The sequence below is a fragment of the Oryx dammah genome, unplaced genomic scaffold (assembly GCF_014754425.2).
Source record: "Oryx dammah isolate SB20612 unplaced genomic scaffold, SCBI_Odam_1.1 HiC_scaffold_11, whole genome shotgun sequence".
Taxonomy (NCBI): domain Eukaryota; kingdom Metazoa; phylum Chordata; class Mammalia; order Artiodactyla; family Bovidae; genus Oryx; species Oryx dammah.
In genome coordinates this window covers 30,572,800-30,710,116 of record NW_024070195.1, presented here as the reverse complement: position 1 = coordinate 30,710,116, position 137,317 = coordinate 30,572,800, and the positions used below count along the sequence as shown (strand labels likewise).

Here is a 137,317-nt window from a genome sequence, read left to right as displayed (position 1 = left end):
AAGGTGTATTATTCTGAAGATCTAGTGTTGTGCAGTTAACTGTAATTTAGTATATGTAGAGACCTATAAGAGGCTTCCCAGGTGGCTCAGCGGTAAAGAACCCATCTGCCAATGCAGGAGACACGTGAGTCACGGGTTTTATCCCTGGGTTGGGAAGATCCCCTGGAGGAGGAAATGGCAACCCATTCTAGTATTCTTGCCTGAAAAATCCCATGGACAGAGGAGTCCGGCATGCTACAGTCCAGGGGTCACAAAATACTCAGATGTGACTTAGCAACTAAACAAAAGCAACAGAGATCTATAATAAAGCAAAGATATTCCTTAAACCAACAGTTTGAATTTTCTTCATGGATTCTCAATTTTGTTTCTAATTAATGGGTGTTACTTTCACTGAAAGTGGAATAGTCGAGAAACATAGTGAAAGATGTGAAAAGGTGAAAAGATGACTGAGTGTCCTGTCAACAGAACACGAAGTATTGTTGCAGACCCTATGTGAGGTCTTGAATCTATAGGGGGTCTATACCTTCGATTATTTTGGCTGTTTTATAATTCTGAAAGGTGCAGAAACTGATAGTAACACAGATAATTCTTGTCCACTGAAATACAAATGTTCTATAGGATAATTTTGCTTCTATGAGCCAATTCAGTTTAGTGTTCCTGATTTGCCTGCACTAATAGGCCTACTCTTAAGATTTGTTTTTGAAAGAGCTTTAAGGTCTTACCATCCCTTCATTAATAGATGACCTAAATAAAACCTTTGTCACATGCTTTATATTTGTATGAGACTGATGATTTCACTTTTTGAAAATGATCTTTTAACAGAAGTCAGGTGATAATCAGTGAAGTAAGTCATGTTTGAAATTTACAGGGGCAGAACTCTGTTTTCTTCGATATTTTGCTTAATTTTGTATGTTCCCTGAGTATGTAAAATAAAATCAGAGAAAGAATGAAGCATGAAGTTGACTATGAATGAAGCATGAATGAAGTTGATTATGATAGTAAATGACAGAACTGCTTCAGTTGAACCATTAGGAGGATACAGAGTTCCAGGAAGGGCAGAATTTGGGGAAGCTCAAAGTGAGATGTTACAAAACATAACTGGATGCAGGTTTTCTGGGCAAGGGAAAAGCAGTGATGCCTGGACCTAATGAAACTAGTTACTTGGAGGCAAGATGACCTTGAAAAGCAAAGGGCATATATTTCAGGTATTTGACAAATTTTAACACACTGTTTTCAGAGACTGCAATCACATATACAACCATTCAGAAATATCTTGCTATCAGTATACTTGTGTGGTTTGTTTTTTCTTTAATTTTGATACCTGTTGTGTTTTTAGTTTAAGTTTTTTAATATTAAAGACATAACATGATTTATCTTTAAGGAATGTTCTAGGCAATTAATCTAGTCTTCTCCCTAAAGCTCTTGGTGCCAGATAAGCAGGTCTACAAAAAGGCTTTTATGTTTTGTTTTGTTTTTCACTTTTGAGTTAATTTGTCATTGATTCCATTTTTTGAAGGAAAAGAATAACACACCTAAGAGCTCAATGTGGAAGTTTGGGTGTTTTCCTGGGAAGAATGGTTCCTGAGTTGGGAGACAGAAACAATCATGGCAAGTAACAGAACAGGAGTGATCTGCTGGATGGATACTCAGAGATCACTTCCTGGAAACATAGGGCTCCTTCTGCATGAGCTCAAAAAGTCTCCTGAATAGCAAGTCAGTCCAACCAGCTTTGGCTCCACCTACCCTGGAGGTGAGATTAGTCACGTTCCATTAGCCTTTTCTAAGTTATTGTCAACTACCAATATCACATTTGTCATTGAAGATGGAACGCTGAGAGGGGACTACTGAGGAGTTCTGTGACTTTCATTGTGTCACTGAGGGGTAAAGAGGAAGTGTGTGTTCCATAATATCAACACTGTCAAGGAGAGAACACGTACAAGAAAGATCAGTAGCGTTGTTCTTGGAAAGTGAATGTTTGCTTTAAATAAGACCACGGTCATATGCTCCCATGGAAAATAAAGGTGTTAGAAAAAATTAAGACAGAAAGAGAAAGAGATAGGGAGGGACAGAAGAAGGAAGGAGGGAGGGAAGAGAAAGAGAGGGGAGTTAAAGAAAGAAAGAGATGGAGGGAGGGAGGAAGGGAGAGAGAGAGAGAAAGGAAGAAAGAAAAAGAGAAAAGGGGAGGAAAGAAGAGAGAAAGAAAAAATAAAAGAAAGAGGTCAGGGAGAGGGGGAGGAAGGAAAGAAGGAAAACATAAATCCAGGTGTTTTGGAAAACTAGGAATTCTCATATACTTCTGAGCATTTTGAGGGAAATTAGAAATTCACACTGCTGCTGCTGCTAAGTCGCTTCAGTCGTGTCAGACTGTGCGACCCCATAGACGGCAGCCCATGAGGTTCCCCAGTCCCTGGGATTCTCCAGGCAAGAACACTGGAGTGGGTTGCCATTTCCTTCTCCAATGCATGAAAGTGAAAGTGAAAGTGAAGTCGCTCTGTCTGAGAGAAATGCTTGCCCGTATATATAAGGAGAAAATACGGGTGTTCAGTATCATTACTATTATTAATAGTTAAAATCTGCAGAAACATATATGTCTATCAATAGGGAGATGAATAAAAATATTTTAATATTATTACAGGAATAGTAAACCAGATCTCTAAGTGTCAACATGGTTGGATAATTTTTTTAACTGAAAAAAAAAAAAAAAAACACGGCGAGGTGAAAAAAGCCAGTTTCAAAAATTATACATAATGATATATAATGAAAAAATGCACAATACAATCCAGGCAAAGGAAAATATGGAACAGGACTAAGCAGACAATATAAAATTTTACATTTTATTCTATGTCTTTGGTATAAAAAAGAAAAATGGCAAAATACTAATACTTTAAATTTGTCTGGCATGTCATAGAGATGCTGGTTTTTCTCTATAGTTTATCTTTTTAAAAAGAAAAGATCAAAGCCACTAAAATATTATTTTAAAAAATAGAGATATGTTGAGTCATAGATTAGACACATTCTTTTCATATCCTTCACCTGCAACTGTGGCAGAAAAAATAATCAGGAAAAGAACTCTGGGAAAATTATCATTATCTTCAGTCCTTGATGGAATGGCATTACTATCTGTGGCTGGATCTCAGATTCACTCACTCCTGCCATGTGGAATGAAACCTTGCGTCCTCAGGGGCCCTTTAGGTACACAGAGACCCGCATGTTTACTGACAGCTCAGCATCATCTACTCCACCTACTCTTTGATACAGTTCACCAGAGAACCAGCAAAACCTCCGTGAATACATCTAAAAACTTTCCAAAGACTAAAAATATATGTACCTTAGGAAGTTTAAGAAGATGAATGATGTAAGGAGAAACTTGTTTTTAAAAACTAAACTTAGGTATTCTGCCTCTGAGCATAAATCCTGTTTTGTTCGGTTGGTTTGATTGATGGAATTTTAGCAGCAAACTAGTGTGGGTTGAAGAATTTTTCTTGTTGTAGTGATAGAGGAGGAAACTGTGGCTTTGTAAGCTGTGTCCTAAATTTCTCTAAACTCTGACTTCCTAGTGGATAACGGATGAGAGGTAGGTGAGTCTCAGACTCACATCCAGCCTTGTGAGTCAACATCTCAGATGTAAAGTAAATAAACAAAGACCATATCTCTTTAAAGATGTGAGAGGGGAGCCACTCATAGTCCAGGGGAAGGTACTGTGATGATGTTACAACCCCTGGTGATGCAGGGCTTCTTGGGCCTCTGCTTCTAGATTGTTACCCTGAGGCATCTCTGTACTCCACCGACGTACACAATGTGGCTCTGGGTTTAAAGCCTTCTCCCTTCTCAGGAGAAGATGGGTGTCCCATTCTGGTCACCACACCTGCCCGACCCTGTACCTTCAGGCACAAGTCCTTCCCCTACCCTCCCCACTCTGTCCTCCTCGTACTTAGCCATCACCCTTTGTTCTTCCACTGTTCCTTGATCACTGGCATCAGGCTCATGCTTCGACTCTTTCCTCTGCAATGTTCTCTAGGATTTCTGCATCCCTACACTCAAGACCCTGATCTCTCACCTCCTTGAGATTTTCCCTGCCAGCAGAGCATCACGTGGGATCATCCTTCAGTCTCACGTAAGTCCAGTCATGCAGCAAGAAATCTAGCTCTTCCAGAAGCCTTTCTCTGATAAATGATGCCAGAGGTAAGCTCTCCCATGACTAAAATTCTAGAATACATATTGTTTGTACTCTTATGGCTTGTAACTCTTTTTGGTCTTGTATATTATCTATTTATGATTTCATAGCGCAGATATTCAAATAATAATAATAATAATGACATCCAAAACCCACTGAGCGTTTACTATATGCCAAGTCCTTGACATATTAGCCTATTTGGTTCTTCCAACACACAATCTTCTGGGATGATTTCAGCCTTTCCTATATGATAACCAAAGGAATGGCAGGAGTTTCCGTCCAATGTATTGTGGGAAATCCTCCTCCAGGCTTCCCACCCTCTGTTCCTCTGGGATCCTCAAAGAAGGAGGCGGGGGAAGGAGTTGAGTTCCTGTGAGCTGTCCTCACTGGAAGCAGCACCAAATGGCTTGTTGCCAGGATATAGCGCTTGGTTCCTGCCTTTGAACCCTAAAGACTTCATTTCCCCAGAGCCTCATTAGCTTTGAGGCTACTGGGGAACAGATTTCTTTGCTGACAGTCTGCAAAAAGGAAGAGGGTAATTACGTCAAAATCTAGAAAACAACTTGCACTGATCATTGGAATTACTGTCCTAAACTCCCTCTGTAACACCCTACAGGGAATTTTCCTGGATGGTGTTCTCCTAAAGTCTTTATCTCATATGCCTGGGCTCTTCTTCCTTTCCAGAGCCTCTGACGTCTGCCTCCTCCCATGCTCTCACTGCTGTGTCAGTTTCTAATTCTTCTCACCCGCATGATGCAAAGCAACTCATCTCTCTTCTTGTTTTGCACTCTCACATCCAAATGCCCAGCAAGTTTCAGCTTCCACCTCCAAAATGATCCAAATGAAGTACCTTCTGAAATAAGCTTCCCTGTTTATGCTACTCCCTTAGAAGGTTGCTGTACTTATCTCAATTTAAACAGTAACATTTTCTTTTTTTCCTCACCAGTGTATATGGTAGCTTTCTGGCATATTCCTGGCTTATCTTTTATTCTATATTGTAAGCATCTTGGCTGCATCTTTTTTTTTTTCCTATTAATAAATTTATTAATGATTGACCATTTAAGAAGTCAGAATATTTTGACAGTCTTTTTTTTTTTTTTTGGAGGCTGATTACTTTACTATATTGTATTGGTTTTGCCGTACATTGACATGTATCCATTGGCTGCATCTTTTAAACAGCTTTGTATCCTCCTATATGTCACATACTTGTTTGAATAAATAAACGAATAAGAGAAAAAAAAAAAAAGCATGAGGACAGATGGCTTTTAGGATGGATAAAGAGAAGGGACAATGGTTTCTATTAAAGACTAGGAAAACTTAGAAAGCCTCATTTACATGGCTGTAGATAATCCAAAGCTGTGAGATAGAAAGTACACCAAAAAATTCACTAGGTCTTGAGTTCTGTATGATTTTCACAATACACAATACAAGTACAGCAATACCCTTGGCCTCTTACTAGGGCCAAGATTACAGGGAAAAAATGTATTCTGTAAAGAGAATACTGCACGTCTCAGTACCCTCAAGTCCTTTGTGTTCTGGAATGAGAAATGGAGGAAAACTCAGTTGCCATCAAGGCTTCCCTGCACTGAACCCTCACACCAGGGCATGGGCAGCCCTGAATTGAAACCACTTCCTCTGGTTTATCATTGTTGAAATGGCCCCAAAGCTAGTGATTCAGTGCATTCCCAGGGGATAACTTTCATCTCTCTGCCTCAATAAGCTGTCATTTCTCCTCACAGAAATAGCAATGTTCTCAGCTCTTAATTCTTCACATCAGCTGGAATTTATAGAAACATATTCCTGATTCCTCACTGAGAATCACAAAGAATCTTCTTCATTTAACGTGTTTTGTCCCTAATCATCCCCAGCTACCTTAGGGAGAAAAATCTGCCAACACCAACCAAGATGTGACAATTCCAGCCCAGGGTCCTTCCAAGTCAGGTTTTGTTCCTAAGAATAAAGAACCAAGAAGTTCACAGTCTGAGCAATTAAGTAATTTCATAACTATTTAAGTTTAGAAACACTTTAACTTCAGAATGTTAACCTCACTGAGAGTTTGAATAAAACTTTAATGTCATTTGGAAAAAAATTATTCAGTTCAGTTCAGTCATTCAGTCGTGTCCGACTCTTTGCGACCCCATGAACTGCAGCATGCCAGGCCTCCCTGTCTACCACCAACTCCTGGAGTCCACCCAAACCCATGTCCATTGAGTCGGTGATGCCATCCAACCATTTCATCCTCTGTTGTCCCCTTCTCTTCCTGCCCTCAATCTTTCCCAGAATCAGGGTCTTTTCAAATGAGTCAGCTCTTTGCATCAGGTGGCCAAAGTATTGGAGTTTCAGCTTCAAAATCAGTCATTCCAATGAACACCCAGGACTGATCTCCTTTAGGATAGACTGGTTGGATCTCCTTGCAGTCTAAGGGATTCTTAAGAGTCTTCTCCAACACCACAGTTCAAAAACATCAATTCTTCGGCACTCAGCTTTCTTTATAGTCCAACCTTCACATCCATTAAAAAAAAATTATTTCAGTTGTTCCTCTCATATTTCCATATCTGATGGAAATAGGGTAGAAATGAGGATAAGGTAATTTAGAAGTCACCACAAATGTACTACTCCAAAACACAAGCATTTATTTGGGAAGGCAGAATATAAATTTAACAAAGACAAAATTTCTAAAATTAACAACAGTAAAAATTTTTACCGTTTACTTAATACTTGGGCTTCCCAGGTGGTTCTAGTGGTAAAGGATCTGCCTACCAAGGCAGGAGACACTAGAGACATTGGTTCGATCCCTGGATTGGGAAGATCCCCCAGAAGAGGACATGGAAACCTACTCCAGTGTTCTTGCCTGGAGAAGCCCATGGACAGAGGGGCGGGTGAGCTACAGTCCATAGGGTCACAAAGAGTAAGACATGGCTTTTTAAGCAACTTAGCACATACACACTGAGTACTTATAATGTACCAGATACTTTACTAGTTTGAAAGACATTTCATTCAATTCTAATAATAATTCTGAAATAAATCTTTCATCTTTGCTAGAAAATTAAAACTCAGAGAAATTGTGTAACTGACTCATGGACACTTAGCTGTACTTTATAAACAGAGAGTTACTTTTTGATTCTCCTAGTAAATACTGCATAAATAAATTTAAAAAGAAATAAATGAACCGGTGGCTTCCTGAAACCAACCATGCAAGCTATGTAATTGTCCATATGCAAAGAAAAATAAGCATAAAAAATAAGTACAATCTTAGTAATAAAATTATGCAGCAACTTAAATATTTTGGATAAAAAAGATTTAAATATTGAACTCTGAAGTTTGAAAGAAACTGGTCTAAATAAAGGAGGGAGATGAACATTTTTGGGAGATAACTCTAGTCATCATGATAATATTAAAAACTTATAAAAGCAGAGACATTACTTTGCCAACTAAGGTCCGTCTAGTCAAGGCTATGGTTTTTCCAGTAGTCATGTATGGATGTGAGAGTTGGACTGTGAAGAAGGCTGAGCACCGAAGAATTGATGCTTTTGAACTGTGGTGTTGGAGAAGACTCTTGAGAGACAAAGACCATTGTTGTATATTTGAACCTCTTTTGTTGTTTGACTTAAATCTGCTATACATTGACATCTTGTCTAAATTAAATTTTACTGCTTTACTAGTGTTCAGTTAGCATTGCCATGACATGTTTAATGATGGTTGCAAGCTTGAATTTTACATTGGTTTATTCAAGGTTTCAGACAGAGACAATAACATATATAATCCTTACATTTGTCCATAGAATGCCAGTACTATCCTCAAGTTGAAATCTTGTCTCTTGGTAACAAATTTAAACTATGTTGAGTTCATTTCTGGTTTATGTGTTTTTTCTTCATCTGAGCAAAATTCTTAGCAAACTTTAAATCAATGCCTAAATAAGTTTTGTTTTTGCCAGCTTTTTATATAAGCCAAAACTCTTAGTTTTACAAATAATGTAAAAGCCTACAAAACATTTGTAAATGTTCACCTCTTTATTTTTTCATCTAGTAGTTTTTAATAATTTGTATAATAAATGTAGGTATATAAGTAGACTTTTATTACTAATATAATTCAGTTGATGAGATATGTATACTTAAAACTTTTAAGTATTAAGTATTTTTATCTTAGGACTCTTGATTTAAAATCCCTTTAAAATCACTTGTTTCATTATTTTTTAATCTGTGATTTTATCTGTGTTTGGCCACTTTAGCATCAAATTTCGAAATCATTCCTGCTTAACCTAGAAATTTTCCATTGTTTTCTGTAAATACTATTCTGTTATTGCCACAAAAACATCATTATGCTTGGATAAACATTGAACATAATATTATTCCTTTAATAATATATCCTAATGCCCAATGGGCTATTTTAGTGATTAAATACTGTGAATTGTTTTCCATTTATTCAAGCTTTATTTTCCACTTCTAATAAATGCTATTTTTTCTGTGTATATCATTTTCCTTTATTGAGAGTCTAGGAGTTTACAGTCACAAATAATTTCATTGGCCAAAGCTGATCTTGAAGGTGGATTATGAAACTTGGACCAATAGTGTCAAAATACTCTGAATTTAAAATAAAAATTGGTTGCCTAGTTAGAAGGCTTAGGTTCTGTTTTTATTAAAATGCCCAGAGCTTTCATACAAAGATGCCCATGAATTTAAAAAGGAAAATAAATTAAAGGACATCTCTAATCGGGTGCTTTTAGGACCCAGTCTACTATTTATATCTGTAAATAAATATGTTTGGAAGACAAGGCCATTTTATTATACCATTCAAATTATTAAGAAGGACTAAGGCAAAAGTTATAAGCTTTTCAGGGGTAGTTTTATTCATTCACAAAGACAAAATGCTCTCCTTTAAAACTATTCTGCCTGCCATATTGGAATTTCAGCCTATTTCAAATGTGTTAATGAAGCCATTTTCTCCACTTTTAGCCTTCTGATAATAGCTTCAGTCCTCTCCTTTATCCCACGGTTAATGTCATCTGTCAGTCCCACGGTCTTATCTCAGCAATGTCTCTTCTATCGGTCCTCCATTTTTGGGCTCTACTAACACTTTCTTAATTTGGGCCATCATTATAGCATGTCCAGACTTTTAAATAGGCTTCTAAGTTGGATGCCCTTCTCCCAGGCTCTCTCATGCTCAAGTCAAGCCGCTAGCTGTATACATTCGTTTTCCCAGATTTCCCTTTGCAGATATCTTATGCATCCTTCAAAATCAATATCAGTTTTTTTCCTCTTTCATGATGCTTTAGCTGGTCCTCCCAACCAAAGGATACCTCCCTCTCAGAATATCCTGGTTGCCTCTGGGAAGGACGTTCTTGTTTTGCTGTTGGTTGATTCCTTGTCTCTTTCCCCTTATAAACTGGGAGCTTTTTATAGTCAAAGTCTTGATCTCTCTATTCTTATCTCTTCCATATTCCTAATATGATCCGCTATATACAGACAACATCACTAAAAATTTGCTGAATACACTTAAACAGGGATTGATGGAAGGCTGCTCTTCTAAATGAGCCAATTTTAACATCTCTTCAGGCTGAATTTTTCATTAAATATTTTGTCTTTAACATTGAAAAATGTATGGCTCTAATAGAACGTCCTTTGAGGAGTTGAGTATAATTTTTCTTAACAGCTTCCCACTGTGTGAGTAATGATTCAGATTTCAGATGTGTAGACAAACTCTTTTTAGTCTATTGTATTAGGGTCACTGAAAGGGTTAGAAAGCATCAGAAAGCAGAAATAAATGACATGGAGTTGCCTTTCCTTTGGCATTAAAAAAAGAGGGGGAAAGAAACAAACATATTACCGATTTACTCTAACAGGATTCCTTGGTTCTTCAGATCTGTATAGATATTGGGAGAGCATGCATCTTTTCAAATTAGAGTTTTCTCTGGATATATGCCCAAGAGTGTAATTGCGGGATCGTATGGCAACTCTATTTTTACTTTTTTAAGGAGCTTTCATACTATTCCATAGTGGTAGACCAATTTACATTCCCACCAACAGTGTACAAGGGTTCCATTTTCTCCACACCTTCTCCAACATTTGTTATTTGTAGACATTTTTTTTATTTTTCTTGTAGACTTTTTAAAAATTAATTTTTTGGAGTTGATTTACAATGAGGTGTTAGTTTCTGCTGTACAACAAAGTGAATCAGTTATACATATATCCACTCTTTTAGATTCTATTCTATTAGATTCTATTCTCATATAGGTCATTATAGAAATTAAATTGAGTTCAATACAGTAGGTTCTTGTTTGTTATCTATTTTATGTATAGTACTGAGTATATGTCAGTTTCAATCTCCCAATTCATCCTGCCCCTCCCCTTTCCCCCTGATAACCATAAACTTGTTTTCTACATCTGTTATTTGTAGACTTTTAAATAATGGCCACTTTGACCCATGTGAGTTGGTTCCTCATTGTAGTTTCGATACAAGGATAACCAGTGTATTTGCTGATTCAGAAAAAGATCTCAGTTTTTATGGGAATAAAAACACCTGTACAAAAAGGAATAAATAACTGCTTCTCAGAGGTGGGAGACTGTGGAACACATTTGTTTTCAAAACTTCTGGTTTGAAAAATCTCGGAACCATATCATCAAACAAGAGAAACTCTCCAAGCGTGTTTGTTCCTGTTTGTTTCAACCAGAATCTGCTAAGATATTTTGGCTACCTGGTCTGCTTGCTTCCATGCTGAAGGACATTCTGTCCTCTGGAAGGAGAAAGGAAAGAACAAAACTTGAGCCTGGGAAAAGTGGAAGTAATCGCTTTCCCTGAAGCTAATCGTTTTGCAAAGCCATAAATATGACATGTTATTAATGGAGGGTAATTAATTCATTCTTCATAAATATTATTCTTGTTTCACCAATGTAACTATTTTCTCCAGTGCTCTTATTTGACCCAAAAGTACAGACAACTCCTGATAAGATGTGGATTGCCTGACGAAACTGACAAGTCCCTCCCTCAAGAAAGCAAACATTTTGAGATTTACTAGGGCAATTCACATTGAAGACAAATGATACCTTTATTTCAACACTTTGCTCCTATCTTTCTGAAACTTTAAGGCAAATATTTACCTAAGCCATCAGGAAATATGGCTTCAATCAACACAAAATTAATTTTTCACATACATGTCAGTCTCAGAAAGGTAAATTATAAAAGAATAGATTCACAGGTCTACTGGGGATTTTGTAAAAATTTAGACAGAAAAGCTATTTTTTTCTTTTCTTTACACAAACATTCCTAGTTTGAGGGGAGAGAGATTTCAAACAGCATGGTATGTAATTTTAAATATAAAGTGAAAAATCTTAAATGCCTACAGTCAATTATTAGCTTGTGTGATTTATACATGACTTCATCACACAGTCCTGATATAATACAAAATATTTGCAGAAACAACAATATAACATGCCTGAAAAGGGCAATGAAGCAAAGTGAGAACATTACAACCTTGAACACTTCTTCAGTCCTTGACCACTTTGGGGACTTCCAGTGATCCCCAGACGTGGCCTTGAAAGCCTGGGGCTTAACCTATGCCAGGCTTTGTACTTTTGTTTCCAAGGTTCTTCTCTGAATTAGTGGGTGCAGCGAGGAGAAAGATAAGGCAGAAATATTTAAGAGGTAGAAATGATTTTCTAGTAGACTGGTTGATAGAAGGCACGGTGAGAATTTGAAGGAGCCAAGACAATGCCCAGGGTGGCGAAAGACCGAGGAGATCGGTGATGGTGACATTTTCTGAGACAGGGAATATAAAAGGAGGATCCTGTTTGGTGTTGAAGATCAGAAGAAGTCATGACTTGCTTGCACTCACTACCAAAGTCTTCCACCCTAGGTGGAGGCATTAGCATAGTTTCTGGAAATAAGAAGAATCTGGAAATCTCCCAGTTAGATTAGAAAAGGCTCCCTATGCCTCACATTCCAACTGCATCTCTTCTTGTGCCCTTAGCCTACCCAGATAGGTGTTCATAGAACATTTAACAATTAAACTGATTCAGCTATGCGCCATTGGCATAGTTGGTGTGAATAGGTACATTTTAATTGAGGCTTGAAAAAGTTAAGTATTTGGCCAAAGTCAGCCACAGAGTAAGTGATGGAGCCAGTATTTGAATCAAGCTGTCACTCCTCTGCAAATGGGGAACTACAGGGCTATGTCACTCTCTTACACAATGCCCTTTCAGTCTGTACACAGCTGTCATACAGCTATCACTTCTCAATCCCTTTGAAATATAGCAAAAAAGCAAGTGAGAGCTGAGCATGAAAACTGGAGAGGAGACAGCCTTCTGATGGGACTTGGTTAAGCAACTCAAATGCTTAAGAAGAGAATGAATTTCTCCCTGGATACTCAGGAGCACAAAGTAGGCACTCTTTAAACCTGACCTTGGTTCCAAATGTAATTCCAACTGTCTCTTTTTGGAACTCAGAGTTGCAACTTCCACGAAGAATACAGTCTGCTGATGACATTTTTATTCTTTTCCCATTAAGTAGGGAAATATAAGTCTTTCCAATGGAAAATTCATTTGAATAAGCTTTTTCTCCTTCATAATGTTAGTGCAAAAAAAATTAAAAAAAAAAGGTCTAATTATCCAAATGGAAGAGTGTGATGAAATACATTTTCTCTTGGCCTCCTTGCCTCCATTCATTGGCCTCTTCTCATTGACCCACCTTTTCCCCTCCTTTCTCATCTTGTGCTACACTTTCAAAGCTCCACATTTTTCAAGCTTGATGTCCAGGTCTTTCAACACATTACTTCTACTTTTACAAACCTAATATGAGGAAATGATCAAAGATCCATATCCACTGGCATTCTATATATTACTATTTTATTATATATTCCAAAAAATCGAAGCATCTTGTTTTATTTTCTTAATTCTGAGAGCCATACCTTAACACATTTATCCTTTCTAATGCATATTACAAATGATGTATACTTAAGGTAATCTTTTTTAGTCTACAAAATGTTAAACTCACCTTTCAGTTAAAAATCTTTGACAACTTAGTACAAAGGGAAATAGTAAAGCGCCGGTGAAGTTAGGGAGTTGTGGTTGTTGTTCAGTCACTAAGACAAGTTCAACTCTTTGTGACCCCAAGAATTGCAGCACATTAGGCTTCCCTGTCCTCCACTGTCTGCTGGAGGGAATACAATTAGGAAGTATAGTCCACAAAACCACCCTCATGTCTGATGCCAACTGCAGAGTTGAGGTTAGTTGTCAAGGTCACCTTCTGACTTGATTATCCAGCAAAAGAGTTCACAGAACTCACTGTAAGCTGTTACACTCATAGTTATGGTCTATTATAAAGAATGACTACAGGTTAAAATCAGCCAAGGACAGATGTGATAGGGTAGAGTCCCAAGAAAATTCTAGAGGCAGAGCTTCCATTTGGCCTCTCTCTGTAGAGTCATGGACAGTGTGAAGTCCCCTCAAAATAGTGTGTGACATTATACCTAGAGTATTGCCACCCAAAGAAGGCTGCCTGGTCCTTGGCTGTCCCAGGTGTCTACTGGGTTCGATCTTGTAGACTTGAGTGACTCCCTGTATCACCATGTTGTGTATCCTACTTAGTCTCCAGCTCCTCTGCAGATGAAACAGATGCCGTGTAGCCAAAGGACCCCATCATAAATTACACTGTTAGACTGTCCGGTTTGGTGCAAGACCCCAAGGTAAACAAAGACTCTTATCAGGCAAGACATTTCAATTGCCAAAGGAATACTTCCCCACAGCCAAAGTCAGAGACCAGACCTCTCTTTGGGTGAGATTAATTCTTTACTACAGAGCCCCCCAAGTTGGGGGGTGGGAAGCTGGTTAAATTAAATCTAGTACAACATGATGGAGGAGTGTGCAGCTCACTAAAAATGTTTTGCAACTTACATAGGACATGCAGAAATTTGTAGAGCATTGTCCTTGTATAGAAGAAAGGGTAGTGCTAGAGATAAAGAACAAGACATAAGAAAGGCAGGTTCAAACCTTGGGTTGGGAAGATCCCTGGAGGAGGACATGGCAACCCACTTCAGTATTCTTGCCCATGGACAGAGTCCCCATGGACAGAGGAGCCTTTGTGGATAAGGTTGCAAAGAGTCAGACATAACTGAAGTGACTTAGCACACACGTGTACACACACAGTCCTTGTGCATCTTTTAAACTCTGTGGGCATGTGAGTGTGTGTGAGAGAGAGAAAGCTCTTTCAGCTAACCAGTCATGTATTTACATTTTTATGCTTTAATGATTTTTTCCAATTGTCTACAAGTTTAGTTTCCACGAAATGTGTTTTTTATTCCCCAATTTAAGTTTTGCATTTTCTTATAGAATAATAGAAGTTTCTCCATTTTTCTGATCACCTTTAGCCCCAAACCAGGTCTTGGGGCCATGTTTACAAAGTCGAAGAATAGAAAGTCACTTCACAAAATCAGTTGTAGAGAGAAGGGAATTTCTCAGTAAGAAGTTTCTCTGCCTGTTAAATCTATTCTTCATTCTTTCTTTCACTGAACAAAGCTCATAGAATATGTGCAAAGCTGGGGCTATAGAGATGCATGAGCCATATGTTCATACACTCAAAGCACTAGGAATCTGGTCACAGAAGGAGACACATAAAGACTAAACTACCATGTGTGACAAGGTGGCCTCTGACCTCTTGAAAACTCGAAGTGCCTCAGCATGTTCCAGTCTAGAAACTTACAAAATAAATGGGAGTTTACTCTAGCTGGAGCCAGAGAAGTAGGGCAACCACAAGGAATTCATCTCTTTCCATAGACCCTGTACCTTTCAGGCCATAAACAGATCTCAGAATGCAGTGTTAAGACGGAGACACAAGCATCTGCCACCTTATGGACCCAGAATCACAATTATCTTTCTTTTCTTCTATTTACTTTGTAGCTTGACCACTTGCTTCCCATCCTACTCTCATATTCAAAAGGCCCATTGCATTGCTATTCAAGTCATTAGAATAGCAGGATCGATACCTAAAAGAAGGCACCTCCAGTGACATCAAGGTTCCCATGCCTAATTTTCATTGATCTTGTTAGGTAGTTAGAATAGGAAAAAGGAGTCCAGAATGGCAGTGGCTAAAAGATTAGGAAGAGAAAAACCCATGAAAATAGAACAAAGGAAGGTCTGAGGACCAGAGTGAGGACCTCAGGTAAAACAAACAGCACTATTGGCTAGCCCAGTTTACATAGGGCAGGCCCAGGGGGAGGAGAAAAAAACATATAAAAAGAGAAGCCAAAATTGGGCCACCCACATGGAAGGGCCCCTATCCTGTAATACTGTCTATCCCCACAGGAGTCAAGGTACGAGGACATGACTCCAGGATTCATTACTCACCAGTCAAGCTGTGGAAGAGAACAGAAGAGGGCACTCAATACACCTGTGAGCCCCTGGGAGATCTCAGATACCTATTCAGAACTATTCAATGAGTGCCATTCTAATGAACACCCCCAGATTAAATTTCTGGGGATAAGAATTCTCAGGACAGCTCTAAAGAGCCAGCACAGCTTGGCAGGGGTTGTACTCCAAAACAGACAGGAGATAGAGCTCTTGATCCCTGAACAAGGAGGGACTTGAGCCATCTTGAATGAGATGTGGTGTTTCTGTGTAAATACCTCCAACCAAGTTAAAGAAAGTCTCACAATCCTCAAGAAAAACATTCAGACCCTACAGGATCTCAAAGAATGAGCTGGAGAGTTCTTGGAGTGGCTACAATCTCTCTTTGGGGGATTCTCCTGGTGATGGGGAATTTGGCGATGGCACCCCACTCTAGTACTCTTGCCTGGAAAATCCCATGGATAGAGGAGCCTGGTAGGCTGCAGTCCATGGGGTCGCTAAGAGTCAGATACGACTGAGCGACTTCACTTTCACTTTTCACTTTCATGCATTGGAGAAGGAAATGGCAGCCCACTCCAGTATTCTTGCCTGGAGAATCCCAGGGATGAGGGAGCCTGGTGGGCTGCCGTCTATGGGGTCACACAGAGTTCGTCACGACTGAAGTGACTCAGCAGCAGCAGCAGCAATGCCCCTGCTAGTACTTATTATCACCATATTGATGCTGCTTATGATTGCCCTGTATTATCAATTGTCTAACCCATTTTGTCTCTGCCCAGGTCAACAAGCTACAACATGCGGTGCCAATTCAACAAGGATATACAAAACTAAGGCTGACCATGGAAAATATCACTCACCCTTAGGTGGACACTGCTATAGGGACTCTGAGGCTTGAGACTAGCAAGAGGGGGAGGCCCAATGCCCCTTGCCATCCCATTTCAGCAGGAAGTAGCCAGAAAGACTTCAATGCCCCTATTCCCAAAGAATTGGGCCTTTTATCTCTTGAGAGGAGAATGTTAGGTAGTTAGAATAGGAAAAAGAAGTCCAGAATGGCGGTGGCTAAAAGATAAGGAAGGGAAAAGCCCTCGAAAATAGAACAAAGAAAGGCCTGAGGACCTGAGTGAGGACCTCGGGTAAAACAAACAGCTCTCCTAGCTAGCCCAATTTACACAGGGCAGGCCCAGGGGGAGGAGAAAAAACATATTAAAAGAGGAGCCAAATTTGGGCCAGGGGCCTCTCTTCTCTTTGCATCTTTTGGGTTGTCATGCCCTCATGCCTCAAGGATGTATTTTACTTTCTAAATAAAACTGAGCTGTAACATGGAGCTATAACACTGGTCCATCCAAGGGCTGTAATGCTGCTCCATCCATCGCTCCAAATTTTTCTTGCGACGAGACAAAACTGAGGAAATTACACACTTCCCTGACAGTTTCACAGTCATTCACCTGGGACTATTTCTGGTTTTGCCATTTGTTGCAGTGGAAAACAAATAGATAAAATGAAACAAAATAAAATATAAAACACAAGTTTATTTTCCTTCAAAGTAAATGATTGATTGAAAGGATAAGTTACAGCTTTTTAAAATAAATACAGGTATACATACATGTGCACCAAGAGGAAAATATCATAGCATCTGGAAAAAAGACTGTAAAAATACAGAAATAGACCTGCGATATCCTACTTGGGGAAATAAGATATCACTTCGCACTTTCCCTCATACACAAAATCTGCCTTAATGATTTTTGGTCTGAGGACCTAAAAGAATTGTCTTTGGCCTTGTCTTTAATGACAGTCACAGCTGCTATGTGTCACATCTAAGTTAGTTGTTTTTGATGCTGCCTTAGGTATTGTCTCAATTATTTTCATAACATCATTGTTATTGCTAAGTTAAAAAACAATCTCCACCTTTCTGCTCCATTCAAAGCCCGAGGGTGTGGGGGAAATCTGTCTACCTACCAGCCAGGCAGTGTGCGCGCGCACACACACACACACACAGGTCTACAGACCAAACAATCACCAAGAAGGAAATACATTTCATTTTGCCTAGTCCAGAAGGGCTTGGCAAACAATGGAGAGAACTGAGATGGGAAAATATCAAAATGCAGCTTGAAGTGTTGATTTGTGTGCTTAGAGGAAAAAAAAAAACAAACAGGGAGATGTGAGTGGCTCTGGATTCTGGTGGGTTGAGGTGAATAGACAGTCACGTGCAATGGATGAACTTTACTTTCCTCATCTCCTCCAGCCATATTTTCTTTCCCACATTCAGAGCTACTTTCTTCTTACTCCAAATTTACACATGAATAATACAGAAGACAAAATTCTTTTGGCCAGTGACTTCTTTGGTGATCCAGTGATTGAGAATCCACCTGCCACGGCAGGGGGCACAGGTTCAATCCCTGGTCCAGGAAGATTCCACATGCTGTGGGTCAATGAAGCCTATGAGCCACAGCTACCGAAGTCCGTATGCCTAGAGCCTGGGCTCAGCAGCAAGAGAAGCCTCGGCAACAAGCAGTTTGCTGGCTGGAACTAAGGAAAGCCCGTGCACAGAAACAAACACCCAGCACAGCCATAAATAAATAAATAAAATTTGAAAACAAACAGACAAACAACTGTTTGGGCCAGAGAGAGACCCATTATTCAAATTGCATGAAGAATGAGATGTCTGTGTATAAACAATGACTTAAGGCTAGCTTGTGAATTAGTAGGTTAGTACCAAGAAAATGCTCAGATGGTAAAGAATCTGCGTGCAATGCAGGAGACTCGGCTTCCATTCCTGGGTTGGAAAGATCCCCTGCATAAGGAAATGGCAAACCACACCAGTATTCTCGCCTGGAGAATTCCATGGACAGAGGAGTCTGGCGGTCTACAGTCCATGAGGTCCCAAAGAGTCAGGCACAACTGAGCAATTAACACACACACACTGAGAAAATTCAGGTCGTCTTCTGGTGGTTTCTTCTCTGTGTTTTTGACATCTGTGTAATCAATTAAATCTTTTTTTAGCTTTTATCTGATCACCTGGTTTTCCTATACGAAATTTTAACATAGCATAAAAGTTCTCTATAAAAATAAAGGCAAAGCTGACCTTTCCTCTTATCAGCCAAATGTAATACACACCACACACACTCATGAATGCACACACACACACACACACACACACATATACACAACCAATTTCTGGTAATCGATACCAGGAATTACAGCCTGGGTTTATTTTTAATTTTACAACTGTTTAATCTTTCCTTAGCATTTCTTAGCTCATTTAGGAAAATGTAAACCCTTACGGGTATATGTTGTGTGTTCGACTTCCTTTCCATCCTCCTCAGCACAACATTGCTAGGGCATAATAGGAATTCAGAATATGTTAAATAAATTTATAAATGCATGAGTAACTCAGAATATAACTCAATTATTAAATGCTTAAAAACAATGTATTTTATTCAGCAGAGTTGATTTACAATGTTGTGAAAGCTTTTAAATTAGCAAATAAAAAGATAAATTTGTTGGCGGGAAGATGAGAAAGAAAAGGTGTGTGTGTACATAGAATTATCATTCCAGCCCCCTTCAGGGCCTCCAGCACAATCTTCTGAATATTTGCTGTGATGACAATATCAGCAGCTTTGAGAAAGGTATGAATTTTTTGAGAAAATAAAATTCATCCAGACCCTTTTTTGTGGATATAAGCAGCCATGTAGAACAAGGGAATTTTTAATCTATTCACTCTGTATTTCATGTCTGGTTCAGTCTCATAGAGATTTTCCAAATTTCTTCTGTGAATTCTTGAAATAAATGTAGGCTGACAAGGGAGAATACATACATATATCAAGTGGATCTCTTTGGGGTGGAAGGCTAAAGCTTGAACGATGTATTCCAAAAGCAATGGTAATGTACTATAGGTGAGGGGCCAGAGGGGTGCAAGGACCCAGGGTACTGGGGAGTCAAAAATAAAATATGGAAAGGAATTTTTATATTCTATCTTACGAATGTTTATATTTGTATTAAATAAAAGTTAAAAGCAATTGCCGTTATTGATGTTTAGTTGCTAAGAGTTGTGTTTGACTCTTTTGTGCCCCCATTGACTGTAGCCCTCCAGTTTCCTCTGTCTATGCAATTTCCCAGGCAAGAATACTGGAGTGGTTTGCCATTTCCTTCTCCAGGAGATTTTCCTGACGTAAGGATCAAACTCATGTCTCCTGCTTGGCAGGCAGATTCTTTACCACTGAACCACCTGCCACATGGGAGGCTGGAGTTAGATTCCAGGCCCATGCAGCCATAGCATCCCCTTTGGGCTTTCTGGGTAGCTCAGCTGGTAAAGAATCCACCTGTTATTCAGGAGACCCTGGTTCAATTCCTGGATTGGGAAGTTCCCCTGGAGAAGGGATAGGCTACCCATTCCAGTGTTCCTGGGCTTCCTTGGTGGTTCAATCTGGGTTCGATCCCTGGGTTGGGAAGATCCCTTGGAGGAGGGTATGGGAACCCGCTCCAATATTCTTGCCTGGGGAATCCCCATGGACAGCAGAGCCTGGCAGGTTACAGTCCATGAGGTCACAAAGAGTCGGACACGACTGAGAAACTAAGCATAACTGGGAAGCCCTAAAAGTAATTATAGCTAATATTTATGAAGTACATACTATGTTCCAGGAATTTTGCTTCATGTGTTATTTCATTTAATTCCCATAACAACTCTGTAGGCAGATACTATCACTGCTTCAATTTTACCATTGAGCACACCGAGGCCTTAAAGGAAGGAAATATCACTTGCCGGAGGACACAGGGATAAATGCAAGACCTTCAGTACTGGGACTTCCCTGGTGGTCCAGTGGTTAAGATTCTGTGCTTCCAATGCAGGGGGCCCAGGTTCAGTCCCTGGTCAGGGAACTAGATTCCACATGCCTCAACTAAGACCTCGTGTGACCAAATAAGTTTTTTTTTAAAAAAAGAAGCATAGTGTAAACTCAGAGACCAGATTCCATACTTCTAGTCATCATACTCAACTTCCTCAAATAAATAAAAGTTAAGATTTCATTTTTGGAATCGAAGACTCAATCTTACTATGTTATAGTCACACCTCCTTTATTTCTTATGCTTGGTACTGGAAACGTACACTTTGGTTCAGTTAGACACTCAACCAAATGTCTATGACTGTATTACATAACCGCTCCCAGCACCTGCAACAACAGGATGAGGAAAATGTATACACACTGGAGGGGAGTGGAAGCAGAAAGGAAGAGAGGCCAGAAAAAGACATCTGAGCCCAGTGGCCAGTCTTCTTAAAGTGAAGAACAAAAGGCCAAGAGAGAAGCACTGGCAAGGGATTGTAATTTAGGAACCTGAGTATCCTGTTCATTTGGAGATGCCCTAAGCAGAAGTTGTGGTAATGCTTTGTATATGTTTAAAGTCTATTTTTTTTTTATTAACAAGGGAAACATAATTCACATTTCTTTCGGTTAGTGAGTCTTCAGGAGTCTTCCTTGTAAAAGCCTTCTTTGGCCTGGGCTATTTTTCTTCCTAATTGTCAGGATCCTTAAACTTTTCTATAGGATAATGAAGAAGAAAGAGAAATATACATCCAGGGTCCCTTTCTCCTTCATAACTGGCCATAGCCGTTCTTCTCAGCTTTAAACAGGTATTTTCAAAGCGACCTCGATTGAATACTCCAATATGAATGTTCTACTTGACTAAATCTCTGGCGCACTGACCTTCATACCCTTGAAAATTGGGTTTATTTTTCCAAAGAAAAGGAAGAAGACAAAAGAAAATGTACTGACCTCCTTCCTATAGCATTCAGGAATTAAATAAGCTGCTTTAATTTACTTACAATAGGTGATTGTCATCTTTCCCATTTTAAACAAATAATCAGAGAAAAGATATTGATACTGACCACCTATCCAATGTGGTGAGTACCCAGGACTGAGATATGAACCCTTGTCTCTGGCCCCTAAAGACTGTAGCTATCCCCTACGTGCACTGCTTTGGGGTCAGTGACAGTATCATATAGAATTCATGCTGCTTTCTTATTAGCATCAGCATTATAAATGTTAGTAATAACCAATATTTGCTGAAGGTTTACCAAACACCGGACAGTATGCTGAGAGTTTTCAAATTTCTCTCATGAACTCCTAACAACAACTTTGCAAAGAGTTGTTATACTTTGCTTGCAGATGAAGTAAGTGGTGTTTGGTAATGGAACCAAGTTAACACAGTAAGTGTTGGAGCCAGGCCTCAACCCCCTTTTTCTTCCTTAACAGTTATGGATTGTTGTGCAGAATATGGCCATCCAGCACTAACACCTGTTCACACCAGTACCAATATTGCCTTGATTCCTGAGGCTTGTGAAAGTGTCGACAAGAAAAGGAAACAAACAAACAGAAAACTCCCACACTAACCTCCTGAACAGGGCAAGGTTTATTCAGATCCTAATCTCCTGCCCTCAGCCTGGAACATTCCCTCTCGGAGTTCTCTAAGTCAGTGGGTCCCAAATTTGAGTGTGCATCAGAGTCCCTGAATTTGTTGTTCAGTCACTAAGTCGTGTCCAACTCTTCGTGACCTCATGGACAGTAGCACACCAGACTTCCTTGTCCTTCACTATCTTCCAGCTGCTGCTGCTGCTGCTAAGTCGCTTCAGTCGTGTCCGACTCTGTGTGACCCCATAGACGGCAGCCCACCAGGCTCCCTCGTCCCTGGGATTCTCCAGGCAAGAACACTGGAGTGGGTTGCCATTTCCTTCTCCAATGCATGCAAGTGAAAAGTGAAAGTGAAGTCGCTCAGTCGTGTCCAACTCTCAGCGACCCCATGGACTGCAGCCCACCAGGCTCCTCCGTCCATGGGGTTTTCCAGGCAAGAGCACTGGAGTGGGGTGCCACTGTTTGCTCAACCATCTCATCCTCTGCCAAACCCTTCTCCTTCTGCCAATCTTTCCCAGCATCAGGTTCTTTTCCCCAGGAGGCCTTCTTACAACAGAGGTCCGTGGGATCCACTCCAGAGTTTCTGATTTAGGAGGTCTGGAGTGGGGCCTACAAATTGTCATTTCTGACAATCTCCAGACATGCTGATGTTGCTGGTTGGGACTATAGTTTGGGCATCATTGCTCTAGTCTAAATGAAAGTGGGCAGGTGCACAGCATGTTTGCAGAATTTAATACGTAAACTGTTGTTAACATAAATTCTGGAAGTGATTTCATGAATACAGCTTATTTTTAAATAAAGCTTGATGCGGAAGGGCTGTATAACATTCCCATCATCAGGTGATGTAGAGGACAGGCAGGGCTGTCTGCCCCAACCCAGTCTACTTCAGGAAAACAAAGTCATGTTATCACCAGCAGCAGGCAAAGCTTTCATGCCACAAAGAGTTGTCCTTGGCAGTGCCCGGCCGTGTGTTGTCATGGAATCCACAGCCACCTCACTGTGCCCCGTTGGGGGACATGGCTGAGATCTAAGAACCAGGAAACCTTATCCACAAAACCAATGTGTCCCTTGGCAGCACATCACACTGGGGCGCTCCTCTGCTCTGGTTTCAAGTATCAGGTCAGAATTCCAGAGGGGTGTTGCCTCCCATCTGGTTGGCATAAATGTAGCTGTTGGCAATGCTTTATCTGTGATTCCTAGCCAGCAAGATAAAGTCATGCCAAACCCACATGGTATTCTTTGGTGATAAATTTCTTTTCTCCCAAGGTGTTACCTATGCAGAGGCACAGAATCAGAGAAAGTCAGGACTGGATGGGATCTCTGAGCTTATCTCATGAATGCAGAACTGTGGTTTTACTGATGGGAAATTGACCTGCAGAGAAATGATGGAGGTAAACTAGTGTGCAAGCGTGCATGCTCAATTGTGTCTGACTCTTCACAACCCCACAGACTGTAGCCCGCCAGGCTCCTCTGTCAAAGGAATTCTCCAGGCAATAATACTGGAGTGCCTTGCTATTTCCTACTCCAGGAGCTCTTCCCCACCCAGGGACTGAACTCGAGTCTCCTGTATCCCCTGCATTGGTAGGTGAGTTCTTTACCACTACACCACCTGAGGGTGAGCCAAAGGACTCCATCCGAAAGCAAATTCTCTACATTATCCCCACGGAGCCCATTAAGGATATGTACCTGGGCACATTTTTTTAGGATCAAGCCAGGTGAAATGGGGACCAATTACAAAAGAATTTGTGGTCATCAGTGGGGCTCTTCCCCCATCATTTGTCCTCTTCTCAAGTTCTAACCCTTCCCTGACCTTGCCTGGGTTATCTGGAGAATCTGGAGTCAAGTCTGGAAAAATTACTTCATGGTACAGACTCAGAGTCCTGGTATTTATCCCAAAGCAATAAATCTTTATTCTCAGAATATTAGGAATGGTTGCTGCTTGCATGGAGTAAAGCTGGGAGGCTTTCTGAATATGGAAATGACAACCCACTCTAGTATTCTTGCCTGGATAATCCCATGGACAGAGGAGCCTGGTGGGCCCCATGGGGTCACAAAGAGTGGAGTGCTCTGGACCCCTTCTTAGGCATGCAAATTACCTAAACTCTGAGTCCCAGCTTCATCTGTAGAAGGGGGAAAATAATATGCAACTTACTGTGTCATTTTTAGGATCAAAGGGTGTGATCTATGCTGAGTCTGGCACAGAAACTGGAATCCCAAGGGCCTTGGTCCCTTCTATTCCCTCTCCTATCTTTTCTTTCAAAACCCATTGTGTGCTAGTGTAATTGGGAAGAATAAACGTGACTCCACATTGGATCTGCTTCTTTTACTTTAAATTTTGTATTCTATTGCTTTTCCTTCTTTCCCCAGGGGAGGTGCAACATTCCTGGAGGTACTGCAATACCAGATTGATACATGGAGTGGACAGAGAAAGCTATTGCTTTTGCTACAAGCTAAGAATGATGCTAAAGCTGAAACTCCAGTACTTTGGCCACCTCATGCGAAGAGTTGACTCCTTGGAGAAGACTCTGATGCTGGGAGGGATTGGGGGCAGGAGGAAAAGGGGACGACAGAGGATGAGATGGCTGGATGGCATCGCCGACTCAATGGACGTGAGTTTGAGTGAACTCCGGGAGTTGGTGATGGACAGGGAGGCCTGGCGTGCTGCGATTCTTGGGGTCGCAAAGAGTCGGACACGACTGAGCGACTGAACTGAACTGAATCACTAATGGGCTGTTGCCTAAGACTTAAAGTATACATAATGGCCCATCGGGGGGAGCCCTGCCTCCCCTGCCTGAGCAGTAAGCTAAAATGCCTTTGTTTAGCTAATAAGAAACGTCCTGACCAGTGAAAGAAAGTGTTAGCGTTAGTTGCTCAGTCCTGTTCAGCTCTTTGAGACCCCATGGACTGTAGCCTGCCAGCTCCTCTGTCATGGGATTTCCTAGGCAAGAATACTGGAGTGGATTGCGATTTCCTTCTCCAGGGGATCTTCCAACCCAGGGACTGAATGCAGGTCTCCTGCACTGCAGGCAGATTCTTTACTATCTGAGCCACCAGGGAAGCCCTTAGCCCACTTACAAATAGTTGCAGAAAAAGAGAAATGAACGCATCTCTTGAAGTCTGATTGGAACCAGGAAATATTTACAATGTACCACTTTTTTTAGGGTTTCCCTAGTAGCTCAGACAGTAAAGCATCTGACTGCAATGCAGGAGACCTGGGTTCAATCCCTGGATTGGAAGACCCCCTGGAGAAGGAAATGGCAACCCACTCCAGTATTCTTGCCTGGAGAATCCCATGGACAGAGGAACCTGATGGGCTACAATCCACGGCGTCACAAAGAGTCAGACACGACTGATCGACTAGCACACATACACACCACCTTTTTCACTTGACATCTTCATGTTCTTGTCTTGGCTCCTTAAAAGAAACTAGCATCCAAATCTGGGCAAGATGGTGTTTTGGAACACTAGTCCACCATCTTCATCTGCTAGCTTTCCAAATAAAGTCTCCGTTGCTTACCCCAACACTTCATCTCTGGATTTACTGGCCTGTCATGGGGCCAGCAGCAGGAGCTTGGAGTGGGTGACACAAAGGCAAGCCCTGGCAGCCAGTGCAGGGCTGAAGAGCAAACTGTAAGCAGCCTTGATCTTTCCTGATAAATCTTTGAGGACTTAGCAAATCTTTGCTCTGAATGAAGTCACTATTTTATGTTTTTGTTTTGTTTCCTCCGCTCCTATGACCTTGGGTACAAAATGGAATCTGTGGAGTTGGGGTAACTTGTCCATGGAAGTTCACGTGTGACAAGACTGCAGACAATCTGCCAAACTGTTTTCTCCCAAAGTAAACAATGAATGTGAAAGTCTAGGAATATTCGCAATCCATTTGGCACCACGCATTTGAATTAACTCTGCATTTTCCTAAATTAGGGCTTCCCCGGTGGCTCAGTGGCAAAGAATCCGCCTGCTGATACAGGAGATACAGGATATGCGGGTTCAATCCCTGGGTCGGGACGATCCCCTGGAGTAGGAAATGGCAGCCCACTCCAGGACTCTTGCCTGGAAAATCAAATCGTACGGACAGAGGAGCCTGGTGGGCTACAGTCCGTGGTGTTGCGAAGAGTCGGCTGACTGAGCATAAGGACCTCTCCTTTTCCTAAGATACCCAATGTACATCCTTTGAGACAACTCACCTTTAAATAAAACACTGGTTTTCTAGCAAGTGAAAATCACCTGCCAACCATGGCTAATTTCTCCTTTTGCTTAAAAGCAACTTCTAACTCTTTGCCAGCACCCTTGGGCATAAATCCAGGAAACAGGTTTTGTTTCCTAGTCCCAAACAGAGCTATTATGCTCTTAGTTCCCTAATCTCTTTTACTAGACAAAACACAGCAGCAACACTGTAAATTGTTCCTAATTAGAGTAGTTGGATTAAAATGCCTTTCATCTCCCTAGATTCCAGGCTGGCTCTCAGGTATATTTAAGCATTGAGCAATTTGTCCAGAGCTTATTTTTTGGTCAGAGCCCGCCCCCTGAAGTTTAATAAAAGTAAGTACAGCACAGCTCTGCTGCCTTCTTAACAAAAGGCAAACTGTCTTTCCCCATAAAAACCATTTAGAAAGAAATAGATTTGGGGCTTTTGAAAATCTATATCTGGCTAGGATCTAGAAAGATTCGACAAAATGACCATCCTTCAGCCCCTTCATTTGTTTGGAAGCATCAGAAAAACAGGGGGGAAAATTCATCTTTCTGAAATAACTAGTTGCAGATCTGTAAAGAGCTTATCCAACATGAGGCATGACAACATCTAAACGCAATTCCATTCTCTGTATTCAATGTGAAACTTTCCACTAGTGAAATTTCTTACTTGAAATGCTCATTATATTCATGTATTAATAATCTTCATATTCAAACTGGAATAGGCAAGTCAGGCTCTTTATCTTTCTTGACTCTGAACAGTAATTAACCCAGTTGCTTCCTCAAAATCCTCTTGAAATGCTTTTCTTTGCTTCTGGATCTCATTCTCTTGGTTTCCCTCCTACTTCACAGGCTACCCTTCTCCTTCCTCTTTACTGAATCCTCTTCCTCTCCCTACTTCTAAATGATGGGACACCTTCAGAGCTCAATGCCTGGACCTCATCACTTCTTTCCCCATACCTGCTAGTTGATCTCCTCTGGTCCCATCATCTCTAAGCTGAGGACTCTAAGAGTGCATTTCCAGCCCAGACCCTCCCTTGAACCATACGCTGGTATACCAAGTGACCTACTGGACAAATTGAAGCTCTCATAGGCGTCTCCAAGACCTGAAGCAGCTGACCAAGGCTACATAAGCTTGTGGCCAAGCAAGTCAATCAAGGTGACTTCTAACTTCAGAAGTCACCACACTATCTCTAATCACACACACACACACACACACACACACACACACTTGCATTTAACCAAAGTCACATGATATGGTTTCAAGAGTCAAATAACTCTATAATTTCCTAATTCTTGGAGATCAACTCTTTTTAAATTAATTATTTATCTTTGGCTGTGCTGGGTCTTCATTGCTGTGCTCGGGCTTCCTCCAGCTGTGGCAAGCGGGGGATGCTCTCTAGTTGCGGCGCACAGGCTCAAGAGTGTGTGGGCCTCAGTAGTTCAGTAGTTGTGGCACATGGGTCTAGTTGCCTCACAGCATGTGGAATCTTCCCGGACCAAAGATTGAACTCATGTCTCCTGAATTGGCAGGCGGATTCCTAACCACTGAATTACCAGGGAAGTCCCTGAGATCAACTCTTTTAACTCATTTACTTGAGTCTTTTGATATTTATTTCTGTGTTTCTAAATAACGTGCTTGCATTGTTACTCCTTGGTTTCTCAATTTTATTGATTTCCAGAAACAAAAATTAAAATTTAGATCTCTTTACCCATCCCCCCAAATATACCTCCTATTCTCTACCTTCCCAGGATATTGTTATCATTTGAGTTATAGCAAAATCATTTCACTTTATTGGCACTCTGCGTGCTCTATTTATAGCTGAGGCAGGTAGTATGTTTAATTGTTTTTCCTTTTAGGCACAATATTTTATCTCTCTTAGATGTGACTTTTTTCAGTTGCTTGGATTTCTGTGTTCTTATGAAAAATCCATCCCCAACCCATCTCACGATATGTAAGTCTCTTCTAAATAACCACTCAAGTATATCAGGTATCCTACCATTTTCACCTTGTTGAGCAATTTCCCCTGAAGATCCAGCCTGGACCCGTCCCCCCAGCTGTTGTCTGGCTAGCAGCTCTCTTTACTGCAACCCTAGAAGTTCCTTCTCTCTCTTCTACTGAATCTTGTATTCTAAGTCTTCCTCTTTCTGGGTTTATTGCCTCTTTCTGAATTTATTTGGTCTCTTTTCATTTATCATGCTGGGCATTCATTCAGCCATTCCAGTAGAGAAACTCATGTCTCTAAGTGAAAAAAGCTGTTTTCTATTTGCTTCCCTAATGATACCCTTCCTTTTGTTCCTCTACACTTTCTTTCTGAAAATCCAGTTATCCAAATGGTGAAACTCTGGGTCTAGTCCTCTAATTTTTTTCTCTTTCATTTTGCATCTTTTTCTTTTATTTCTATTTCCCAAGTCATTGCCTCAACTTTATCTTCCATCACCTCAATTGAAATATATCAGTAGTTATATTATTCTATCTTTAGTTCCAAAGCTTCTTTCTGTGGCCCCAATATTCCTTCTTATGGCATCCTACTCATAAAGGCAATGTTCTGTTGGAGGGTATTGATCCCTGCCCTTCCTCTCTTCCTAGTTGTGTTTTTTCTCCCAAGTTGCCTTTTTTAGTTTTCTCCTTCATCTTCTAGTCAAGTCCATAAACTGGATTCTAAGTGACACCATACTGACTCTTCCTATAGTCTTTTTGTTTGTTTGTTTCTGCATTTAATATTGGGGGCTTTCCTAGACAGCCTAGTGAGCTGTCATCTAGTGGGCACACATCTCTTAGCCAGGATAGATTCTACCACAAAGGCGTATGGGTAGAGCATCCCTTGACATTACTTCCCCTTTGACCTCCTTTGACCTCCAAGGAGCCTTTCTGTGCCCATGTGGTCAGGGAGGTCTCCTGCCTTTGGGAATGAGAAATACGTGGTCTGTCTAGGGCCCAGCCTCCCCCCTTAATTGTCCTACTATTTTCGCCTTGGAGTTTCAGTCCATAGGAGATGAATGTCCAGTTGTTTTATGGGGGGGAGGGGCATCTACCTCCTATCTCAATATCCCCATATAGTCTATTGCTAGGATGGAGAAAGAGGTGATTACTTGACTTCTTGGGGTGACGGAGGCATCTGAGAGTCTGTTTCCTAAGTTGGCTTTGAACCACATGTATGGTTTAGGCCCAGACTCACTTCACTTCTTAAGGAAATTGATGCTGCCAAGTCTTGAGTCTCTTGAGAAATTTTGCAGGATAAATCAGGTTGCCCCTTGGTTTTCTCCAAGACCAAGTGAAGTCGCTCAGTCGTGTCTGACTCTTTGCGACCCCATGGACTGTAGCCTACCATGCTCCTCCATCCATGGGATTTTCTAGGCAAGAGTACTGGAGTGGGTTGCCATTTCCTTCTCCAGAGGATCTTCCCAACCCAGGGATAGAACCAGGGTCTCCTGAATTGTAGGTAGATGCTTTACCATCTGAGCCACAAGGGAAGTGCTGCTGCTGCTGGCTTAATATTTAGCTTTCTTAGGCTAGCTAAGTCAGTTTGCACTCATCCCACCTGCTTTCCAAAGTTCTATTGTTAGTCTTTCCTCTCTTACTCTTTATTCTTGGGAGTTCATGTCTATGACCACAGATAATCCCTTTCTCCTGCTCTTCACACCTTCAGAAATTCCCTTCCCTTGAGTGTAGACAGAACCTGTAATTCACTTCTAGCTGATAGAATATGACAACAGTTATAGGATGTCACTCCCCTGATAACTTATATTGTACAAGACTCTGTCTTAAAAGCATACTGAAATAAGAGACTCTCCTTTCAGGCTCAATGATGTAAGGTGGCCTTGTAGGAAAATCCCCATGGGAGGGATGTCTAGGTGACCTCTGGGGTACAAGATACCCTCTGGCCAATAGTTAGCAAAAAGTCAATGTTCTCATTCACACAGTTGCAGGGAAATAAATTCTGCCAATAAACTGAATGAGTTGGAAATGAATTCTTCCCCAGTTGAGCATCCAGATGAAAATGAAAACCAGGTAGCTCCTTCACAACAATCTGTAAGACCCTGAGCAGAAGACCCAGTTAAACTGTGCCTGGTTTCCCAAGTCAGGAGACTATGAGATCATAAATTCATGTTGCTTTAAACCCCTAAGTTTGTGGCAGTTTTTTATACATAAAAACTGTTCTAATGTCTTTCTCTTTTTTAAATTCTAATTTTTTTTTTTTTAGTTTCTTTATTTTTTGGCTGTACCACACAGCATGTGGGATCTTAGTTCCCTAACCACGAATTGAACTTGTGCCCTCTGCATTGGAAGGTAGATTCTTAACCATTGGGCCACTAGGGAAGTTCCTTAAGTTCTTTTATCGTTGTTTCAGTTGCATACTGGAAGGAAGCTGAGGTGAATGTGTGTGTAATCAGTGAGTTAGATAACAATGGCACATGGTATGTGACCTGACACACTTTTAAAAGACCCTAATTTCAGTTAAAATAGGCAAGTAAACATTTCTAGCTACTTGCTATGGGCTGAATAGTATTCCTTCAAAATTCCTATGTTGAAGCCCTAACCTCCAATGTGGTTATTTGGAGAAAAGGTTAGTAGGGAAGTAATTAATTCCAAAGAAAGGCAATGCCAAAGAATCCTCAAACTACCGCACAATTGTACTCATCTCATATGTTAGTAAAGTAATGCTCAAAATTCTCCAAGCCAGGCTTCAGCAATATGTGAACCATGAACTTCCTGATGTTCAAGCTGGTTTTAGAAAAGGCAGAGGAACAAGAGATCAAATTAGCAACATCCCCGGATCACGGAAAAAGCAAAAGAGTTCCAGAAAAACATCTATTTCTGCTTTATTGACTATGCCAAAGCCTTTGACTGTGTGGATCACAATAAACTGTGGAAAATTCTGAGAGAGATAGGAATACCAGACCACCTAACCTGCCTCTTGAGAAATCTGTATGCAGGTCAGGAAGCAACAGTTAGAACTGGACATGGAAAAACAGACTGGTTCCAAATAGAAAAGGAGTATGTCAAGGCTATATATTGTCACCCTGCTTCTTTAACTTATATGCAGAGTACATCATGAGAAACGCTGGACTAGAAGAAACACAAGCTGGAATCAAGATTGCCGGGAGAAATATCAATAACTTCAGATATGCAGATGACACCACCCTTATGGCAGACAGTGAAGAGGAGCTAAAAAGCCTCTTGATGAAAGTGAAAGAGGAAAGTGAAAAAGTTGGCTTAAAGCTCAACATTCAGAAAATGAAGACCATGGCATCCGGTCCCATCACTTCATGGGAAATAGATGGGGAAACAGTGGAAACAGTGTCAGACTTTATTTTGGGGGGCTCCAAAATCACTGCAGATGGTGATTGCAGCCATGAAATTAAAAGATGCTTACTCTTTGGAAGAAAAGCAATGACCAACCTAGATAGCATATTCAAAAGCAGAGACATTACTTTGCCGACTAAGGTCCGTCTAGTCAAGGCTATGGTTTTCCCAGTGGTCATGTATGGATGTGAGAGTTGGACTGTGAAGAAGGCTGAGAGCTGAAGAATTGATGCTTTTGAACTGTGGTGTTGGAGAAGACTCTTGAGAGTCCCCTGGACTGCAAGGAGATCCAACCAGTCCATTCTGAAGGAGATCAGCCCTGGGATTTCTTTGGAAGGAATGATGCTAAAGCGGAAACTCCAGTACTTTGGCCACCTCATGCGAAGAGTTGACTGACTGGAAAAGACTCTGATGCTGGGAGGGATTGGGGGCAGGAGAAGGGGACGACAGAGGATGAGATGGCTGGATGGCATCACGGACTCGATGGACGTGAGTCTGAGTGAACTCTGGGAGTTGGTGATGGACAGGGAGACCTGGTGTGCTGCTACTCATGGGGTCTCAAAGAGTCAGACATGACTGAGCAACTGAACTGAACTGAACTGAACTGAATTAAGGTGGAACAAGCTGATAAGGGTGGGGCCCTAATCTGATAAGATCTGTGTCCTTATAAGAAGAGGAGGAGGCACCAGAGAGCTCTATTTGCATGTGATAAAGAAGAGGCCATGTGAGGACACAGACAAGACAGAAGAGCAGTCTGACCAGAAGACAAGTCTGACGGCACGTTCAACTTGGACTTCACAGCCCCAGGACCGTGAGAAAATACATTTCAGTTGTCTAAACCACAAGTCTGGGATGTTCTATTACAGCAGTCTGAGCTGACTAATATATTCCTACAGATAGCTGTAAATATGGACATGATTTGCTTTCATAATCACAAACTGCTGGGTCTTAGGACATCAGCTGCTGCGGCTAAGTCACTTCAGTCATGTCTGACTCTGTGTGACCCCACAGACGGCAGCCCACCAGGCTTCCCCGTCCCTGGGATTCTCCAGGCAAGAACACTGGAGCGGGTTGCCATATCAGGGCTATGTGTAAAGCAGTGGCTAGAAGAGGCCTGAGCTCCCTTGCAGACCAAGCAGTCTAGGATTCTAAGTACAATTAAATAAACAATGTCAATCTGGCTAGACTGACTTACATAACCCCTCTCTTAATATAATTCAACTTCTATAACTTCTATCCAGACACAGCCATTTGCCCTGCTCACATGATCTCACCTCTCTGTGCCTTAGTTTCAGCTGCTATAAAACAGGGATAATAATATTCCCCCCTCTCAGGCTTATTGTGAAGATTACATGAGATAATAAACTCAAAGCAGATACATGTATGTATGGCTGAGTCCCTTTGCTGTTCACTTGAAACTGTCACGACATTATTTTTTAATTGGCTCCATCCCAACACAAAATTAAAAAGGTATTTAAAATAAATAAATAAAAAATAAATAGAATAGAGCCTGACACATCGTGAGTGCATATACATCTTGCTTCTTCTTTTTTGATTTCTTACCATCGCCATCAGCATCATTATCATGGCTACTGCTACTGAAAGGAGTGGATACTTGCTTTAAGAAATACCGCTGCAGATTTTTTAGGAAACTCTGGAAGCAAGGATGACTCAAAGGGCTTAGTTCTTCCGGGCTCTGTGGTCAGGGCTGAAATTCAGGTGAGCCCAAAGTGATAGCAGTATGGAAGGGAAATGTCACTTCCTAGAGTGTCTTTACCTGCTGCCTTATTATCTCATCCAAAAGTAGCGCCAACTATACATGTAAGTAACTTCCAGTAAATGCCTACTGTATTATGAAAGAAAACCTGGGTGCTTTAAGGTTTTCCTGAAAACCGACAATCAAATTCTCCCTCACTTTGCCTCTGACATAGAGAGAATTCTGGGAGGAAGAAATAAAGAAGTTAACCTCACAAGGCTTGACCAGGATTGCAGGTAATTTTCAAGGCTGTTACAGGGCTGTAGAAATCAACTAGGAACCAAAGCCCTAAAGTGCCCAATACCCTTTTAGGGTCATCGCAATGTTTGGGAAGTCACTTGACCTGTCCAAGCCTAAGTTTCCTCATCCCTTCATTCTGTCTGCCCAGACTCCTCAGGTCACTGGAATGGGACCAGATGAAAGTTCTTTGTAAACTGACAAATACTGCATTATATATATATATATCATATGATATATATATTTGAAATCACATTGTTATTGTTTCTAAGTCATGGCTACAAAGCTGTCTGAAATGGACACTTTCCATTTTGCTTCTGAGTAACCTTCAAACTTCAGTAACTGAATCTAAAAAACAAGAACAAACATAAAATTTGACTGGAAATTGGGGAAGAAAATGCCTTTTCTAGGAAATTTCACCAGTGATTTTTTTATAAGAAAGTAAACATAGTCCATCAATGTATTTAAAGTGATTTCATGACATTTCCTTATTCCAATTCAGATAATTGGAAATGTCACATGCATAATGCTAATTTATGAAAAAGGAAACCACAGTTTGTGGCAGTGAGAAGCAAGTACAACTGACAAAATTTCTGACACAAAATTAATCTTCTGCATTTATGAAGCAATTCCTTTAAATCAAACCGTACGGAAGTAAATCTCTCCATTTAATTGAAGATAAAAGATGGTGGTCATGAAGCTGCTGAAAACTCTTTATTTTATTTCCAGATTTTTAAATCAGAAAATTCCATTGAATATCATTTCTTCACTGACATTGAGCTCTGAATGTCGATTTACTTAAAAAAAAAAAAATTATCCTTGATTTTAGGATTCCCCGCTTTGTTCAGCTGATGAAAACTGAGTTAGCATGATGTCATGTGAGGATTCTCCAGTATAAGAAAATACATAGAGGCCTAAAAGAGGAAAAAGAGGATAAGAATTATTGCTGTTATGTTGGAACAAGCTAAGATCAAAATTAGAGTAAGCCTATGCAATTCTTTACAATTCTGGACAGACTCATGAAGAACTTAGGGTACACAGCATTTTATTAATGCCATCAAAGCTTATATCTCTCATATTTCTCTCATTTGAGAAGAGAAACCCCACATTTTCAGATCCTGGGGAATGAGATAAAGGTTTGAGACCACTGAATATTACTGCTGGAAGGAACCTTAGTGGTCTCTTAGTTTTTCATTTTACTGATGAGGAATCAATGTCCAAAAAGGTAAAGAGATTTATTAAAAGCCCTCAGGCCGATTTTGGTGCAACTTTTGTCATGTATAGCTACGCATTCCTTTATTTTAACCCTAAGACCTTTAATTACACAAATAACATATTATACCCCACCACTGCCCACAAAAGCCCTCACACTGGTTGGTGGCAGTAATAACAGGACCCAATGCTTTTGGATGAGCACGTTGAGCATTTGGGGTGGGAAATGCTTTTTCAAGTTAAGACACTTGAACTTTATCTGAAATTCAAAGAATTTTGATCAGAATCTAAAGTGAATAACCCATGATAGATGCATATTTTTTCTTCCTACCCTTTGGAAACTTCGGTCTGTTTTTACTAACCTTTCTGTTGGAATGGGTGGAAAGTCTTTTCGAATCTGTGTTTGACAGATGAATCTGATAACTTCTGCTACACCAAAGAAAACCAAGTTACTTAGGCATTCAAAGTATTCTTTCACATGCTTCCTTTTTCATTCACATTCCCTCAAAAGATTACAAATGCTAATCTTTTCTTCAGCCAAATGTTCTTTGAAGATGAAAATCTCATTTTTGTCACCTAATCTGAAAGTGAAACTGCTCCTGCTGCTAAGTCTCTTCAGCCATGTCTGACTCTGTGCGACCCCATAGATGGCAGCCTACCAGGCTCCTCCGTCCATGGGATTTTCCAGGCAAGAGATACGGGAGTAGGTTGCCATTGCCTTCTCCAGAAAGTGAAACTGGAGGAATACAAATGGAGAAGATGTGAAGCCCTCACTGACCACAGCTGCCTTCTGAAAAATGAACATTTTATATTAGAAACAGGGAGAAAAAAACCACTGTTGGGAATCTTTACTTTTGGGTTTATTTTATTTTACTTTTGAATGTTATCCAGTGAGGAAAATTCTGACTCCTTGTTTATAGGGTCGGGGGTGTCCTATCTTACTTTACTAAAGGTTTGTCTTTAATGCAGTCACACAGGCTGTTAACTCCTTCCTTTTAAAAAAAAAAATTACTTTTAATTGGAGGATAATTGGAGGATATATTATAAAATACTGTGTTGGTTTTTGCCATACATCAACCTGAAATCAGCCACGGGTATACATAACATACACATGTCTCCTCCCTCTTGAGCCTCCCTCCCACCCCTCTAGCTTGTCACAGAGCACTGGATTTGGGCTCCCTGTATCATACAGCAAATTTCCTCTGGCTTTCTGTTTTACATACGGCAGTGTGTAAGTTTCAAGGCTACTGTCTCAGTTTACCCCACCCTCTCCTTCCCCCACTGTGTCCACAGGTCTGTTGTCTACATCTGTGTCTCCATCGCTGCCCTGCAAATAGGTTCATCAGTACCATCTTTCTAGATTCCATATATATGTGTTAATATATGATATTTGTTTTTCTCTTTCTGACTTACTTCACTCTGTATCATAGGCTCTGGGTTCATCCACCTCATTAGAACTGACTCAAACATATTCCTTTCCTGGCTGAATAATATTCCATTGTGACATTGTGATGGTGACTGCAGCCACGAAATTAAAAGACGCTAACTCGTTGGAAGGAAAGTTATGACCAACCTAGACAGCATATTAAAAAGCAGAGACATTACTTTGCCAACAAAGGTCCATCTATCTAGTCAAGGTTATGGTTTTTCCAGTGGTCATGTATGGATGTGAGAGTTGGATTATAAAGAAAGCTGAGCACCGAAGAATTGATGCTTTTGAACTGTGGTGTTGGAGAAGACTCTTGAGAGTTCCTAGAACTGCAAGGAGATCCAACCAGTCCATCCCAAAGGAAATCAGTCCTGAATATTTATTGGAAGGACTGATGTTGAAGCTGAAACTCCAATGCAGGTGGCTGCATTAGGCCACCTGATGCAAAGAACTGACTCATTCGAAAAGACCCTGATGCTGGGAAAGATCGAGAGCAGGAAGAGAAGGGGATGACAGAAGATGAGATGGTTGGATGGCATCACCGACTCAATGGAAATGAGTTTGAGTAAATTCTGGAAGTTGGTGATGGACATGGAGGCCTGGCGTGCTGCAGTCCATGGGGTCACAAAGAGTCGGACACAACTGAGTGATTGAACTGACTGAATAATCCATTGTACATATGTACCACAGGTTCTTTATCCCATTCATCTGTTGATTGACATCTAGATTGCTTCCATGTCCTAAGTATTGTAAATAGTGCTGCAATGAACTTTGGGGTACATTTGTCTTTTTCAATTATGGTTTTCTCAGCTCACTAGTGGGATTGTTCAGTCATATGGTACTTTAGAAAAGTGACAGTGTTAGTCACTCAGTCGTATCTGACTCTTTGTGACCCCATGGAGTAGAGCATGCCAGATTCCTCTGTCCATAGCATTCTCCAGGCAAGAATACTGGAGTGGGTTGCCATTCCCTTCTCCGGGGATCTTTCTGACCCAAGGATGTCTGACCTGGGTGTCCCATATTGGCAGGCAAATTTTTTAGTCTGAGCTACCGTGGAAACCATGGTAGTTTTATTCTTAGTTTTTAAAGGAATCTCCATACTGTTCTGCACAGTATTAATTTACATTCTCACTGACAATGCAAGAGAATTCCCTTTTATCTACACCTTCTCCAGCATTTATTGTTTGTAGATGTTCTGATGATGGCCATTCTGTCTGGTGTGAGATGGTACCTCATTGTAGTTTTGATTTGTATTTCTCTAATAATGAACCTTCTTTTCTTAATAGCAGAGAATGATTAATTTCACATTTTCTAGCTCAAGGCATTTTAGTTCTTCAAGACATACAATTAAAATCACAGAGCATTAGAACTTCTGCTTTGAGTAATTAGTCCAACACTGAATTTTTACAGTTTGAGAACATGAGGCCAAAAGGTACTAAGTGACTTTCCTATGATCACACAATCAGTTGGTTACAGAGTCAGAAATACAGGGCAGGTCTCTTAATTCCTGAGTCATGGATCCTAATTCACAGCGCTCTCCAATGAAATGCAGACCTAGGAAAGTTACTTTAATGCCAGAAGCTAATTGCCTCACTGTTTCTTTATTTCAAAAGTTTATATTAGCCCATATTAAAAAAAAAAACCCTCTAAATATCTATGTATGTTTTTCATGCAGTTAGGTCAGTTGATTTTTATCAAACAGAAATTTCTGCTTTAGAATCCTTTCTGAAAGACCCTCCATGTCTTACTGAAAGATAAAAGTATGAGGTAATGTCAAAAATACAAAATAGGGAGGCAAATAGTTTTGTTTCTAACTGTATGGTTCCTTCGGAGAAGGCAACAGCAACCCACTCCAGTACTCTTGCCTGGAAAATCCCATGGATGGAGGAGCCTGGTAGGCTGCAGTTCATGGGGTCTCGAAGTCGGACACGACTGAGCGATTTCACTTTCACTTTTCACTTTCATGCATTGGAGAAGGAAATGGCAACCCACTCCAATGTTCTTGCCTGGAGAATCCCAGGGACAAGGGGAGCCTGGTGGGCTGCCGTCTATGGGGTCGCACAGAGTCGGACACGACTGAAGCAACTTAGCAGCAGCAGCAGTACGGTTCCTTACATGGATTGCACTTTTGTGGCAAAGAAAGAAAACAGAAATCCTGTCTACATACAAACTTGGCAGTTTGTGGACTAAAGAGCTAAAATTTCAAGGGACAAAGTTTGTTATACCAGCATAAGAGAGAAAATTCAAAGAGAGAATTTTTTATATTAGAAGTTAATGAAGACTTTCCACTCTGCTTTTCTGGAGAAGAAAAAGGGGTCTACAGGAGATCCAGAAAGTTAGGCAGAGAAAAGGACCCTAGATGTTGGAGAACAAGTCCGACTACAGCAAGTGATACGCTCCAAATGAATCTGCTCACACAAACACTTCAGACTCCCATGCCTGAGCATCTTTGAAACTTTCCACACATTTACATTCATTCATTCACTCACTCATTCACTCACTCACTGAAAAATTTTCTGGTGAATATTGACTGTGTGCTGGACATAGTGCCAGATACCAGGAATATAATGGCAACAGAAACTAAATGGGCTTACACAAAACTGGGCCTGTTGCAGGACTGTGTAAAAGGTACGGAACTTCACAAATTGCCTCCATGATAGCAGGAGATAATTACCTTTGAAGCCTGGTTCCAACAGCTTAAAGGAGACAACTTGTTGAGTAGCATCTGTCGCAGCTATAGGGCAAAAAAGATATATTGAGGAGCTACCCATATGCAGTCATACATAGACATATCAAATACAAAACTAGTAAAATTGTTATTTAGTAATAGTATTTCCCAGCAGTGTTTAATAGACTATAAGCATAAGCATAGAGATCTGATGAAAGGATTTTTCTTTTATGTCTTTTCTTATAAAAAAATCAAGAATGACAGTACCAAAAGCTATAATGATTCAGATTCTAGATAATAGTAATTGGCAGTAATTGCTAACTTGAAGTTTATCTTTGAAGTGAAGACTCTCCTCACTGACTGAATGGTGAAAACCACAGAATTATTTATTTTTATTTAATTATTTCCTTACAATCCTTCCAATCCAGAAGAAAGCAAATTACTTCTTTGTAAACACGGGTTTGGGGGCATGTACAACAACAATTATAATAATTATAAAATATCCTTATCTTCTTATTAAAACAAAGGCTACGTTTATTAACTTACTATCTTTACTTCTCTCGGCAGAATTGCTAAAAGCTTGGGAAAATAATGAAAGTAGTATAAGTTTTTTTCTATTATCTTTTACTTGGATTAGTCATCCTTCATTAAGAATTCTATTTCATGTTAGAGGCTACAAAATATTTACTATATAAAATTCTAGAGACATAGAAATAAATAGGCTTTTCCAGCATAAGGAAAGTCTTTTTTGCTGGCTAAGTATGCCAAGTCAAAATCGGAAAGTAAAATCAAGTTTCCCCCTTTTTTCTACAGTGGTCACATTATATGCTGTGGTTGATTCACTACAGCTCCATTATCGGCAAAGAGTGTTCAGTTTCTTTGTATCCTGACTGAACCTGACTTTTGTAAAATTATAGAACTTTTTTATGAAAGTACCCATGGTCTAACCTCTTATATATGAATAAGGACCTTAGAAGTGAAGGGGAGGGATTAGATTCCTGGGTTAAAGGAGGAAGAGAGAAATGAATACACATACCTTACTATCCAAGAGAATTCCAAAACATAAGATGAAAAGACCCTTTAAATGAAGAAATAAAGCACATGTATTATCTCTTCCATTTCCAGAAAAGAAAGTTGTTATATTATTACTATTCTATTATATTCTCCAACATTGAAATTATTTCCTTGTCTGTCCCCCTACTGGCTGTGGGTTCCCTGAAGACAAGGATACTACGAAACCTCCACAGTGCCTGGATTAACACAAAGTACTCAACAACTTTGTTGTTGTTGCTAATTAAATTATTGAGTAAATAAAGTTTGAAACACACGTGGAGCTTCATTTTCCCCTTTGTATCATCCTAAACTCCAAATAAAGAACTTCCATTTGCTTCTGTGTCTTACACTTTCTTTAGACATTAAACGAATGCCAACTCAGCATCTTATGATGTCAGCTGGCTCTGAAGTCCAAGGCTAAGTGGAGGAAATTGACTATATCAGCATGCTTTCCATCAGGTCCAGCCCCTGGGGAATCCTCAGCAGCGTCTTTCTTGGACCCTGAACTCCTCCTCCTGGTTGGAGCATCCTCAGTTGGTGCCTGTTCAGACAGTGTATCACCAAGGACCCTAGACGGAAGCTCCCTAAACCTGTCACCATGAGGTGTGTGCTCTCCATGACAATCCTTGTGCCAACACCTAAACGTACCCTGGTTTGCTGAAATAAGTGGAGAACCAAATGCTTTCTGGAGACATTTACTGACCACTTACTCTGTGCCAGGCACAGTGCTAAGTGCTGAATGATCTCACTGAACCCTCATATTTACTCTAAGATACAGGTAATAATTCGGTTTCCCAGATGGCAGAGTGGTAAACAATCCACCTGCCCATTCAGGAGACGTAGGAGACTTGGGTTCCATCCCTAGGTGGGGAAGACCCCTTGGAGTAGGAAATGGCAACCCCCTCCAGTATTCTCGCCTGGCAAATCCCATGGACAGAGGAGCCTGGCAGGCTACAGTCCACAGGGTCTCAAGGGCTGGACACAACAAAGCACCAGCACCAGAGCACACAGATGATAATGTTATCCCTGTTTACCAGATAGAAGAATTGAGGATAGAAAAATTAAATAACTTGTTAGCAGTCAAAGAGTTGGATAACATGACATATCTGAGCCCAGAGCTGTTTAACTCCAGAGCACAAATATTCAACCACCACTACCCTGAGACACCATGGACGTGAGTCTGAGTGAACTCCAGGAGATGGTGATGAACAGGGAGGCCTGGCGTGCTGCGATTCGTGGGGTCGCAAAGAGTCGGACACGACAGAGCGACTGAACTGCACTGAACTGAACTGAACCCTGAGACACTGTCCAGTGTAAGAGACCCAGCCAATATTCTTTGAACCAGGATTGAGGGCTCTCTTCCAGATTCTCCAAATCTAAGGAATACTTTGTCTGCCTACTTGCGGAACACTCCTTGATCATGGCGTGTAAAACCCGTGCTTGGCAGCAGAGGTCCGCAAACCTTTTCTCTAAAGAGTCAGAGAGTAAATATTTCTGGTTTTGCAGGTCATCCAGATTCTTACAACTGCTCAGTTCTGTCCAGGTAAGGGAAACAGCCACAGACCCTATGCAAATGAACTGGCGTGGCTGTGGTCCAATAAAACTTTATTTAAAAAAACAGTGCTGCCTGCAGTTGGCCAGGTACTGCGCTGTGGCACACCAGGGACTTCCTTTACACCATTCAGACTCAAAAAGTATTCTTGATTTATTTCCCTTTCCTTGTGTGCCTTCACAGAGATCAGCACAAGACAAAGAGGACTGGGTCAACAGCAAGGGAGATGAGTGTTAGCTACGTGAATTCGAACATTTAAAACCCTGGAATGGATTATTGAAGAAGCCTAGTATTTACTATCAGGGAAAAAATGGATCTTTTTCTTCTGTTCACTGTTGTAGGCGGTTTTGTTTGTAATAGTCCTGCTGGAGGCAGGGAGATGAGATCATCTCCAGAGTGGTCTTCCCATCCTCCATTCTCTACACCCCAGTTATCTGATTATACAATAGGTTATTCTCATTGTTCTTACCTGGAATGCATTGAGAAATGCGAAAATAATGTGCCAAGACAGATTCCAGCCGTCCACCATTGTTGCTATGCCGAAACCCCAGGTGAGCCCCAGAAGAGGGGTCAGGACGAGGAGGCTCCTCCCTACGCGCATGACAGTGTCCTTGTTGTCCTGGGCCAGCCTTTCTCCAACAGCGGGCCTCCCGAGCTTTGTGAGAACTAATAGCACCACAACCAAATTTACAGCCACAATAGTCAGGGCAGGAAGCACAAAGGCCAAGAGAGGCTTGCTCCCATCGGACCAGTTAAGCCAACATGCATCCTTCCTTTTGTAGCCATCGCTGGGCTGCGTGACCACAATGGTGACGATGGATATAATGAGAGGGCACCCGTAGCCCAGGCAGAACCCGGCAGCCACCATCGACTGTGTGGCCATGTGATGGAACACGAAGATCACCCGATATGCCAGCAGGAACCCGAGCAGAAGCATCCAGAAGAACAAGGAGAGGTAGAAAAAGTGTGCAAAGAACACGGCAGCTGTGCAGACGCCAGAGTTTGTGTCTACTGTGGCAGCAACAATAAACCAAACGTCTGCAATCAGGAGGCACAGAGCTATGTTCACTATGCAGATGTGACGGCTGTGTGAGGTTTGGTTTTTGTTGACCTGCTTCCAAAACAGACCTTCGATGGTCAGGCATAAGATGAGACTTCCGATGGAGACCCCCAGCCCCACAAAGGTGATCCATTTCACAATGGGGACGATGGCAGGGGAGACAGTGGGGGACATCAGCACGGAGAAGGAGGTCAGGTGGGTACAGAGGCATGTCACCGACTTTGCAGTTTCATTCTCTAAGTGGCAGCCGGTATCTGTCCACTGCAAATGACTGAAATCCCAAAACACACAATGAGGTTGACTCAGGTTCAATTTCATCTTAGAAAAAGTCAGGGAAACTTCATCGACGGAAGAGTTTGAGATAATAATAATGGATATCAAGGGCCCATTAACCTGAGCATTTATGTTTTCAGCCATGGGTAGAATGTTCCCCAGGGTCAAAGAGGTCATGCTGATGATAGTATGTAGAAGGTGCCTCTTGAATTGTTCTGGCCCTATAGACACATGGCCTGTGATGGGACTGGGGGTATTTTGGGGGGAAAATTCAGTCTCATAATTGTAACCTTGATTGCTGAGATTTGCAGATACTGGAATCCCTTTCCAGTTAATGAAGTCTCGAGAAAAAGTTAGAGGCAGAGCTGTCGAAGGTACCAGAGCGCTGATGTTTTCCAGTGATGCTAGTAGCTGGGAGCTGGCATCCTTTTCTTTCTTCAGTAACACTGTCCAGTTGGTTAGCGAAGCTGAATTAAGGATGTGATCAGCTATACTGATGACATTCTAAAATACAAGGATGAAAGTCAATTTGGATTTTGAGTAAACTGGTCAGAGGACTGTGGATGGATAGTCATTAATCTTAAGGTCAAGAAAATTGCCCAGAGAATTGGCTCAGTCTAGGATCACACATTAAAACTTAGCAGTGAAATATAGCATGGTGCTCCACACAGGGAAAGCTTTCGGCTAAAGAAAAAAGACCCACAGAATCACGTCAGTTCCAGGGTGAACACCTGCCAGGATTTCATAAACCAAACAGGGTTTAGGCATGAAGGAGGAGAACGCTGCAATGCAGGCTGCAAAATGCGCATTTTCTTCCTTCCGAGATAGCAAACAGGACTGCACAACTCCTCAGGCTGAGGGTCCAAGAGTGAGATGTTCTTTGTAACTACGTTCCCATATTATGTTTATTTTGCTAACATCAGAAGGTCTAAATTCATGTCACGAATGTTCAAGCGTTAATTCATGTATATTTATGACATTAACAGAGGAAACTGAAAAGCAGAAATTCTTAAACCCTGGACATGCAATAAGGAAACATTGAACTGAGTTGTGGGTTTTAAGGGTCATTCTTAGTTTAAGACATTCCTTTTCCAAACATCCCTGAAAGGCAATGTTTTCTCCCCTAGGACCCTCACTCACTCTTAACGGCTCTGGTCCCCAGGCATCTGCTCTGGGCATCTGCCCCTCTAGCTGAGTCTCACCCTGAGCCCCCTGTGACTCCTGGCTCAAATCCCATAGTGGGTTTCTTTTACTGCTTTCGGCCACCTCTGCCTTCTTTTGGTTTGTGTTTGCAGCTCTATTTTCCCCTTCATTTCATTTTTAGCTTTTTTGTGTGTGTCATTTTATTTGGTCTCATTAACAATACATAGTCAGACTTTTTAAAAAAAACAAATCTGAGCATCTTTGTTTCAAGGAGTTTCACTTACTCACATCTAATGTCACTTCTGACATATAACGTTCACCTTATATAGTTAAGGACCATTGTGTGATTATGTAACAGTGTAAATAATATAAAACCCAATTTTGTAAAATAGTATATATTTTAACATATAAAATGTACACATCCAAAATTTTTGGAAAGATATTTATTTAACATATAGTTATTGAGTATCTGCTATGCGTCCCTTGTCAATCTTCTAGGTACTGAGATAACACCTAAAATGTAAGCAGTGGCCATTCTAGAGTGACAAGATTACATATCACTTATTTTTCTTTTTGTTTATTTGCATATCTTATAGTGAGCATGTCTTATTTGGGAAATTTTTAAAAGTTAATTTTAAAATAACCAAACTAAATCATGAATTCCCCACTCAAAATATGGAGTTCTTAAAATATACTAAATATAATATATATGTATATATGTATATATATATATATATATATACACTAAATATAATATACTAGAGTCAGAGCTTATAGCCACGGGAAGGAAAAACTGCAGACTCAATATTAAGTATCAAAAAGTTGGCACCTGTGTCATTCAGTGTCACGTGGGCAGAGACTTACACCTTTCCCTTGGCCAGGTGCCACCCAGGTGGCCTGCCTGGAGGCAGCTCCCTCTTACTTTGTACACACATAATTGAATCCAGGGGTTTCTTATACATTGCAGAGGAAGCAGCGAAGCTCACACAGACTGTTACATGGCTCTTTGGTCCTTTTCAACAGCATCTCATCAACTGGAGCTTCTGCCATTTCTCCTACCAGATCGAGCATTTAAAGTGAGCCGTGCGAGCTCACGCAGACTTTACCTCCATTGTCGAATTGGACACCATGAAGCTTTTCTTCAGAGATGAGATACTGCCCAGAATTGACACCACAGAAGCCAGATTCCCAGCTGTGGTTGGTGGGCTTTGCTGAATGACCATCGAAAGCTTCTGCACCAGTGATGACACAGCTGCCTCAGTGTCAGTATTGTTGCTGGTGAGCTCACTTAAATTCTAGGAACAGAAACAGTTACATTCTAGGAAACAACGTAATGCTTGTGCTTCATCAGACTTAAATCAGTTTCATGGCCACATACAACTAACATATGGTGCATGATAACCTAGGATAATCATATAACAATGACAACACCACAGTGGCTGTCATTCAGTGCTATTTCCCATACACTGTTCTAAATGCTTTACTGGGGATTCACTGGTTTGATTTAATCCTTCAGTTCAGTTCAGTTCGGTCACTCAGTCATGTCTGATTCTTTGCGACCCCATGAACTGCAACACGCCAGGCCTCCCTGTCCATCATCAACTCCCGGAGTTTACCCAAACTCATGTCCATCGACTCGGTGATGCCATCCAGCCATCTCATCCTCTGTTGTCCCCTTCTCCTCCTGCCCCCAATCCCTCCGAGCATCAGAGTCTTTTCCAATGAGTCAAATCTTTGCATGAGGTGGCCAAAGTATTGGAGTTTCAGCTTTCCTTACACTACCCTTTAAAGGAGGTTCCATGATTATTTTCATTTTGATTAAGGAAATTAAAATTTGAAGAGTTTCATTAAAAAGAATTTTTATATAAATTATTACCCTAATTATACAGAACCTGAAGTTCAGTGAGATTCAGTGACTTTCCAAACAGTACCCCGCTAGGAAGCAGAAAGGCATGGTCTGCTTGGCGCTAAATGTTATATCCGTTTACTATGCTGAGAAATCCCTGTAGAGCAGGGGTCCCCAACCTCCAGAATCTAATGCCTGATTATCTGAGGTGGAACTGATGTAATAATAATAGGAATAAAGTGCACAATAAATGTAGTGTGCTTAAATCATCCAGAAACCATTCCTCTACCTCCCAGTCCATGAAAAAATTGCCTTCCAAATCGGTCCCTAGTGCCAAAAAGGTTAGGGACCACTGCTATGGAGGATTTAAATGGCTGTACGTGGAGATTACACTTGGTCACTGGATTTGGGGTTTTACTTTTTCCTTGAGGCTCCCACCTGCTTCCACAACACTGAGCTAATCTGGAAGGCAGCTGGAAGGGATATTCTCCTTACTCAAAGCCTGTCAACCCTGGGATCCAGATCCCTCTGTTTTCCTTTTTACTCTTCTCAGTTGACAGAGCTGTACTCTGCCTCAGGCACCTGGGATCTGCTTGTCCTTATATCCTGGGGCGGCCTAGTCCCAGCTATGGTTTATGTCCAGAGCTGAAGCAAAGAAGACAAGAATAAGGATAAGCCCCAGAAGTCATCTGCTCCAGTCTCCCTCCCAAGTTTACAGATGAGAAACTGAGGTCCAGAAAGGGAAAGTAAAGCTTCCACAGTCCCTTGATGAATACCACAGTGGGTTCTCTGCTTCTGAAGTGGGGTATCTAGCCGGGACTGAAACCCTGTTCACTATGAAGTTCTATTTGCAGGACCATATCTGTGAACTGGTCTTGAAGTCCCTTTTCCACACCTGAGTTTTAACTCCTCACCATTTGCTTCCATTTTTCTATTTATCAAGTTTTAAGTACTTGAACATCATACGAAGGTCATAGCCCTAATCCAGTGACCACATTTCTAGCTCAACACTGTTGCTACCTGAGGGACCATTAGCCCCCTAGTCTCTCCTTTTCCAGTCTATAGAAGGAAACCGGTAAGGTGCATGGCCCTGGGGAGCCATTGCAGTTCTCTCATTCTCTATGGTTCACCTATGGCAGACCCAATCCCTACCCCCATTTCTAACACATGTACATCTTCACTTGTACTACGGTTATGGCTTCTGACTTAATACCTTCACTTAGATCTTTAATTCCCAGGCTTTCTGGATTTAGTTGCTGTTCTGCCATCTATAGTAGCTCTCCACCGCATTGATTCACACCTCTGCAGCACCCTCCCCTGAAAACCATCCAATCTGACATTTCTGACATTCTCAGCTGCCACTTAGGCTCACTACTCATGTTTACACTCCCTGGGTTTCCCAGGGTCTGACGTCACTGACATCTGACCAATGAGACAAACTGATACATATTACCTACCCCCAGGAGGGTTCACTGGAGACACCCACTGTGAAACTCAAAACCAGGGCAAGTCTGCAAAGTGGAAATGCCTTTTTTTGTTTTACCTTCTTCAGTTCGTCCAGCTCAGAGAGCACACACATCTCCTCGAGGATATGCCACCCAGAGGGTTGGCACCTGACCGTGATGCTTCCAATATAGCCAAGGCTACAGGGAAGAGTGTACTCGTCATTCTCAGACCCAAATCCAAAGGCAATGCTGTTACACTGGGCTGGAAAACAATAGAAACAGAGAAATAGAGAAAAGAATATAAACATAGTAGAAGAATGTCTTGACACCCTCGATAAACTATGTATTAATAGCAGTGCTTTAGAAGTCATATTTTCAGAGCCAAACCTAGGCAAAATTCAGGAGTAGAAGAAGTTTATTTTTGATGTCCAGCTTTACCCCCATTAGTCCCTTTTCCTCTTTCCTGATGTTCTGCCCTCCCCAAGACTGGCCCCCTTTCCCTCCAGGTATGTAATCTAGGCTAACAATCTGACTTTTAGTGAGCTATCAAATAGTAAGTATTCACTGAAAACAAGCCAAGGTGTGATCCCTCCCAGAAAATATTTACCCTCTTTAAGGGAATGCTAGAATACCAGATAAGCTTCAAGATACTATGGGACAAAGCAGGCATGATAAGGTTAAAAGATAGGCAGTTGCCATTTGGGGGTGACATGTCCTACTCTATTCCCCTAAAAGCTTCTCACATTGTGACCAACCACTTAGGTCCCCTTGCACCAGGCCTTTCATAATATGTTCTTACCATGATCGTGACTGGGAGGAGGAAGAACCACAAGGGCTGTGATTTTTGTTTCTTTTCTCCACCGCTCTGTCGTAAGTGTCTAAGCTCTTTGTACACTTACTAAATATTTGTGGAATAGATGTTGAAAGTGGCAAAAATCTTGGTAAGAGAGATTGAAATTGAATGTAAAGAATTTTTCAAGCATTTGAAGAAATGAAGTGGAGTGTGTGTGCCTGTGTATTTTCTGTGTGTGTTTGTGAAAGACCTGAAAAAAAAAAATTGCATTCTTTCCTGGGTCCCTTGGATTATAATTTAGGAATGTCATCAGCCCCAGGGCTCCTTCAATATGGTCACCAGTAAACTATTGCTGAGTCATTTCCAACAGAGCCTGCAGTGAATCAGTCTTGCATGACATTTGCATTAAGAATAAGAGGTCAGGTCACCCATGAGCAAGAGTCTGAAAGAGTCTGAAATAGTCAGCTGAAATTGAGTTTCATCCTGGCTGGAGTTGAGGGGGGAGGGAACAGCTGCTTGATAAAGTCAGTCTTAGAACAACTCTGTTTGGGGAACATCTCCAATACACAATCTACTAATTAGGCTCCCCCAACCTACTTCCCTGGAGCTTCCCAGGTGGCTCAGTGATAAAGAATCCACCTGCTGATGCAGGAGACAAAGGAGATGCAGGTTCAATCCTTGGTCTGGGAAGATCCCCTGGAGGAGGAAATGGCAGCCCATTCCATTATTCTTGCCTGGAAAATCCCATGGACAGAAGGACCTGGCGGGCTACAGTCCATAGGGTCACAGAGTCCCACATGACTGAGCGTCTGAGCCCATATACAGGTAACCTAATTCTACAGAATCCAGAATTACCTTCTCTGAACACTCTGAAAGAATCTTCTTCAAGTGCATACAGCTGGCGCAGATATGTCTTAGCTTTCTCAACCATCTGCTCAATGCCCGACAGGAGCTCAGATGTGCTGCTGGAACCAACAACTTCATACCCAACGACGATGCTTCCATTTCTACAGTGATGATGTGGAAAGAAAAATGAGATTTATTTGTTCAGTCACTCAGAGCTTACTCTGTGGGGGTGACATTAGGTCTGTAGGAATAGATCAAACATTTGATTTTTGCCTACGTGGAACTTACATGCTGATAGAGAAGGCAAGGAAAATAGAAACAAATAACCACTATATATAAATATATAAATTCTAAATTTTGTTAAGCGTTATGATAGACAAGTTCAGGAATAGTTACAGATATAGAAAACAAACATGGTTACCAGGGTTTAACATGGAGGCAGGGATAAATTGGAAGCCTGGAATTGACATATACACACTATATATAAAATCTTTCCCAGATTTTAGGAAAAGATTGAAGGCTGGAGGAGAAGGGGACAACAGAGGATGAGATGGTGGGATGGCATCACCAACTTGATGGACATGAGTTTGAGCAAGCTTGGGGAGTTGGTGATGAACAGGGAGGCTCTGGCCCATGGGGTTGCAAAAAGTTAGACAGGACTGGGTGACTGAACTGAACTGATATATAAAATAGGTAACTAATAAGCACCTTCTGTATAGCACAGGGAAATCTACTCCATACACTGTAATCACCTATATGGGAAAATAATCTAAAAAAGGGTGGATAAGTGTATATGTGTAACTAATTCACTTGGTTGTATACTTGAACTAAGACAACATTGTAAATCAACTATATCTTATAAAATTTTCAAAATAAAGTTTCATCATATAGGTCTTTGTAAAAGCATATTGGCACTTCCCTGGTGGTCCAGGGGTTAAGAGCCTCCACCCCCGCCCGGCCCCACAAGGCAGGGAATGCAGTTTCCATCCCTGATCAGAGAACTGAGATCCCACATGCTGTGGAGCAACTGAGCCCGCGCGCCATAGCTTGAGAATCTGTGTGCTGCAGCGAAAGGTCCGTGTCCCATGCACTATAACTAAGACACGACACAGCCAGAAAAAGTCCCTAGAATAAGCACGGAGAGCTCTAAGATCTGGGTCTGTACAATTAGGAGAACAGCATCTCTGGAACTGAGATGGGGAAGATGGTGGGAGAAGAATGTGAAAGGTTATGATGGGAGGAGATGGAGGACCCCCATTTTGGACATGTTACATTTGACATATCTACTAGAAAATCAACTGGAGATATTAATAGGTATTGGATATTTGAGCTTGGGATTTAGGGAAGAGGCTGAAGTCACGTAACATGTTTAGAACCCACCTGCATACAGACGGTATTTGAAGTTATGAAAGCCAGTAAGATAATATATATTAATTTAATCCTGCAATTCAATGAGGGTTAGGCTTTAGGGTTATTCTCATTTTGTAGATAAGGGAACAAAGTCCTAAAGAGAAGTTGGGTCAGGTCATTAATTATTAATTGATGGGGGACTTCCTTGATGGTCCAATGGCTAAGACTCCGGCCTCCCAATGTAGGGGCCTGATGTTTGATCCCTGGTTGGGGAACTAGATCCCACATACTGTGACAAAGAGTTTGCATGCCACAGCTAAAAAGATCTTGTGGGCCACAACTAGACCTGGTGTAGCCAAATAAATTAATATTTCTTAAAAGTTATTAATTGATGGGTAAGAACCTCTGGCTCTCTGAAGCTCAATTTTTTTTTCTTTTTTTTAGATTTAAACAAAGATTATTCCAAAGGTCAAATTCTTAATCACTTCATTGAACTAACATTGAGCTACACTGAACTCACAATAAATAAACCCAAATACCTTTTTAGGTTGTAATGGTCACAATGTCATTTCACTGATATGGATCTTCTATAGTGTTTGAAAAGTATTTTTCTGCCTATTATTTCATTTTATGTAATTGAGCTTCAGTCAGATGCCATAGCTATTAAAAGTTCTGTTTGACAGATAAATAGAGACCGTGAGAGATTAAGATTTACTTTAGATCATATATGTAAAGAGCAAGACCAAAATAGTTGCATTTTATAGACACGTCCACTTTTACTGTGATTTTGTCTATGGATTATTGAGGACAATTTGTAAGATAGATAAATAATTTCGTGGAACATAAATTAGAAATATAAATAGAAAACCAGGACCAAGGAAAAGAAAAATGTGAATATTGAATACAAAACTGTTGACTGACTTTCAATTTTGTCTATGAATTTAATAACGACATAGTCAGAAGCACAAGTTACATGAATTATATAGACATTGATATAAGAAAAAGAAGCAGAGTTTTTCCTAGCACTAAATTTTAAAGAATATTATACATGTGATCCTTTTTGTGAGTACATGAGAAGACTTAAAGAATAATGTTCAAAACAGTATACTTGTAACAAATGTAATTGAAAATTTCCTATAACTATTCTTTAACTGTGAAAAAAAATAAGCTAAATTCTCTGACCTCTAAGTCACTTCCTCTAACAGACTATAAATAGCTGGTAATCAATACACACATGGGTAACTAACCAAATAGCTTTTGAATTAAAGTATAAACAAAAGGATAATTTACTAAATACCTCTCTATTTGCTGTAGACAATGACTACTGGGCTTTGAAGTGTGAAAAAGCTGGCCTAAAGCTCAACATTCAGAAAATGAAGATCATGGCATCCGGTCCCACCACTTCATGGGAAATAGATGGGGAAACAGTGGAAACAGTGTCAGACTTTATTTTGGGGGGCTCCAAAATCACTGCAGATAGTGACTGCAGCCATGAAATTAAAAGACACTTACTCCTTGGAAAAAAAAGTTATGACCAACCTAGATAGCATATTCAAAAGCAGAGACATTACTTTGCCGACTAAGGTCCATCTAGTCAAGGCTATGGTTTTTCCAGTGGTCATGTATGGATGTGAGAGTTGGACTGTGAAGAAAGCTGAGCACCAAAGAATTGATGCTTTTGAACTGTGGTGTTGGAGAAGACTCTTGAGAGTCCCTTGGACTGCAAGGAGATCCAACCAGTCCATTCTGAAGGAGATCAGCCCTGGGATTTCTTTGGAGTGAATGATGCTAAAGCTGAAACTCCGATACTTTGGCCACCTCATGTGAAGAGGTGACTCACTGGAAAAGACTCTGATGCTGGGAGGGATTGGGTGCAGGAGGAGAAGGGGACGACTGAGGATGAGATGGCTGGATGGCATCACGGACTCGATGGACGTGAGTCTGAGTGAACTCCGGAAGTTGGTGATGGACAGGGAGGCCTGGTGTGCTGTGATTCATGGGGTGGCAAAGAGTGGGACATGACTGAGCGACTGAACTGAACTGACATACATGATATCTACACAAAAAAATTAATAGTTTACCCAAGGAGCCCCTTCTGGCTCCCAGTTATACACCATTACACCCTCTCTGCTGAGGAGCAAACCCATTCCTTCACAACCCGCAACCCTCATCCCCACTCCTCGCCTCTTCCTTTTCATGCCTTCCTGCTTCTTTCCAAGCTCTGCCCTGCCATCTGGCTTTCTGATTCTAGTTTCTGATCCATAGTTTTGAGAATGACATTTAATATTTATGCTTGCAAAAACATTTAAGTGAGAATATAGGCCTTCTTATTCAGACTTTTGCAAGCATCACAGATTTTTATCCAGCCTTAGTAAGAATCCTACATCAAAGACCAGTTCTGACCTATTTTCTGTTGTGGTCACTTGGAAACAGCATGAGATATCCTACTTGGCTCTGGGGAGGCCCTTCTAAGACCACTGTGGTACTTACCGAAACTGGGTGACTCGAACGGATTCAAAACCTTGGATTCCGTTGTATGCTTCCTTTAGCTTTACAAAGAGAGCAAAGGGCAATGTGTTGATCTTTGTCCCCACACAAGAAAGACATTTGAGCAAAAAAAAAAAAAATGGATGCAGACAATAAATAAACCAACTGAAGCACTGAGCAAAGGAAAGAGACGTGGCAGGAGGTAATTGCGTGTTACAGAAATACTATTAAAATGACAGCAGAGAATGGACACCCACACGCCTGTGCACACACATACAGTTTAATCTTGAGGTGGCTAATAAAGAACATAGAAGCAACTGTTTAGATTAGAGGATGAATTTGGTGCCAGATAGTATAATAAGTTCACTCCAAACCTATTTTTCCCCTCCCTTAAATAAGCCATTTATTTTGACAGATGCTGAAACTGAATCTACTTGTGAGGTATTTGTGCATGTCTTCAGTTAGGACCACACTTGAACCACCAGCCTAGACAGAGGTTGTTTTATGTGACTTCAGTATGAAGTCCAGAATTTTGGAGAGTAACTCTCTTTAGCCTCTAACAAGAGAGGCTTCTTTAAGGAAAAAAAAAAATCCCAAATGTTAACAATTGCACTCAGATCATGAAAACATTCTTTTGACAAATAAAAATCAGAAAATAATCAATAAGGCTTGGTTTAATATTACCCTAATGAATGAGCAAAACCAAGCACTAAAGGAATGAGAGGAGGTCAGCTGCTTAATACTCCTTGGAAGAATATGTTTAAAATATATTCCTTGTGGTCAGAGTGATTAACTGCTGTGTAAGAACTAATTGAAAAATGAATAAAGAATATGTGTTAAATAAACTTGTTGGATTAGAAACATCTGAACTTATGTTTAACCAACAAATTCTTATGTAATAAGAGGAAAATGCTTACCTGCATTTCAATTCCAGTGGTATATTTGGCGTACATAGCAGAAGATGAATCCAAAAGGTCTTCTGTAAATTTTTCATTAATTTTGAAAGTACCCCAAACCTCTATGGAAAATAAGAAATTTACAGAGATAAAAATTACTCACTTGATATAGCGTAAAATTACAAAAGTCTAATTCAGCCCATCTATTTGACAGTGGTACTTCAATTCTTTTATTTTTATTTTTTTGGTCAATTTCTTTTTATGATGAATGTTCCCCTAAAGTAAGTAATACAGGAAGAAAAAGAATTCTCTTTTGTGGTTTTGGAACATAATGGGAAATTGCAGTAATCAAGACTACCTTTTGTTGTTCAGAGGCTAAGTCATGGCTGACTCTTTGATATTCCAAGGACTGCAGCACTTCAGACTACCTTGGCCTTCACTATCTCCCAGCACTTGCTCAGATTTGTTTCAGTGAGTCAGTGATGCTATCTATCCATCTCATCCTCTGCTGCTCCTTCTCCTTTTGCCTTCAATCTTTCTCAGCATCAGGGACTTTTCCAATGAGACAGCTCTTTGCATCAGGTGGCCAGAGTATTACAGCTTCAGCTTCAGCATCAGTCCTTCCAATGAAAGTTCAAGGCTGATTCCTTAGGATTGATTAGTTTGAACTCCTTGCAGTCCAAAGGACTCTTAAGAGTTTCCTCCAGCAACACAATTTGAAAGCTTCAATTCTTTGGTGCTCAGACTTCTTTATGGTCCAAATCACACATCTGTACATGACAACTAGGAAAAAAACCTAGCTTTGACTCTGTAGGCCTTTGTCAGCAAAGAGATGTCTCTAGTTTTTAACACAGTCTAGGTTTGTCATAGTTTTCCTTCCAAGGAGCAAGCATCTTTTAATATCATGGCTGTAGTCACCATCCACAGTGATTTTGGAGCCCAAGAAGATAAAGTCTCTCATTGTTTCCACTTTTTCCCTTTCTATTTGCCATACAGTGATGGGACCAGATGCCATGATCTTAGTTTTTTGAATGCTGAGTTTCAAGCTAGCTTTTCCACTCTCCTCTTTCACCTTTATCAAAAGACTCTTTAGTTCCTCTTCACTTTCTGCCTTAAGAGGGGCATCATCTACATATCTGAGGTTGTTGATATTTCTCCTGGAAATCTTGATTCCAGCTGGTGATTCATCCAGCCCTGCATTTCATGTGATAAACTCTGAATAAAAGTTAAATAAGCATGGTGACAATATACAGCCTTGACATACCCTTTCCCAATTTTGAACCAGCTCACTGTTCCATGTCCTGTTCTAACTGTTGATTCTTGACCTGCATACAGGTTTCTCAGGAGACAGGTAAGGTGGTCTAGTATTCCCATCCCTTTAAAAGTTTTCCACAGTGTACTGTGATCCACACAGTCAAAGGGTTTAGTGTAGTCAATGAAGTAGATGCTTTTCTGAAATTCCCTTGCTTTTTCTATGATCTAACAGATGTTGGCAATTTGATCTCTGGTTCCTTTGCCTTTTTAAAATCCAGCTTGTACAGCTGTAAGTTCTCCATTCACATACTGCTGAAACTTAGATTGAAGGATTTTGAGCATTACTTTGCTAGCAAGTGAACTGAGCGCAATTGTATAGTAGAGTAGTTTGAGCACTCTTTGGCATTGCCTTTCTTTGGGATTGGAATGAAAACTGACCTTTTCCAGTCCTCCAACCACTGCTAAATTTTCCAAATTTGCTGGCATATAGAGTGTAGCACTTTAACAGTATCATCTTTTAAGATTTGAAATAGCTCAGCTGGAATTCTATTATCTCCACTAGCTTTGTTCATAGTGACGGTACTTACGTCCCACTTGACTTCACACTCCAGGATGTCTGGCTCTAGGTGAGTGACCACACCATTGTGGTTATCTGGGTCATTAAGACCTTTTTGGTATAGTTCTTCTCTGTATTCTTGCCACCTCTGCTTCTGTTAGGTCCATAGTGTTTCTGTCCTTTATTGTATCCGTCTTTGCATGAAATGTTCCTTTGGTATCTCTGATTTTCTTGAAGAGATCCCAAGTCTCTCCCATTCTGTTGTTTGCCTCTGTTTCTTTGTATTGTTCACTTAAGAAGGCTTTCTTATCTCTCCTTGCCCTTCCTTGGAACTCTGCTTCAGATGGGTATATTTTTCCCTTCCTCCTTTACTGGAGTGGTATGGCTCATGACTTTATTGAGTTACATAAGCCCCTTTGCAATGGTAAAGCTGATGAAGGGGATGACCTTATAAGCAGGTAAGCAAGTAAGCACTCATGTGTGGTTACAAACAGCAGTCACTAGCAATGAAATATATCTCAATTTAGACACTGAGCTTAAACACTGTCCCTATTTTAAAAAAATCATTATTTGCTAATTCCAAGTTAACCCTTGCTTACCTATCACTGGTACCTTTCTGCTCTGGGACAGGCTATTCCCTACCTCTGGATGGACAAATCCTGTGTCTTTCATTCAGGACTTGGTTAAATGCACCTCTTTTGCAAGGCCTTCCCTAAGTCCCATATGAAAAGAGTCTTTCCCTCCTTTAAATTCCTACAGTACTTTATCCATACCTCCTTTCCAGCCTTTTCACCTACACATCTATCTGTGAACACACCTCATGTATATACATTCCTACTCTATTTGGGAAAGACCCTTGTGAATGTAATCCTTTTCTGATTCATACTTGTATTCCTCCAAAGATGGATCCTAAATGGACCACTTTTCAAAGAGTAGGATTCATCAAAATCTATCAAAAAGATGACATTTTCTTTTTACCTGTGTTAACAATCTGGCCTCCCCAAGCAGCTTGCTAATTCATCAACAGCAAGAGAAATGCCAGAATTTGCTCCAGATCTGGGTATAAAGATGGTGCTTAATAATTACATGTTATTTGGGGAGGAAAGGATTGGTCACTTGGGATTAGCAGATGCAAAGTATTATATATGGGATAGATAATTAATAAGTCCTACTGTATAGCACAGGGAACTATATCTAATATCCTTTGATAAATCATAATGGAAAAGAATATCGAAAGAATGCATGTATGTATACATACATATACATATGTATATGGACTTCCCAGGTGGTGCTAGTGGTGAAGAACACTCCTGCCAACGCAGGAGACATAGGAAACATGGGTTCACTCTTTGGGTCGGGAAGATCCCCTGGAGGAGGGCATAGCAACCCACTCCAGCATTCTTGCCTGGAGAATCCCATGGACAGAGGAGCCTGGCGGGCTACAGTCCATTGGGCTGCAAAGAGTCAAACACAACTGAAGCAACTTGGCATGCAGAGATGCATACGTGTGTGTGTGTGTGTGTGTCTGAATCTGTTTGCTGTGTAGCAGAAATTAAACACAACATTATAAATCAACTGTATTTCAATACAATTTTAAAAATAAAAAAGTAAATAAATAAGCATCACCTTAACCTCAATTGCTGTGGTCTTGAGAAAGGGACCAAGGGATACCCACAGAAGCTGGGCTATTCAGGTCCTCCTTTACTCTTTGCTCCACTTTACCAAACTCTGGAGCTTCAAGATAACTGAACTAGTCACTGGGGACATTTCCTAAAGTCATTCGGTCTGTTGGGGGCCCACATCATCCAGCTCACCTGACCATACACTGAACATCAACCTAAGCTGGCAGGAGCTCCCTCAGCATCCACTGGTCTCCTAAGCCAGACTTTCAACTTCCGTTTAGTTTTGGCAATTCATTCAGTACACATATTTGTTGGCAATTTAGAGTATTTCTTTCACTATAATTACTAGATAACCCTCCCTGTTTCACCCCTCTGAATTTTTATTTTCTGGAAATTGATGTTGGCCCAAGAAGTGGAAAGAAAACATTATTTACTCAGGCTGTTGCCTGGTTTGGAATTCCAAGGAATCTCCCTAAATTTCAGAAGAATCATAGAATTGTTGAGGTGAACTAGATGTACCTCCAGGATAAACTGGCACCTAAACACCAACTTGCATATCTGAATTTTCTGCACTTCCAAATTTCTCAGTGTGTCCAGCCAAGCCTAACACGGTATGTCATCTCTGCCTTTCCATCTCCCTGTAAATACTAGCTCTCCTCTGGAAGGCAAAGAGAAACATCGGGGTGCAGAGCTAAGGATCCTTTTTCTCTCTGTCACGTGTGGAGGTGGGAGGTGCCCTGGCTCCCCTCTGGGTATCCGTAGGTGCTTACTTGTTCTCTCACAGAAATAGACACTCTGGGTGAGATTGCTGGAATGACAGTCACAGCTCTGGAGCGATCCTGTCTTGAGAAGGGAGCAATTCTGTGGATCGAGGCACTGGGGAGGAAACCAGGAGTAGCTGTCTTCACAGGCACAGCGCAGGACCCCGTTCTGGTAGCCACAGTCTGCAGGAAAAACAAAGCTTGGTCTTACCGGGCCTTTTTCATAAACTGGCTATAGCTGAGTTCTCATCCTTGGCTTTGACACAGAATCTGAATCAAAAGCTAGAGGTATCTCTCTCCAAAAGCTAGAAGAATGAAACCAAAATGGAAACAAGCATGTTTAAAGTTAAGGAAACATGCTGCTCAATAGATACTGAGGCAAACAACAATCAAATATCTTGGAAAGTGAAAGTGTTAGGCTCTCAGTCGTGTCTGACTCTTCTCGACCCCATAGACTGTAGCCCGCAGGTTCCTCTGTCCATGGAATTCTCCAGGCAAGAGTAATGGAGTGAGTAGCTGTTCCCTTCCCCAGGGGATCTTCTCAACCAAGGGATCAAACCTAGGTCTCCCACATTTGAGATAGATTCTTTACCATTTGAGCCACTAGCATCCGAAAGAAGGATGTATGTTCCATTGATACCCTTTATTTGAAGGATTCTAGAAGGTATTTGTCCACTGTCTTATTGGAGGCTTTCATCAGCCTAGCATCACTCCCCCAAAGTCCCTGTTAGTCATATGGCAAAGACAGAGAGGCCTTTCTGTTGAGAGTCATAAGGAAAAATACTATTAACCAATCCTGTATGTTTTTATTTGACCTAAACTCCCACCAAAAATCTTTCCTTTTTAACAGACCAAAAAAAACAAAAAACAAAAAAACCCTGGGGCAAAGTCACCAGACACTGTTGTGAAATTACACACAACTGTGCCCAGTAAGTGGTTCTCTAACTTGATCATGCATCAGAATCTTCTGGGAGGGGTCTCATTCCAAAGTTTATGAAGCAATGTCTGGGATTTGCATTTTTTTACATTCCCTGTTGCTGCTGCTGCTACCGCCAGTCTGGATACCATACCCTGAGAACTCTTGTTTTAGATAAATTTCTTAATTTCTTCTAACCCCCTGTGGTGGTTGTTAGTGGGGCTTCCCAGGTGGCTCAGTGGTAAAGAATCCTCCTGAGAAGCAGGAGATGCGAGTTCCATCCCTGGGTCGGGAAGATCCCCTGGAGAATGAAATGGCAACCCACTCCAGTATTCTTGCCTGGAGAATTCCATGGACAGAGGAGCCTGGCAGGCTACATCCACGGGATCACAAAGAGTTGGACACAACTTAGCAATTAAACAACAGCAACAACCTTCTTCTCAGCCGTAGCTATTGTGGGGGTGGCGGATCCCACAGGACAGCCTAAGCTCTACCCGACTCAGGCATCATATTCCCCATTTCTACTCTCAGTCAACAGAGATGGACTCACACGTGGTGGCCTTTGCTCTGATTATATTCACTGGCTCAGGTAAGGAAAATAAGGAAGGCGCCCAAGACTTCAGAAAATCCTTCAGCTCTCTTTTCTTCTTGGAATTTCCATAGTGCACCTGAAGCAGGAGCTCGTATTCCTGGATTGGGCCTAGAAAGAAGAGAGACAGTCAGGGGCATCCTTTCTCGGGCTGGGACGGAGATACTGCAGAGCAAGTGAGGGCAGAAGAGAGGTCAGGTTCAGCATGGGGCTCATGGACGCTGCTTGGTATTCACTTCCGCTCATCCAGTCATGGACTGAAAATAAACCTCCAGAGTAAAGCATGCAGACCGCCCACACAGGCCCAAGACACATCTCTTCTCTGACTTCTGCCAGACTGGCTGCTCCATGCTCTCCAATCCAGCTCAGCTCCGATGTCCTGATTCTCCCTACTTCTCAGGTCACATCCAGAGTCAAGCTTCAGGGTCAAGACTGAAGGGAAAAGAGGTGAGGAAGTCTTAGTCACTGTCCCCTCCTGCTCCCTCAGTTCTGGTCTTCTGAAAGCATCTCTGATACTAAACCCCCAGTTCGGACCTCTCTGGTGGTCCAGTGGTTAAGACTTCGCTTTCCAATGCAGGAGGCGTGGTTTCAATCCCTGGTCAGGAAGCTGAGATCCCACATGCCTTCAGGCCAGAAAACCAAAAAAAAAAAAGAAGCAATAATATGTATACCTATGGCTGATTCATGTTGATGTTTCACAGAAACCAACACAATTCTGTAAAGTAGTTATCCTTCAATTAATAAAAATGAATTTGAAATTAAATAAAAGAAATAATATGGCAAATTCAATAAAGACTTTAAAAATGATCCACACCAGAAAAATCTTTTAAAAATAAATAAATAAATAAAAAGCCCCAGTCCACTCTTTCCTCTCCAAAGAGCCTTTCCCTCTCATGCACAAATGTTCCACTAGTTAGCTGAGTTTGATACTGAGATGAAATGCAAAAGTAAAAACCGAAGCAAACCTTACTTGAACCTTAACACACTCTCACCTCCACCTTATCGTTTCTGAGCAGCACTTCTCGTTTCCTTAAGGAGAGGCCATTAGGTGCTTTGTGCTGGGAGAGAATAGGAACCCCACCCAGAATTTACTTAGACACATTCACATGAAATTTGGTATCATATTCCATGGGGGTCTTAATATCCTCCCAAGGTCCTCTGTGGACCCCAGACTGAGAATGTCAAGGACTTCAGAGACAAAGAGGCAAAAGATGAGTATCTTTGTCTCTCGAGTTTCATTTCATTGCCATTGACGAAGAAACCTCTAAGAATCCGGTAGATTTCTCAGGACACCACCCAGCTTTCTACGGGCACAGATGAGACAGGGAGGGCTCCTATGAAACTGTCTCATTTCTTAGGGGTCCTGGGGAATTGGAAGATTTATAGGGAAGAAAAGCAGCTGAATCAGTCCCTAGGTGAGGAGGGCATGACAACTCACTCCAGTATTCTTGCCTGGAGAATCCCATGGACAGAGGAGCCTGGTGGGCTATTGTCCACAGGATGGCAAAGAGTGGGACATGACTGAAGTAACTGAACACACACAGGACAATCCCTAGGCTTCTTGGAAGGAAATCCAGAGGTTGCAGCCTGTCCTGGGACATTAACAGGAGACTCCTGTCTGTCATGGTTGCCACCTACTCACCTCTCCTCTGCCTCCTTCAGGCCGGAAACTCTATCCCAGCCTTGGGAATTACCTGCGGTGATGAGGGCTAAGGAGATATCCACTCCCATGGCTCAGACAGTTAAGAGGTGGGGAACGGGGGAAAGGCTGACCCTTGTTACACTGTCAGGGGTTAACGTTTCTTGTTCTGGAACCAGACTGACTGGGGTTGAAGCAAGCCTCCACCCGGCCCCTGCCTCTCCCTGGGCTCTGTCAGTTTCACACTTTGTAAAATAAAGATGGTGACTGAACTTAACTGACAGGCTCCATGTGGGAATTTAATTCATCTAACACATCTAAAATAGTGCCTGGCATTTGTAGCAGTTCAATGAGTCCTTGTGCATTTACCATTTTATGGCATTCCAAGTTGAAATTCTGATTTCATTTTCCCAAAGATTTGTGGCCTTGCTACAATGTGGGAAGGTCTATGGCCCTGTGGGAGAAGGAAATGGCAACCCACTCCAGTATTCTTGCCTGGAGAATCCCACGGACGGAGGAGAATGATAGGCTACAGTCCATGGGGTCGCAAAGAGTTGGACACGACTCAGCGACTTCACTGTATGGCCCTGTGAGTATATTGTCGGATGGCAAATTTACTGTCATCGTTCAGTCCCTAAATTGTGTCCAACTCTTGCAACCCCATGGACTGTAGCCTGCCAGGCTCTTCTGTCCTTGGGATTCTCCAGGCAAGAATACTGGAGTGGGTTGCCATTTCCTTCTCCAAGGGATCTTCCCAACCCAGGAATCAAACCCGGGTCTCCTGCACTGCAGGCAGATTCTTTACTGACTGAGCTACAAGGGAGACCCAGATGGATTGGGGTGGAAATTCACTGCACTGTAACAAAGCTTTAGTGGTCTGACACAGGAATCTAACAACCATCTGTGTGTATTGTTTCCATGGGGAAATATACTCAGTGCTTGAGACATCACACTTACAAATCAAATTTCAGACCACAACTCATTTCTAGATTGAAGTCTGTGCCTTTAATTACATTGTTGGGATCAAGATGAGGAAGGAAAGGAAGAATATGGGCAGCTACTGGCTGGGCACAGGGTACGATACTATGCCTCTATTATCTTATTTCATCCTCACAAGGAATTACTATTATTATCATTCTACAGATTTGAGGTATATAACGACATGCCCAAGATCATACAGCCCATCAGAAGCACTCCTAGGACTTAAACCCTGCTCTCCAGGCTCCAGTAACTCAGAGGGTAAAGAATCTGACTGCAGTGCAGGAAGACTGGGTTTGATCCCTGGGTCAGGAAGAACTCCTGGAGAAGGGAATGGCTACCCACTCCAGTATTCTTGCCTGCAGAATTCCATGGACAGAGGAGCCTGGCGGGCTACAGTCCTTGGGTCCAAAAGAGTCAGACATGACTGAGTGACTAACACCTTTACTTTCACTCCTGGCTCCAGTGTATGCTTCCAGTGTATGTAAGAGTCTTACCTAGAGGCTTTTGCTTATTCACACTGAGTTCTCGTTTTGTTTTGATGCCTTCATCCCTCTGTTAAAAAGAAAAAGAAAAAGAATTACAACAGGGGTTTGTCATGTTGTATTTCATAAAGCCTTGTTGGATTTCCCAGATAAATTAAAATTATGTATCTAAAACCTAGCGAGATGGTGAGTGAGACATCTTTTGAGCACAGATCTGAAGGAGGTGGGAAAGTGAGGATCTCCGAGAAAGAACTTTCCAAGAGGAGGGAACAGCACATGCAAAGGCCACGGGATAAGAACATGCCTGGCACGTGAAGGCCAGAGTAACTATGTGGTGTGGGGGAGGGGCAGGAAGTGAGGTTAGAGAGTATCTCTGGGGAGGCAGGTCCTGTAGATCTTTCTGGGCTGTGGCAAGGGCTGTGCAGGACAGGGAACTATACTCGATGTCTTATAATCACCTATAATGGAAAAGAGTCTGAAAAAGAATACATATGTGTATATATTGGGCTTTCCTGGTGCCTCAGCGGTAAAGAATCTGCCTGCAATGCAAGAGACATGGGTTCAATCCCTGGATTGGGAAGAACTCTTGCAGAAGGAAATGGCAACCCACTCCAGTATTCTTGCCTGGGAAATCCCATAGACAGAGGAGCCTGGTGGGCTACAGTCTGTTGGGTCAAAAAGAGTTGGAGATGACTTAGCAACTAAACAACTCAATCACTTTGCTGTATACATGAATCTAACACAATGTTATTGATATTTCTCCCGGCAATCTTGATTCCAGCTTGTGTTTCTTCCAGTCCAGTGTTTCTCATGATGTACTCTGCATATAAGTTTAATAAGCAGGGTGACAATATACAGCTTTGACATACTCCTTTTCCTATTTGAAACCAGTCTGTTGTTCCATGTCCAGTTCTAACTGTTGCTTCCTGACCTTCATACAGATTTTCTCAAGAGGCAGGTCAGGTGGTCTAGTATTCCCATCTCTTTCAGAATTTTCCACAGTTTATTGTGATCCACACAGTCAAGGGCTTTGGCATAGTCAATAAAGATGACACCACCGTTATGGCAGAAAGTGAAGAGGAACTAAAAAGCCTCTTGATGAAAGTGAAAGAGAAGAGTGAAAAAACTGGGTTAAAGCTCAACATTCAGAAAACGAAGATCATGGCATCCGGTCCCATCACTTCATGGGAAATAGATGGGGAAACAGTGGAAACAGTGTCAGACTTTATTTTTGGGGGCTCCAGAATCACTGCAGATGGTGACTGCAACCATGAAATTAAAAGACGCTTACTCCTTGGAAGAAAAGTTATGACCAATCTAGATAGCATATTCAAAAGCAGAGACATTACTTTGCCGACTAAGGTCCATCTAGTCAAGGCTATGGTTTTTTTCTGTGGTCATGTATGGATGTGAGAGTTGGACTGTGAAGAAGGCTGAGTGCCGAAGAATTGATGCTTTTGAACTGTGGTGTTGGAGAAGACTTTTGAGAGTCCCTTGGACTGCAAGGAGATCCAATCAGTCCATTCTGAAGGAGATCAGCCCTGGGATTTCTTTGGAAAGAATGATGCTAAAGCTGAAACTCCAATACTTTGGCCACCTCATGTGAAGATTTGACTGACTGGAAAAGACTCTGATGCTGGGAGGGATTGGGGGCAGGAGGAGAAGGAGACGACCAAGGATGAGATGGCTGGATGGCATCATTGACTCGATGGATGTGAGTCTGAGTGAACTCCGGGAGTTGGTGATGGAGAGGGAGGCCTGGCGTGCTGTGATTCATGGGGTCTCAAAGAGTTGGACATGACTGAGCGACTGAACTGAACTGAACACAACGTTGTAAATTAACTATGTTAGCTAAACTAAAATACGTAAATTATTACTTCAAATTAAAAAAATGGGAACTTCCTGATAGTCCAGTAGTTACAAAGCCATGTTCTAATGTGGGGAACACAGGTTCCATCTCTGCTTGAAGAGTTAAGATCCCGCCTGCAGCATGGCAGCTAAGCTTGTGAGCTGGCAATTAAAACCTGACATAGCCAAATAAGTAAATTTTTAAAACAGACAACTTTTTATTTTAAGAATGACTATTGGAAAAAAAAAGAAAGTGAGAATAGGTAGGGAAGAGTCCAAGGATTGCTAATGTCGATGAAGGTGGATTTATATGCTTTTTCTCCAACAAAGAGGTCATAGGAGAGGATATGCTGAGTTAGATGTAATATCCAGGATGGCTTTGTCCAAGATGCTGGTTTTGCTGTCAAATCATCTAAGCTCCAGGAGATAAAATGACTCGTCTAAGGCCACACAGCTAAGGCAGGTAATGTTGAGACAAGAACCCAGCACTTCTGATTCCAAGTCTACAAAATTATGTCATTTCAGTTGCCTAGAGAGTGATGGGAGCTCAAAGTGGCAGAAAGACAGAGAGGAAAACAGGACATACACCAACTCACCTCTAGGAAGCCACCTCGGCCCTCGGTGATCGTGAGGAAGGAGAGGAGCCAGAGAGAAGGAAATCTCATCTTCCGCTGGCCCCTCCTGGTCCTGGACAGGACACAAACAGCTGGAGTCACAGTCTGTGGCTAGACATGTGTGCCATGCAAGGATGAGACATGAAGATAAGTCACTCAAACCAAAATTTTAAAATGTATTGTTGGGGGTGGGAGTGGGGAGGGGAGAGTACTTCCCTGGTTGTCCAGTAGCTAAGATTCCAAGCTCCCAACGCAGGGGGCCCAGGTTGGGTCCCTGGTCAAGGAACTAGATCCTGCATGCCACAGCTAAGACCTGGTGCAGCCAAGTAAAAGAAAATGCCCAGGGGGGAAAACCGAAGTGGGTTCATTAGACCCTCTGAGGGTTTGGTTACTTTTTTCACCAGAGACACCATCTCTTCTACTCTCACTATAGAACTAGTGAATTTTTCTCTTTACAAACTTACTAGAAAATTTCTCTGGAGTTCCTTCTAAGTGATCAAATATGACTCAACACAGGGCTTCCCTGTTGGCTCAGATGGTGAAGAATCTGACTACAATTCAGGAGACTGGGTTTGATCCCTGGGTAGAGAAGCTCCCCTGGAGAAGAGAATGGCTACCCACTCCAGTATTCTTGCATCAAGAATTCCATGGACAGAGGAGCCTGGCAGGCTATATATAGTCCATGGGTTCGGACACCCATGTGTGACTAACACTTTTACATGACTCAACACAGGCTATTTTAAAATCTTGACTTGCTTCACTTTGCAACTGAGTGCATTTAACATCCAGCCTTTTATATTTCACAGAGGTTTTCTTTTCATCTCAGTAAAGACAAACACTCAAATAACCAAGGACCCTAGAAACACTAATATTAAGATAGAATCAGAGTATTTTAGAATTAAAATAGTCATGAACCAATCAAATTTCCTTCTTCATAGTTCATGCGGTTAGCAACAAATTGTCCTCCAGTTCATGGTTCTCTCAGAATAATTTAGACACAACTCAGCCCACAGTCATGGCCATAAAATGCCCTTTACAGCTCCACGGGAAAAGATGAAGAGCTATGAGTCCCCAGCATTGGAATCAGTGCCTAGAGTCAGCAGCACAGAAGATCAGCCCAGCACTTAACTTTCCTCTCTGGGTGCCCTTTAAACTTCATGCAAGCTTTGCCATCCCAACAGCACTGCCCTGTGCTTTGCTCTCTGATCTACATGAAAATAGAATAGTTGGGAGGGATGGAAGAGGAGGTTGGAGTTAGCAGATGTAAGCTTTTATATAGATAATGGATAAACTACAAAGTGGAGAAGGCAATGGCACCCCACTCCAGTACTCTTGCCTGGAGAATCCCATGGGCGGAGGAGCCTGGTGGGCTGCACTCCATGGGGCTGCTAAGAGTCCGATATGACTGAGCGACTTCACTTTCACTTTTCACTTCATGCACTGGAGAAGGAAATGGCACCCCACTCCAGTGTTCTTGCCTGGAGAATCCCAGGGAGGGGGAGCCTGGTGGGCTGCCGTCCATGGGGTCACACAGAGTCGGACACGACTGAAGTGACTTAGCAAACTACAAAGTCCTACCGTATAGCACAGGGCTGTGCTGTGTGTGCTTGGTCACTTAGTCGTGTCCAACTCTGCGACCCCGTGGACTGTAGCCCCCCAGACTCCTCTGTCCCCGGGGATTCTCCAGGCAAGAACAGTGGAGTGGTTGCCATGCCCTCCTCCAGGGGAATCTTCCCAACGCAGGGATCAAGCCCAGGTCTCTTGCATTGCAGGCAGGTTCTTTAACCATCTGAGCTACCAGGGAAGTCCAAGAGCACTGGAGTGGGTAGCCTATCTCTTCTCTGGGGGATCATTCCCACCCATGAATTAAACCAGAGTCTCCTGCGTTGCATAGCACAGAGAGCTATATTCAATGTCCTGTGACAAAGCATAATGGAAAAGAGTATAAGAGATAATGTATATATGAGTATAATCCCCAAATCACTTTCTTTTCAGCAGAAATTAATACAACATTATAAATCAGCTATACTTCAGTTAAAAAAATTAAATTAAGGGAATTCCTTGGCTTCCCAGTGACCAAGACTTCACACTCCCAACAGAGGGGGCCCAGGGCTCGATCCCTGGTCAAGGAACTAAGATCCCGCATGTTACTACTAAAGATCCTGCACGCCACATTGAAAATCAAAGATTTGAATTCTGCAACTAAGACCCAATGCAGCCAAATAAATAAATAAATATTTCTTAAAATATTGATTAAATAAAGAAAAAACACATTAAAGACAGTGCAACTACTGCCACTGATATGGCCTGTATGTTAGTAGAGAGTCTTTCTAGGGCTTTCTAGGGCAGCATGAAAAATAAGCCATGGGACACATGCCCCTTTTGTATTTACCTGCTCCCCTTAGTGAATGGTGCTCACATGCCCCCATCCCCTGCCTGCCAAGACTCCCCCTAAATAGACTGCTTTAACTTTCTTTGGGCAGCAGCCCAGACTCCGGATCATTCTTCTCCATCTTGCTTCCCAAAACCTGCCTGCTCTGAGTCCTGGTCCCTCTGACTCGTGCTTTTTGCTTTCTGAAAGTGATAGGTTTTTGTCTCTGGGGTGGTTATTTTTTCAGATGTACACTATGCATATACACCATCATGCATAAAATAGATAGCTAGTAGAAGCTGTTGTATAGCACAGGGAGCTCAACCTGGTGCTCTGTGATGACCTGGAGGAGTGGGATGGAGGGGATGAGAGAGAGGCTCAAGAGGAAGGATATACGTGTGTGTGTGTGTGTATATATATATAACTGATTCATGTTGTTGTATAGCAGAAACTAATACAACACTGTAAAGCAATTATACTCCAATAATAAATTTTTCATTTAATTTGTAATAAATAAATAAAATTAAATTTTAATTAAAAATCAAATTTAAAAAAATTTAAAGATTGACTCCATAAAAATAGACATATTTTATAACATGAGTATATGTATATGGGGGCTTCCCAGGGGGCACTAGTGGTAAAGAACCCATCTGCCAATGCAGGAGATGTAAGAGACGTGGGTTTGATCCCTGGGTCAGGAATATCCCCTGGAGGACGGCATGGCAACCCACACCAGTATTCTTGCCTGGAGAATCTCATGGACTGAGGAGCCAGGCAGGCTATGATCCGTAGGCTTGCACAGAGTCGGACACGACTGAAGTGACTTAGCACACAGGTATGCACACATATTTATATTGGGGCTTCACTAGTGGCTTAGATGGTAAAGAATCTACTTGCAATTCAGGAGACCCAGGTTTGATCCCTAGGTCAGGAAGATCCCCTGGAGAAAGGAATGGCTGCCCACTTCAGTATTCTTGCCTGGGGAATTCCATGGGCAGAGGAGCCTGATGGGCTAGAATCTATGGGGATTGCAAACAGTTGGACCTACTAAGCAACTAAATTAAAAAAAAATAAAGAAAAATATAGATGCAAACACAGATAGATACATACATACATAATAAAACGTGTCTATCTATATCTGTATTATGTGTATATACACACTCATACATAATGAAATTTCATGTAGATGTAAAATAGCTGAACCGTTTTATGAAATAGAACTTCTTTTCCTATGTCCTTTGGATATTTTCTATTTGTTTTTACTTATACATATGTTGTTATTGCTTATTTGTTGGTGAACTGCCACATCCCCTTAAACTGAAACCCTGATCCTAAGTTCCAATTTACCATATCCTGCTAAGCCAATTTTCCAGTACCTTCCTGAAGTGAAGTCACATTGTGGAGGGAACTGGTGCTCTTTCTAGCTCCTTTCCCACTTTTTATCCACTTCCAGGGATGATTTTTAACATGATCTCTTGTTCTCTTGTGCCAGGGGCTGATTCCATGTGGGAGGCTTGGCACTCACATGGCTCTTTCTCTCCATTTCTCTCTCTCTCTCTCTCTGAAAAATCTCTTTCTCGCATATGGCACCCAGGCCTGAGGCTGCAAACCCAGTGTGAGGAGGCCTGGGCTATAGTTCCAAGTGTTGTGAGGAAACTCTTATCCTCTTGGCCTGGTTTATTCTTTCTTCTTCCCCCACTGGAAGGTGGAGCATGGGCTTTCTGTCTCCTTGGACTTGCTAGAAATGGTAAACTGGAACTTTAATCAGGGTTTCAGACCAGGGATTCCCAGCCACTGGTCCAGAGGCCAATCATGAATAGCCAGACTATGAAAAGGAGAGGGAGGCACTGAGAAGGAGAAAAGGAAACACTTCAGGGCCAATTTGAAAATACAGGCACCCCCATTCCACCATAAACCTACTAAATCTTACGCTGACCAGGCTCTGCCGTGTGTGTTATTAAAGCTTCCCAAGTGAGGCTGACCCCCAGACAGCTCTGAGAGCTGTTATTCTAAACTGCTTCTAGGAGAAGAAAACAAGGTTCTGCTCCAAGGCTAATTGGAAAGACTGAAGCTGAAGCTGATGCAAAGAGCGGACTCATTGGAAAAGATCTTGATGCTGGGAAAGATTGAGGGCAGGAGGAGAAGAGGGTGACAGAGGATGAAATGGTTGGATGGCATTACCGACTCAATGGACAAGAGTTTGAGCAAACTCTGGAAGATATTAAAGGATGGGTAAGCCCGGCCTGCTGCAGTCCATGGGGTCTCAAACAGTCAGATACAACTGAGCGACTGAACAACCACAATTGAAGCTAATACTGTGATCTGAATTCTCCTTTTGGAGTTTGAGACCAAAGTTTCAACTTACCAAAATGTTTTCTTTGCTTCCTTGGTACACTCAGCTTCCTCTGGGGTAGGGTCGGAAGACTTACAGATAAATAGGGAATAATTTTTTAGTGTTAGGTATGGGCCACACACGGAGAAGGCAATGGCACCCCACTCCAGTACTCTTGCCTGGAAAATCCCATGGACAGAGGAGCCTGGTAGGTTGTGGTCCATGGGGTCGCTAAGAGTCGGACACGACTGAGCGACTTTCCTTTCACTTTTCACTTTCATGCATTGGAGAAGGAAATGGCAACCCACTCCAGTGTTCTTGCCTGGAGAATCCCAGGGACAGAGGAGCCTGGTGGGCTTCCGTCTAGGGGGTCGCACAGAGCGACTTAGCAGCAGCAGCAGCATGGACCACACAATATTTAGGACACTATTTATTGTCCAGGGTGACTGTTGTTTTTCTGAAATTCAAATTTAACTAAGGGACTTCCCTGGTGGTCCTGTGGTTAAGACTCCACACTCCCAATGCAAGGGCCCAGGTGAGATCCCTGGTCAGGGAACTAGATCCCACATCCTGCAACTCAAGATTTTGTGTGTGCTGCAACTAAGACTTGGAACAGCCAAAAATAAATAAAAATTAAAAAAAATTAAACTGGGCATTCTATACTTGACAACTAATCATAGACATGAGTATCTCAAAGTGCATGGGTCAAAACAGGCCCTGTGGTTAGCCTGCCTAGAATTCAGGTCCTGGCTTTGACATTTATTAACTGGATGCCCTTTGACACTTTCTTAATCTTTCTATGCCTCAGTTTGCTCATCTATAAGATGGGAAAAATTGTATCAAATTCAGAGATTCTTTAGAGAATTGAATGAGTAATTGCATATAGAAAACCTAGAGCGATGCCCAGCAGATGGTGAGCCTCAATGATTGATAGCTGCTAATATTAGCACAACTAGCATTTCAATCTCACTACCAGTTTCCATAGTAACCTGTTGGATTGTTTCAGAATTTGACTTCAATCTGAGTCAAATTAACTAATCAAATAAAAGTTACTCCTGGGTTGATGGCCAGCACGGTATGAATGGAGGGATCCAAGCTTCAAGGAAGTAAAAATACATGTTTACAATAACTGAGTTAACTGATTCTAAAGATGTTTAATTGCCTGTGTGTGTGTGTTGAGGAGCTGTTCTTTAGTCGCTAAGTCATGTGTAACTCTTTTGCGATCCCATGGACTATAGCCCACCAAGCTCCTCTGTCTGTGGGATTTTCCCAGGCAAGAATACTGGAATGGGTTGCCATTTCCTTCTCCATGTGTTGAGGAGGCGTAATCTTAAGTCTTACTTAAATTTGCCTTCACTAGAGGCAAGCCCCATGGTATTTTCAGCACTTCCTTCTCAATTGGAAGTGTCTTGATTATTTTAAAAAAAAAGAAAAGTTCTCAGAATCCATGTGTCCTTGCCAGAGATGGGGAGCTGTTGTTGTCATCAGAGTGTGTGTGTTTGTTTATATCACACATCGCTGGGGGTCAGTGATACCTGACCTACAGCTGTGTTGGCCCTGGCATCCATGGGAAGGCTTGGCCATAGTGGGACTCCCTTCACTTCCTTGAATTCATTCAACTGAATTCATTCCTGATAATCCTTGTCCTTCAGTTTTTGGAGAACAATCATTAGCATTTGCTATTATGCTTCTGGAGTCAGCTGCCCATTGTCTTCTCAGTCTTCCAGTTATGTATTTATGGAGCAGATATCATTTATTTATGTCAACAGCTGTCTCCTCATCAACAGTGGTGCTGAACTGGGACTGCTCTCACCTACAGTTTCCAGAATTTTTAGCAGTAATCTATTCTTAGGCAGAGCTGAACTCGGGCGGCTTTCCTAGCATCAGTATTTATGGGATTGTGTTTCTTCCTCTATAAATAAAAGAATTCCCAGTAGAATCGTCATCCTCCTCTCTGCCTTGGACTCATGTGCATGCACACATATGTGCCCGAGCACAAACACACACACACAACACACACACACAGGCGCGCGTGCACACACACACACACACACACACACACACAGAGGACGAGCAGATCTCCAACTGGGATATGAAAAAAATTATGATTCAAATAGAACTGGTTAACAGGTGAGAACCTGCCAAACCTTGCTTTTATTTTATTCTTTTTTTTATGAGTTTTTGGTCATGTTTTCATTGGGATCTGCCTTTGTACAGGAATCCTTCAGCCATTTGCCTTTGAGAATTTCTTCATGTTTTTCAATAGGCAGATACAGTAGAGAAGACAGGTGGAAATATAGGTAGGAAAAAAAAAAGATAACCAGTGTCACACTTGGAAAAATATTTGGTGGTTTGGTCATTTTTTTGAGCTAGACTAACTTCTTCTGGAAGGACTATAAAGATATCTAAAATTTCAGTGAGTGTCTGTGTTGTGTCCCCAGTACAATTTAAGCACATATTTTATATATTAGCATGTTATATATTTTTTATATATAATATATGTATAATATATTTTATATATTAGTATGTTAATATTTAATAAACTTGGTGGGGAAAGACCTAGATGAATTAGACCCTAACCTCAACTTTGTCCGTTTTCTGCTAGAATTTGTGCAAGCTAAAAAGAACTCTTGCTGGACTGTTTCCTCTTCCCTAAAGTAAGCAAGAAAATAAGATGCACTCAGAACTGTTCTCATTCAGATTCCATTACATGCTCATTTCACAGTTTCTATGTATATACCATTTATGTAATTGTTCTTTACATTAGTGCCTGTCAGTAACTGAATCTGAGCTTGGGGAAATTAATTTTTTTTACTGGACTCTAGTCCTATTTTCTCTAGTTATTATCATGCCTGAACACCTTTTCAACTCTTCACATGAGGTGGCCAAAGTACTGGAGTTTCAGCTGTAGCATCATTCCTTCCAAAAAGAAATCCCAGGGCTGATCTCCTTCAGAATGGACTGGTTGGATCTCCTTGCAGTCCAAGGGACTCTCAAAAGTCTTCTCCAACACCACAGTTCAAAAGCATCAATTCTTCGGCACTCAGCCTTCTTCACAGTCCAACTCTCACATCCATACATGACTACTGGAAAAACCATAGCCTTGACTAGACGGACCTTAGTTGGCAAAGTAATGTCTCTGCTTTTGAATATGCTATCTAGGTTGGTCATAACTTTTCTTCCAAGGATTAAGCGTCTTTTGACTCATTGGAAAAGACTTTGATGCTGCGAGGGATTGGGGGCAGGAGGAGAAGGGGACGACAGAGGATGAGATGGCTGGATGGCATCACGGACTCGATGGACGTGAATCTGAGTGAACTCCAGGAGCTGATGATGGACAGGGAGGCCTGGTGTGCTGTGATTCATGGGGTCACAAAGAGTGGGACACGACTGAGTGACTGAACTGAACTGAACTGAACATCTTTTAAGGTGAGCTGAGAATCTACTTAGCATTAAGTCCTTAGGATGAGGATAGCAGTGGGGTGTTTTAAGAACTCCCGAGGCTGGAAGGGACAAAAGAACCTACTTAGCTAAGCTGGCCTTTCCCTTGGGACACTTCAACAATCTGCAAAGCTTTAATTCGTCCAGTCGCTCCTTCCAATTTTCTAGGCAGGGAGTTTGCTCATCGTAGCTCCACCCCCTTGGGGAAACTCCAAGAACTGTGATCAGACCTACTTTTGAAAACAGCTGCTGCATTGCTTGAGTTTCTCTCCTCCAACTTCCCTATTTAAATTTCCGATGGTTCACTGAATGGATCTCCTTTCAGAGTCCAGCTTAAGACCCTATTTCTTCCCTGCTCCTTTTCCTTCAAAAATTAAGATACATTTTTTTTTTTACAAGTCCTTGTGTCCTTTGCCATGAATTGGAACTTCAGCTAGAGAGCATTTCTCCTGGTGCTGTCAGTATAGCTCAGCTGTCTGCCCCCTCCTCACATGGATTCTAGTGTGGTTTTTTTTTTTTTTTTAATTCATTTATCTCCGCTTTATATCTTAAAAGAGTTGTGAGAGTGCTCAGTCTTGTCAGACTCTTTGCGACCCTATGGACTGTAGCCCACCAGGCTCCTCTGTCCATGGAATTTTCCAGGCAAGACTACTGCAGTGGGCTGCCATTTCCTCCTCCAGGGCATGTTCCAAACACTGGGACCGAACCCGAGTCTCCTATATCGCATGCATTGGCAAAGAGATACAGAATGACTTGTCATTCTTAACTCATCACCCAATACTTCTTTGGGTGTTCTAGTTTATTTCTCATAGACAAGTCTAGCTCTGTTCTGCTGTAAAAAGCCTGACTGCCAGCCTCAAGGGTTGGGTCTATTCCAACCCCCTGTAACTGGAGATTTTCTCCTGTCACTCACGGTTCAGTAGAGCACAAGTTACCACCAAGCCCTCAAACATGATTAATGGCACTCCAGAGGAGGTGCCAAGCTCTTTCTTGCAGCCAAGACTTAAGCTTAGCGATGGGGACCCAGCCTTCCTGGAATCCCCCGGTGATTATTTGCCATCTTCCCCGCTTGATTTTGCCTACTGACAATCAGTAAAACCCAGAAAACTTGAGCTTCCTCTTGGACTGTAAACTTGAAAAAAAGTACCTGAATAACACTCAAGGGAGGGGATAGTTACATAAGAAGAAGTAAGGATAATTCTTTCTAATTTACAAAAAGCTTTCATACATATTGCTTTGATTATTTTGGCAATTAAGTGGGAATTATGTTGGCTTCACACTTGTATAAAATGAGAAGAGTAAACCTAAATTCTAAATAAAAAGACTGTATCTTTGATTTCCTTAAATTTCTCTCCCTAAAGAACCTCATATTTCTCTTAGACTCTGGGCCCGGTTCATTTTATTGCTTGGGCCATGGTTTTTCTAAAATTTGAGTGTAATTGCTTTACAATGTTGTGTTAGTTTCTGCTGTACAATGAAGTGACTCAGCCATATGTACACATATATCCCCTCCCTCTCGAAACCCATTCCCATTCCTCCCCCACACTCATCTAGGTCAAAACAGAACACCGAACTGAGCTCCCTGTGAAACGGAGCAGGACCCTATGGTCCTCGCCCTGCATGCCCTCTGCCTGCCTGTTGTCTGTGGAAAACTTTAGTCAAAGAATAATCATAAAAGAGAGAAATGCTGAAACAAAGAAAAAGAGTCAAAGGAGACTAAATAATAATACTACAGTCATTAAGCAGAGTCAACGACCTTTAGTTCTTTCTCAAGGTCTATAGATAATATTCAGAGCCATATCCTGTGAGCTGTCTCACAGATATTAAAACACTGGGTGGGAGAAGTGAACTACATGATGATCAGACTGTACCCAGGACATGAGCTGCCACAGTTTCAGTAACTGGCTGCAAAGAAATGGAAACAAATGGACCTAAAACTAAAGATTAACCATACCCCAAACAACTGAGATGATGTTGGTCAGACCACTGATGACCAATTTGTTGAAGATGGCTGTTAGAGATGACTGTGCTGTTTCCACGTGTAGCTCAGTTAAGGTCTCTGTGCAAGAAAAAGAAGAATGTATGTTTCAAAGCTATTTTCCTAACAAATGTGAATGTCATTTTGTATCCAAGGAAACCTAACTCTTCAAGAGTGAAAACAGAATTCATCAGGCCTACTGGGAAGAACCTACAGAACAGAGTTTGTGGGGTCTTCAAGGGTGAAAGGTCAGATTAAAGATCTTACAAACTGTTCTTTTGTGATCTGTTTTTAAATGAGTAAAACAATATCTGACTTCTCATTCAGTGCTCACATTGATAAACCTTGTTTCAAATCTACCAATAAAACACTCATTTTATAAGTTTCCCTAACCGTATTAACAGTATTTTCATCATAATTTCCTAGTAAGTAAAAACCTATTTTACAATCATATTCCTCAAATGATTTTCTAGAAATAAAACCAGTTGCCTGGCATTCCACTTATCTTGCTAATACCATGCCAATTCAAAACTAAAACACCTTCATATTATGTACAGATGAAAAGCAAACACATTATCATGGTAAATTTATTATTTAGACTCCTATAATCTGTCTTAAACATCCCTTCTATTAACCTTTTTCTTGTTCATCCTTCATTCCAGCTTATTTTGAGTTTTGATAGACATGGCCAAATAAGCCTTCTAATTTGTATCCAGTTATAGTCCCTGGTAAGGTATAGAAATGCTTGTTTCATCACACTGGCCCCACCATGGTTATAATGCTTGCCAAACTAATTCACAAATTTTAATCTAATTGTTTTAATTTCTAAGCTTTTGATTATTAATAAAATAAAACATTTTTTCAGATGTTTATTGGCCATTTATATGTCTTTTTCTGGTTTGACTATTTAAGTCTTTATATCAAGTGTTTCTATTGATATGTTCACTTTTATCTTAACAGCTGCTTTTAGGAGCTCATCAGAGCATAGATATCAGCTCTTTGTCACTCATGTTATAAATATTTGCCCATGATTTGTCTGTGGTCTTTTAATTTTTTATGTTGTCCTGTTTAGCACAAAAGTTTAAAACATTCATGGAATCACATCTGTCAATCTCTTCCATTATGGATTTTAAATCTGGGGTCATATTAAAAATTTTTTCTATGCAAATATGGTAAAAAAATATATATATATCCTCTTATATTTACTTCTCAGACTTCTTTAGGCAAGTTCGTTTGTTTGTTTGTTATACACATTTACATCTTCAATCTTCCTGAAGTTATTTTAGGTTTTGGTATAAAATAGGGCTTTAGGGCTTCCCAGGGGGCTCTGTGGTAAAGAATCTGCCTGCCAAGTGGAAGACAAGGGTACAATTCCTGGGTCAGGAAGATCCCCTGGAGGAGGAAATGGCGACCCACTCTAGGATTCTTGCCTGGGAAATCCCATGGACAGAGGAGCCTGGTGGGCTACAGTCCATGGGGTCACAAAAGAGTCGGACATGACTTAGCGGCTAAACAAGGGCTTTACTTTCCTTTTCCTCCAAATGAATAGTTAGCTCTCCCAACTACATTTCTTGACTGAACTTTTCTTTATCAAGACCACCTAGAAAAATCTTTATCGATTTTAAAGGTGCATACTGTCATCATAAAACTCTAACCTGAATATTTTTAAAATTCTATGCTGTCTTTGTCTTTTCTTTTGCTAGTTACTTGCTTAATTGGCATCTGGATCAACAACATAGAAGAGTGTTATGTTATATGCCTAAGAACTATATCGTTAAGTGTCTTATTAGAAAGAATTAACCTGATATTCTTAAGCTATTAAGCACAGGAATGTCATCAAGCAAAACTGGGCTAAAGTACAAACAAAAAGTCTGAAAGGTTTTCATGGAAAATATAATCTGCTTAATCCAAAGTCTCTTTACCCAAAACGTTGCAGGTGTGAACCAGTCCTAACACCACATTTTTAGAGTAAATGTCTGCTTATCCCTAAATAATAGAGAAACCCTTATGCCCAGATTTTTAAAAAATTTTATCTTATGAGGAAGAGGCAAATGATAAAGAAATCATCTTCAAGACTTTATTTAAAGTCTTTATTTCAAAAGACCTTATTTAAAGCAAAACAACAATTTTCACTGTCTGTGGGCCTCTGAAGATTAAAAACTGACATTTGTACTGAGAACCCAGAGACTATGAGGACCAGATCATCCTCATCAACAAAATTTAACTATATTTTGCACTTTTTTCATGTCTGTTCACCTTTTTGGATTTTATTCATTTAACTGACCATGCATAGGAGATTTACAATAACTCTAGAAAATGCTAGGGCACTTTCACACTTATTAATTCTTACAGATATTTGTCCTCCATATGCCAGAGCCCAGGTTCTCATCTGTCATTGAACTGGAGCTTCTATGAGATTCTCTGTGGCTTGCTGGGGAGTGGGGTGCTATAAGAGGCCCCCTCCCCACATTTCCTCTGGTTCTGTGTACTGCAGTGGTGGAATTCAGCAAGACCAGAACTAGCTGGGCATGGGAGAGACGGTGACGCTTCACATCTTTTGCACCATCCTTCTAGGTTCCTAGATTATTTTCACAGCTATTAACCATGTATCCAGTCCAGAACTTTGAAGGCCTTGACATCCTGTGAGCACATCTCTGCTCAAACACAGTCTATGTAACGATGGGTATTCCCTGCCAAAAATTTTTAGAAAGAGAACATTATAGAATATTTTGAAAATTGCAAAGACATATGTTTAGATTGGGTGGAATGTGGTTTCATAAGGTGTTTTTGTTTGTTTAGTCACTAAGTCATATTCGATTCTTTTGTGATCTCATGGACTTTTGTGACTCCGTGGACTATAGGCTCCTTTGTCCATGGGATATGCCAAGCAAAAATAATGGAATGGGTTGTCATTTTCTTCTCCAGGGGATCTTCCCAACTCACAGATCAAACCTGCATCTCCTGCACTGGCCGGTGGATTCTTTACCACTGAGTCACCGGGGAAGCCCACATGAGTGTCGTTAAGCAAAACTGAATTCAGTGACATTGTTGTGGGGAAGCCACTCCTCTACTTTCTGAGTTGTTCACCCTGGGGACACACCCCAGCCACTGCTCACATCCTTCCATACCAAGTACCCTGTTGCTTCTTCCAGTTCATGCTTGCACCAAACCAAAGTGCTCAGAAAGCCTTCCTCAGTGATCATTGCAAAGAAATAGAGGAAAACAATAGAATGGGAAAGACTCGAGATCTCTTCAAGAAAATTAGAGATACCAAGGGAATATTTCATGCAAAGATGTGCTCAATGAAGAACAGAAATAGTGTGGACCTAACAAAAGCAGAAGATATTAAGAAGAGGTGGCAAGAATACACAGAAATACTATACAAAAAAGATCTTCACAACCCAGATAATCAGGATGGTATGATCACTCACCTAGAGCCAGATATCCTGGAATGCAAAGTTAAGTGGGCCTTAGGAAGCACCACTACAAGTGGAGGTGATGGAATTCCAGTTGAGCTATCTCAAATCCTGAAGGATGATGCTATGAAAGTGCTGCATCCAATATGCCAGCAAATTCGGAAAACTCAGCAGTGGCCACAAGACTGGAAAAGGTCAGTTTTCATTTCAATCCCTAAGAAAGGCAATGCCAAAGAATGCTCAAACTACCGCACAATTGCACTCATCTCACATGCTAGTAAAGTAACGCTCAAAATTCTCCAAGCCAGGCTTCAGCAATACATGAACCGTGAACTTCGAGATATTCAAGCTGGTTTTAGAAAAGGCAGAGGAACCAGAGATCAAATTGCCAACATCTGCTGGATCATCAAAAAAACAGAGAGTTCCAGAAAAAAAAATCTATTTCTGCTTTATTGACTATGCCAAAAACTTTGACTGTGTGGATCACAATAAACTGTGGAAAATCCTGAAAGGGATGGGAATACCAGACCACCTGACCTGCCTCTTGAGAAATCTGTATGTGGGTAAGGAAGCAACAGTTAGAACTGGACATGGAACAACAGACTGCTTCCAAATAGGGAAAGGAGTACATTAAGGCTGTATATTGTCACCCTGCTTATTTAACTTATATGCAGAGTACATCATGAGAAATGCTGGACTGGATGAAGCAAAAGCTGGAATCCAGATTGCCAGGAGAAATATCAATAACCTCAGATATGCAGATGATACCACACTTAGGGCAGAAAGGGAAAAAAAAACTAAAGATCCTCTTGATGAAAGGGAAAGAGGAGAGTGAAAAAGTTGGCTTAAAGCTCAACATTCAGAAAACTAAGATCATGGCATCTGGTCCCATCACTTCATGGCAAATAGATGGGGAAACAGTGGAAACAGTAGCTGACTTTATTTTGCGGCGGGGGCGGGGGTGGGGAGATGGGGGGGTGGGGCTCCAAAATCACTGCAGATGGTGACTGCAACCATGAAATTAAAAGATGCTTACTCACTCCTTGGAAGAAAAGTTATGACCAAACTAGACAGCATATTAAAAACCAGAGACATTACTTTGCCAAGGAAGGTCCATCTAGTCAAAGCTATGGTTTTTCCAGTAGTCATGTATGGATGTGAGAGCTGGACTGTGAAGAAAGCTGAGCACCGAAGAATTGATGCTTTTGAACTGTGCTGTTGGAGAAGACTCTGGAGAGTCCCTTGGACTGCAAGGAGATCCAACCAGTCCATCCTAAAGGAAATCAGTCCTAAATATTCATCGGAAGGACTGATGTTGAAGCTGAAACTCCAATACTTTGGCCACCTGATGCGAAGAGCTGACTCTTTGGAAAAGACCCTGAAGATGGGAAAGATTGAAGGTGGGAGGAGAAGGGGACGACAGAGGATGAGACGGTTGGATGACCGACTCAACGAACATGAGTTTCAGTAAACTCTGGGAGTTGGTGATGGACAGGGAGGCCTGGTGTGCTGCGATTCTTGGGGTCGCAAAGAGTAGGACACAACTGAGCGACTGAACTGAACTGAAAGTACTCAAAAATGTCACTGACACCCTAGTTTGAATGAATGTGTTCATTTACTTTTCCTAAGAGGATATTTCTGTCTCTTTAACTGCAGAACGAATGACATCAGAGGGCACATAGACACCAAAGTATGGAGCCCCCTCGCCCTCAGTGCAACAAGACATAAAGCCTTCATGAGAACCCTGTCCCTCTTTTTAAAAAAGAGTAAAGGAACACACTGTCTTTTTAAAGAAGCAAGATATATGTACCTATGAGGCATGTCAGCAACAATTTACATCAACTTGTGGTCATGCATTAAATAGGAGTGTGTGCAAGTCAAGCCTGTTAGACTCCACATGTTCATGCTCCAATTTTAACACTTTATGCTCGTGGCTACTACTTTGCACATTAAGTAACTAGAACAAGAAAAGCTGAATAATGTGCTCAAGATTATGCCACTTGGTAATGGCCACCCACTGCAGTTTTCTTGCCTGGAGGATCCCATGGGAAAAAGAGCCTGGCAGGCTATAGTCCATGGGGTCGCAAGAGTCAGACATGACTTAGTGATTAAACCACCAATAGGTGAATAAAGTACTCTATGTGGTCATATAATGTACAATCCTTTTAAATTTGGGTTATGGTTGAATAATTAGTAGTTTTATTAAAACCATAACAAAAGTTTTGTGTTAATAGTCTGATAAATTACAAAATGTATTTTAATCTGATTTTGTTACTTCCCTTGACTCTGTAACCTCCAGCCTATCATGTGTTATTACCAGGTTTGATTTAATGGATTTGTCCATGGAAATGCCTAAGTCATCATTTCCCTGCACCTCTGCAGCCTGACCTTCCTTCCATACCTCCTTTGGTAACTTCCCATGATTTAGTCTCTGGCATGGATGAATTACATCGACTATCAGGCTTTTATACATGGATTCTTCGTGAAAAAGAAGAAAAAGGAAAAGGAAAACGACTACGTTTCAAGGCCTGTCAGAAAATATAACGTGTCACTTTGTACTTATTTAGGGGAGAGAGACGAGGAAGTGACACAAAACGTCAGTTTGTGGATTTTTCAGAGCTCAGAGAAGAAGTTAAATTGGGAAAACTTCTGGAAATATAGCAATTAGGTCAAATCTTAAACTAACTCATCCTAAAGGGAAAATAGACTTGATCTTCTTAGATGGCTCAGTGGTAAAAAATCCACTGCCAATGCAGGAAATTTGGGTTCAGTTCCTGGGTCAGGAGGGTCCAAGGGAGAAGGAACTGGCAACCCACTTCAGTTTTCTTGCCTGGGAAATCCCACGGACAGAGGAGACTGGCTGGCTACAGTCCACGGGGTGGCAGAGTCAGACACGACTTAGCAACTAAACAACAACAAGACTAATATATTGCCAATTTATGGAAGCCATGAGATTGAAGTTTATAAAATTATCCTTGGTGGAGCTTTCTTTATTTCAGTCAATCCACCTCCCAGACACACAACCCCCCCCCCCAAGAAGAAGGGGTACTGTATTGAAATCGATAGAGAGAAGGTTATGCTTTGAATCAACAACTTTGAGCCTGAGACTCACATAACATCTCAATTTATATAGTTACCAAGAAACTGAACTCAGTTGTATCTGTTCATTGTTTTCTCCACTCTCCATTCCTTTAGTTACCCTTCAGGAAACAGGATATTGAAATATGAGTTTCAATTATTGAAGACTAATCTCAGATTAACAAGTGGTAAGGATGATGCTAAGACACGTTCTAAGGAATCAAATCACAGCGTTGGGGCTTACCTGTGATTCCACTCTTCACATCACAGCCCCAGGGAGCCCTTCCTCCAGGGTAATCGTGGCTCAATCACTTCTTGTTCTGTTTGGAAAGACAATCGTAATATCTAAGCCACAGCAGCTCGCTGGCAGGTTCAGGCCACTGATTTACCAGTAACTTCTGTAGCACATTGCTACCCTGTAGGCAGACAAGCCCAGAACACACCCCCTTCAAGAAGGAAGAGAAAAATACCTTTCTGTTGACTCTCCCTCCCACTTAGAGTCCCTATCAGGCCTGGTAAGAGGGAGGAACGTAGAGCCCATGACCTAACAATTCTCCCAGCAGACAGAAATGACGGAGGGAAATGGGAGGAAAACGCTCCAGGGGAATGCAGGACACTTCTGTCCTCGATATGTGCGTTTCACAATGTCACTCTGTCCAGCTTCCACAACCAGCCTCTGGACACTCAGGGTCATACCTCATAAAGCGGAAGGAATGCAGCCCTCCGTGTGTAAATTTCAGGTGGGGAGAGGTGGGTCATACCCATGGGGTATGGAGAGAGACAGATATTATTTCTCCTTTTCTGATTTTCTTGCACAACACTGAATAATTGGCTTGCTACTTTCCCAGATGAAGCCACCTCAGACTTCTCTTTGGAATACTACAGAATGAAGGTGGGCAAAGGAGAGCCCTGGCATGTACGCACAGGACAAATCCTTTCAGTATGTTGTTTGTCCTTAGAAAACCTCATGCTAAACCTTGTTAACTTCTTTCATAAGTTTCTTTCTCCCATCCAAGTTGAAAACTAACACTCCACAATGACCAATAATTAGAGGTAGCTGACTTTAAGTCACTCTGTAACTTACAAATTATTTGAGGCAGCTTACAATACTAGCACTTAAAATAAAATTACATTAGAATAGACATAAAGAAATTTAAACTGTAATAGTTCTATACACAAACTATATATATATATGCATATGGAATATTAAAAAGAGAAACTATAAAAGTAGAGCATCAATTAAGAGAAAGAATGTAAATAAAAATCTATTAGGTAGTTGCTGTGTTTTGTAAACTGAAAGCTTAACTCTATGAACAGAGCTTCCTAGCAAGGAAAAGAGGAAGCTAGTCTGGTAGACTGCTCTTATGATCAGAAGAGAGGAAATATACACTTTCTCAGGAAGAACAAAAAGGTCTTTGGAGCACTAAAATCTAATAGCAATCTCTTTTTTTTAGAGAGAACAATATTCCCCAAATTATCAAGGTCCATAATTTCAAGTTGAAGACTGACCTTCAGCGCCAAGCAGGCCTAACCTCAGTGTGATCTTCTTATTTCCAACACCAGCTTGGCCACTTGATCCACATCCTCACTCTTCATGACCGGGCCTGGATCTGGTCCAGTGGAAGAGTTGACAAGAGAACGAAGCCATTCTGCCAACCCTCAGTTTTTCAAGGGCATCAACCATCCCTCCTGTGTCACCCACTAGCCTAGGTGGAATAGAGCTGATGTCATAATTCAGTCAAGTTAATCCCCTTCTCTTCACGTGCCTTTTCAGCAGGATTTTGCCTGTTTTGGAGACGCACCAATGGTAAGTGGAGATCAAATATTCATTGAATACGAAGAGTCAAGGTCTTCTCGACCTGTATGCACTCCTTTGGTTGATCCAATGCCTAACGTTCTAGGATCAGATGCCATCTTTTCAGTTCAGTGCTGCCTTTTCCTTTTGTCTGTATTAAAATGCAAGAGCTTGTAGGCGCACTTATGTCACTGATATCTCACTGTTTATAAAATGAGGCTAATATTTACTAATTACTTAGGGAGAAAGTAGCAATAGAATTGGCTGGAAAGGGAGGGGGAGAGGTAAGGAAACAGTGGAACAGTGAACAGATAAAAAGCGATCAGTCAGCATGGAACTCGGCCTGGTGAGGGCTGGCGGCTCTGATGACAGCTGTTATTCACCTCTAGCTCTTTGTGCCATGAAGCCCAGCAACTTCCTAGGCACTGGTGCATAGCCCCCACAACCAAAGGGACCCCTACTGTTTCTTAGACCAAAGAAATGGTTTCATTCAGCAGATACAGTAAGTCTCCTACATATGAATGAGTTCCGTTCCAAGTGTGCATTTGTAAGTCCAACAAAGTTAGCTTCGGTCCCCAACTAACACAGCTGACTATACAGTAGTGTGCTGTAATAGGTTTATAATACTTATCACACAAATAATGCATTAAAAAAAAACAAAAAGTTAAGAAAACATTTTTAGTCTTACAGTATTGTATCTTGGAAAAATACAGTAGTACAGTACAACAGCTGGCATACAGGGGCTGGCATCAAGTGAACAGGCAAGAAGAATTACTGACTGACTGGAGGAGGAAGGGGAGGTGGGAGATAGTAGAGCTGAAGGATCATCGGCAATAGGAAACAGAGGGCAAGCTGCAATTTCACTCACATCTGATGTTGCTGGAACCTACATTTCAATGCATCTTTGAAAATCTGCAAGTTGAAGCTTCAACATACAGGGGGCTTACTGTTACAAGAAAATTAAGCATCCAGTAAACATCAGTGGTTTCACGAGTACACTGATTCTGGTGAAACTCTGAATCCAAATAAATGAATGTGTTTAATAGGTAATTCTATATTTGATAGAAGGTGATCATAGTAGGCCCAATATTTAGGTTGTGTCACAAAGAATCCGCCAGCCAATGCAGGAGCTCCAGAAGATTCAAGTTTGATCCCTGGGTCAGGAGGATTCTCTGGAGGAGGAAAGGGCAACCCATTCCAGTATTCTTGCCTGGAAAATCCCATGGACAGAGGAGTCTGGTGGGCTACAGTCCATGGGGTCGCAAAGAGTTAGACATGACTAAGAACTGAGCACTCGGGCATGTCACAAAGAGGGTGTGCCTCTAACTCCAGTGACTCACCACCAAACCATTTAATCACCCCTTGTAGCTTCCTCCTGATAATTTGTTAACACACGCAATGCTGAATTTTTCAATATTTCCTGGTTAGGAGATGGGGTGCCTCTGTCACTGCAGAGAACAAAAAGAAAATGGAAGAAGCATAGTGTGAGCCTTGGGGTGACATGTATGACGCGTCTTTGTTATGAACCCAAGAAGAGCCACCTTCTGTGAAGGCAGAGTCATGGAAACACTGCTGCTCTGGTGTGACTGCAGTGCTCCTTCTGCCCCCAAATCTCACACACTAACCTATGAAGCAGAAACAAGGTTGTTCACCTGATGCTATAAAGGCAGCTAAACAAATGTGGTCCATCTGGTCAACTCTACATTTTCCTTTTCTCTGGTGGTCTTGACCACAGAGCTTCCTTGGCAAGGCTGGCTCCAGCATCTTACAAATGCTGAAGAAGAGCAAGAAGGAAGAGAGGGGGCTGAGGAAGAGCATCAGACCTTCTACCTCCATCTATTCGTGTTGGTTTCCTGAACAGTCTGATGGCTTCATTTCCAGCAAAAGAGCAGAGTCACAGGAATAAACAGCAATAAACCTGAGGTCTGGGAGAAACGAAATGGCAAACAGAATCATGTTATCAGAACTAGTTATCTAATTCTTCTGACCTCAACAAACCTTCCTGGAGAGGCAGTTGTGAGTCTGAGACAGTACCTTAACTGAATCCGCAGGTGGACCTATGAAGGACATGAACCCATGCCAAGGAGTGTCCATCCATCTGATGTGCTGGATATCCTCTGAGCTTGGTTTCTGAGAAGCTCTGATCCAGGAGCAGCAAACACAAGGGGCCACCTTAAATGATATGGTGATTCAAGGGAGGGAGAGGTCCTGAACTCTTTCCAGTGGCTTTATTCCATAATTGTGAAAGGGTTAAATGCAATTTAAAAAAAGATTCAGGTATAATTATACAAAAAAAAAAAAACCATGAAAAGAGAAGAAGGGAAGAGTTGATTATAAAATGTAAATTACAGTGAGTAATATGGTAATTTTTACAAATATGGCAAAACAATCAAAACGGATGTAGTCTCTTACCACTCAGAACTAGGACTTAAAGAGAGGCAGATGGGGACTTATTAGACTGTCTGAGGACAAAACTTGGTCAATGTGACTTATGAGAAACTGTTGTGGGGGATGATGTTATTGCAAAATAATAGTATTGCTATTTAGCATTAATATAAAGGACATTTGGACTTCCCTGATGGTCCAGTAGTTAAGAATCTGCCTTGAAGTGCAAGGGACCAGGGTTCCATCCCTGATTGGGAAGATCCCACTTGCCTTGAAGCAACTAAGCCTGTGAGTCACATCTACTGAGCCCGCACGCGACAACTAGAGAGCCGGCACTCAGCATGGAAAGATCTTCAGTGACTCAGCGAAGATCCCATGTTCTGCAACTGAGACTGGACACAGCCAAATAAATAAATTTTTTTAAAAAGGCATTGAAGTAAACAAGGAGAGAGTTTGAAAAACAAGAGGAACTTCTCCCAATCACATAAGAAACAAATGTAACAATCAAAACCCTGGAAGTTGATCTAGACAGCAAAGGAGAGAATGCGATGAACTGTCAAGCGTTGAGAATCAACTGTTTTTACTGAGCACTAACCATGTTCCAAGGACTGTTCTCAGTCATTTCCATGTGCTTTTATATCCTCAGCACTCTGTGAGGCAGTAACCACTAACATCCCCATTTTACAGATGAGAAAACAGAGGCACAGAGCAGTCAAGGAAATGGTGGGCTACGAGAGGAACACAAGCTGACTTCAGAGTCTATATTCTGAACCTCTATTGCTTCTTAAAGACATACAAGAAATACATAGAGAGGTGCCCAACGCTTGTAAAGGAACCAAAGGAAATGTAAAGGCAAGGTTGTCTCAGGTACTAACGAGACACAACGTTCTTACCATCTGAACTTTCCATAATCAGCTGGAGAGCCACCAAGACCCCACAGAATCCACAGTTTCATTTTATTCAAGCAGCTTCAAGAGTCATTAAATTTAAGGCCCTGGGTAAATTCAACAGTCAGGAAATCTAACCACTGCCCTTAATCAGTTCAGAATGTACTATGTTTGAATGTCAGAGGTAACACTGAGAAGAGAGAACCATCGACTATAAAAGTTTTGAGCTTTTTACCCCCTACTCTGCCTGTCTTTAAAGTAAGAATTATGCAGCAGCACCCCCTCCCCCCCCAAAAAAGGAATTCCCTGAGAGACCAGCGGCTAGGACTTGGGGCTTTCATTCCCAGGGCCCGGGTTCGATCTCTAGTCAGGGAACTAAGATCCGGCAAGCCGTGCGGCCAGCAGAAAGAATAATAAAATAAAATAAGAAAGTACTCCCACCTTGGTGGGCCCTGCAGACCCTCATGAGGCACATGAAAGACACAACCACAGGCACCAACACATATCCTTTGTGTTCATGTGATGCTCAGAAATTCACATGCGTACCTGGCAGGCTCAGTGAAGAAGTTCCTCCTAACACAAGCGTGTGTGCCAAGTCACTTCACTTGTCTCTGTGACCCGATGGTCAATAGCCTGGTGGCTCCTTCCTCCATGGGATTCTCCAGGCAAGAATACTGGTGTGGGTTGCCATGCCTTCCTCCAGGGGATCTTCCTGACCCAGGGATCAAACCCCATCTCTTATGTCTCCTGCACTGGAAGGTGGGTTCTTTGCCATTAGCTCCACCTGGGAAGCCCTAATACATTTTCCAAGTTGAATTCTGCTTTTACTACACAGGTTCTAGAGTTCAAACCCTTAACAGTAAGATGTATTTCTCCACCCACTGAAGCAGCAGAGTAAAGTAACACCACAGAGATGGAGAACAGTTGTGAATCTGTTAGATTAGAGGCAAAAAAATCCAACAGACGGTCGTTTCATTGCCCCCAAGGGTGCATTTCTGATGATGAAAAGTTCTCCCAGAACAAAATGAATCTGATTCTGTCCCTGGGCACTTTTTCTTTGACATTGTGACTGTCTTCAGCTTCCTCAAGAGAACTAATATCTGTAGAAGCTGTGACCTGAGATTAAGGCATTCTTTTTTACTTAAGAATTGCTTCTTTTTACCAAACCATAGGTTGACTCCAGGCCTTCCCAGGTGGCTCAGTGGTAAAGAATCCACCTGCCTATGAAGCAGGAGACACGGGTTCAATCCCTGGGTTGGGAAGGTCCCCTAAAGTAGGAGATGGAAACCCATTGGAGTATTCTTGCCTGGGAAATCCCATGACAGAATTGCTTGGCTGGCTACAGTTGGACACGACAGAGCTACTGAGCATACAAGTTGACCCCAAGGCTTCAGAATGTCCTTTAAGCATAGGGAGACATCTAGCGGCCAAGATTCACAACGTGCAAGAAGCCGCCTGTTAACAAAATCCGGTACAACTGCTCAGGTTGCCGTGAGCGCCCAGGGGTGGTGAGGGGAGGAGCGGGCGTGGTCTAACCTCCGAGAATCTGAGCTATTTTGTCCAGACGTTTGGCAGGTATTCTACTGGCAGTAGAGTTCACTCATTCATCTACTTAAAATTCATTCAACACAAACGTTCATACTAAATGTCTACTAGGTGAAAGATGCTGTGGTTCTGGGGACCTCAAAATCTGTGAATACTTCTATTTATAACTTTATCACTTAATAGAAAGGCTTGAGCCTAATAGAAAAACTAGGCCACCAACAATCAATTAAAATCCATTGTGATAAGGGCTACCCACACTACAGCAGCCCCTAGAAGAGGTACTTGGATCTTTGAGGATTAGGAGGAAGCAAGTCTAAACCACAGGTCTCAGACTGGCACCCTCAGGGCCCCATCTGGCTCACAGATGTGTTTTGCTTGGCCCAGGCAATGTTTTTAAAACTATGGGTTTAGTTGCTAACATTTACACATCAGGGGATTTCACATGCAAATTCAGATTTTTGAATTTGGGTATTTTTTGAAATGGGCATGTCTGACAATACTGTTTCCCTATTCCTGCTTTGGTGACATTTAATTGGAGCTGAGTACAGGCTGCCCATATTCTTGTAGCTTTCTTTCATCACTGCCAAGAATGTACTGTTTCAGTGAATTTTTGATAGGTTTCGCATGAACAGGGTAAAAAACTCAAACTTAGAAAAATATATTCATTGGAAAATTAGTCTCCAGCGACGTGTGTTTCACAGCCCGCAGATCCTCATCTATAAACGCACACACTCTCGCCAGTTAGTGTATAAATATGTATCCCCCCTTGCAACTTACACTGGAATTCATTTCATCTGGGTTAAATATGTCAAAACAAAATATGAAACTATAAAGATACTAGAAGGAAAAAGGGAGATGTTGCTCTTGTATCCCTTAATTTGTTGATTTAATGACAAAATCTTTCCAAAGTAAAACCCTAACCCAGACATGACCCAAAGGAACAATATGTATTCAACTATATAAAAAAGATGGGGGTGGGCGGAAGATGCTTCACGGCAAAAAAAAAAAAAAAAAACAGCACATCTAAATATAAATAATTGGGCCTCCCTGGTGGTCTAGTGGTTAAGAATCCACCTTGCAATGCAGGGGGCCACCGTTCAATCCCTGGTCTGGGAAGACCCCACATGCTGAGGAGCAGCTAAGCCAGTGTGTCACAACTGCTGTAGCCTGTACACCCTAGCGCTTGTGCTCTACAATCAGAGAAGCGCCGCAATAAGAAGCCTGCCTGCCACAACTGGAGAAAGCCTGCACGCAACAGCAAAGACCCAGGGCAGCCAAAAATAAAAATAAATAAATAAAACTGAGTCTTAAGAAGTGAAACAAAGAAATAAAAATATTTGGGAAAATACTTTCAATGTATATCTTAAGTGACTCTTTTCTTGAATGTGTAAATAGTTTTCATAAACCTGTAAGAAAAAGTTATATATGTTGAATTACTTTCTGGGCCCAAGATGGCCCACTGTTGCCTGGGATGGCGCAGATTAACAAACTCCAACCTGGGTAACTTTTGTGTCCTTGTAAATGCTCCCCTTGGCCTGAAATGCAGTCTATGCAGTCAGCCAAACAGCAAGCCAACTCTGGGCTCGATACTCATTTCCTTGTTCTTTCTCACCCCAAGCAAGCAGACTCCGCAGCCTGGGTCAATCAGATATTTTCTCTTTGCTCTTCCTTATTCCTTGTTCTTTACCCGGTAAAGCTTCCTGCCTTCTGCCCCATTTTGTACTTCTTTGAATGGAGACTTTCTGCTTCATGAAGTGTTAAATAAATCTTGTTTGTATCAACTGAATTGTCTTCTTTAATCATTTTTACCACCACCAGAGAGAGAAGTGGATACCAGAGAGAGAAATGATGTGAAAAAAAAAACAAAACAAAAATTAAAATAATTCTATTATTTTATTTTGTCACATAAATATACAAAAAGCAAGGAGAAAAGTGAAAAGTGAAACGTGAAAAGTGAAAAACAAAACATTAATGAAATATTGTTTCCCTTCTCAGGTGGGGCAAAGATCAAAAGGCTTGATAATACTGTTGCTGGTAGGAGGAAATAAGCAGTCTTATATATAGCTAGTGGGAGTATAAATCAGTAAGTCTCCGTCAAATTTTAAAATGCACATATTCTTTAACCTAGCAATTCCATTTTCTAGATATAAAAACTGCACGTATACTTGCTCATGTGCAAAATGATATCAATATAAATATGTCCAGTGAAGAATTATTTGTGACATGTGACAATTGGAAGCAATATAAAAGTCCATCAGTAGGTGTGGAGACTGTTTTTATTTAAAACGTCCACACAGTATAAACCTCTTTTGTTTTAAGCAACTGATATTCTGAAATTGTTACCACCATGTGACTCCACTGGCTAGTAAAGAAATCAGATCAAGAGTGGAACAAAAGCTACCCATAAGAGAAATCTGAAAAATTAATGGCTTTTGCTTCTGGTCTGGCTAATGAGCAGCAAAGAAACTGTTCCAAGAGACTGAACTAAAGGCAATCCATGTAATGCAATGAAACAGTTGTAAGAACTTGTCTGGCGAATAATAACATGCTGAATAAGCTCATGGTCTTAGGTTAAGAAGTTAGAATCCCTTTTAACACAGCTATTGGCTCTCTAGACAGTGTAACTCAAAAACATAATTGGCTTTTAATCTATTTTATTCCAATTAGCTCAATGTGCCAGTCACTATGCCCCAGTTCTTTTCCCAGCAGGTACCTTGAGTATATCGGGCTTTGATGGGAGAACTGTACCTTTGGTCTATAATCCTGGAGCTATTTTGTCCAACTGCAAGGATTTACCTAGACCCACTTTAATTATTCCAGATATTTAAGCAAAAGATTTGATCATCATACTCTTGACTTGCTCCTTGTCAGGAGGCTTAGTTGTAATTGGTCTTAATCACTCAAAGGCCATCTCAGTTTTAATTTTTTCTAGTTAGAAATGGGAATTAGTTACAGCTTCTGTCTGACCAGATCCTGGAGTTTCAGGACTTCTTTTTTTCTTTTCATTCCTCCTTAAGAACAGCCATCCTTTTCTTATAATACATAGTCTAAACCAGCAAAGCAATTAAAGCATTTTTTGTTTTTCAGTTATCTACCAATTTGTTCCAACACTATTGATTGAATAATCCATTTTTCCTCATTGATTTGACATACCACCTGTATTAAATATGAAATTCCCTCATTTCTTTGTGCCCTTTAATGGACTTCACATTCTCTGCATTCATCAGTATCTACTCAAAAACCAGCTTGGCATTATTTGCTATAGCTTCATAATATACTTCTAGATACTTACTCAAGGGAAATGAAAGTAATCCATCCACACAAAGAGCTCTATGCAATGTTCATAGCAGCTTTATTTATAATAGCCCAAGTCTGGCAATAATCCAAATTTCTATCAACAGGCAAAGGGACAACAAATTCAGACATAGTCATACAATGGACTACTACTCAGAAGATGTGTAATGTTCTTAGCATGGTATCTGGGTGTGTAAGCTATAATAAGGAAGTTGTGTTCTGTGCGAGAACAATGCTGTACAAGGTATAAGGTATAAGATATTGGGAATTCCCTGGTTGTCTAGTGGTTAGAACTCTGTGCTTCTACCGCAGGGGGTGCAGGTTCGGTCCCTGGTTGGGAAACTAAGATACTGCAAGCTGCACAATGTGGCCACAAAAAAAAAAAAAAAGGCAAATACAAGGTGTTGCCTTTCTTGGTTTTAATCTGTATTCATCCTGATGAACTTCACCACTCTTTGCCTACTTTGGATTATAGTGTTTCCATGACTGTTTGAGTGGATGATAACTTCCATTCTATTCAAAAAGTATATACGAAGACCCATTATGCATGGAGCCCAGCACTAATACCTAAGTACTGTCAGAGACACAATTAGAAGTAAACTAGGTCCCAGGATATAAGAAAGGAGGTGACAGTCTTGCATGGGAAACAGCACTAATTCATTAAAAAAAAATTGAGAACAACATAGGCATCACAATGAACATTTCCAATGCCTCTTACCTGCTTATGTTCAATAAAAGCAACAAGCAGAAGAATAACCTTAGTATCATAAAAACTTAATTAACACCTTAAGCTATGCCACACTCACAGATTCTCTCTCACTTCCACTGGTGGGACAGCCAATTTGTCTTATGACATCATTTTCCATGGACTGAGGCTCTAACTTTTGGCTTTCCAATAAACCATCACGGTGTTATCATACATTAAATTGTTCACCCTTTGCTGAACTTAATTTGTCTTTGGCAGGTGGTTGAAGTTATCTCATGGAAGTTATTCTAATCCCTCTTAAAAGAGTCCCTTTAATTTGCCTTAACTTTAATTTTTAGACCTCAAAGCACATTCTTATACAGAGTGATCTCAAACTTAGTGCTTCTTTCATATATTCTATATATTTATTCATATATTTGATCAGACATATTCTCAAGCTTACACTTTGCAAATTGGGGACCTAATTTGTAATTTGTCATATGTAAAACTTTGTAACAAAAACTTAAAAGAAAATCCACTTGAAGACTTCCCTCATGGTCTAGTGGTTGAGAATCCACCTGGAATGCAGGGGACACGGATTCGATCCCTGGTCTGGGAAGATCCCGCATACCTGGGGGCAACTAAGCCCAGTGTGCCACAACTACTAAGCCCACACAACTAGAGCCCATGCTCAGCAACAAAGGAAGCCACCGCAAAGAGAAGCTCTTGCACCTCAACTAAACAATACTGCCTACTCACAGAAACTAGAGAAAGCACACACACAGCAAGGAAGACCCAGTGCAGCCAAAAAAAGCCACATAAATTTAGAAGCTTTTAGGAGGAGATCTAAGTTTATCTTTATAAAGCAGCTCACTGTTAGGCAGCAGGCCAGGGTTTGGAGTGCAGATACTTAAATGTGGGAAATTTAAGTGGTCCATTGAAAGCCTGAAGATACTAAAACAGCCAAACAAAAACATGTTTAATTTACCAAGTATGATAGAGTTCCCCACAGAAACAGGACCAATAGGCTATACATATATATCAATATGGGACTTTCCTGGTGACTAAGTAGTAAAACGTCCACCTGCCAGTGCAGGAGACTCAGGTTCAATCCCTGGTCCAGGAAGATCCCCTGGAGAAGGAAATGACAACCCACTCCAGTATTCTTGTCTGGAAAAACCCCATGGAAACAGAGGATCCTGGCAGGCTATAAACCATGGGGTCGCCGAGAGTTGGACATGACTTAGCGACTGAACGACAGCAACAATACATCTATACAGGTAGAAAGAAATTTACTGTAAGGATGTAGCTCATCACATGTGATTATGGAGGCTGAGAAGTCCAAGACAGACTGTTGGCAAACAAGAAACCCAAGAGCTGAATCCAAAGGTCAAAGAATCAGAAGAACCAGTGAAAGATCTGAAAGCCAGCAGGCTCAGGATCCCAGAAGAGCAGATGTTTCAGTCCAAGCCTGAAGGCTGGAAAAGACCAATGTCCCATCTCAGTCAGACAGGATTGATTCCCTCTGTTCACAGGACGGTTAGCCTTTTATTCTATTTAGATCTTCATTTGACTGATCAACTGATAAGAGCCGAATATCATATTAGGGAGGGCAATCTGCCTTGTCTAGTCTATCAATTCAAAAGTTAATCCCATCCCAAAACACCTTCACTAACACACCCAGGATAACGTTTGACCAAATATCTGGGGGCTCTTTTGACCTGACACATAAAATGAACTGTTCAGCCTAGAGTCTGTGATTCTAGGTTTTTCATGCTGCTCTCTAAGGCTCACATGATTTCTACCGTGTTCTTTAAAAATCAGGAAAGTATACTTTTCTGTTGAGACTCTTCTATTTAACCCATCAGAAATTGATCAAATCACTGAGTTACAGGCATTGCACAGAAGCCATCAAGAGATCAAGACCCTGCTATCCTTTGTTGATGGTAGAGAGAGTTTCAGACACTCCAGTTGGGTCACGTTAGCGACCCTGATCCCACAGATGACACCTACAACCTCAGTAGATGCCAGGATACATCCCATGAAGAGCCCAATACTAAGTCCAACTACCCCCAACAACTCTTGACTAGTTAAACTCTGGACTCTTCATGTACATGCAACAAGCATCGTTACTGTGTTCATCACTGTGACCTAAGATCGCAAGAGGTCTTCAAGGGCATCATCTGATCAGGGTGACCTCTTAGGCATGGGGGAATATCCTGAGAGGTACTCGTATCAATTCTTCTAATCATTAGAGAGCTTTCAGGTGTTGACTTGCAGACAAGATACAAGAAACAACATCCAAGGAAAAGAAGAGAAGCTTTTGGCTGAGGGTGGGCCACCTTGGGTGGCCTTTGGGGAAGATGTGTAATGACTCATAGAACAGGTTTCTATACTAAGAAACAAGGAGAACTGCCTTTCAGAAAAAATGTGAGGTGTCTCCCTTTCTCCAAGACTGGGGGTGGGGGTGGGAGTGGGGGCAGGCAGTGAATTTCTTTAGGCATAACAACACCTGTGCATTTCCCGCACTGACTCATGCAACCTGTTCAAGTGGTTTTCCACTCTGTTGTCCCACAACAAACACACCACAACACTTCCTCCACCCACCCAGCCTCTTTACCACCTGCTCCTTCCTATGAGGCAAAAATAGCCTCTGAACAGAAATAGCTGAGGCAGTACCACTAATTTACTTCACCTTCTAATTTCACATTTATGGAACACTGCCTAGTGCCAGGGAATCCTTTGGATATATTTACTCAATTAAATTTCACAACAATTATCTATGATGGGTTCTATTTTTTCTTCTCCTGTACAAGGATGAAATGCAGGCTTTGAAAGGCTAGCCAGTTCACCCAAGGTCACACAATCAGTGGAAAAGCTGAGTCTGGAAGTCAGGTTTGTCTATCTTAGGTTGCTGAGTTTTTCATCATTGATCTTGAAATCATGCCTTAGTGCCCCTCTGTCCAAATTTAGAAATCACAAGACCTTAAGTACATGGTTAAAAGCAAACTTTACAAGAAGTCTTGAGACATTTCAGTGGCTGAAGTTCCCCTCCAATATATGCGATGAATAACAGTTTCTGGACCTATTGGTTCAAAGAAATGTCATTTCAGAGGTTTTATTTGGGTCCCAGAATATAAATGTAAATTGCTGTTTCAGATTCTTAAAAGGGTTCAACCATTTGAGAATGAGGCAATGGAGGCTTTGAATCTGATTTCTTTGTAACTCTACTCAGAATCATATGGCTGAAAATAAAAGTTTTCTTTTTTGCAACCTTATTGAGATATACTTGTGTAAGTTGAGGGTGTTCAATATGTATATATTGTGAAATGATTATCACTAAATAATTTAATTTCATTAATTCAACTAGAAAGCCAACAGAGAAGACCAAGGGAATTGGAAAGAGTTCCTTCAATTACTGACGGACTTACTGAGTGAAACACTAACAATCCTCATCCTTAGGGAACATACAAATTAATAAAGGACATGGACAAATAGTAAGAGTGAAACCACATCACCTATAGTAACAGGAATTTGGGTCTAGTAGGAGTGATGATGAACAGATTCATCCAGGTCATTTCACTAGCCTCCCCATTAATTGATGCTACATTGTAGGAACCTGAATTTGGGGGTTGCCATTTACACTGTGATGGCAGGATTTTCTACAGCATTAATATAATGGCTCGATATTAGATCAGCAGATGTTCAAGACAGTACTGAACACCTAACCCATGCCTGACCACAGAAAACGTATGTCAGTTGCACTCACACTGCCAATAAATCTCCACTCTCCATTTCTTTTCAGTACACCACTTGTCTCTCCTGCTCCACCATGAGAAGAAGTATCGTGCAGGGGTTAAGACTAAGGGCACAGGAAGACAACTGTTGGGTTAACCATCTGATGATACTGAGTGAAGTATTTCACTGCCCCTTCCCTCAGCCTCATCCATAAACTTAGAGCATTTCATGCCTCCCTTGTAGGGTTGTTGTAAAGATTAAATGAGATAATGTGGGTAGAGTGCTTTCCTAATAACTAGTGTTTTACCTCTGCAATGCAGGAGACCACCTGCAGTGCTGGAGATGAGGTCCCTGGATCGGGAAGATCCCCTGGAGAAGGAAATGGCAACCCACTCCAATATTCTTGCCTCGGAAATCTCATGGACAGAGGAGCCTGGTAGACTACAGTCAATGGGGTCACAAAGAGTTGGGCACAACGGAGCAACTAAAGAACAACAATAATAAGCATTTAATAAAATGCTTTAAAAAGTGGCTTCCTGAAATGCCCATTTCCCTCTTTTCTGTCTCATCAAATCCTATGGAGACTTTTGTAAATTAATATTGCCTGACAGTAAACAAAGGATGTTGCCGCCATCAAGCCATCAGCCACTGCAGCCACCCTGGACTGTGTACTCTAAGGGGATTCAGGATGGAGAAAAACAAGATACCAACCTTAGATAATTAAGGTGAATATCAAAGGAATGATCTCAACAAGCCCAGACTCATATCTTTCCTGTACACAGAAAAGTGCTAAATTCATTAACTTGAGATGTTTGGTTTTCTCTCATTAACAATAATTTTTGATGTTCCAACTATATAGTTTTTACTGCAAAAAACTCCTGTGTATCCTGGCTTTTCCCTTACCTCTTTTGAGCCATCCCTCAGAGCTATCTAAGGGGTTGTTCTAGGGCGTAAGTCCTCAGCAAGTCCAAGTATGCGAATAAAACATAATTCTCAACTTTTAGGCTGTGAGTTTTTTTTTTTTTGAATGACGACTTTAAGTCCTGAAACAAGTTCTCTACTCCCTGACTGCTCCAGCTCTTATGGGAATGACTTCCCTTAAAAAACCCATGTGCGTGCATGCTTGATCGTGTCCAAATCTTTGTGACCCTGTAGACCGTAGCCCTCCAGGCTCTTCTGTCCATGGGATTTCTCAGGCGAGAATACTGAAGTGTGTTGCCATTTTCTCCTTCAGGGGATCTTCCCAACTCAAAGACTGGACCGCATCTCCTGAATTAGTAGGCAGATTCTTTACTGCTGAGCCACCTGGGAATCCCTTTAAATAAACCACACCACACATTTAAGCCTTGGATAATAGGCTGATCAGATGCTAGCAACTCCTGAAAAGGAAGTGGTGGCTTGTGGATGGGTTGGGGTAAGTGCAGGAAACAGGCAAGCACTGTCAGCAAAATGTCACTCACGGTGGCCCAGGTTGGCTAGGTTGCCAGAGTGTCCCCAAGAGGCGATGAGACAGAGGGAACCAGAGACTGCATTTCTACTTTGCCCTCCTCCCCCCTCAATCCACCGACTAGCTGCATATCCTAAGATAAGGCCAGGCCTTGGTTGCTTTATCTGTCAACTGGGCAGATTCCCATTTTCCCATGCTGAGATCAGAGAGTTGAACCACTTCTTATTGTAAGACCTCCTCCAGCTTCAGATCTGGGATTCTCCCAAGGTGTGTGGCCTTGCATGGGGAGCAGAGGGATATCACCCTGCAGCCAGGTGCCCTGTGCATCCAGCCACTCTTGAGGCCTCCACATCCTCTGAGTAAACAGGACATGTTGTTCTTATTTCTCTCCACTCCCTGCAAAATCTGGAATCTCTTTCCAATCAGGCCAGAAGCCAACAGCTACTAACACCCAGGCTGCCAGCAGGGCAGTGCCCAGGGCTGGCTGATGTAAACACCGAGGTGGCATGATTGAAGTTTGGCTCTGTCTGTCCCTTTTTGTGCTATCTTCAGCCAAAGGCCTGCAGGCTTTCATCTGCTGAGCCCAGCCGTGTTCAACAACATTTTTCTTTCAGCCTGCCTTGACTCCCACCCCTTCCTCTGGCCGATGTCTCAGAGGAAATACCCAGCAAGGTCTGAACAGCCCCTGTCATTTAGACTTCTTGTAAATGGAAAGGATGCTGGGAGAGACAGCCAGGTTCTCTGCTTCCTTTAATGCAGACCTGGTGATAACTCTCAAGGAGGAATAAGACACAGTAAGAAGAGGTGATCAGAGACTTCTTTGGGATGGAGAGGAGGAGGAGATTTGTGATCAGAGTCCTGATCTAGGGACTTCCCTGGTGGTCCAGTGGCTAAGACTCTGCACCCCCAGTGCAGGCCTGGGTTTGATCCCCAGTCAGGGAACTAGATCCCACATGTTGCAACTAAGACCCAGTGAAGCCAAATAAATAATTTTTTTTTTTTTTAAAAAAAGAGTCCCTACCCAGTCTATAACCAGACAAGTTTTATCTGCCTTCAGGTCGCCCCTAGACACTGCAGAAGGTCCATGGTGACAGTGACCAGCAGTCAAAATTAACATTTTTATGGCAAGACAAGAAAAATTAAACAAAAATTTTCTCTGCCCTCCTTTCCTCTCTCCCTGCTGCAGTTCACTGTGCATCTGCATTTGACATCAACCAAACCTCCCCATCAGCAGAAATACCTGCTCAACCATGAAAAGCAACGTTCCCCTAGCATCAATAAGTGAGTGAAGTCGCTCAGTCGTCTCCAACTCTTTGCGACCCCCATGGACTGTAGCCTACCAGGCTCCTCTGTCCATGGGATTTTCCAGGCAATAGTACTGGAGTGGATTGCCATTTCCTTCCCCAGGGGATCTTCCCGACCCAGGGATAGAACCCAGGTCTCCTGCATTGTAGACAGACACTTTACTGTCTGAGCCACCAGGGAAGTCCTCAACTCCTTAAAGATAGCATGTCTTCTGGATCTCATAAGGAGTCACATGACCCACCACATGGTACTTAGATCTGGATGATGTAAACTGTCAGTTATAGATTATTTGATGTACAGCCTTCTGTCTTAAACTACTTGTAGAAATATGCTTTGACTTCTAAGGGGCAGAATAGTTCTCAGAGCTTTCTGAGATGCTCTTCCTGGCTTATAACCCTCAAATTTAGTGCAAATAAATTTTTCCATTTATTTCTTAGATTGACTGATTAATTTTTCCTTGATAAGTTGAAAGAAGAAAAATCATATGATCGTTTTAACTGATGTAAGGAAACATAAAAATTCAACATCTATTTATGATTTTTAAAGGGTGTCTCAGAAAACTAGGAATAAAGAGGAACTTCCTCCACTTGATAAACTGCCTACAGCTAATATTATGCTTAGTAGTGAAAGACTGAATGCTTTTCTCCTACGATCAGAACACAGCAAGGACATCCACTTTCATCACACTTATTCAGTGTGTTGCCAGAAGTTCTCTCTAATGCAAAAAGGCAAGAAAGGAAATAAAAGATATACAGATCAGAAAGTAAGAACCAAAACTGTCCCTCTTTGCAGATAATGTGATTGTCTACATAAAATAATCCCAAGGAAGCTAACACACACACACACACACACACACCTCTTTTAACTCACTTATCATAAGTGAATTTAGCAAAGTTGTAGCATCATCACGCAAATTCAGTTGTATTTCCATATGCTAGCAGTTGTATTCCTGAACACTTATGTAATCACATGGTCACAAAAAAGCTATGTATGAATGTTCATAGCAGATTTATTCATAACAGTTTCAAATTGAAAACAAGTCAAGTGTCCTTCAATAGGTAACTGGTTAAACAAATTGATATATCCATACCATGGAATACTATTCAGCCGTGAAAAAAATTATTGAAACATGTGACAATCCCTGAATGAATCTCTAGGAATTATGCTGAGCTAAAAAAGCCAATAAAAATTACACACTATATCAGACTTTATTTTGGGGGGCTCCAAAATCACTGCAGATGGTGATTGCAGCCATGAAATTAAAAGACACTTACTCCTTGGAAGGAAAGTTATGACCAACCTAGATAGCATATTCAAAAGTCAAGATATTACTTCTCCAACAAAGGTCTGTCTAGTCAAGGCTATGGTTTTTCCAGTGGTCATGTATGGATATGAGAGTTGGATTGTGAAGAAATTTGAACGCCGAAGAATTAATGCTTTTGAACTGTGGTGTTGGAGAAGACTCTTGAGAGTCCCTTGGGCTGCATGGAGATCCAACTAGTCCATCCTAAAGGAGATCAGTCCTAGGTGTTCATTGGAAGGACTGATGCTAAAGCTGAAACTCCAATACTTTGGCCACCTCACGTGAAGAGTTAACTCTTCTGAAAAGACCCTGATGCTGGGAGTGATTGGGGGCAGGAGGAGAAGGGGACGACAGAGGATGAGATAGCTGGATGGCATCACTGACTCGATGGACATGAGTTTGGGTAAACTCCAGGAGTTGGTGATGGACAGGGAGGCCTGGAGTGCTGCAATTCATGGACTCTCAAAGAGTTGGACACAACTGAGCGACTGAACTGAACTGACTTTATTTAAACAACATCCTTGAAATAACACAATCACAAGGATCATTAGTGATCCCTGGAGCACTAGAAGTGCTTTACATTTTGACTATATCCATGTCGATATCTTGGTTATGATATTGAACTACAGTTTTGCAAGGCATTACCCTTGGGTAGCATGGGTAGCAGTATACTGGATCATCCTGTACTATTTCATACAACCTACGTGATCTTATAATTATCTCCAAAAAGGAGGTTAATTTAAAAATGCAAGTGTATATATCATGCAACTATGCAAGGTAAATGTTGTATCCAGTTTTTAAGAAAACAAACAACAAATAAAAGTTTTACAAACTGACTATTACCCAGTTCTGCGGGTTCCAAGTGAGTCATAACACTATTCCACACTCAAGAAGAGGGGAAGTAGATTCCACGTGTGGATGGGGGCATCACAAGGTCACATTAAAAAAAAGTGTGTGGAAGGGGAGATATATTTTGGAAATACAATCTATCACAAAGAGAATGATGTTAATCGGGGAATTCTCTTTGGTCCAGTGCTTGAGAAACTGTACTTCCACAGTAGGGGATGCAGGTTCTATCCCTGGTCAGGGAACTAAGATCCCACATGCTACATGGTATAGCCAAGGGGGAAAAATGAAATAAAATAAGATAAAAATAAAAAGTAATAGAAAAAAGATGCTATTTTATGGTTTAAAAAAATGGTGTTAATCACCATCATATTCTCAATTATTAAAAACATTGGGAAAGCAAAATGGCTTTATCTCCTTTCTCATAGCAGATATCTTCTAGGAGTGAAGTTCCTCAGTGGTTAATACTTGGGATTTGCAAGTTACATTTGCAAATTATTGAGAACCTATTCATTCATTTACTCAGGGAAAAATTTATTCAGTTTTGGCACTGTGATAAATGCTAAACAAAAATGAGCAACTACATTGGTAATAAAGGGCTATCAAGTCCGTGTTAAAGAAAGTACAGGCTACCACGAGACTCAGAGGAATATACTTGTGGTTGTACCTGGAGGTAAGAGATGAGTTATTATTCAAGAAAAGTTTCCTAGTGATTAGAAGTGAAATAACTCTAGAATTGGGTCTTAAAACAGATATATAGATTATGTGATGTTGCAGTGGGTTTAGGTTGGAGGAAAATGGAGCAATAGCAAGTAAGGAAAGTCAGAAAAGGAAAAGCACCATTCTTGGAAAGGTGAAAAGACGAGGCATGGTTAGTTTGTGTCTCTGTGGGGAGTAGAGTGTGTGAGGTTTAGGTGAGAGATGAAACTGTTGAACTGAAAGGTAGGCTAGGGCTACACGATTTAACAGTCCCACTAAAGAGTATGGGCCTCATCTCACAAGCAATAGGGCACCACTGAAGGCAGGTCACTCTAGCTGCTTTGTAAGAGGCAGACTGCAGATGAAAAAACTAGAGGTAAAAAGAGTATTTTAATAATCTAGGAGAAAAGTCAGGGATGGGGAAAAAGAGGGGAGTAGATACATATCAGAGATGCTGTGGTGGTCAGGTCTACAAGACATGGTAACAGATGGGGCATAGGAGCTGAGGGAAAGAGAGAAAGTTAGGATAACCACCCAGGTTTCTGACTTGGATGAGTAGATGAATGGTAACATTATTTCCTGGATGGGATACAAGAGGAAAACCAGGTTCTACAGGAAAGATACGTGCAACTTTGAGTATGTTGAGTTTGAGTTGCCTATGTGGTATCCAGGAGAAGAGATCTGGAAAGAAGCAGTTGGAACTTAGGGGAAAACATGCAATGGAAATACAAATATAGGCACCAGCAGTACCCAGGTAGGAGTAAGAACCATGGGCAGGGGAGAAATTACCAGGAGAAAGCAAGAAGGACAAGATCCAAGGGCCTCAAGGAACATCAGCATTTGAGGGCGGAGGTGGAGAGGAATCATCAGAGAGAGAGAGAAGAATTAAGAGGGGGTGGTTTCTTAAAAATCCAGAGTAGAATCTCAAGAAGCAAGGACTGACCACGGAGGCAAGTGCTACATAAAAGTCAAACAAGTTGAGTATAGAGTCCTTTGCCTCTGACAAGCAGGTCCTTCGTGTCTTATTTCAATCATTTTCCTGGCCTTGGGGGCTAGAAATAGTAAAGTTGCTATCAGAGAGGTAAAGAGCTTAAAGAGGAAATCATAGGGACTTCCCTGGTGGTCCATTGTGTTAGGTAGGTAGAATAGGGAAAAGGAGTCCAAAATGGGAGTGGGGAAAAGACAAGGAAGGGTAAAGCCCATGAAAATAGAACAAAAGAAGGTCTGAGGACCGGAATGAGGACCTCAGGTAAAACAAACAACACTCCTGGCTGACCCAATTTACATAGGACAGACCCAGGGAGAGATAAACATATAAATAGAGGAGCCAAAGCTAGGTCTCTCTCTCTCTCCCCTGCACTGGGGTGCTCTTCTCCTCGTGTCTTTGGATCAACATGCCCCTCACACCTTGAAGATGGATTTTCCTGCTATCTTCTAAATAAAATAGAGCTGTAACACTGATTTGTCTAAGAGTTATAACATGGTCCATTTAAGACCTGAGAGCTATAACACGGTCTATCCAAGACCTGAGAGCTGTGACATGCCGAGGGGGCTTTAATGTCCATCACTCCAAATCTTTGTTGTGACGAGACAAAAAACCAAGGAACATACATTCGCGTGACAATTGATTGATAACTTGTCTGCCAATGCAAGACAAGGGGACACTAGTTCGATCCCTGATCTAGGAAGATACCATATGCCACGGAGCAAGAAAGCCCATGAGCCACAACTACTGAGCCTGCGTGCCCCAGAGCCGGCACTCCTCAACAAGAGGGGCCACCTCAAAGAGAAGCTTGCGGACCCCACTAGAGAAAGCCCATGTAGCCATGAAGACCCAACGCAGCCGAAAATAAATAAGCAAATGAAAAAAAAAAAAAAAGAGGAAACCACAGTGATGAAAAGTGAAGCAGGCAAAGCACAGATAGAAGTGGAGATATTAAATATAAGCTATATTTTGAAGGATCTTATCTGGGAAGAGAAGAGAAAGGGAAGTGATTGGAGGGGAGATGGGGAGAAAGACACAGGTTAAAGGAGGATGTTTTCAAAAGATTAGAGACACTTGAGCATTTTTATAGGCTAGAGCAATGGAGTCCACTAACTAAGAAAAAGGACCCTACAATGCAGAGCAGACATAGCTTGGAACCAGCTCCGGAAGGAGACATTTGGATGAAGAACTCAACAGGAAGGACAAGCAGTAAATTGGAGAAAGGTCGCCTTTGTCTGAAACTAGAGGAAACAAGTATAGGGTGGGGAGTGGATTCATCTTCTCTCCCAGGCTGGAGGCCAGGAGGTCTGCTGGCAGAGGAGGCTGAAGAGGAAAGCGGAAGGTTTAGGAGGGCAGATGTGCTGGAAGTAAACCTCCTAAATGAATAAGAACATTCTGTTAGGAACTGTTTAGGCTACAGCCCCTGGAGGTAGTTTTCCTCTGAAGTGATAACCAACTTCCTTCAAACTTCTTTTGCCCTTTGTTTTTTCACACTTCTCTGTTTGTTTTAATTAAGTTGGCCTTTATTCTGGTGAATCATCAAGGAATATTCTGGGATGGAGCATGTCACAGCATGCAGATCAGCTACACTCATTTCTCCCCAGGGATGGAATTAGCAGCCACCCAAGGTTCAGCTAATTTGAGTGACACAACCATCCTGATGGAGAATTATAGTAAGTCTGGTTTGGCAATCCACAGAAGTTGTTAAGGGTCCTTGTGAAAGGGGCGAAGTTCCTGGTACCGACAGAACCGCTCTGTGTGATGGTATTGTGGCTGAGAAGCTCAGACCAAAAAGGGGCACATCTCCTCTGGAGACCAGATCATGGGGCCAAACGAGATGCTATTTGGCCTGTCAGCCTCAGAAGAAGAAAAAAAAAAAGATGGTCTTGGAACAATTCGGGCAGGGAGACAATAGAATTCTTTATTTCTTGGCACAAGAATGAATGGATCTTTATTCCAAATGCAAGGCAGGCATTAAATCCAGGGACAATAAATGGTAGGACCAGCATTCCAGGAACAATCATGAGCTTTGCTCTCACAGTGAAAACAGCCCCACGGGGCTTCAAAGAGACGTGTGGGCTTCTTTTCTCTTCTTCAGCAAACAAAACGAAGAGAGAACAAGCACTTCCTACGGTTGTGAATGCCCAGAACTTCTCCTGACCCTATCCCCACCCTGACCCAACCCAAGGAACTCTCACCTTTCCTGGCTGACAGCAGCGTGGGACACAGAGTGACCTTGAGGTTGAACTGCAAGCTTTCGGGTCACTGCTTTGAGGTCAAGTTTGAAACATTCTCCAAAGTGTAATGAGTTTTCCTAACCTCCTGTACTTCACTGCCTTCCCCCTGTTCTTTGAAGATAAATTTATATGTCTTTGAAAAAGCCCCGATATAGACCATGTATGCTTGCAAAATAGGTAAACTTGGGAAGTGGGGATGGTCAGATGATTCATGTCAGAAAAGTATACATTGGGGTACTTAGAGTTGCAAGCTCTTTGATGCATTTTAAAAATTATTTTTTGTTTATAGAAGTAAATGCATTTGATCTACCAGGACAAAGGGACGCGTCACCTGTATTCTCTGAGTTCAGCTTTTCCCTCCTGAAGGAGAAACTTCATGCTAAAAACTAGCCTGAAAAAAGTTAGTGCTGGTCAGTATGGGACCTAAAGGCAGCTGCTTCTTTGTTGTGTACTTCCTGTCAGATTGGCAGGGTGCCATCCCAATAAAAAGTCTTGTGTTTAAAGAAGCAGACAAGACTCCTTGTGGAGTCACCTCTTGTTACTTACCAGAAGTCACTCCTGAGTCAGGGAACTGCAAATAAAATTTGCTCCACATCCTATGATACCCTCCTCCCACAAACATCCCCACTTGAAACTCACAGTTTACATATTCCCATAAGGTCAAGTCAAGGACGTTTGGTCACATGCAGAGTTATAGAAAACAGCACACAGAGGGTTGGATAAGTGACAAACTCAGAGATTAAAAATTTCTCTAATTTCCATGTAAGATTTCACACGGTACTTCTTCCCTTTGACAGAGAGCTGCCTTTTCTCAGAGCAAGGACATAGTGTGACTCTTTTAGGACAGACTATTACAATTCAGTTCCATGAATATTTCTGCCCTGATTCTGCCATTTGCTAAAGATGAGGATCTTAAAAGAATTGGGAAACCAGATCTGGGTCTTACGGACCTTACAATCCAGACAAAAAGACAGAAAGCACACTCACACCCAAACTAGTTTGTTGATTCATTCATCCAGTCAACAAATTTCTGTGAAGAATCTCCTTTGCGCCAGACACTACACAAGATATTAGAGAAAGAGCAAATAAGTCTTGATTCTGTCCTTAAAAGGTTTACAGTCTAACTGATGAAAACAGATCTATCTGTAAACATAACCTCTGTTGAAAGGAAATGTGTCAGGGCCTGTGGTGGCAGGAAATTGTTAGGGGCTGAAATGACTTGGTCATACAATAAAAGCTGTAGGAATTTGTTCCTGAAGTGGTAAAGGATAGCAGGAGATTAGGAAAAACTACATGGGGAAATTAGATTTGATATCACTCTCTGTCGTGGTCGGTGCATGGGGTGGAAAAGAATTTCCAGACTTGAGGCAGAATGAGAAGAGAATAAAATTTATTAGAGTTGGAGACGCTCTCAGAACAGCTGACCAGCTCAAGGAAGAGCCAACCCTTTTCATGAGCTAATAGCCAGTTTTCTCAAGTCACAGAGAATTTCAACTGGAAGGGTAGTATTAGGTATTTGATTAGGGAGTTAACTATAGGGTGGGTAACAGGAAAGGTATTTTACCCAATACGGGGTCAGGGAATTGGTCGGTTTAGATCCGGAGGCTCATGGCAACAGCTATTCTGAGGCTCAGTCAGTTTCAGAGATTTTTGTCCTGTGACTTTGGTACAGGGCTCCACGCCTGTCTTAGTATAAGGCTCCATGCTCTCAAAGGATGGTTAGAATCTGGATAATTAAAGAGAAGGGGTGAGGCCATTCCAATAAGAAAGACCCATCTGATATGACAAGCAGAGTATTTCCCAGGACAGGGAGGAGAGAGAGTCACAGCTGGGGTGAATTACTGTGCATACTTACATCCTTTAAAATACAGCAAAGGCAGCAGCTCCAGCCTCACACTGAAGCCATCCACCACCAAGAGGTAACCACAGATACGACGATTAAAATACAAGGCAGACAGATAGCACTCACCCAGTATTTGCTGTGTATCTTTGGATCAGTTAGTTAAACTCTCTGAGCCTCAGTTGCCTCATTTTGTTTTGTTTTTAATTTTTACTTTTCTTTAGTGGAGTAAGGGCTTTCCCTGTGGCTCAGCTGGTAAAGAATCTTCCTGCAATGCGGGAGACCTGGGTTCAGTCCCTGGGGAGTTGATTTATAATCACTTGCTTCATTTTTCACGGTAGGGTCCACTAGATAGGATTGTTGTGAAGACCGAGTTACACAGGAAGTAGGTAGATTTCTCTCCACACCACCTGAAACATCCCTTAGTGCCTGTTCTCCGTCAGGTACCTGGATCCTGGGCTTGAGACAGAGATTCTACCACATGTGAAATATTGAGGAAACCCCCAGGAGAAAGGGAGAGAGAGAAGGGGCTGGGGCAGGGAAAGAGCTAGAACAGGGTGTGGCCTCACTGGGGATGTTTTTCAGCCACGCAGTTGTGTCTGACTCTGCGACCACATAGACTGCAGCACGCCAAGCTTCCTTGTACTTTGCTGTCTCCCGGAGTTTGCTGAAATTCATGTCCTTTGAGTCAATGATGCCATTCAACCATCTCATTCTCTGTCACCCCCTTCTCCTCCTGCCCTCAATCTTTCCCAGCATCAGGGTCTTTTCCAATGAGTTCGCTCTTTGCATGACGTGGCCAAAGTATTGGCGCTTCAGCATCAGTCCTTCCAATGACTATTCTAGCATGGCACCCCACTCCAGCACTCTTGCCTGCAAAATCCCATGGATGGAGGAGCCTGGTGGGCTGCCGTCCATGGGGTCGTTAAGAGTTGGATACGACTGAGCGACTTCACTTTCACTTTTCACTTTCATGCATTGGAGAAGGAAATGGCAACCCACTCCAGTGTTCTTGCCTGGAGAACCCCAGGGATGGGGCAGCCTGATGGGCTGCTGTCTATGGGGTCGCACAGAGTTGGACACGACTGAAGTGACTTAGCAGCAGCAGCAGCAGCCTAATCCCACAAGGGGCGCTGGAATGTGAGCTGTACCAGAGGTCCAATCCTCCTTGAGGCCAGGGGACCGCCTTCCGTGACAGTCTTTGGCTGCAGAGTGGGGATGCTGGACATAACCTCCCTGTGGCTTCAGCCAGCCCAGGGCAATTCTGGGTGGAAGGGAGGGGTCATAAACCCTCCCTCACCTTAGCAGCACACCCTCACTGTAGCTGGAGGACGGCTACCTCCAGCTGGGGATACCACCGTAGCCGGGGAGGGGAATTCAGGCTTCACGTAACAAACTGCCCCAAACCTAGTGGCAGAAAACATTTATTTCTCTGACAAATCTACAGTCTGAGCAGGGTTTCTCTGGAACAGTTTGGGTTACATGGTATCAGCTGGGGTAGCTGGGAAACTGGAAGTGACCTGACTAGGGGCCAGAGCCATCTGCAGTCTCATCCTGACTGGCAATTGGTACCAGCTGTTGGCTGGAAAGACCTGCCCTGTGGCTCCTCTGTGAGGCTGCTGGACTTCCTCCTCAGTCTGGATTCCAGGAGTAAGCATCCCAAGAGGAAAGGAGAAAGTACCTGCCATTTTTATTTAATTTACTTTTAATTGGAGGATAATTGCTTTACAATGTTGTGTTGGTTTCTGCTGTACCATGACATGAATCATCCATAAGTATACATATATCCCTTCTCTCTGAGTCTCCCTCCCACTGCCCAGCCCACCTTCGCCCCCCCCCCATCCCCACCCTCTAAGTCATCGCAGAGCACTGAGCTGTGCCTGGCGTATTATTAGCAGTTGTCTTTTGATGTTTGATTACATGGTTAATTTCTTGGTTTTTGTGTGTGTGTGTGTTTTTCCAGCAAAAACTCCTATATACCCTGGTTCCTCCTTTTCCCCTTTGGAGCAGATCCTCAGAGCTATCTGATAGATTGTCTCCTGGGCTATGGTCCTCAGTAAGCTCCCTAAATAAAACAACTTCAAACTTTGGGTTGTGCATGTTTTTTCAATTGGCAGAGCGAACTGCAGTTCTGTTGGCACTTTATTGCTGATGTAGAGCTAAGAAATTGGAAGTTTAGACAAGTTTTAAAAACAAAACAAAATCACACAGCTAGTAAGAGGTAGAACTGGAGAGTTCCAGCTTGAATCTGTCAGACCCTGAAGTTCCTTCTGTTTCTACAGCTCCTGTTGCCTCCTTGCCACCTACTTTTTTTTTTTTTTTTCTGGCCATGCCATGGTTCATGGGATTGCAATTCCCCAACCAGGAATTGAGTCCGCATTGCAAGGAGGATTCTCGACCACTGGATCACCAGGGAAACCCCCCATCTATGTCTTAAAAGCATGCTGTTACATCCTTGAAGACCCATAGCAATTGAATAACAGCCACAGTAATCCAGAGGATGACAATTCTAATAAAGATGATAAGGACCTTGTTTTGAATACCACTAGAATTCATTCTCCTCCAGTCCTGGAATATTTACAGGTCTGGAACTGTCATATTCATCAGAAAGTCAGGCCCAGCTGGCTGCCTCTGGCTCCTGGCCACATGTAGACAATCCCTGGTCACTTGTCAATGTTCCCCAGGGGTGCCTGCTTCATGTTAAAATCCTGGCGGTGTGCCTCTTTCCGCTGTATAATTGCACTGGCCATGGGAAGGCTGACTAAATTCTCTTGATGCTTCTGCTAATTCTATGAGTCCTGCAGGCTTGACGAGCCTAGAAACAGAACACAGCACGCCCAGAGGTGCAATCCAAAGGCTGGAGGCTCCTCAGTATTTTTTATTTTTTTTTTATGTAAGTGAAGTTACATTGTCAAAATGTCATCTTGCAAATACAGGCAGGGTTTTAGGCTTGAATGGAATACTAGGACTGAAACTGACATCAATGATCACCTATATACGGAATCTAGAAAAACAGTACTAATTAACCTGTTTGCAGGCCAGGAATAGACACAGATGTAGGGAACAGACTTGTGAATACAAGGCGGGAAGGAGAGAGTGGGACAGTTTGAGAGAGTAGCACTGGTACATATAAACTACCATGTGTGAAACAGATAGTGGGAGCCTGCTGTATAGCGCAGGGAATTCAGCTTGCTGCTCTGTGATGACCTGGGAGGATGAGATGAGGGGGGCGGGGGGGAGCCTCAAGAGAGAAGAGAATCCCATGGACAGAGGAGCCTGGCGGGCTACAGTCCACAGGGTCATAATAAGTTGGATGCGACTGAAGCGACTGAGTGTGCATAACAGATTCACGTTGTTGTGCAGCAGAAACTAACACATTATAGAGCAATTATACTCCAATAAAAAAAGAAGCTTATATATATATTTTTAAAAACCTACCTAAAACACTATTTCAGATTGTGTTCTGAGGAGCCCTGAAATGGCCAAGGAAGTCTCCACAGGGGCCTCCATGGGGGACCAGGAAAAGCTGAACAAGTCAGGGTCTTGGTTTCATACCCCAAGTTCCACCAGATAGACCAGAGTTCTAACTGTAGCTGCCACATTACATTTATTTGCAGGACTTCCAGCTAAAACAAGTCGGAAAACCACTTTTACTGGTATAGAAACCAAGGCTCACAAAGTGTTTGCTGAGGCCAGACGATGGTCAGTTATGGGGAAGTCTGGGCTGAGCAGCTGGTTCCTGGGCCAAAGCTCTCCCTGCTATCTGGCTCCATCACCTCCCTGAGTCCTACTGTCTCCTTTTTTCTGGGCTCTTATTCCTATGAATTTGCAACCAGCTATTCCCCAGCCCCTCAGTTGTGAGTCAACACATCCCAGATTCTCAAAAGCCACTCTGTGAAGCAAGCTTTCAGGCTTTTCTCTACTCAGTCCAACTCATGGCACATCTTGCTCAGTTGAGTACCAGTTTGAGCTCTATTGGATCCTGAGGCAAAGGAAAATTGTATGCACCTATGTATACTTATCAAAATCTGCTCCCAGATTTTGAACCATGGGAAAACATTAGTGAAAGTGCTACAATTTAAAAAAAAATTATCTGTATATAAGGATAGCTTAGGATAGCTAGTTGGTTTGCTCACCATTATGAACCCAAGTGGATGCAACCGCCATATAGACCGAGGAATCAAGGGCAGATTGTCCCTTCTGTAGTTGTTTAGTCACTCAGTTGTGTCCAAATCTTTGTGACCCCACAGACTGTAGCCCGCCAGGCTCCTCTGTCCGTGGGTTTCTCCAGGCAAGAATTCTGGAGTGGATAGCCTTTCCCTTCTCCAGGGGATCTTCCTGACTCATGACTTGAACCCATCTCCTGCCTTGGCAGGTGGATATTTTTTACCTCTGAGCCACCAGGGGAGTCCACTGTACAATAATAAGATCATTTAAAAAGAAAATCAAATCGTAGCAGCTTATTTTTATGTAAAATTTTGATATTTTGTTCATATGGATTTTTTCATGAATTTTTATTAAGTATGGCATTTAATGTTTATGTTTGATGAAAAAAATCTTGATTGCTTGGTTCTTAATTACCGAGGGTTTTTTGGTGCTCCCTTAAATTTTCTCCCTCACTTGCCTGACCCTACTCCCAGTTCCACTGTTCACTTGTGCAGCCTGGCAACTTCTCTTCACTGCAGGGCTTCCCAGACCCCTCCTTTGTCATTTACAGAACCCCAAAACATAATAACCTATATGGCCAGCAAGTATTTTACCTCTTGCATCCCCCTTAAAAATCCCAAAGACCCATGTTACTTTACTATTTATCTCAGCCCTCTCCCTCCATCAGCTTCATGTCAAGAATTCTCTTTTAAATAATATTTCCCTTTAGAGAGGGACCTACTTTTATTCATTCTCCCAACTCCTTTTCCTATGGATATTGAATCAGAACCGGGGCAAGACTTGGTTATCATTAGAACTAAGTCAGACCTACAGATTCCAGAAACCCATATAAAGACATATCCGATACATTCATAGATGGTTTGGCACTTCCTGTTTAACTTGTATCCCTAAGTTTCTTCCTTCTTTGTAATTCCTCATTTAGACAAAAGTAATGAAGAATCAGGGACTGGCTTAGTATGGACTTCTCTGATACTTTCCTTCCCCCACAGCTGTTGATTTTGAAATAGCCAACACCAACTTGGAAATCGTATCCTAAGGAAGTATTCGATACCAGGACAGATGGATGGATGGATGGCGACTGAGTTCTACAATTTCCCCTACCCGGTGACACACCAACACAGGTGCAAAAACACCAGGTTGAAGAGGCAAAATGTTGTTTCGCTCTTTCCCTTCCTTCTGCAATATCTTGAAAGTATAGTTAGCAACCTACTTAGCCACTTGTTTACTCCAATTCATCCAAAGGGCTGGCTGTGGTTGGTTGTGGCTGGTAACTCACCTCCCTCTCTCAGTCCTGGGGCAACCAGCTGCAGGAAGCAGGCTCAAAACAAAAGCACCCTGAGCTTCTTACACATTTCCCATCCTTCCACTCCAGTGACTCTGCACTTTTTGTTTACGTGCCCCTAGCCTTGCTCGTTACTAAATCTGGGATGTCCCTTCTGAATTCTATTTCATTCCTTCTTGTACTCATGAAGGCTGGAAGGGGTCAGGTCTCTGGGGAGCCCTTTTGTTTTGCTGTCTAAGATTTTAGACTGCTGTTGGGTGGGCCTGAAAATCTGCAATGGAAAGCATTATCTGAGAGGCAGGAATCAAACGAAGATAATTTGGAATTTTATTTATTAACGTCCCTGGTGGCTCAAATGGTAAAGAATCCACCTGCAAGGTGGGAGACCTGGATTCAATCCCTGGGTTGGGAAGATCTCCTGGAGGAGGGCATGGCAACCCACTCCAGTATTCTTGCCTGGAGAATCATCATGGATAGAGGAGCCTGATGGGCTACAGTCATTGCGGTCACAAAGAGACATGACTGAGGGACTTTCACACACACACGAGCTGTACTTAGGGTTTCTCAGGTAGCTCAGTGGTAAAAGAATCTGCCTGCCATGGCAGGAGAAGCCAGAGACCTGGGTTTGATTCCTGGGTCAGGAAGATGCCCTGGAGGAGGAAATGGCAACCCACTGCAGTATTCTTGCCTGGAGAATCCCCATGGACAGAGGAGCCTGGTGGGCTGCAGTCCATGGGGTCACCAAAGAATTGGACATGTAAGCACAGCACACGTGTGTAGATGATGTTTTCCTATTTCTTCATACATCAATCAATTTTGGATTTTATTTCAGTCATTATGAAAAATATATTATAGAAACTCTGGATTCTGTTATGTTTCACTGAAGAATATTGACTTTTTTAAAACGTCAATTTCTGGGGCATGCATGATTTAGAGATGATTTAGCAGTTTAGGCAGAGTCTAGAAACAGAGTCTGAGGCTTTTTCCTCTCTGATTCTTTCTTTTCAGGATTTTCTCTTCACTTTCCAGCAGCTTTGGTTTCCCTGGATTCCATCTTTTGACTCTTTAAGCCAAAAGGATACAATTTTCCACTGGCTTTATTCACCTTCCCAGACCACAGTTTGGGGCCTGTCCTCAGGTTGAAAGCTGTAAATATTTCAAAAAATTAAAGGGTGAGAGTTCCCTGGCAGTTCAGTGGCTAAAACTCTGTGCTCTCAATGTAGGGGATCCAGGATGGATCACTGGTCGGGAACTAGATTCCACACGCCACTACTAAGAACTGGCACAGCCAAATAAATAAATAAAAATAAATATTAAAAAAATAAAAATAGAAAAATAAAGGGAAGTGTACCCAGTGCCATCCATTTTGTGCACAAATCAACTCTCCTCTAGTATCTGCTTTTATTCACTTTCTGCCTTCAAGTAATTGGATTTTTCAGTAGGTTTTATCCACAGTTTATAGTTTTTAACTTTAAGAGGGTTGGCTCAATGGGGGCTATTTGACCCAACCAGAATCAGAACTGTCTCACATGATGTTGGTTTGATATTTCTTCTAAGGTAAAAATGGGCTGGGGGAGGAGGAGTTGTTTTATTAACAACCTGGTGATATTTTCAGCTTTGTAAACATTTTTGGGGTGCCTTCCAAGTTCTAGGCACTGTAACAGTGACACTAAAGTCCACTCACCCTGCTTTTGAAGCAGTTTACACTTTCATTTCAGTTAAGGGGTAAGTAAACCATCCTTTCCTATTGGCCTGGAAAATGTGAGCTCTTTATTGGATTCTGCTGGGAAAAGAAAGGGGTTAAATTCATTACGATGACTGACAGAGATGGATAGAGAGGAGCACATTTCTGTACCAGCTGTATGCTCACTTGTGCTGTTCAATTTTCTCCCATTCTAACCCCAATGATGTCATTGTTATTTTGTTCTTTGCCTTTCTCTTACAGATGGGGGAAAAAATGAGGTTCTGAAAGTTTCAGTGTTACTTGTCTGAATTCACATCACAGGATAAGGGAAGAATTGGCTCCAAGTTCTGGTTTCTTTCTACTTCCCTTAACCAAATTTAGAAATACCTGGTCTCTACTGCACTCTTCCCATTTGTCCGAACACATCAGGAAACTTTGGATTACTTGTCTGTAAAGATAAAATGCACATGTGCTCTTGGCACCAAATACAAAGACCAGTCAGATGATTTAAGGGCCCTTCAGTCACTCAGGTCTACACTTCAGCTGGGCTTCCCTGGTAGCTCAGTGGTAAAGAATCCACCTGCCAATGCCGGAGATGCAAGAGATGCAGGTTTGATCCCTGGGTCAGGAAGATTCCCTGGTGAAGGAAATGGCAACCCAGGCCAGAATTTTTGCCTGGGAAATCCCATGGACAGAGGAGCCTGGTGGGCTAGAGTCTAGGAGGTCGCAGAGTCAGACGCGACTTAGCGACTAAGCAACAACATTTCAAATACTTCAGCATGAATCACCTCCAACGTATCTGATTTTAATCTAGAAATCTCTGATTTCCAGACCGTCTACAAACATTACCTTTGGTGGTGTCCTTCTTGGAACTCCCGTGGTTCTTGTTCTACCCCTTACTCAATATTTCTCACCCACTGCCTTTGAGGATGTATGATCTTTCAGTTTTCTCTCTGCAAGGATTGCAGCAACTTATGTGACCAATGGTTTCTAATAATAACAAATAACTAATACACATAACAGCAATGCCTTACATCTAACATGTGTCTTTTACTTTCCAAGCTTCTTTTTGAGTCATTATTGCATTTGATCCGCACAATGCTTTGGAGTCACCCTCCCATTTCCCTGTCTCCTTTTCCAAGGGAAAGACTAATTACATTTTTTAATGTCTTTTTTAAAAAAACCAGAACATTGTTTCTATTTTAGGAAGACAATTTTTATATGCCAAAGAACATAAGATCCCAAAGAGATTCTCAGTCCCTCAATGTCAGGGATGGTTTCCCACTATTTTCTCTGTTTCCCAATCATCCAGCTGTGTATTTATAATGTAATCAGCCCTTGACAAAAATAATAATCATAATAAACATCATGTTTACAAGTTTCAATACAATATCTCATTCCATAAATGGTGTATAAACAAATGGCAAAAAAATTCAGGCTCAAGATGACAACTCTGCCACTCACTAATGTCAGGATTTGGCCAAATTTCCTCACCACTCTGTGGTTCCGTTTTCTTATGCATAGTCTGAGCAAGCAATAATCAAGGGTTGGGAAAAGCAAAGGTACATTTTAAGGAAAACCTAGTATAGTGTCTGTGTATAGCATGCTCTTCAAAATAAGAATTTGTTGGTTTTTAAGTGAGGCGGCAGCAGTGGCGGTTTGGTCGCTAAGTCACATCTGACTCTTGCGACCCCATGGACTGTAGCCTGCCAGGCTCTTCGGTCCATGAGAATAGCATTTTCTCCTATTTTTTAAGATGTAAAAGCAAAGGCCCCATTTGTTCAAGGAACTCAAAACTTGGCAGTGACAAAAATGCCCCCTTACTTCCTCTTCACCACCTCTCAGACTGTGACTGCCCTAATCCTGACCCAAAGTAGATATTTAACAAATGATAGTAATAATATTCTGTGCCATGAAGACCCTACTATCTGCCAGGCTCTGACAATTTCTATCCTCCAAGCATTAACAATCACCCTGCACCCTGTACTTGGTTTATGGATGAAAACAACAAACAGGCTATTTTGAAAAGTTAGCTCACTCAATCCAGGGCCTACAGACTATAAATGGCGGTTCTGGAATTTGAACCCACACCACAATACCTGTGATCTTTCCATTGGTTCTTTTCCCTTTATGCTATCTTTCCAAAGGAAAAAATACTGCTGATGTAGGACAAATTATTGGGAAATTTTTACACTGTGCAACCACTTGATGTGATGTGAGTGAAAGTCACGCAGTTGTGTCCGACTCTTTGCAAGCCCATGGACTATACAATTCGTGGAATTCTCCAGGCCAGAATACTGGAGTGGGTAGCCTTTCCCTTTTCCAGGGGATCTTCCAAACCCACGGATCGAACCCAGGTCTCCCACATTGCAGGCGGATTCTTTACCAGCTAAGCCACAAAGAAAGTCCAAGAATACTGGAGTGGGTAGCCCATCCCTTCTCCAGTAGATCTTCTCAATCCAGGAATTGAACTGGGGTCTTCTGCATTGCAGGTGGATTCTTTACCAGCTGAGCTACCAGCAAAGCCCATGATGCAATGTATTCAGGGACAAAAAAAAATTTTTTTCCTGCCTGATTGCTGCAGTTTGCAAGTAGTTTATCAAGCAGTGCTGTTTTTGTCTACTCCTGAGATGCAAAGAAGAGGGTGGGCTTGGAAAGGCAGTTCACTCCAGGAGTGATGGGCAAGGTAGTCTTTGTATAACAAATCCACCAAACCAGGGCCAATGGCTCATGGGCTCCAATCCTATTTTCAGGAGGAACACACTGAACTGAGTCATTGGGTATAAACATGTGGTTTCACTCAGCAGAACCAGACTCCTCCAACAAGCTGTTTTAGTGATGGAAGCTGGACCAATCTGTTTGCTTGTGAGGGTCGACTCCCAGCTGATGTATTTTGGTTGTTCTTGGCTATCCAAGCACACGGCCATAAGGGAGTGGTTGCTGAGGCTTCCCCAGCTTGGCACCCAAAGCTCCTCAGTCATTTACTGGGCATGTTCAATCCTGACAGCCTCTTTCATCTCTCGGGAGAGATAAAGGCAGAGAAGCAGAGAGGAAGGCCAAGTGGCAAGCAAAGAAGAAAACCTATTTCAAGCGGAAGATGGAGAAGGAATTGTCCAATGACCCTAAAAATACATAATCATGACAAAATCTCCTCTAAACTTCCATGGGGCTTCACCGTAGTACTGATTCAGATGTTTGGCTCAGAGCTTTGGACATAAGCTCTTCCCGTGTAGAAATTTACATATATATATCTGAGTAGCCATGTGTAACTGTGTTCAAGCCATTTTTTTTATGGGCCATTTTGATAATAAGGGTGGAATGGGCATGGGGGTGGGAGGTAATTCTGCTGAGTTTCACCCAAAGCACATTTTCAGGCCCAGGAACCAGGAGGCCAGTGAACCATGCTGGAGAGCACAGGAGAATGTTTACCAGCCTAAGCATCAATTTTATATCCTGGGGCAAAATCTTGTGCTTGCCTATTGCAGCAAGAACAAGGCTGAGTAAACTCCAGAAGCCCTGGGGTGTGATGTGAGAACTTTCATTCTGCAGCTTTGCAACTTTGTGGGCTCAGTTTCCTTGGATTCTTGATACAGAAAACACAGGCATGCAAAGGGCATCAAATTTAGACTCCGAAGGCCTGTAGGAAGTTATTTAATCTCTCATAGCTAACTCAGTGCAAAAGTTATTTGCCAATAATTGTGTACGGAGCATTAACCAGGCTCTGAGAATGTGGCAAAGAGTAAAACAAACCCATTCCCTGTTTTGATGGACCTTACCTGTTAAGACGAGCAAGTAGATAATAGGAAAGAAAACAAATATAAAGATGTGGGATATAATGCCAGAGTAATAAGCTCTATGGAAAAAATAAAGCAGGATAAAGAGGGGAGGTTTTGCCATTTTCATTAGAATGGCTAGAGGCAAATAACACCAACCTCAAACAGTTATTGTGAGAAAGCTAAAAGAGAATGTATCTTAACATATTATATCATGAAGCAAACATACCATAGCATTGCTATTTTTTTTTTACTGGTGTATGATTTTTTTTCTTTTTACTTTTAATTTTATGTTGGAGTATAGCCAATTGAGTATAGCCAATGATATCTAACAATCCTAAAATGGGCTGGTGCAACACTTTGGACCTTAACTGTGGACACAGTGTGACTTTTAACTTTGCTGATTGCTCTGTTTTTGCTGTTTGCTCCCTGCATCTGTAACTGTGTAACTGGATTTGTTTCTAGCCACATGAAGGCTTTGAAGTCACAAATGGTTGCTCAACCTCCTGCGGCAGCTTCCTCCAACTACTACTTTAGGCCCCTGGATCAGAGACCCTCAATATGAGGGTTAGGAGAATATGTTGCTTCACAAATTTAGGGATGACGCCCCTTATCAGCTTAGAAGCATTTACGGAATGAAAACGAAGCCCCTTTCTCTAGGCAGCATAATTTTCCTAAAAGAAAAGCGGGGAATGAGAGGGTAACAGACACGAAAGTTAGAGGTCTCCAAATGGAGGCTGCAAGTGTCAGACATTTTTATCTCTCTCTTAAGGGGCAGGAGGAAACAAACTACAAGTGTCAGATTTTGGGCTTTCCTGATAGCTCAGTTGGTAAAGAATCCCCCTGTAATGCAAGAGACCTGTGTTTGATCCCTGGATTGGGAAGATCCCTGGAGAAGGGAAAGGCTACCCACTCCAGTATTCTGGCCTGGAGGATTCCATGGACTGTATAGTCCATGGGGTTGCAAAGAGTCGGACATGACTGAGCAACTTTAAAATAGAAAAAAATGTAAAATACCCCATTAGAGGAGGGAAGTAAAAGGTGCTTACTCCTTGGAAGAAAAGTTATAACCAACCTAGACAGCATCTTAAAAAGCAGAGACATTACTTTGCCAACAAAGGTCCGTCTAGTCAGGCTATGGTTTTTCCAGTAGTCATGTATGGATGTGAGAGATGGTCTATAAAGAAAGCTGAGCGCTGAAGAATTGATGCTTTTGAACTGTGGTGTTGGAGAAGACTCTTGAGAGTCCCTTGGACTGCAAGGAGATCCAACCAGTCCATCCTAAAGGAAATCAGTCCTGAGTATTCATTGGGAGGACTGATGTTGAAGTTGAAACTCCAATACTTTGGCCACCTGATGCGAAGAACTGACTCATTTGAGGAGACCCTGATGCTGGGAAAGATTGAAGGTGGGAGAAGAAGGGGACGACAGAGGATGAAATTGTTGGATGGTATCACCGACTCAATGGACATGAATTTGAGTAAACTCCAAGAGCTGGTGATGGACAGGGAGGCCTGATGTGGTGCAGTCCATTGGGTTGCAAAAGTCGGACACAACTGAGCAATTGAACTGAACTGAACTCAGAGGAGGGAATGGCTACCTACTCCAGTATTCTTGCCTGGAGAATCCCATGGACAGAGGAGCCTAGCAGGCTGCAGTCATTGGATCACAGAGTCTGACACGACTGAAACGACTTAGCAGCACCAGCAGCATAGCCAATTAACAATGCTGTGATTATTTCAGGTGGACAGCAAATGGACTCTGCCATATGTATATATGAATCCATTCTCCCCCAAACTCTCTTCCCATCCAGGCGGCCACATAACATTGAGCAGAGTTCCCTGTGCATAGCACTGGTATTTTTGAACATACCATAGCACTGTAATTTTATTTCATTTTTTTTGGAATGGCTAAAAAGACTACTTCCCATAAGATAAGAGTGGGGTTCCCAGGCTATGTCCATGGCTGAGAAATAAAGTTCAGCATGTCAATTGCTTCCATTTCCTTTTTCCTGGATTCTTTCAATGCCATCTCCTCAGATTTGCTTCCCCCTACCCCCCAACCCCACCGCCATTGCTGCACTGGGAACTTGACCTCTGGTAGCAAGGACCTAAAAAAATGTAAAAACTTCTTTGGAGCACTGGTATTTACTGCTACTGATGATAAGATAAGTCCACAGTTCATTTCTTTTGCCTGAAGTTCAGGGCTCAGCACAGAGCTCAAAGCTGGGAGGCGGGGAGGCCTGTTTGTTTTGGAGCGATCTGTCCTCCAGGTGGTAAAACCTTCCCGGTCAGGAAACGAGCCTTAAAGCAATCGGGCCAAGGGACGCCCTCTGCCCGGAGCACAACAAAGGGCTCCACTGTGTAGTCTTATCCCGGATGAGAGAACCCCGGCATGTAGCCATACCCGCACTGTGGCCTGACCTGACTCTGGGGATTAAGGTTCTGACTTACATCTCTGAGAAGTTGGGGGATTTTAGGTTTTAGAAGAAAACCAGTCATCTGAGAGCTGACTCTTCCACATCAAAAGCAGAGCTCTCAAATGTGGTGCTCAAGTGTGACTTGATTTACACATTTGTAAGGAGTTTCCACCTCAATATCAAAGCAAAGCTTTCCTGTGGGTAGGAGAATGTTTGACAAAAAGGTTACAGACCATTACCCATAGAGAGCATTATGAGACATTACCAAATAAGAACATTTTAAACATTTCTGCTTGTCCCATCAATAGGTGCTTCCCAGTGTAATTTGAAACTATCGTTTTTCTATGCATTTCTCCCATAAATCCCTACAGGGGATGAACTTTTCTGTAGGAACCCACAGTAACCAGCCTCCAAGATGACCACCACCTGCTAGTCTCTCCCTGTGTGGCCTCGTCCACAGTGAACCAGGACTGACTTGTGTGACCAACAAGATACAGTAGAAACGACAGTATGTAATTTCAGAGGCCAGGTCAGAAAAAGGTCTTCCCTGTAGCTCAAAAGGTAAAGAATCTGCCTGCAACACAGGAGACCTGGGTTCGATCCCTGGGTCGGGAAGATCCTCTGGAGAAGGGAATGGCAATCCACTCCAGTATTCTTGCCTAGAGAATCCCTTGGACAGAGAAGCCTGGGTGGGCTATGGTCTGTGGAACTGTAGAGAGCCGGACACGACTGAGCGACTAACACTACATCAGAAAAGGCATTACAGCTTGACTCCTTGAATGGCCCCCTAAGCCACCATGCCATGGAGATACTCAGGGAGCCTTGCAGCGAGGCTCACATGAAAAGCAGCTAGAGCATTCCACTCATAGCCAGGCAAGTGAGTAAGAAACCTTGGAAGTGGATCTTCACCCCCAGTGGAGCTTTCCAGTGACTATAGCCCTGCAACCTCGTGAGAGACCCAGAGAAGCCAATCCTGAATTCCTGATTCCACACTCACTGTAAGAGATAATATATGATTCTTGTTTTGAGCTATTAAGTTTGGGGCAATCTGTTACACAGCAAGAGATAACTAATACAAAAGTTATTCTAAAGTACTAGGATTGAATGGGAAAGACTACAGTCTGCTAAACCCACCAGACTGAAATCTCTTTAGATTGAGCACTAAATTCTGATAAGTGCTATCCCATCTTGCCCAGCACCACACCAGTGATTTTTAGAGAATTATTGACTGAAATTGAAATTGGTGGCTCTAACGATAGAGAACCCACTTGCCAATGCAGGAGACACAGGAGATGTGAGTTCAGTCCTGGGGTTGGGAAGACCCTCTGGAGAAGGAAATGGCACCCTACTCCAGTATCCTTGCCTGGAAAATTCCATGGACAGATGAGCCCAGTGGGCTACAGTACGTGGAGTCACAGAAAGTCAGACAAGACTGAGCAATGGAACACACACACATTGACTGAAATTGGCACTGGGTTTTAGAATCCTAGTCTTTGCCTTTAAGAGACTTGTGGGCATTCTAGCAGAAGAATCTTCTGGGCATCACCTCTGAGCATAATCTTACATTATAGGGTTCACTTTATCCTTATGTTCTGTAGATGATATATTGAATTTCCTACAGTTAAAGGTTGAAGGCTACTGATGAGATAGACATCAATTCCCTGGCATTTCTGGCTTGCTTTGCCTGTGGCCAGAGTGGGTTCCTACCTCCAAAGAAAGACAGCTGGTGGTAGACACACATGCCTGAGGTTGGATGCAAGTTGAACCATTGAGCTCAGTAATGATATGGATTGAGAGGAGGTGGGTGCATTACCAAGTCAAGGCCTTGGCCACAGCAGAAAGACACAGAATCTTTACTACGAGATGGTTACTGACACTTAGGAACACAGTCCAAGCCCAGCTATCCAAATAAATCAAATACAGACTATAGCAAAGGCTTCTTAGGCCTAAACTTCCCAAACCACACTTTTTGGGGTAAAAAGAGGAAGCTTAGAGTCTAGGAATCCTTCTCCTCCTCATCAGTCCTAACCACAGGCATGAGATTCACCAGGCTCACCCTGTTGGGACTGTAGTATCACCTTATTTTCTTGCTGCTGGCTGTCATCTGAGCAGTCCTACTATGGGCATCCTATCTAAGGGACAAGTCTATCATTTAAAAATAAACTCAACCTAGGGCTTTAAAAGAACCAAAGTAAAGACTTCCCTGGTGGTCCATTGGTTAAAACTCTGAGCTTCCAGTGCAGGAGGTGTGGGTTGGATCCTTGCTCAGGTAACTAAAAGATCCCACATGTCACATGGTGTGGCCAGAAAATTAAAAGAAGAAGAAGAAGAACCAAAGGAAAGGATAGTCTTCTTAAGAAAATCAGCAAGTTAAAGTAGGGGCCAGCACACAGTAGGTGCTCAACAAGGCTGGTTTCTTTCCAGCTCCTACCATCACATCCTTAGGACTGCCAGGCAGGAACAGAGCCATAGAGAAAATCTACATCTGCTCTCTGGGCCTGCTTGTATCTTGACAAAGAAAACACAGACAATGACCCTTTATGTGGACACACTGTGTATATAGTGATACTGTCTTCTCACTGGGAATCCCTCCCTCTTGGTGAAAGGTGTTGTTGGAAACCCTTTACCTTGAGACAGGTAAACAGGATAGATCATGCAGGAAGATCCATCATGGGGGACAAACCAGAATCTTGGACATAGATCTGAGGAACCACGTGATAGCCCAGTGGTTCCTTGATATTTCACACTTGAGGGTCACACTAGGAAAGACATTCCTTCAAAGTGCCCCAGCCTTTGCGCTTGGAGGCAGAGACTTCTATAAGGAGCGGGGGCAGAAAACTCCAAGTGTGCTTCCCTCTCACCTTTGCTTCTCTGAGTTCAACCTCCAGAGGGCACTGATATTCAAAGGACTAAAGCCCAACACAGAGGCTAGGTTCTGTAGATCGCCAGCTGTGCTCCCTACAGGAAAGGAAGAGCCCCAGCAGTGGTTAATTCTCTGTGAATAATTGATATTGGTGAGATTGAAACAGAGGTTTTATTAGCACTTACCTGTCTTCCCCCAAATAATAGAAGGAAATCACAATGTCATAGTTTCATGTCTGTCTTTTAGGGTCACTTACCTCCTCAGAGTTAGGTCCAGGCATCTTGAGGGTTTCTCTGCAAAGAACCCAACATTTCCTGGTCACGATGAGTAACATCAGAAACTGGAAGAAACTTGTTGGGCCAGGAGCCAGTCCAGAGTGTTTGGGGGCCACCAGGAGGCAGCAGTGATGCCTCAGGACTGTTGGTAAATGAGGATGGATGTTTTAGAGTTTGGTGGCAGTGGTTTCAGACCCCTCCAGTGCCTCTCAGCAACTCTATGACTTTGGAGACATCAGGCAACCACAACCAGCCTTACCTGTAAATGGAAATGATCATCTCATATTGTTTTGAAACTGAAAAAGTTAGTCACTTCAGTTGTGTCCGACTCTTTGCGATCCCATGGACTGCAGCCTGCCAGGCTCCTTTGTCCATGGAATTCTCCAGGCAAGAGTACTGGAGTGGGGTGCCATTCCCTTCTCCAGGGGATATTCCCAACCCAGGGATTAAAACCAGGCCTCCCATGTTGTGGGCTGATTCTTTATTGTCTAAGCCAATTTGGCGTGGAATAAATTCATTTGGACACATAAAAAGCTAGCTCTATGCCTGGCACAGAGTAAGTGCTTCGTAAATACTAGTTCCTTTGACACCATCCTTCTCTCTACTTTAATGATACCATATAGGATGGGTAATTCCTAAGTTTTCCAACAGAAGCATCAATCTCTTACTTGAACCTGACCTCTGTCTCCTTAAAAAATAAACTTTTTCATTTGTCTGGCATCCCTCAAACAACAAGGAAGAGTGAAGATGCTGTGTGCGCATCAGAAAGCCAACCATCCTAGAGGCCCTGGGGTAGTCTGTGGATTTGTTTGCTTGTTTTTAATAATATTTTTTAAAAATTTTATTGAAGTATAGTCAATTTGCAGTGCTGTGTTAGTTTCAAGTGTACAGCCAAGTGAATCAGTTATACGTATATTCACTCTATTTTTTTTTTTTTAGATTCTATTCCCATATAGGCCATTACAGAGTATTGGTAAAGTTCCTTGTACTATACAGCAGGTTCTTATCATCTTCATTTTTTGTACCCTGACTACTGTGGAGTTGAGGGGAGTGGGCAGAGTCCCCAGGACAGCTCAGTCTTTAGGGAATGAGACTGGAAGCTTACTTAGCAGCAAATTCTCCGATAACTTGAGGCTCCCTGTTTCCCATCCTTGACTTCAAGTGCCTTGTATGTCTCAAGGATGATACCAAAGTCAAGTTTCATGATGAACAGAGGAAGATCAGAAGCAAATTTTGAGTAAATACACTTCCTTAGTACTCCAGATGCTCCCCAACGGGTCACCGAGCTGTTGCCATGAAGCAGGCTCGGTTCTAAGTCCTGAGACTACTGGGCCCTTAACCTCAGTGAAATTTCTGTCTATCAGAGGAGACAAGCAGTAAACAAGCAGTCATTGCCTCATGCAATAAGCTCTGTGCTTTTGGAGCCAAGATCACATGTCCAGGACAGAACTGAAAGAGATGAGGATCTAGGCTAGATTGAAGGTGACCCACATCCTTCCCCACTTGTCATGTTCGCGGCCAGGATGACTCACCCAGGCTGAACCTTCTTTGAGTTCTCTGTTCCCGTCCTGTCATGTAACCTCTGTGCCTCGGCTTATTTGTCTTAAGGAAGAGCCAAATCTAGACTTAAAATACTGAAGGTGTAGATCCACCAGAAACAAAATGTGAATAAAATTAGACTTAAATGTTTTTAATGTGTTTTCAGAATTTATTGAGAATCTCATTACAGAACTGAAGCTGTCTTTTGAAAAGCTTCTCATTGAGGGTGGGAGAAGGAAGGACTGGGAGTTTCGGATTAGTAGATGCAAACTGTTAGTAGATGGATAAACAGCAAGGTCCTACTGTATAGCACAGGGAACTATATTCAATATCCAGTGATAGACAATAACAGAAAAGAATATGAAAAAGAATATATATATGCATAACTGAATAACTTTGTTGTACAGCAGAAATTAACACAACATTATAAATCAACTATAAAATTAAAAAAAAAAAAAAGCCTGGCATTTACCAACCAATCTGGTATGTCTGGCATTGTCCTGGTTTTAGAAAGTTCCACATCCTGGAAATGCCTCAGCCCAGGAGACATCAGAACAGTGGGTCATCCTAGTTCTGTTCTGAACACAGAAGTCCCAACAGAGCACAGAGAAAACGTACAACCTTGTACTTAAGCCTATGATTTATGAACGTGTGAAGTCATAAACAGTCAATCTACAAGTTCCAAGTTGCTTCCTGAGTATGAATGGAGAGATATATAACATTCAACAAATACAAATATTAGATAAGTAATCAATGAGTATTGGGACTATATTCAATAACAAGGAATCGCGGTTTCTTGTTCTTGACAAAATTGCCCAGCATATAGCCTACCAAGTTGCTAAGAACAATGGGCATTTCCATTTTCCTGGAGAAGCTTCACAAAACAGTCTAGAGTTTCACAGCATGGGCATTAATATAAGACAGATCCGACCTCAAATCATGTCTTTACACTTACACACTGGATGGCCCATGGTACATGTCTTAACCTCTCTGTACATTAATTTCCTTTTCAGTAAAACAATAATCCTCACTTTGAATTGCTGGTCTACAAATTTTTTTTTAAATTAACACAGTATATAGAACATAATGATAACTCTATAAATATTAACTGTTACTGAAAAAGCAAGAACAAAAACATGGTATTTTATTGTCTCTAAGATACCAAGTGGAGTTAATAAGAGGTTAAGAGGTAGACTGCTCAAGAAAACAACTGTGCCATGAAATATCGAGAATATAGCCTTAGACTGATTGGACTGCCATTACATTATGGGTTTCCCCAATCACTCAGTGGTAAAGAATCCACCTGCCAATACAGGAGATAAAGGTTCAATCTCTGGTCCGGGAAGAGCCCCTGGAAGAAGAAATGATAATCCACTCCAGTATTCTTGCCTGAGAAATCCCATGGACAGAGGAGCCTGGTGGGCTAAGGTCCATGGTGTCTGAAAGAGTTGAGCACCACGGTAACTGAACAACAACAGTGAACACTTGATTGGATTGGTTTAAAAGGGTGTGTTTTTGGTTTTTCCATAACACCTTGTGGACAAACCCGAATGAAATTTTTGACCAACCCAATATTTCCATGTGTTTCCACAGCTGAAAAAAGCCTTGGGCTGAATATTTTCATTTGACCTTCCAATCACACCCTCCACCCTCTCCTCTATTCCTCTTTGCACTTTCAGAGGCTGGCTAGGTGGTCTCTATCAGCAGACTTCCTGCCCCTCTGGATTCCAGTTGGTTTGAACCAACTGATTGCTTTTCTCAAGTGAAGATCATAAAGCCCTTCTCTGAAGGCTCTCACCACCCAGCTCAGTCTGCCTCCAGTTGGAGGAACCCGACTCCACTTTCTCTCCTTTAGGCTTAGAGATGCTAACAGTTGTGCCCTAGGACCGACCATCCTTCAGGGGCTTCCCAATAGCCTGACCACACACTTGTAAATCAAATGCAAACTTGTAAACTTCTCCTAGTTTATCCCACTGAATGTGCCTTTTGTTTCCTGCTGGAAGGCTGACAGATACAAACATCAGGAGAACATCTTGCTCAGTGATTTCTAAACATAAGTTTGGGAATCACTCTGGGTCGGACATATCAGAATCGCTTAGGGAGATTTTTGAAAAGATGGATTCCTGGACCTCACACCTGGAGAACTCAGAGCCATCTCGAGTGAGGTTTTGCAACCTGTCCCTCCTTTTTTTTCTCTAAATTTATAAATTTTATTTTAATAAAATGTGTACATATATAAAAATATTCCCCTCTCTGGCTCTTTCTCTGGCTCTCTCTGTCTTTCTCTCTCTCACACTCACTGTGTTTCTAACAGCTCCCTTGCTGATTCTGGGGCATGGTCAGATCTGGGAAGGGCTCACTCTGAGGCCTCTGGGACAGCTGGGTCCTCTTTCGTCATCAGTGTTTTTTGTTCTCACCTCCCAGTTCACTCTCTTCGATTTCGTTTTGGTGATAAACAAAAAATACAGCACAAACAGAAACTACGTATGTCCTCTGTCCCTGATCTTCATCAGGGTAAGAATTTTGGCCAATCTTTTTCATGTTTAGAGCATTGCCTGACACAGAGTTAGCACTTAATAAGTATTTGTTAAGTGAACATTGAATGGATACTTTATTAAGAACATTCACAGAACTTTGTAGGGCTTAGATATGTTCATGTTTGTGACCTTGAAGAGGATATGAATTAAGCACCATATTGGATTAAACAAAAAAAATGATCCAGATAAAGATGAATTCATCATCAAAGCTGAATGAGTTGCTGAATATACATTTAATACCAAGTTCATGGGTTTCCTTTCATTCCCCCCATCTGTCCTTTGAAGCCTGGTGTGCATTGGGTGACTTATGCTAAAAGCCAGGAGGTTGCTGTAGACATCAATCGAGGCCACGGAGGGGTATTTGTGAATTGAAAGCCCAATTTATTCAGAGTACTCATGGTGCCACCTTTGATGCAAAGGTTGTTATGCATTTTCAAATGGAGTGTTCAAAACAAATTTCTAGGCAAAATAATAACCCATACTCAGACAGATCTTTCCTACCCTCAGACCAATTGAACCTACGTGGTCCTCAGGATTAGGATAGTGGCTAATTGCCTAAGAGGATGCATCTTTTTTTTTTTTTTTCTCTTTGCTCCTTACTTTTGTTATCTTTTTGAATGGCTAACATAAAAATCTTTTGGCTTCCATTTTTCTGACAATATACACCAGTAACTTCTCTAGCTAATCGACCTCTTTTTGTGCCAAGATTAACTTTACTGGAATAAATTTGGTTGGAAAACATTCTAGAGGAAAAGATAAACTTCTCTGACTCTTCATATGGACTCTACTGCTGATCCCTTTTGTAGCATACTCTCTAAATGATCAATGGTCATCATTATGAAAATCAATGAGTGGTTTCAAGGTATTTTAAACCATTGACTGCCCAGGAGCCAAGAAGATGTATACAGCTGCTTGATCCTTTAGAACTGGCCCCAGCCTGATGCACTGGCTTGGTCTATTGTCTACTCTTTATAGTCTTTCTGTCTTCTCCATTCCTGATTATGTTTTGCTGTTGTCAAAACGCTTAATCCAAGTTGCCAAAAAGAGCTCTTTAGGTAGATGAAGGGTCACTCAGGGATTTTATACAAATGTATGTTTCTTCCCTGAGTTATGCAGGAATTAATCTGAGGAGGCTCTTCACTATTTAAGAAATGTTGTGAAGTGAGAAAATTCTAGGAATCAATAACCTGATCATTCATCAGATATCTAAAAACAGTTTTAAAGGTTTGAAGAAAAGATGAAGTGTGTACTGTCCAACTTAGAAAATGAGTCTGGTGGATGATTCAGTTCGGTTCAGTCGCTCAGTTGTGTCCGACTCTTTGTGACCCCATGAACTGCAGCACGCCAGGCCTCCCTGTCCATCACCAACTCCCGGAGTCCACACAAACCCATGTCCATTGAGTCGGTGATGCCATCCAACCACCTCATCCTCTGTTGTCCCCTTCTACTTTTTTTGAATATTTATTACTTTTTGGAGACTATGCAGCTCCAGTTAGAGAGAAACTTCAAGTGGATAAAGAAAAAAAGTGACGATGAAGGTTTCTTCAGAGAAGGAAATGGCAACCCACTCCAGTATTCTTGCCTAGAGAATCCTGTGGACAGAGGAGCCTGGTGGGCTGCTGTCCATAGGGTCGAACAGAGTTGGACACGACTAAAGTAACTTAGCATGCATGCATGCATTGGGGAAGGAAATGGCAACTCACTCCAGTATTCTTGCCTGGAGAATCCCAGGGACAGAGGAGCCTGGTGGGGTGCCGTCTATGGGGTCGCACAGAGTCGGGCACGACTGAAGTGACGTAGCAGCAGCAGCAGCAGCATGAAGGTTTCTTGGGTTGCCCTTCTGAAAGGGGTTATAGCACTGCCAGGCCTTGTGATCTCTACAATTAGCATGACCTACTTCATTTACAGGTACTGCTGCCTGGGGACGGGGATGGACACTAAAGCTTCTCCAGTTTCCTTATAACCTCAGAATTCAGAAGAATTCCTCCCTCATGCTCCTTGCACTTACGACTTTATGCATGTTTAAGGCATGTCATCTGTAGGTTCACAATTGGGTTCAATCTCTTTCACAGCTTGGTTTTTGTTGGAGTGTTACAGAGAAATAAAACCACCTACTGTCTAGGAGAAATGGAATTCAAGGATTTTTAAATGTAGTAGTACTGGGGCTTCCCTGGTGTCTAGTGGTTAAGACTCCACCTTCCAGTTCAGGGGGTGCAGCTTCAGTCCCTGGACGGGGAACTATAAGATCCCACATGCCTTGAGATATGGCCGAAAAATAAGTCGTATTATTTCTGGTCCTTGGAAGGACTTGTATCCTAAAACATCCTGGCTTAGTTATCCCAGTACCAGCCTCTTAGCAGCATCTGAGACACTTCTTTGCCTTATACAGTGAAGATGTATGAAATGTTAGGAGGAAAACCATGCTGAAAATGAGGTTTAGCAGAGTAACTAGCATCTACTGTAAGATACCAAATGCATATATTTGTATATGAAGAAGTGTGGCATCTTGGATTCAGTTTGGGCCCATGAGGTTCTCTTCTTATTTTTTTTAATTTCAAGTATTAGAATTTCATTTTTTAAATTTTATTTCTTAATTGGAAGAAAATTGTTTTACAGTGTTGCATTGGTTCCTGCTGTACAACAGTGCAAATCAGCCATAATCATACATATATCAGTTCCCTCTTGGACCTCCCTCCCCTCCCGCAATCCCACCCTCTAGGTCATCACAGTGTGCCAGGCTGGACTTCCTGTGTTCTGTAGCAACTTCTTACCAGCTGTCTGTTTCACACATGGTAGTGTATATAGGTTGATGCTACTTTCTCCACTTGCCCCACTCTTTCTTTCCCCTACTATGTCCACAAGTTTGTTCTCTTTATCTGTGTCTCCATTCCTTCCCTGCAAATAGGTTCATCATACCATTTTTCTAAATTCCGCATATGTGTGTTAATATACTATATTTGCTTTTCTCTTTCTGACTTACTTTACTCTGTATAACAGGCTCTAGGTTCATCCATCTTAATAGAAGACTCAAATTCATTCTTTTTTTGGTTGAGTAATATTCCATTGTATATACATACCACATTTTCTTTATCCATTCATTTGTTGGTGGACATCTAGGCTGCTTACATGTCCTAGCTATTGTAAATAGTGCTGCTATGAACATTGAGGTACATGAGTCTTTTTCAATTATGGTTTTCTCAGAGGATATGCCCAGGGCATATGCTTCCCTGGTGGTTCAGGCTGTAAAGAATCTGCCTGCAATGCAGGAGACGTGGGTTCGATCCCTGGGTTGGGTAGATCCCCTGGAGAAGAAAATGGCAACCCACTCCAGTATTCTTGCCTGGGAAATCCCATGGACAGAGAAGTCTGGCGGGCTGTAGTCGATGGGGTCACAACGAGTCAGACACGACTGAGCAGCTAAGCACACACATGGCAGTCTTAGTCCTAGTTTTTTAAGGAATCTCCATATTGTTCTCCAATCTTATCTTCTTAAAACTTCTATAAAAACTCTAAGATGTCCCAGGCACGTTACTCCACCTCTCTGTCAGATGTCCCTCCATAATACACAGGCCCCTTATTCTCACTTCGTGTTTATATCTCAGGAACCAAAACTCAAGCAGTGGGACATGGAATGGCTGGCCCCTGGCTGCCTGGAATTGGTCAAGCAAGGTATTTGCTGTTCAAGAAAAAAATGCTCTCTCATTACAGAGACCTGGCTTGCCCTGTAAGGCCCTCTCCCAACTTAGTCATCACTCCACCCAGTTCTAGAGGAGGAGTCATCAAACAAATGACTCAAAACATTTTCATTCAAAAATAATAATAAAATTGACAATGCCTTCCTTTCAGGCCACAACACGAAAATCTCCACTGCCAGAGGGAGAGACGGCTTTTTACCTGCAAAGATCGGCAAACGGGGCCCTTTGCCATGGAGAAGTTTGCCTGTGGTGCCGCAGTGGCTGAGAAAGAGCAAATACATCCCTGGAACAACTGTTTGGTTTAATTGCTGAGAAGTCAATCTGGCCCGAACTGCTTGCTTTTAGCAATTTGTGTTGAATATGGTTCTCTGAGAAAACATCAAGTGACAGGAGAGCAGGGAAGAGGACCAGTTTCAAGGCCAAAGGAGTCAAAAAAAGCATAAGAGGAACCTACTTATCTCTCCATTCTCACGAATACATGGGTTTGGGATTGACTGACCAGTTTCAGGTACAACAGGCATTGAATACCCTTGATCTGGGCTCCGATTAGGACATAAAAATGATGGAATTTGGGAGCTTCAAGGAACTTTCAAAATCCTTTACATGATTTCTTTCCTTCTACAGATGAAGAAGTAAATTCAGGGTTTGTTTCTCTTTGGTGTCTGTTAAGTGACTTAACTGAATGTTTCAGAAACTGAGGCAGGATTAGAACTCAGGTCTCCCAATGATGAATCCAATACTTTTCCCATGTATCACTCAAGAAGCTTTCCTGGCTGAACAGCCTAAATTATGGAGCACAGTCTTTAGGTCAGATCCACTTGCGGAAAATAGAGGAGCAGTGGAATGCCAACTTTTACTGGAACCTCCCAAGAAAGACTCAAAATCATGGTACTCATGGGGGCCCTAGTCCCTCCAGAGGTCACATTGGTTTTCTCTTGGAGACCTAGCAGAATGTGGAAGTATATTTTAGGGTAAACTAGATGGTCTTGCTTTTTAAGAAAAAAATATTTATTTGACAGCACTGGGTCTTAGTTATGGCACGTGAGTTGTGGCATACAGAATTTAATTCTCTGATCAGGAATCAAACCCAGGCCCCTTGCATTGGGATCAAGGAGTCTTAGCCACGAGACAACCAAGTCTCTAAAGGGTCTTGCTTTTGATGGCAGCCCTGACTTCCAATCCTTCAAGAACGACACACCTACCAGAGCTGGTAATGGTTTAGACACTTCACACAGTCCATCCTAGGCTTTGAGAGAGCCAGGGCCTGGGGTGGTCACAGCCATCCTAGCTGGCCTTCAGAAGTAGCCCCTGTGCACTGAAGGCAAGGAGAGGATTCATGTTCAAGAAGAGCACAATGAAGGAGCTCACTTGGGTCCATTTTGTCATTGTTGCTGTTGCCTCTGGGCCGTGAAGACCTCAAGCTTTCAACTATCCCCCTCTGTGGGTTGGCTTCCCCTTTAGGTCTCCAGCCCTAAGTCTTCCCTTGAGGCACATTTCTGTATCTCTTCTGCTTTCTGATGTTTCCAGAAGGATATCCTCTATCACCTGCTTCCCATCAAACCTGCAACTGAACTCACTCCTCCCCTGGAAGATGGACTTCTCCATTTTTGTTTAAAAAGGAAAAACAACAAAAACTAAAACTAAACGCACTACGATTCTTCCAGTCATACCTCTGAGTTATTTTTGGATCCACTTCCTCTCTCGGACTCCCACCTGGCATATCAGTTGGCCCCCAAACCTTATCAAGTCTCCCTTTGTAGAGTTTTCTTTTGTTGCCTACATGCTAGAAAAACAAGTCACTACCCCAGGCTCCTCACCTCTGTCTCTAGCTTAATCCATGCTGCAGGCTCATTACATTTGAGATAATACATTCCTGATGGCTGAGTCACCCAGGTGTTGGTGGTGTGTGACAGCAGCCTTCGCTAGGCGGCTCCAGGGTCTCCCCCACATGTCACCCCTCCATGCCTTCGCACTGGCTGATTTCTTTGCATGGCATGCACCCCACCCTGTCCCCTTTGTCCTGTTTGGCCAACTTCCTCTTGTCCTTTAAAATGGAACTGAAGCGTCTCTTCTTCTTTCACCCAACGTCACCTCCAGAGGAAAGTTTGATCTCTTCCTCTTTCACCACGACCCACCAGGACTCATACATTCCTCTCCTAGAGCGTGGAGTTGCCCCTACCTTCCTGCTCGGCCTTGGCTTTCAAACTACTGTTCTCAATCTTTGCTGTGTATTAAAGCAACCTCTAATAATGTGATTTTAAAAAATACTAATGCCCGGATCCTTACCCTTGAGATTCTGGCTGGGTGGTCTTGGGTGAGGCTCTGGCATTTTTCAGTAGACCCTCAGGTGACTCTAATGTACTGCTGGGATGAGAAACATGGTATTAAGTCTCCTGTAGGATAGGGCTGTGGTCTTATTCTCTGATCCTTGATCAGCCCTCAAGTAAGCACCTTCTAACATTCACACAACTAGATGAAGGGCCCCAGGTCCTCTGCCTGTCCTCTGCTTTTCTCTCTCTTCTCACTGAACATCTTCACCACTCCTAAAAAAAAGGGGGGTGGGGGGCACCAGGAGCAAAACCTCAGTAAAATGCCACTTGAAGGTTTAGAGAATTAGGCCACCTGGAGTCAGCAAAGGTAGGAGGAGACATAAAAAATGATCACAGTATTTCAAATACAGTAAAATAAAAATGGAGAAGGAGCACATTGTAAATATCCATTTCTCCACCTTTAAACGCTTCTTCTCTCCTTCTGGACCCAGAATGTGGGAAAATGTCTCATCAACCAGCACTCCTGCTTCCCGTCCATGCCTTTTCCCTGAGGAATTTCAGAGAAGAAAAGCGGTGCTATATTTATGCTTTTCTAATGTTCTTATCTAACCATCCCTCAGTAAAAAGGAAATCTGGGAATATTTGAGAAACCCCCCCCAGCTTCCTCTCCAGCACCCCCTTACTCCAATACTCAGTGTTTAGTCTTTCTCCCTTTCTTCTCCCTCTATATAAACATTTAGGTGAAAATAAGTGATAAAGGGCTGTTTGCTTTCTTTTTTCCCTGTGATAAAATTATCACATCCTCCTTATACAAAGTTCAGAAAATTTAAAAAAAAAAACATGAATAATAAAAATAGTGGTACTGCCACCATGAAAAATTAACAACGGTTAAGATTTTGATGGTTTTGTTGTATACTGCAAATGTATATAAGGAAAAAAAATATATATATAATGTATATACGAGTATGGGTTTATACGTGAGAGAGAGAATAAAGCACATATTGACTTTCCATGTGGGAAGATCTGTCTTCACGCTGCACTAACTTGCTTCTTTATCTACCCAAAGAATAAACAGTCCCACAATCATTAGACTGAAGTGTTCCTGAAGATTCCAAAGAAGAGGTGGAAGAGGCTTGTCACCTTGCTTACACACAGCTCTCACAATCATTGTCCCGACCTCAACCTCAGCCTTCCTCTCTGCCCAAGTTCATTTTCCCTGGCACTGGCTTCTGCATGCCCAGATCATTCTCCCAGCTTCTCTGTGCTTCCTTTTCTAGACAGAGCAACTTAGTTCACCTTTCATTCCTTCAAGCTGATATCCTCATCCCTGTCCTCTAAGTGGAGAAAGACCTTGTGGTTCCTAGAATATGTCATCTTAGAGAGTAGCAGGAGATTGCTAGTACAAAAAAAAAAAAAAAAAGAGAGAGAGAGAGAGAGAGAGGGAAAGAGAAGGAAGGAAATAGGGAAGGGAAGGGAAGGGATGGGAAGAGGAAAGTGGCAAGGGAAAGAAAAAAGAAAAGGAGAGAGAGAGAGAAAGGAGGGAAAGAAAGAAGGAAGGAAACGTAAAAGGAATATAAATATACATAATTTTAGAAAACCATTAGGTTATATTACCTATAGTTTTGCACCCTTATTTTCACACTAAATACTATATTAGGGTGGCTATCCTCTTTTTAATTAGAAAGCGAACCAAAGACTCATAGAGAATGAAAATGACAACAGCAGCTCTCTGGTGTGGGTGGGACTCTGGGCATGGAAGGCTTTCCTTAGTGGAGGGACACCTCCTATCTCAGGGCAGTTCAGTTGAGTTCAGTCACTCAGTCGTGTCCGACTCTTTGTGATCCCATGAATCGCAGCACGCCAGGCCTCCCTGTCCATCACCTACTCCTGGAGTTCACTCAGACTCACATCCAGTGAGTCAGTGATGCCATCCAGCCATCTCATCCTGGGTCATCTCCTTCTCCTCCTGCCCCCAATCCCTCCCAGCATCAGAGTCTTTTCCAATGAGTCACCTCTTCTCATGAGGTGGCCAAAGTACCGGAGTTTCAGCTTTAGCATCATTCCCTCCAAAGAAATCCCAGGGCTGATCTCCTTCAGAATGGACTGGTTGGATCTCCTTGCAGTCCAAGGGACTCTCAAGAGTCTTTTCCAGCACCACAGTTCAAAAGCACTAATTCTTCGGTGCTCAGCTTTCTTCACAGTCCAAGTCTCACATCCATACATGACTGCAGGAAAAACCATAGCCTTGACTAGACGGACCTTTGTTGGCAAAGTAATGTCTCTGCTTTTCAATATGCTATCTAGGTTGCTCATAACTTTTCTTCCAAGAAGTAAGCATCTTTTAATTTCATGGCTGCAGTCACCATCTGCAGTGATTTTGGAGCCCCAAAAAATAAAGTCTGACACTGTTTCCACTGTTTCCCCATGTCAGGACAGACCTTATTTAACAAGGGCATTACTCACGACATAGGTACACGGGGTCATTTTTGCTCCCAGTTCTCTGTGGAAGTTGTTGGCTTCATTTGTTGAAGACTATTTTAAAGTACTATTCTTTAGTAAGGGCTTCCCTGATAGCCTAGTTGGTAAAGAATCCACCTGCAATACAGGAGACCCCAGTTCGATTCCTAGGTTGGGAAGATCTGCCAGAGAAGGGATAGGGTACCCACTCCAGTATTCTTGGGCTTCCCTTGTGGCTCAGCTGGTAAACAATCCGCCTGCAAAACAGGAGACCTGGGTTTGATCCCTGGATTGAGAAGATCCCCCAGAGAAGGGAAAGGCTACCCACTGCAGTATTCTGGCCTAGAGAATTCCATGGACTGCATAGTCCATGGGTCGCAAAGAATCAGACGCAACGAAAGACTCTCACTTTAACTTTGCATTCTTGAGTGAAGGAGACAGGAATCTTGAAAGACACAGTGTCTCACAGGGGTCCTTCCTTTAGAGTCAGGTGGGGAGACCCCCCCCACATGTGCACACATCATCATGACAGCACGTGAACCTACCAACACAAGCGGATCTTGGGAACAAACACCAGATATCCTCCGTCCTCTGCAGATTCCTAGGTCTTGGTGCAGGACTGCTGGTAAAAGGCTGCGTGAATTGGGGGATGCAGACACACAACAGAAAGGATTCCAGGTGAATATAGAACTAAGATGCAAGGAAAGTTATACTTTTCTTCTCCTGAACTGACCATTCTAGAAGATTCAGATTTAGACTCTTGAATGGGAGTTGGCAAATCACAGCCCAATGGCCTAATCCAGCCACACTCATTTAAGCGTTGCTATATTGTCTTCTGACTTACAGTGGCTAGATTGAAGCATTGTGGCAGAGACCACATGACTCACAAAATCTAGAGGATTTACTATGTGGCCCTTCGTCAAGAAGGTTTGCTGATGACTGACTTAGAGAAATTCGTTCTAGCTGCAGGGAGTCCCAAATGGAGGACTCCTAGTCTGCTTTGTTGCTATCTTCTGGTTGTGGAGTAAACTTCATTCTTGGTAGAAGGAAGGAATGAGAGGAATGCTTACCTTTCAGTCTGAGGGGGCAGGTTTGTCCCAGAATCTAAGCCCTCAGGCCTGTTAGGACAGAGTCTGTAGGGGGAGGACAAACCGGTTTCTTAGAGCCAGATCAGAAATCAACTTCCTCCAAGAGCTTCCCATCCTCCACACCCAAAACCATAACTGTAGAAACACCCTCTATCAATCTCCTGTGGGGACCTGAAGGGGCTTGAATCATCCTAGTGCTCACTGGGGAACATTTTACAAGAGTTAGACCACAAAGGAAGGTTTAATCCATGGAAAACTCTTCTGTGAGGGATTTGTTCTTGAAAAACAATGCAATATGATAGTGCAAGGCTTTTGTCTTTGGAGTCAGGCAGGCATGGGCTTGAGTTCTATTGACTGAGGGACCGGGGCAAGTTACTGTAGTTCTGGAAACTTCTCTTGAGTCATCTGAAAAATAGGAAGAAAAACAGTAGCCTCCTCATAGGGTCATTATGAGAAGTAGATTAGATATTGTACCAAACAAAATATTTGGCACAATTCATAACACACACAAATAGTGTTCAGTGAATGTTATTATCATGAAGACAATCTTCTGGCTAACTAATGTACAAAGACAGCATCATTGTCCTTTTCTAAAAAGTTTTCTAGCACATTGTTATTAATGGTCCTGGAAATTTTTAAGCATTTAACAAATGGTAATAAAGATCTAGGTTGTAGATTACTTTGGCAAATGGAGCATCTTTGAAACTGTTTGAATCCGTGAGAAGAAATAGATTTTATGATAGAACCAATTATGTACATTTGTGTGTGTGTTTGCAGTGGAAAAAAAATGCTCATGGTGTGTATAACCTTCCTATATGCAATACACTTTGATGTTTTCTATTTGCTTAAATGGTGGACATAATCCACTCAAATTTACAACCCACTGAGGGGTCAAGATTCACAGTTTGAAAAAACACGCTCTGGAGAACCATTGACTTTGAGTCCTGAG

General features: G+C 42.0%; 1 protein-coding gene and 1 non-coding gene across 4 annotated transcripts; one reads left to right on the top strand and one right to left on the bottom strand.

Annotated features, from left to right (window-relative positions):
• Window positions 1–20,306: 20,306 nt before the first annotated feature.
• On the top strand, window positions 20,307–20,379 carry TRNAG-UCC. The gene has a single exon. It is a non-coding gene; the product is annotated as a tRNA-Gly (tRNA).
• A 13,713-nt stretch (window positions 20,380–34,092) lies between these two features.
• Window positions 34,093–81,730, bottom strand: ADGRF1 (adhesion G protein-coupled receptor F1). Of its 3 annotated transcripts, none has more exons than XM_040249507.1 (17): window positions 81,573–81,696; window positions 69,449–69,507; window positions 65,842–65,919; window positions 64,695–64,785; window positions 62,263–62,320; window positions 59,110–59,259; window positions 57,653–57,826; window positions 53,472–53,572; window positions 52,558–52,616; window positions 48,727–48,878; window positions 47,177–47,340; window positions 44,894–45,082; window positions 41,781–43,148; window positions 39,743–39,784; window positions 38,713–38,772; window positions 34,972–35,038; window positions 34,093–34,311 (listed from the first exon to the last, which is right to left on the bottom strand). In XM_040249507.1, the coding sequence occupies exons 4-17, from the start codon at window positions 64,761–64,763 to the stop codon at window positions 34,223–34,225; spliced, it is 2,742 nt and encodes a 913-aa protein (XP_040105441.1). In that variant the 5' UTR covers window positions 64,764–64,785; window positions 65,842–65,919; window positions 69,449–69,507; window positions 81,573–81,696; the 3' UTR covers window positions 34,093–34,222. The 3 variants fall into 3 exon arrangements, with proteins under 3 accessions (XP_040105441.1, XP_040105443.1, XP_040105442.1); XM_040249509.1 differs by having other exon boundaries at window positions 34,972–35,035; XM_040249508.1 differs by lacking the exon at window positions 69,449–69,507 and having other exon boundaries at window positions 81,573–81,730.
• Between the last annotated feature and the right edge of the window lie 55,587 nt (window positions 81,731–137,317).

Coding starts and splice junctions, on each gene's coding strand:
- ADGRF1 (XM_040249508.1), bottom strand. CDS start 64,763: ATGAGATTTCCTTCTCTCTGGCTCCTCTCCTTCCTCACGATCACCGAG. Junction 62,321..64,694: donor GCCGAGGTGGCTTCCTAGAG/GTGAGTTGGTGT, acceptor TCTTTTTAACAG/AGGGATGAAGGCATCAAAAC. Junction 39,785..41,780: donor CATTTCTCAATGCATTCCAG/GTAAGAACAATG, acceptor CTTCATTTAAAG/GGTCTTTTCATCTTATGTTT.